Source organism: Bos mutus, chromosome 3 (assembly GCF_027580195.1).
Source record: "Bos mutus isolate GX-2022 chromosome 3, NWIPB_WYAK_1.1, whole genome shotgun sequence".
Lineage (NCBI taxonomy): Eukaryota > Metazoa > Chordata > Mammalia > Artiodactyla > Bovidae > Bos > Bos mutus.
In genome coordinates this window covers 111563335-111707513 of record NC_091619.1, presented here as the reverse complement: position 1 = coordinate 111707513, position 144179 = coordinate 111563335, and positions in this window count along the sequence as shown.

Here is a 144179-nt window from a genome sequence, read left to right as displayed (position 1 = left end):
AAGCCCAATGTAGAGGCAGAGGTTTATAACAATAAAAAATGTGACTGAGAAAAACTAAATACTCAAAAGCTTAACTAGATTTCAAAGTGGCAATAAACTCGACTTTCTTTTCCTGTGGTGTCTCTGCCCCAGTGAGAGCTGAGTGTGAAGATGGGGCAGATGCTTGGCTTGCGGGAACCCTGGCGGCGCCCACTGTGCAGGGATAAGGACTGACTCTGCTGCAGGACTGCCCTATCAGTCTTTTTTTGAGCCTTTTGTAGCTGCCAATCAGAAGGTCTCTTCGGGCAGTCTTTCTCCATAGTTCCGCCCTTTCAGGCACTTAGAGGGCTCCCTTGCCTAGGGTCCTTCTCTGTTGTTTGGTGCATCAGGCACTTAAAGGGGCACCCTGGGTGGGGTCCTACTCTATAGATCGGGGCATCAGGCACATAGAGGGGCCCCCCTGGCTGGGGTCCTACTCTGTAGTTCAGAACATCAGGCTTTTGATGGGCTAGGCTTTCTACTGTTCAGCTGCCAGTGTTGGCGTGTGGGGAGAGAGAGGCTATGGTGATGGCTCCACCCTCTACGTGTGACTCAGCAGTATCATCTTGCTTCCATGGCTGCCTGGCTTTCTTTCACAGTCACTTCCCACCGCAATATCCTCCTCACATCCCCTCAATCTGTCCACAGTCAACAGCAGCCCTCGCCCTGGGATTGCTCCACTATCCCCAAACTCCAGCTCCCAGCCACTGTGTCTTCCAGGGGACCTGTGCTCCCGTCTAGGGTGTGTATGGCTGTGGCAAGGACTGTCTTATTCTCATTCCATTTCAGTCAGTTCACTCACTCAGTCATGTCCAGTTCTTTGCAACCCCATGGACTGCCACAAGCCAGGCCTCCCTGTCCATCACCAAATCCTGGAGCTTGCTCAAACTCATATCCATTGAGTTGGTGATGCCGTCCAACCATCTCATCCTCTGTCGTCCCCTTCTCCTCCTGCTCTCAATCGTTCCCAGCATCAGGGCCTTTTCAAATGAGTCAGTTCTTTGTATCAGGTGGCCAAAGTATTGGAGTTTCAGCTTCAACATTAGTCCTTCCAATGAATATTCAGGACTGATTTCCTTTCGGATGGACTCGTTGGATCTCCTTGCAGTCCAAGGGACTCTCAAGAGTCTTCTCCAACACCACAGTTCAAAAGCATCAATTCCTTGGCACTCAGCTTTCTTTATGGTCCAACTCTCACATCCATACGTGGCTACTGGAAAAACCATAGTTTAGACTCAATGGACCTTTGTTGACAAAGTAATGTCTCTGCTTTTTAATATGCTATCTAGGTTGGTCATAACTTTCCTTCCAAGGAGTAAGCATCTTTTAATTTCATGGCTGCAGTCACCATCTGCAGTGATTTTGGAGACCCCAAAAATAAAGTCGTCACTATTTTCACTGTTTCCTCTGTTTCCCCATCTATTTGCCATGAAGTGATGGGACCGGATGCCATGATCTTAATTTTCTGAACATTGAGCTTTAAGCCTACTTTTTCACTCTCCACTTTCACTTTCATCAGGAGGCTCTTTAGTTCATCTTCACTTTCTGCCATAAGGGTGGTGTCATCTGCATATCTGAGGTTATTGACATTTCTCCTGGTAATCTTGATTCCAGCTTGTGTTTCTTCCAGTCCAGCGTTTCTCATGATGTACTCTGCATAGAAGTTAAATAAACAGGGTGACAATATACAGCCTTGACGAACTCCTTTTCCTATTTGGAACCAGTCTGTTGTTCCATGTCCAGTTCTAACTGTTGCTTCCTGACCTGCATACAGATTTCTCAAGAGGCAGATCAAGCAGTCTGGTATTCCCATCTCTTTCAGAAATTTCCACAGTTTGTTGTGATCCACACAGTCAAAGGCTTTGGCATAGTCAAATAAAGCAGAAGTAGATGTTTTTCTGGAATTCTCTTGCTTTTCCTATGATCCAACAGATGTTGGCAATTTGATCTCTGGTTCCTGTGCTAAATACAGCTTGAACACCTGGAAGTTGTCGTTTCACAGACTGTTGAAACCTCTCTTGGAGAATTTTGAGCTTTACTTTGCTATCATGTGAGATGAGTGCAATGGTGCAGTAATTTAAACATTCTTTGTCATTGCCCTTCTTTGTGATTGGAATGAAAACTAACCTTTTCCAGTCCTGTGGCCACTGTTGAGTTTTCCTTATTTGCTGGCATATTGAGTGCAGCACTTTCACAGCATCATCTTTTAGGATTTAAAATAGTTCAACTGGAATTCTAGCACCTCCACTAGCTTTGTTCGTAGTGATGCTTCCTGAAGCCCACTTGACTTTGCACTCCAGGTTGTCTGGTTCTAGATGACTGATCGCACCATCATGGTTATCTGGGTAATTAAGATCTTTTTTGTATAGTTCTTCTGTGTATTGTTGCCACCTCTTCTTAATATCTTCTGCTTCTGTTAGGTCCATACCTTTTATGTCCTTTGTACCCATTTTTGCATGAAATGTTCCCTTGGTATCTTTAATTTTCTTGAAGAGATCTCTAGTCTTCCAATGATGTCTGCTTTGCCTTAAATATATATCAGAATCCTAACACGTTCCACCCTTTCATCTGCACAATGGAGGCCAGAATGTCTAGAAGCTGTCACATGAGGCTGGCATTTGGAGACTCCCCAGGAAGGACATCTTATGACTTTATTCTGGTTAATTACCATGAAACTTGTGAACCAGTGATGAGAAAGGCAGCACACTTTTATACAAGCCATGTCACCCACTGCTTTATCTTTTAGCAGACAATACAGGTTCCTTCTCTGTGATGCTGCCAACTCCAGGACTTCTGTGACGCTGGCTCCCTAGTGAGAGCCTTGAAGCTCTTGTGCTTCCTCAGGGGTTTTGACTGTGTCAGGCTTTGTGGAGAGGTTCCCATTTCTGGTTAGGACCCTAAGCGACCTTGAGCAGCCTCTGACGCAGATAATTCCACATGGCCCTAGGGGAAGCTGCCTTGTTCGTCTGGGCTGTGGTTTTTCCACTTTTTTAAAAAAGGGAAACCAGCTGTCCCCTGAGTCATATTATTGTGACCGGTAGTAACTCCCTGAGAAATGTCTGTAAAAGTTATAGGGTTCAAATCAATACTGGGTAAAATTAAGCAGTTTGCTGTGTCTCCTTCTAGAAAAGGATTTTGTAAAACAGCATCAGTTTTCTGGGGAGATCTGTCTATGGGCTTTTCAGATTGGGAGCTGAACTTGCAGATGGACCAGGGGGTGAGGACAGGCCAGCACATCCAGGACAGTCCTGGTTTATCTGCACGAGCCCCTCCTGCCCCTCTGGCTAAGAAGCTGTAACTCAACCCAAGAAGCTGTTAGAACAATAAGCTTGCACATAACATAGTTGGCTGCTTCCCAAGACGGCAGGCTGAGCACAGCAGTGGCTTGATTTTGACGCTTATGCCTAAACTCCTCTACTTTGGGGGGCTCAAATAAAACTGCAGAGAGGTGTCAGTTACTTAGAAATGGCAGACTCTTCTCCTTTGCTTCATTTTCCAGATGAGTGCTTCTGTCACTAGTCCTGTGTCAGATATGCTCAGTGAGGGCTCAGTTGCTCACTCAGTCATGTCTGACTCTTCGCAACGCCATGGACTGCAGTCCACCAGGCTGCTCTGTCCATGGGATTCTCCTGGCGAGAATACTGGAGTGGGGTGCCATTTTTCTCCCCCAGAAAATCTTCCCGATCCAGGGATCAAACCTGCATCTCTTGTGTCTCCTGTATTGTCAAGCAGATTCTTTACCACTAGTCTACCTGGGAAGCCCGTGTCAGATAGAATTGTTGGCAAACAAAGACTGAATTATGTACAGTTTAACATGTACAGAGGACTTGTAAAGGACTATTGGAAAAATGGATCAGAACTTAATCATTTCTCTAGAGAAAAATTGTTTTACTCTTACAAAGTACAGTGGGTCTTAGTGATGTCAGTCCTGGTCATTGGGCAAGGAGATATCTGCTCAGGGATGAAGTTTGGGATCTTGGCATGAGCAGGAGAGTGGTGGGTGGATGTGGATCAATTCATCCACACTTGTAGAGGAATCATGACTTCTGCTCGTAAGTTGCCGTTTTGTTTGTTTGTTTTGTTTTGCTTTGATGTGAACTGTTTTTAAAGTCTATTGAATTTGTTACAATACTGCTACTGTTGGTTGTGTCCTGGTTTTTTGGCCATGAGACATGTGGGATTGTATCTTCCTGACCAGGGATTGAACCTGCACCCCCTGCATTGGAAGGTGAAGTGTTAACCACTGGACCACCAGGGAAGCCCCCCATCTATAAGGTGCTGGGTTGGAGTCGAGGCAGCATTCTGTGGCCCTGGAGCCCTGCAAGTCAACTCATTCATCTGTGCGTCCACCCCTGGATTTGATCTCAGCCCTGTGCTATTCTGCCTGTGAGCATCTGCTTGAGTTTGGTGTAGGGCACACTCAGGGCTGTCCATCTGCCTTCCCTCCCACTGCTTGGCTCACAAGTTATTTCTAAGGAAGTTTCCTCCCCAAAACCTCCAAAGTAGATTGAGGTCCCTGTGCCTTAGAGTTCTTACAATACCTCTTTGCTTCCTTCCATGTTACTCAGCACATCATACTGTAACTGCCTCTTCTACTAGATTGCAAATTCCTGGCAGATAGATATTTTTCTAAATTCATCCTAGAGTTCCCAAACCTGACATAGCAGCCACTTGTATTAGTCAGCTACTGCTGTGTAACAGATCACCCCAACCAACAAGCAAACAGCAGAGCCCAGATTAAAACCAGTCTCTGGAGTCTGATTTAGAATTCTCTTCCCTATACCCTGACTCCTCTAGGTTAATAAAAGACTCCCCAAAACTACTGGCTGTGGATGTGACATCATAGAGAGGAGTGAATCACATATCAGTGGGTGCATTTACGGATTCTGTTGGTCTTGACCTCCTTTACATCCAAACACCTGTTCTAACTATGTGGGTGTCAGGGAGATTGTGAAGGTGGATCGCCTGTACCCTCAGGAGTTGCTATAACAGTTCTCAAAGTGGGGTCCCCAGAGCATCAGCATCACTCCATTATTTGAGCTCCACCCCACACCTACTGAATCAGAAACTCTGCAAATGGGGTCCAGCCCTGTGGCCTCACAAGCCCTCAGGTGATTGTGATGCATGTTCAAGTTTGAGAATCACTGATCCAGAAGTTTCCAGGTCACCACTAGCCCATGGTTGGCTGCCCTGGTGGTACATGGGGCCAGTGAAGTAAAGGAGACCTTAATACATCAAGATATCCTCCCATGTCTATGAGCACTGCAGTCAGAGTCAGGAGTGGAGAGGGTGGAGAATGGATTTATGTAATAAGCTTGTTGTGGTTGCTTGATCTTACATTTGACAGCAGCAGGTTGGGAAGACTGGCTGAATTGTCCCACAGAACAAAGGGATGATTCCTTTTATGTGTCACAGCATGCCCCCTCTTTCTCAGTCCTCTCTAGTCCTTGCCTTCCTAGGCTTAAAGTCTCACTCTGGTTCCTTTAAGCAGTTATCCTCAGTTTCATTTTTTCTGGCTCTGAGTGTGTAGAACCCCCAAACAAAACATGTCTGGTCCCGTGGTGGTTCATGCTCGTGGCTCTGTCAATCTGCCTGTGTAGCCTTGGGAGTGGGAGGGGCGCCCCGTGATTCTGAAGATGCCAGGAGGTGGGAACGTAAAGGTGAGTCACACAGCCCAGGCAGCCCAGGTGAATGAAATGCTGCAGCTTCAGGCTGCACTGTTTCGTCTCTGCTTAAAGACGCAGCCTCCTCTCAGGAAGGCCACCATCACAGGCTGGGGTGGACCTCCACCCCTGTGCTCACCTCTGTGGCAGCAGTCTTCTGCTGCAACCTCCAGAGCTGCAAGCTGCTGACTCCTTATCGGCCCTGTGTTCCGGGTCCACGAGCCAGGCCTCTGTATTCCAGCAACTTCCCCTCTGACGTCCCACACGATGATTAACCACACATAGGTGTCCAGTAGATGTTTGCTGAGGGAGCAAACACTCCAAAGAAGCCTTCCAGACTCTGGGCAAAGTTTCTGCCCAAAAGTCATGTGCGTGTGTGTGCATTTGAACACTGCATGTGTTCATGTGTGTGTGTGTGTTTGAGAGTATGTGCTTACCTTTAAGGGCTTCCCAGGTGGCTCAGTGGTAAAGACTCCACCTGCCAATGCAGAAAACTGGGAGACACAGATTCGATCCCTGGGTCGGGGAGATCCCCTGAATGAGGAAATGGCAACCCACTCTAGTCTTATTGCTTGGAGAATCCCATGGACAGAGGAGCTTTGTGGACTCCAGTCCATAGGGTCGCAAATTGTCAGACATGACGGAGCGACTGAGCATGCTTAGCTTTATATGAGTATGTGTGCCTGTGAGTAGGTATGTACGTGAGTGTCTATGTGTTTGTGTGTGTATCTGACTTTGTGTGTGTGTGTGCGTGTGTGTGTGTGTAATAAGGTGTATATCTCTGTGTGCCCCTGTAGAGGCAGACGTGTCCTAGGGGTGGGTGCATGGCATGCAGGGTGTGGCCAGAAGAAAAAAAAAGAACCATAAAGAAATTCACCGTTCAGAAGGCTCATGTCAGAAGTGGACATCAGAGCAAGGCACTCCGGGAGGAAAATGCTAGATTCCAAAGCAAAACATGTCTTTCATTTTCTTGCTGCGACATTTGCTGGAACCACAGCCCTGGCTCCAGTGCCACGTGGTCAGTGTGGTTCTTTTCCTCACGAGGAAGTGAGAGCAGGTGCAGGTTCAGCTCTGAGCTCCTTTCCTAAATAACTTCCCGTCTGGGCTCCCCATTTGAGGCCTCAGTCCCCAGACTTCCCCTTTCCCCAAAGTCCCTGCATCTTTCTGATCTAAGAGTTTAACCTCTGAGACCAGAGTGTGCTGACCCATGCTAGGTCTCTGGCTTGTTTGCTCATGGCCTTCGGGATTTGCAGTCCTCGGTGTTCTGTCTGGGCAAGAGTGCATGTACGTGTGTGTGTGGAGAAGGGGGAGAAACTGACGGACACAGATGGGATTACCTTTCAGGAGACAGGCAGAAGGATGAAGAAATGACAACAAGACAACAATTCCATATCCTCACGTTACTAAAAGTCCTCCTGCCACCATCTTTGCAAGCTTTTCATTTAGGTCAAGAGTTTGGGGGCCAGGTTGTCTTCTCCTCACTTATAGGGAGACGGCTGTATCTGTTCTCCTCTGCCACAAAAATACAGTGCAAATATCATGCCCAAACTGGGTGCTTTACTTATCATTCCACATATTTCTTTTATTAAATTAGTTTATTATTTTCAGCAATTTGGGTCTGACCCAATAAGACAAGCCCTCACAAGGGACTGAGGCCTTCCTGGAGACAGTGTGAAATGGGCTGGATTGGAAAGGGGCCAAATGCTGGCTTTGGAGATGGAGGGTCCACAAGACAAGGAAAGTGAGGGTCTCCATGGGTGGAGAATGACCCGTAGCTGATGATCCTCAAGAAACAGGGACTTCAGTCCCAAGAAATTGAACTCTGCCACCAATCAGAATGAGCTTGCAAGTAGATTTGCCCCTAGAGCCACCAGCAATGAAAGTAGGCTGCTGACCACTGTGATTTAAATCTTGTGAAACCTTGAGCACAGAAATGAGTTGAGCCCTGCCTGGATTTCTGAACCAGAAATCTAGAACCATAAGCTATAAATAAATTTTGTCTCAAGTCACTAAGTTGGTGGTATTTATTACATAGCAGTAGGACACTCATAACCCATTCCAGTACTCTTGCCTGGAAAATCCCATGGATGGAGGAGCCTGGTAGGATGCAGTCCACGGGATCGTGAAGAATCGGACATGACTGAGCGACCTCGCTTTCACTTTTCATTTTCGTGCATTGGAGAAGGAAATGGCAACGCACTCCAGTGTTCTTGCCTGGAGAATCCCAGGGACGGCGGAGCCAGATGGGCTGCGGTCTATGGGGTCGCACAGAGTCGGACACGACTGAAGTGACTTAGCAGCAGCAGCAGCAGCAGCATGACACTCATATAGCCTGTCTACTTTCTTTGAAGGAGAAAGGGAAAGTTTAGAAGGAAAGAACACACATTACTATCTCGCTGAAGCAGCCTGCCACAGCTGCACTGATACTTGCTCTCCTACAGGGGAGAGAAATTGCTTTAACTACTATATCTTTGGGCTTCCCAGGTGGCTCATTGGCAAAGAATCCGCCTGCCAATGCAGGACAATCCAGAGACTCAGGTTCAATCCCTAGGTCAGGAAGATCCCTTGGAGTAAGAAATGGCAACCTACTATAGTATTCTTGCCTGGAGAATCCTAGGGACAAAGGAGCCTGGTGTGCTACAGTCCACGAGGTCACAAAGAGGGAGACACAGCTGAGTACGCATGCACCATATCTTCACCAGCAATGACTTTTATAATTTTGTTTTGTTGACAAGTGAAAAATGGTGTCAGATGGGTATCCTTAAAGGCCTGGGAATAATCTGTTGGAGTGAACATTGTCGTGGACACCTACAATTACTCCTTAGGTAATAGTTCTGTGAATGGGGTAAAACAAAAGTATGTGTTTAATGATTTAGATCAGTAACTTCATAGCTTTCCAAAGAGCTCTCAGCCACCATGTAGAAGATCACGCACTCCTGCCAACACAAGTTTTAGTTGATTTTTTGTCTGTCTGTGTTTGTTTAAGTAAAATTTGTATTGAAATATGGCATTGTGTTAGTTTCCTAGGAATGCTATTATTTGCTCCAAGCAGATGTGTGTTCTCTCACAGTTCTGGAGGCCTGAAACAGACTTTGGCAGAGCCATGCTCCCTCCTAAAGCTTTAGGGCAGGGTTCCCCAACCTCCAGGATCCAATGCCTGGATGATCTGAGATGGAGCTGATTTAATATATTAGAAATAAAGTGCACAATAAATCTAATGCACTTGAATCATCCCCAACCCCTCACCCAACTCCTGCCCAGTCCATGAAAAAATTGTCTTCCACAAAGCCAGAACCTGATGTCAAAAAGCTTGGGGACCGCTGCTCTGGGGGAAGACCTTTTTGCTGTGGAGGAAGACATTTTCCTCTGCTAGGTTCTTCTGACTGGTTTAAGAATTAAATTGACATGAGACAGATTAACAAGAGAAAGCAAACAAAAGTTTAATATCTCCATGGGAGAGACCCTGGAAAACTGAGTAACTCACTAACATGGCTGAAGTCCTTCCCTTAAAGGCTATCTTCAGCTAAGGATAAGAGAGGAGGTTGGGGAAGTATATGGGGTTTCAAAGAGGAAGAAAGTGATTCTCGTAGAGATAGAAAAGCAAATGTCTGGTAAACATGTGTTTTCTGAGCCTGCAGGGACAATGGACACAGATGGACTCTGATGGCCAGGCCCTGCCAGTGTCCCCACCTCACCTGGCCCATATTCTTTGCCAGCATCATTGGTGATAGCTCTCTTCTGCAAAAAGACCCTTTGTCTAAATTCTTTAGGCAGCCAAGGGAAAGGTAAAAAGTAAGACTTCCTGAGTCATCCGGTTCTTAAAAATAATCAGCCTAAAATAATCCCCACATCAAAGAGACACATTTTGGGGTGGCCCACTTTGCTTCCTGCCACAGCTCTGCCTCTTTCCAGCTCTACTGTTGTCATTCCCTGAATTCCCTGGCTTGTGGACACATCACTCCAACTTCTATATCATCACATTACCCTCTCTTCTGTGTGTCTGCATTTTCCCTGTTTTTATAGGGACACTTGTTATTGGATTTAGAGCCCACACTTAATTACTCAACATTCAAAAAACTAAGATCATGGCATCTGTTCCCATCACTTCATGCAAATAGATGGGGAAAAAACGGAAACGGTGACAGATTTTCTTTTCTTGGGCTCCAAAATCACTGCAGATGGTGACTACAGCCATGAAATTAAGAGACCCTTGCTCCTTGGAAGAAAAGCTATGACCAACCTAGACAGCATATTAAAAAGCAGAGACATTACTTTGCCGACAAAGGTCCATCTAGTCAAGGCTATGGTTTTTCCAGTAGTCATGTACGGATGTGAGAGTTGGACTATAAAGAAAGCTGAATAGGCAGGAGGGGCGCGGGGCGGCGCGGAGCGGTGCAGAGCCGACGGGACGCGCGGCGGTCTTTCGGCATGTCAGTTAGCAGGAAGAGCTGGGCCGCTCTGTCCAGCCTCCCCGGCAATTAAAAAAAAAAAAAAAAGCTGAATATTGAAGAATTGAAGAATTGATGCTTTCAAGCTATAGTGCTGGAGAAGACTCTTGAGAGTCCCTTGGACAGCAAGGAGATCAAACCAGTCAATCCTAAAAGAAATCAACCCTGAATATTCATTGGAAGAACTCATGCTAAAGCTAAAGCTCCATTCCTTTGGCCACCTGATACAAACAGCTGACTCACTGGAAAAGACTCTGAAGCTGGGAAAGATTGAGGGCAAGAGAAGAAGGGGATGACAGAGGGTAAGATGGTTGGATGGCATCACTGACTCAGTGGATATGAATTTGAGCAAACTCCAGGAGATAGTGAACAACAGGGAAGCCTGGTGTGCTGCAGTCCATGGGTCATAAAGAGTCTGACATGGCTTAGCAACTAAACAACTAATCCAGAAAGATCTCACCTCAAGATCTTTAACTTAAGTAAATCAACAAAGACACATTTTTCAAATAAAGGTCACATTCATAGCTACCTGGGGTTAGGACTCAGATAAATCTTTTGGAGGATCACCATTTACCCCAGTATAGGCATCCAAATATAAAAGTCCACCGACCATAAGTGGATAATTCAATGAACTTTTACACACTGAACACCCCTATGTGACAACCGCCTAGAATGACACCAGAACTGCAGAGACCCCCCGACACCTCCTCTCCGCCAGCCCCTTCCCTCCTCCCCAGAGTCAGTCTCCATTCTGACCTCCATCACTCCACTGGCTCTGCTCGCATTTGAACTTCATGTAGGTGGAATGCTGTGTGCCCAGCACTGGAGAGAACACCAGCTCTACTGTCTCAGTTTCTTCTGGCAGTATACCTAGAATCTCAAGAGAGCCACCTAACAGGAGAAGAAATAAGCACAGGAGTTAATAAAATGACCAAACTTACAATAAGCCCACCAAAGTAAGTCGCTTTTTTATTTAGAGATATGTAACTGAGAGACTTCACTTTCACTTTTCACTTTCATGCATTGGAGAAGGAAATGGCAACCCACTCCAGTGTTCTTGCCTGGAGAATCCCAGGGACAGGGGAGCCTGGTGGGCTGCCGTCTATGGGGTCGCACAGAGTTGGACACGACTGAAGTGACTTAGCAGCAGCAGCAGTAGCAACCAGTTAAATGGAGGAGGAAATGGCAACCCACTCCAGTGTTCCTGCCTGGGAAATCCCATGGACAGATGAGCTTGGTGGGCTACAGTCCATGAAGTCGCAAGACTCAGACGTCACTTAGCATGCTTGGGGGAGGGGAACCAGTTTAAAATGTTTTAAATCCTGTTTCTAATAGCACCCACAAAAAGAAGAGCTAAAGATATCTTTCCTAATAAATATGAGGGGGCAAATAACTAAAAGTAAAAATTAAGCTGAAAAATAACTTAGTTTTTAAAACATAGTTAAAACTATGTCTAAAAACATAGTTAGTTTTGACATGTATATCTGACACATAGCAGCTATGTGTCAGAATGGAAAATGCTCTATTTGAAAGTGAATAGCCTTCCCAAATGAAGCTGACAGAGTAAGTAAGTAGAAACACTGAAGAAAACTGTCCCCACGAAGAGAAGTGAGGGCATACGGGCTTCCCCGGGTTTGTACGCTGTGCCGATCTACACCAAGTGCTTCTGAGCGCCGCAGGCACAAGAAGCAGCTGTGTGTCAATGACCAGAGATCAGCCAGAACCAGGTCTGCATTTAACATATGTTAAATGAGGCATCACTCATGAACAGAAAATGAAAGATTTCTCAATCAAGGATGACCCAGTAATTGTCAAGGTATTTGAGGAAAATACCTGCTTCTAACTTTACCACACACCAGAATAAACTGTAGATTGATCAGAGCTCAGTTATAAAAAAAAAAAAATAGAAAAGAGAGAGGGGGAAAAACTCCTTGGCTTCTGTATGGAGAAAGGACTTCTAAGTTTAAAACCAATGGAAGGCAGTAAGAGGGAAATGGTATATTGGCATTCACATAAAAATTTTATGCCAAATATCACAAAAAACATGAAAGTCAAATTATAGGCTGAAAAAAAATTTTTTGATGAAGATGACTGAGAAGGAATTTAAATGTCAATAGATAGTTCCAAAGCATCAGTGAGAAAAACTGAAATGTTCTATTAATGAAATAGGCAAAGAAAAAGCTTTAAAAATTCAAGAAAGATGAAATGGAAGAACTTTATAAACAAATGACAATATAGTCAATCTTGCTAAGAATGAAGAAAAGTAAAGTTGAAGAAAAGGACCAATTTTTGCTTTCACTAGCGTTTGTGAAGGTGTGTTGGATAAGCTGTGCATTTTCACATCTAATGATGAGAGAATAAATTTTTGAATTTATTCAGTCTTTTTGAAAATCAGTTTAGCAGTTTGTGTCAAAAGCTGAAAACATTCTAATATACTTTAAGTGGAAAAAACACAAAGGTTTGAATTGTGTGTGTACGTATATATGTGTGTATATATATATGTGTGTGTATATAAATTGGGCTTCCCCAGCGACTCAGCAGTAAAGAATCCATCTGCAATGCAGGAGACACAGGAGACTCGGGTTCAACCCATGGGTCAGGGAGATCCCCTGGAGGAGGGCATGGCAACCCACTTCAGTAACTCCAGTATTCTTGCCTGGAGAATCCCAAGACAGAGGAGCCTGGCAGAGTACAGTCCATACGGTCACACAGAGTCGGACCCAACCGAAGCCGAAAGTGTGGGCAGGACGATAAAGGATGAATGACGGATACTGTAGGGAAGAGAGAGGCTGGACCATTAAGAACATCTTGAACTTGTGCTGTATAGAGGGAGATAGGAGTGATGGGGCATTGGATGGATTTTGTACTTGAACGTCACATAATCAGGTGTGTCTGTGGGGAAGATCAGCAGTGCAGAGAATAAACAGGGGGCAGGGGAGATACTGTACAGAGGGCGATGGATTCAGAAGCTTCTAGAACCCTCCTTCTGGAAGACGATGGAATCCTAAACAAGAACAGTCATAGTTAAGTTGAAATGTTGCAGGGGGGCGGGGGGACTGTTTGGAATGACAGCTCCTCAAAGGACTTTTGTGATTACTCCTGGTTTCCTCCCCTTAGAAAAATAATTGGCTAATAGCAGACAATCAATAAATGTTTGTTGAATGTATAAGTGAATCAGTAAAAAGACACTAGATATTTAGAATATAATACTAGAGAGAACTGGTGAATTTCCAGATGTAAGAAATAATGCTAGAGAACTTTAGGAAAGGTTGAAATCAAACAATAATTCCTCCAAACAATCATGTCAAGAAGCAAATTCATCCAATGTTGCCTTATAGGCTTCCTGAGATATTATTGTATTATAGTAATTTTAGTTATAATTCTACAGACCATCAAAATTTTTTCAAGGGCCATTTAACTGTTTTTCTTCTAAAAGGGAACAGACCCATTCTGTGGACATAAGCCCTTTGCTAGGATTCACAGAAAAAACATTTTCTCCTTGCCTTATTGTCTTATAATTTAATTTTAGTTTTTTTTAATACAGAAATTTTGCATTTTTATATTTTGAAAAGTACAAGACGTCACTCAGAGTTCCCCAGCACAGAACCATTGGTGTCAGTGCCAGTTTCCTAGCTGTGATATTCTGCTACAGTCATGCAAAATGTATCCATGGGAGAAAGTGGGTGAAGAGTCTAGGGGGATCTCTCTGTTCTTTCTTACAACTGCAGGTGAATATTTTATTTTAAAATAAAAAAAAAAAGAACTCATCCTTGAAAGGCTCATCTTCCTCTCTGAGGATTTTTCCACAGCAATGCCAAAAGAAAATCTTGGATTTGCGTACAGCCTCTGGAAAATGTGAGTTATCTGTACTTTCTCTGTCGATGAGCCCAGAAGAGAAGAGTGTTGCTTGGCTGTTGTATTTGCAGCTTTTCTGTTTTCAGTGGCAATTCCAGAGTAAACACACCTCTTATTTACAGCCCCCAAACTGTGAGAGTGTCACCATGGTTATCCTTCCGCTCTTCTGAGCTTTATCACTTCCACTCAGGATGTGGTTTGTTCTGTAGAAGACTTGCCACCATTTCAAAGGAGCAAAAATGAATCATTTCTGAGTGCTCTATGCACTGGCATGGTACCGCGTTGCTTATCTCGAGATGGTTCAGTCCAGACCCCTTGAAGAGGGCTCTGGTTCAATCAACGTGGTCCCCTGATTGCAGTCAACACCTGCAGAGGCACAGCCCTGGCTGTGTGTGTGTTTGTGGTGAGCTGAGGGGTGGGAGACGGCAGAGAGCTGAGGGACAGAGAGAAGCCTCACCCAGGCTTTCCTCTCTCTCACTCTCCTCTTCTTGACTCTCAGGATGTCTCTGGTCTCAAGGCTCTTGTAGCCCCAACCTTTTTCCATCCCCAGGCATTGGATACAAGGGAGGCACTCTGCACATGCTGGCTGGCTGGCTCAAGTTTCTTGTTGCCCCATGACCTGTCTTTTGTCTCCATTAGTCACCCATCCATCTTTGGAACCACTGCACAGCCTCCCAGACTGTGCTCCCTAAGTGTCCATTTGGCCCTTGTCCAACTCTGTGGTCAGCCAGAACTATCTCTAAAATATTACTCTCTTGCTTAGTGTCCCTGGGACTCCAGAGCACCTCTGGGTAAATATGAAATATGGTGCACACAGACGTCCCTGACCTGATTATGCTCACCCACCCAGCTCTGCAGGCCACCCTCCAGCTCTATGTACAAGGCATTGAAGGGTGGCCCCACTTAAAGGGCCCCACAAAGCAACTGTAGGCACCTAGGAGCCCAGGGGTTCCTAACTGGGAGCAGCTGGGTTTGGGGTCCCAGCCAGAGTCCCATGACTTTGAGAGTGTCTGCGCTCTGACTCCACTTCCTCCTAAACTGTCTGGGGCTTATATCTGCTAGACGGCAGTGTGCCTGGCTTCACAGTTGACCTTAGATAGTCAGCATCTTTGTGGGGTTGGCGAGGCAGGTCCCATGTGTGACTGCAGGGCACCAAGAGGCCACCTGCCCCAAAGAGCTTCACCTCCTGACCTACGAGTCCAGAAAGTACCTTGACAAGAGCAAACAGCCACTCTGTGGTCCTAACACAGATTTCTAGCTGTAATACCCACTAATCCTCTTCATGGGTTTTCTGATTCAGTCTGGTTGGGCATTCTCGAACCTCCGCAGCCATCCACAAAGCCTCCCTCTTCCTGTGAGCGGGAAGGGCGGTGCTGGAGCAGGACCGAGAGCAACAGGAGGCTGGAGACTGCATTTGGGGACTTCGCTGGTGGTCCAACAGTCAAGACTCCAAGCTTCCAATGCATGGCGGAGGGATGGGGGGTGGGCTCGATCCCTGCTCAGGGAACTAAGATCCCATGTGCCTTGGGGTGCAGTCAAAAAGTGAAAAAAAAAAAAAAAAAAAAAAAGATTGCATCAGGACAAGGACTGAACCAGGATGCTGGATCCCAAACCTGAGCAGATACATGTCTGGTAATATCATGGACACTGCCCAGAATCCATACATACTGGGGTACTGTGCTGTGCTGTGCTTAGTCGCTCAGTTGTGTCTCTTTGCAACCCCATGGACTGTAGCCCACCAGGTTCCTCTGTCCATAGGGATTCTCCAGGCAAGAATACTAGAGTGGGTTGCTGTGTCCTCCTCTAGGGGATCTTCCCAACCCAGGTCTCCTGTGTTGCAGACAGATTCTTTACCAACTGAGCCACCAGGGAAACCCAAGAATACTGGAGGGGTAGCCTATCCCTTCTCCAGCTGATCTTCCTGACCCAGGAATTGAACCAGGGTCTCCTGCACTGCAGGCGGATTTTTTACCAGCTGAGCTACCAAGAACAGCTAAGTAGTGCAGTTTGGCATGTCTAGCTAATTCAGCTTGGACATCAGCCAGTCCAGCTCCTCCCTTTACAACTGAGGAAACTGAGGTTCAGAGAGATTCTGAGGCCTGCCCCTCTTGCAGCTAGAACAGGCAGGAACCTTTGTGAACCAGCCAGGGCCAGCAGGCCTGAATCACAGCTTGATCACTACACCGGGGCAGGCCTGCTCTTCGTAACTGTTCAGGCCTAGGCTTGTTCCTTACAGACTATAGTATAAGCAGCACCGCCGAGGCGTGTGCAGTGCACAGACCACACAACTGTACAGAGAGGCTGAGAGCCAGAGTCAGGGTGAGGATCGGGAGCGACACGAGGCCTCGTCACTCGGCTGGGTCGGCAGCGAGAATGAAAGCAGGTGGAGTGCAGCCAGCTGACAGCAAGGCCCTTCCCGGAGACAGAGAGCTCCTTGGGCATTTAGTCTTGAGGGGAGCTTTGATGGGTCCAAGATGCTAACCCCTGAGCCCATGCACACTGGGCCGGGGATCCAGGGTCCCAGCCCAGGGGTCAAACCAAGTCAGGAGCGACGTCCAGCAGCCCTTTGCACTAACAGGCCCGGCGCCCAGAAGGAGCACACGGGCAGAGGTCGCGGCGCACACTCGCAGGCGGATGGCAACACCTCTGCCGGTGGTGCCAGCCTGGGGAAAGTCAGAGCCGTTGCGAGGCATTTATATGTAGACAGTAAGCTCCAAAGGATTAGTGACCCTCAGATTCGCAGGCCTTTTTCAGGTTACAGACATGTGTGGATACCTGTTTTACTTAATCCCTGAGACGCGGGGCTCATGGTCCGCCCCCCCCCCCCATGCTCCAAGTGTATTTCGCAAGTTACAGGTAAGGACAGACGAAGAACTTGAACAGAAGAGTCTGGTTCCAGGTGCCCGGCCTGAGCCACAGCGCTCCCTTCTGGCCAGACTGGAAACTTCCGTTCTGGGGCTTAGTTCAGTTCAGTTCAGTCGCTCAGTCGTGTCCAACTCTTTCCATGGACTGCAGCACGCCAGGCCTCCCTGTCCATCACCAACTCCCAGAGCTTACTCAAACTCATGTCCGTCGAGTCAGTGATGCCATCCAACCATATCATCCTCTGTCCTCCCCTTCTCCTGCCTTCAATCTTTCCCAGCATCAGGGTCTTTTCCAATGAGCCAGCTGTTCGCATCAGGTAGTCAAAGTATTGGAGTTTCAGCTTCAGCATCAGTCCTTCCAATGAATATTCAGGACTGATTTCCTTTAGGGCGGGCTGGTTGGATCTCCTTGCACTCCAAGAGACTCCCGAGAGTCTTCTCCAATACCACAGTTCAAAGCATCAATTCTTCGGTTCCCAGAAGGATGAAAGGAGCAGGTCAGGGTGGGCACCTGACTCAGGCCACGTGGGAGAGAAGTGGGGTGAAAGTGAAAGAGACATTCTAACAGGCAGACCCTGACCACAGCGACAGAGCACTAGTGTCTGAACCTCTGGGCACCATTCTGTCACCAAAGGTGCCAGAGATCTAGTCCTCCCACACAGCTGCTCCGTGGGCATCTCTGTGTGTTTTTTCCGAACCAGTTCTTTTTTGGAAAACTTGCCTCTTTTTGTGTTCACGTGTCTTTCTCCCTGGCCACCAACCCTGGCCAGCTGTTCTATCTTCTGTGTTTCTTCAGCCCTTTATTATCCTACATTCCATACCAGACTCATTTTAGACCAGCTCATGATTTTTTCTTTTTTATTAAAAGAGTATATTTATGGAGAATGCAGAGAATGTAGAAAAACACAGAGGCAAAAATAGACATCACCTGCAATCCAGCCCCCACGATATAAATCCCATTATAGTTTATATTGTGTGTGCTTAGTCACTCAGTTATGTCTGACTCTTTGCAACCCCATGGACTGTAGCCCGCCAGGCTCCTCTGTCTATTGGATTCTGCAGGCAAGAACGTTGATGTGGGTTGCCATTCCCTTCTCCAGGGGATCTTCACAACCCAGGGATTAAACTGGGGTCTCTTGCATTGCAGGCAGATTCTTACCTTCTGAGCCACCAGGGAAGCCTGATAGCTTGTGTTATTTCCTTCTAAATCTTAAGTATATAATTAGATTGACACTTTACAAATAATCTTGTAATTTATTTTGTTGCTTAGCAGTAACTGCAGGTGTGTCGAAACGTTTTCCAATACTCTTTTTAATGGCTTTATCACATTCCATCCTGTGACTGGTCCATGATTTATATTGTACTGTGGTGCTGGAGAAGACTCTTGAGAGTCCCTTGGACTGCAAGGAGATCAAATCACTCAATCCTATGGGAAATCAACCCTGAATATTCTTTGGATAGACTGATACTGAAGCTGAAGCTCCAATACTTTGGCCGCCTGATGCGAACAACTGACTCACTGGGAAAAAAAAAATCAACCCTGATGCTGGAAAAGATTGAAGGCAGAAGGAGAAGAGGGCAGAGGATGTGATGGCTGGACAGTGTCACCAATAGAATGAATATGAATTTGGGCAAATTCCGGAAGATGGTAAGGGTCAGGGAAGCCTGGTGTACTGCAGTCTATGGAGTCTTAACTTGGCGACTGAACAACAAATCTCCCTTGCTGGATATTCTGACTGCTTTGAAGTTTACTTTTGGGGACAATGCTATAGATAATAGCTTGTCAGTGAATTTCTGTCCATGGGGTAGAATCCCCAAAGTGAAAGCACCAGTCAGAGGGTCCCAGCAGCTTGAAGGCTCCTGACAGTCCCGCCCAGCTGAACCCTCACTTTTGCAGGTGTGACCTCTCTCACTTCTCCTGCTCACCCTGGATCAAGCGGCCGCGTGGCCGTGACCTTTCACTTCTGTTTCAACATGCATTTGTCTGATTATCAGTCAAGTCAGCATCTTCACCATGGGGATGGCTAAAATCTCTGAAGGGGACAATGAATGACAGTTCTTTCCCCTGGCTTTGGTCCAGTAATTTCAGAAGTCAGACCAAAGAGGGACGGAGGGCTGAAACATCACCTCTATTCCTAATAAAAATGAAGACGGAGGACGCAGCTTCATGTGAGAGCCAAAATGCCTATGAACTGAAGTAAGAGTTCAGTATCATCCTTTCTCTGAATCTTTTCTTTGTATCCTTTCTCTGCCTCTGGAGTGGTGCAGGTTGGACAGTTGGCAAGGACAGTCCCTCCCTGATGTGGGTACTTCCTCGTAAGTCCCAGCTTAGGGGAGCAGAGGAGGGTCACCCTTGCAGGCATCTGGCTCTCGGAAGGGAAATGGAAGTGAGGAGTGAGCATCCCTATTTACTTTTCTGAAAGGCCCTCTTCTCTTAGGAGAGGCTCCCCAAGTGACTCAGTGGTATAGAATCCACCTGCCAATGCAGGAGCCCCAGGAGACTCAGGTTCAATCCCTGGGTTGGGCAGATCCCCTGGAGGAGGAAATGGCAACCCACTCCAGTATTTTTGCCTGGGGAATCCCACGGACAGAAGAGTCATAGACTTGGACATGACTGAGTGGACTGAGCACATACACACACTCCTCTTAGGAGAAAGTAAAGAAGAAGCTGCAGGGAGATCAGTAAATTTGGGAAAAAGTCCCCCAATTGGGATGTTTGGAGAGTGGCAATGAGCCCTTTCTCTTTTGCTTTTATCTGCCAATGGTGTTTTCTCCTATTAGTATTTATTTGTCAGCATATTTCCATCTGGGTTGACTTGTACCAGTGTCTTGTCGAGTCCTTTTTTTCTACTTTGTCTTTTCCTCTGAAGTAAAGTGTTTTCGAGCTATGAAAGTTTTACGTTATTTTTTAGCCAGATCTATCATTTCCATCCGAGGAATCGGCCACCCCCATCTCTACCACATTTGGGAGAGTCCCCTGGGCCAGGCATTCTGCTCAGACCTGTGCATGTACCACCTGAAATCTTCACAGCAGCCCCCGTGGGGAAGAAGCGATTCTCCAAGCCGAGGTTTGCCAGGTGCAGTGAACCGCCAGTAACGCGGGCGTGGTAGGGCCAGGGTGATCGGACGCCAGCTGCTGTGTCCATAAAGGCCAGGTCGACCTGGAGTCAGGCGCGGTGGCTCAGGGCTCAGAGCTTTTGGGAAATGAAAATGCTCATTTTCATTAAGGCTCCTAATTCCTATGCCAGGAAGTGAGCCTGTCTTCACGGATAATTTTTGGTAGGGATGATACAGATTCCAGTGTAGGAATGATAAAAGACCAGGGAGAGGCTGTGACTCATTTTAATACTGTGTTTTGAGAAACATCAAAGCTACCGCAGATTTATCTGTCTGCCTGGAAACACAGCTGTTCCCGGAAAGCTTATCCTTTCATACTTGTCTCAGACTTCATACAGTTGGTGGCCCCTTTCTTTCCATTTTTTTTTCATTTATATGCATAAATTATATTCATTGAAATTATTCAAAAACTGCAGTAAGGTATCTAAAAATAGTTAATAGCCCACTATCTCCTCTATCAACCTTTTAAAATAATAATGTTTAAATGATAAATTCTTGAATAATAAATAACTGGAATAATATTACTTAAATAACTAATAATTCAATAATAATGAGAACCACCACTCATGCAATGCTTCTTTTGTACCAGGAATATAGCATCATTCATTTACTCAGCAGAACGAGTAAATGCTACCCTAGCATCCAAGTTAAGGTAAATGCTACCCTTATTCTTGTTTCACAGGCAAGAAACTGAGGTTCAGAGAGCTTAGTAAGTTACATAGGGTCCCACAGCCAGAGCTGGGCTTCCACATTAATGTTTGGCTCCAGAGGCCATGGTCTTAGCTACTCTACTCTGTCCATCCTCGGCAAAAATGGTGCATATGTTAATGTTCTTTGCTTAGATAAACACGGAGGAACATTATGTAGGTCAGATCACCACCTTGTCTTTCTTCTCTTCTTTTCTTTGTAGCAAAGTCACTTGTTTTCCTTGACAATATACTTGGGTATCATATCAGATGGAAGCAGAGAACCCAGTGAATCTTTTATAGTAGTTGTCTTACAGTCTGTGATTGCATATTCTGTATTTAACCTCTTCACCACTCATAGGCTGTTTCCATTTGTTTTCTCTTGAAATAAATGCCGAAATATGTATCCTTACACACAAAACTTCATGCTTTTTACATCAAAATAATGTGCTTTTTACATCAAAAGACTAGATGACTAACATTGGAATTGCTGTGTCAACAGCCTTGCATATTTAAAATTTTAACACATCAGTCTCATGTGGCCATAAGCTATTTCTACCAGACTTTTAAGGAACAAGTCTTTTTAATTTTAAACAAATTCTGTCAGACAAGAGAAAAGAGGGATTACTTTCAAACTCATTATATGAACTCATAACCTTTATATAATACAATGCCATGACATCACAGAAATGAAATATTTGGTCCTATGTAATTCATGCATATAGATATAAAATATTAGAAAACATAGCCCCAGAGTATAAATAAAGATGAGGTGACACATTTTGCATTTGTGCCAGTTGTGCAAGGATTGTTTGATGATATAAAATTTACTACATTAATCAGTCAAAAGAGAAAAACAATATAATAAGCTCAGTAAATTCAGAAAAAGCATAAGATAAAAAGAAATGCCCAATCACAATTTTTTAGAAGTTCAAAATTTGGAAACAGAATTTCCTTGAATGGTAAACTGTATCTATAAGAAAAGTAGGACAAATGTCTTCCTTGATGAAGAATGTTAAAAGCATTTTTTTAATTGAAAAATATGAATCAAGGATGCTCTGTCATGATTTCTATTTAACACTGTGTTCCTAGCCAGTCTGTATAACAAAAATGATAGTAATAAATTGATATAGTAAAATAACTAATTACAAATAGACTATTCTTAAACCAATGATGAAAACATCTCATCGTCTGAATTAAAGATTATTACTATTCCAAAGCTGTGCACCTGAGATCCAAAGAAAAAGGCAAACAACTAAACTCTCATTTATTTCACAAAAATAGACACAATTCCACTAAGTGAGTATGTAAAAATGGCTTTGCATCTCCCCACATCCTTATCAGAACACTGGCATGGATAGCCTTTCCTTTCTGCAGGGGATCTTCCCAACCCAGGGATTGAACCCAGGTCTCCTGCAATGCAGGCAGATTCTTTACCATCTGAGCCACCAGGGAAGACCTCATTAGCATTGGCTGTTATCAATATTTTCAGATTTTGCAGATCTATGGTTGAGAATTTGGCTGTTGTGTTGTTTTTATTTGTACCATTTGCTCAGATGGTAGAGAATCTACCTGCAGTTTGAAAGACCTGAGTTCAATCCCTGGGTCAGGAAGATCCCCTGGAGAAGGGAATGGCAACCCACTGCAGTATTCATGCCTGGAGAATCCCATGGATGGAGGAGCCTGGCGGGCTACAGTCCATGGGGTCACAAAGAATTGAACACGACTGAGTGACTAACGTTTTCATTTCACTCTCACAGCCAGTGGTGAGGGGACCGTCTTCACACACCTACTTTTCATCGTGCTGGTTGTTCACCTGCCCTGTGCAACCTGACGTTTGTTCTTCTCCTCCCTGCTCTGGGATTTTGGAAAATCTGCTTCCCAGCTCCTTGCTGACCAGTTTTCTGTTGGATTCAGCCACTGGGAGATGCTGGAAGCAGATCAGGAGGATGGGGGAGGGAAGGTCTCTGCAGCTGACTTGTAGAGAAAGACCCAGAGTTGACAGATGCTTTTGCTTCTGAGCTGGTGGAAAAGTGGGTGATTCCACATTCCACTGATCCAGGCAGGGGCCTTGGACGTCTCCATCTTTGGTCCAGGCAGCATCTCTGGTGGGTCCAGAATCCACCCATCAGAGTTTCAAACAGCCGTGGAGTAGGAGCAACAGGCGGGCTCCAGCCTCTGACCTCTGGTCTTCACCCCCACCTCCCTTTTCTCATCATTTCCTTCCCCCTTCTTCTTTGCTCTCCCAGCCCTTCCAAAACCTTTGCAGCCACCTTACATTCCCTAAGCTTGAAACATCTAGAATAGTTTCTGACTGCACTCTGCCCAAAACTTTGTGTATATAATTTGCCCCATTTTCAGAGTTGAGTTTATTTTCATTTCTATTCATTAAAGAAAGCATTATTTCTATGTGAGATATTAACTTATCTGCCATATGTCCTGCAAACATTTTCTTCTAGACCATGTGTGGTTATTAATCTTGTTTATGATGTCTTTTCCAGAGAGCTGTCCCCTTTGCCTTATGATTTCAAAATCTGGAGGTGTGACTATATGTCCCCAAGCTTATTACAGCTGCATACAGCAGTTTCAGGCTTATCTAATGTCTTTCTGATGCCCACTCAGGTGTTATTCTCTGGATCCTTCTGAATTCTGAGGCCAAATTGGTGTTTCTTGTACCTTGGTCAATAAATATGCTGCCTGCCTCACTTCCAAGTCCACTACTGGTTATAAAAATTACACAAAATGCAAAACTAGAACAAGCAAAGGATGTGAAAATTGAAATTATGACTGAGTCACCAAGAAATAGTATATGGTGGTGGTGGTTTAGTTGCTAAGTCACATCTGGCTCTTTGCAACCTCATGGATTGTAGCCCACCAGGCTCCTCTGTCCTTGGGATTTCCCAGGCAAGAATACTGGAGTGGGTTGCCATTTCCTTGGATTCTTTATGGACTGAGCCACCAGAGAAGCTCAGTGCTACAAAAAATACATAATAATCCATAATAGTCAATCCTTGAGAAAGAACTCCATGATTTCTGGGGCCAATATCCAAACCAAGGAGTGGTGAGAGTGTGGAGGGGGTCAGGCTACGTGTGACGGTTTTGGAGAAAACCCTACTGTGTGCTTTGCTTCTCCGTCCCTCACCAAGAGAGAGGGAGGTGGAGGAGGGCCCGAGCCCTCACCTCAAGCAGAGAGGGGGCTTTCAACCAGACTAACCACAGGCTCTATTTATGAGACCACTGCAGCTGGGGGACCCATGGGACTGTGGACTGCATGGTAAGACACAGGCTGCCTCTCTGCTCTAAGAGTTGCTACTGCAGTGCACTCAACTTCATTTCTAGGCTGTGGAGAAGCCAAGAATGTGTAGGTATGTCTACGCATGAGAAATAGCCTCACTTGACTGTGAAGGAGAGTCAGCATGAGTCCTGCCTGACAGGGTACACAGAGGGGTGCAAGGACCCCAGCAGCAGGAAGCTGGGACGATACCGGCTTCCTAGATACAAGTGGACATGAACCAGCTCAATGGACATGAACTTGGGGTGAACTCCAAGAGATGGTGAGGGACAGGGGCACCTGGTGTGCTGCAGTCCATGAGGTTGCAAGGATTGGACACGACTTAGCAACTGAACAACAGCAGATACAAGTGACTACTGGCAAGAGAGGAGAGAGAAAGAGAGTGTTTCCTGCCACATCAGAAAACAAGAACGTCAGAGTCATCAGTGGTCCAGCCCTCCAACGTGAGCTGGTGAGCCCTAAGAGCACTCAGGAAGGAGAAAAATACCTGCCCATCTAGCACCCATAAGATTGCAGCCACTCTCTACAGGGACCCCCAAGGGAGCTCAGGTTGTGAAAAAATGCAGGATACTGACCCAGGATAGCTGGGATGCATGAAAGGAATGATTTCAGTGAGCCCAGACTCTTGCATCTTCTCATACATAGAAAAGCACTAAATTCTTCAACTTGGAATATCTGGATTTCTTTAAACAATAATCTTTTGATGTTAAGACTCCCTGCTCGTTTTTTGTAAAACTTCTATATAACCTGGCTCCTCCACTCACTTCCTCAGAGCAGCTCTCTCAGGGTTACTGAGATGTGATCTCTTGGGCTTGAAGTCCAAAAGCTTCCCACCAAATAAACATAGCTCTCAACTTATAGATTGCGACTATTTTTTAAGTTGACAGTAGAGTTGCCCTGGTCAAGGGAACTCAGGAAAAATAGTCAAGAGAGGGCCAACATTAAATGCCCATGAGACAGAGAACAAAGCCAGCCCATGGCAGAACAGAAAACCCACCCAGAGTTCACCCTGCTTACACGAGGGGATATTACCTCTAAGTCAAGTTGATTTGGCTTTTCCAGGTGACTGGTTGCTTTAAATTCTGGATTAATGCTATGTTTTGTGACTAAAGGCAGCCACAGGGCTGTCTTCACAGAAGAGTGAGCATGTAACATGCAGGTTTTTATTCACAGGCAAAGGAAAAACTTCCCCCACTAAATGGATATTAAAGGGCAGGGAGAGACAAGAATAAAAGTGTGTTGTAATTACAGCTCCTGTATGTGCTTATTTCAAGCAACACTTATAGGCACAAAAGTCAATAGCTTACTACTGAGCTCAGAATCTCGGCAGAAAATATTAAGAAGATAATTCTAGGCACAGTAGCAAAAGAAGCAGAATAATTAGGAACAAGATAAATCAGAAAAATGTGCAAGACATGTGAAAACAACCACATATAAATTCTGCTGATGAGTATTCAAAAGAAAAATACGATACAAAGAGATACAGGCAAAACCCATTGTTCTGTTGTTGTTGTTTAGTCACGAAGTCACACCCAACTCTTTAATGACCCCATGGACTGTAGCCCACCTGTCTCCTCTGTCTCTGAGATTTCCCAGGCAAGAGTACTAGAGTGGGTTGCCATGCCCTCCTCCAGGGGATCTTCCTGACCCAGGGATCAAACCTGCAGCTTCTGCATTGGCAAGTGGATTCTTTACCACTGAGCCACCTGGGAAGAGATCCAGACCAAACCCATCATTATAAAAACTGTTTATTATTCTCATACTCATTTATGTTAGATATGATCCAATCTGTAGTCCAACAGAATTTTTGAAATGTAATCAAGTAATTCTAGGCTTTAGTTGTAGGAAAAATATATGTAGAATAGCTGGTCATTTCTGAAAAAGAAAAATTATCAAAGAGTAAATCTTTTCATAAATTAACATGAATGAAGTGAAAATTCATTTATTCATTCTGCAAATATTTTGAGCATCACCTGACCTGACCAAAGTGCCGTTTGCGATGTGGGTGCCTCCACATAGAAGCAGGAAACACCTGTGAGAGGCTCTTCAGTCTCTCTGTCTCCCTGCAGGGCAATTGGGAAGACACGTGCTCCTGACCAGGTAGCTGTGTGACCCTAGAGCCAAGGACAGTCTAGACCTCCACCACGTGGGCTCTGAGGAGTGGTCCAGCGAGCAAGGGAGAACTTGCATTCTCTTTCCAGACTTGACCTCCAAGTCATGCATCACTTTGAGTGAAGTCTGTGAATCACACACCCAGCCAGACTCACGGGGGAGATAAGGCTCCCCAGAACTGCAGAGGGGACTGGGTCTAGCAGAGCCCAGTAGGGGCAGATGGTCATGGCCGCCTTTGGGGTGTCTGTCTGTTGCTGGGGTGGGGGAGCTTCCCTGGTGGCTCAGTGGTAAAGAATCCCCCTGCAATGCAGGAGACCTGGGTTTGATCCCTGGTTGAGAAGATCCCCTGGAAAAAGACATGGCAACCCACTCCAGTATCCTTACCTGGGAAATCCCATGGACAAAGGTGCCTGGCAGGCTACAGTCCAGGGGCTCACAAAGAGTCGGACACAACTGAGTGACTAAGCACACACCCACCCCAATGGCAGGTGTTAACTCCTTGATGACCCTGAGCACGTAGCCCCAGGCTTCCTGGCGCCTAAGGACCCATAATGCTCACCCTTGTGACCCTGCCCTGTTGCTTCACCATCGGTCAGTCAAAGAACCGTGCACCAGCTAGTCACCTACCCCGTGACCCCTGCTCCTCCCCAGCTGTCTTTTAAAAGGCTTTGCAGAAACCCTTAGGGGACTTTGAGGTTTGGGGGGCAGGAGCCTCCCGTCTCTTGCAGGGTCCTGCAGTAAACTCTGCTCCAGACTCAGACATTTCGGCTTGTTTGGCTTCACTGTGCCTCTGGGCACAGGAACACGTGCTAACAAACTGGGCTGGGACCGGGGAGGGGGAGTGAGGCCCCTGGGGCACCACTTTTAAGAAGGTGCTTACTCTTGGGCTAGGGACTGACTGCCTCCCTAAATCTGGCACCTCGCTCACCCTACCCTAGTTCCAAGGCCAAGGCAGCAGCAAGAAGGAACCTGCATGTTTTGAATGTGAGCCCAGGTCACCTCCTGAGACAGGGCTGCTGAGAGCGCCGGGATTTGTACTGTCCCTGGGTTTGCTGGTCAGTGACCTCGCGGAGGCCTGTGGTCAGCAACCTTCCACCAAGAACCAAGTAAGCAAAATGAGCATTTTATGTCATAAAAAAGATACTCAGCTACATTCTCTGGAGACTTATCCAGGTTGTTAACGTATCAATCAACTCTTGCGACCCCATGACTGCAGCCTGCCAGACTACTCTGTGCATGGAATTCTCCAGGCAAGAATACTGGAGCGAGTTTGACATTCCCTTCTCCAGGGGATCTTCCCGACCCAGGGATTGAACCCTCATCTCAGCAAGTGGACTCTTTACCATCCGAGCCTCCTGAGAAGTCCAGTGTATCTGTTGTTCTTTCCTTTCCATGGCTGAGCAGTGTTTCACTGTGTGGGTGTCTTGGGGTGTTTAATCATCTGCTCTTTGAAGGGCATTTGGGTTGTGTGGTTTCTTGCTATTTTGAATAAAGCTGCTGTGGACACTCATGTGCAGCTGCTGTTGTTCCATCACTAAGTCGTGTCTGACTGCGACCCCATAGACTGCAGCACGCCAGGCCTCCCTGTCCTTCACTGTCTCCCAGAGTTTGCTCAAACTCATGACCACTGAATTGGTGATGCCATCCAACCATCTCACCCTCATGAATATTCAGTTACATTTTCATTTCTCTGGAATCAGTGCCGAAGGGCAAAGGGTTTTAACCCTTGATATAGCAGTTGGGGACAGCAAGATGTTTCTAGTGCTTGGACAACAGAAAAGTGCTTTCTGAGTAAAGGAGGAAAGATCAGGAAGAACTGAAGAGTGCGCGAGCCTCCTTCATGGGAGCTGTGAGCGCAGGTAGAGGTCATGTAAGTATTTCCCCATCTGCATTTCAGTGTCCTCTTCATGCGCACAGGCGAAAATAGAAGCACAAATAGCTGGAGGAAACACAGCCTGTGAAACCTGCACTGTAAGTATTAATTGTAAAACACGAAACTGAGAGCTCTGCAATTACTACATCATTTATAACGGGGCCGTGACAATAGACCAGGAGTGTCTGGTCCCGCCATTCTGTAGTTCGCCTGCAGGTATGAATGTGGGGAGTGATTTAATCGGGGGCCCCTGATAAAGCTGAGTCACAGTGACTATGTAGCACCTGCAAAGCTCTCAAAGAAAAGGGCATCCTCTTAGCATACATATGTTAATTTAAAAGAAATTTAAAGAAAATTTGACTTTTATGTTAATCCAGTACAATGATGATAAAAAGATAGGTATTGGACCTGCATGTGAATCAAAGCTTGGTAGCTAAACAAAAATGTACTTCAAAGACAATGAGCAGATTTCCCTATGAAAAAATCGTATCTATTCACATGGAGCAAAATCTTGAGAAATAGCCTCAGAACATAGAATAAGGGATAAAGAAGTTAAAAGATGATAGATAACAAATGTGAGAGAATTTAATGGAAAAATAAATCCAACCATCTAACAATATTCTCCCAAAAGGGAAAATAATGCAGAAACATTATCTGAACATAGGAAAGAATTTTGAAAAAAGCAACTTTCAGACCTAATAAGTGCTCAATCGCTCAATTATGTCCGACTCTTTGTGACCCCATGGACTGTAGCCTGCCAGGCTCCTCCTCTGTCCATGGGATTTTCCAGGCAAGAATACTGGAGTGGGTTACCATTTCCTTCTGCAGGGAAATGGAGACTTCAGTGTAAAAAAAAAAATGTGGCCAAACTCTTAGCAAACATAATTAAAATCTGGCCATACCTGACCCTGATCTGAATTACATTTCCCCTGTTTGGCTGAGCCGTGCAGCTCTTGGGATCTTAGTGCCCCACCCCCAGGGACTGAACCCCTGCCCTCTGCAGTGAAAGCATGGAGTCCTAAGCACTAGACCGCCAGTGAATCTCCTGAATTACATTTTTAAAACAGTCAGACTCTATAAAAATAATTTTTCCAGAAGATAAAAAATAACTCCAAATGTGTAATGTGTTACCTTCAAAGAATTAAAAACCAGATTGAACACAAACTTCTTTAGAAGTTCAATCTAAGAAAATTAATTTGCTTTGAAAAAAGCAATAAAATGTAGCCCCTAGCAATTTTTTATTTAAAGGATTTGTAATTAATATTTGCAAGCAAGAAGCTGAAGAACATTTTTAATGCATAATTTCCCTTGTAATACAAGATCATAACTCCTTCTAACATAATAATTTATAAATATTCTTGAGATTTCATATACAGAACCATATTTAAGAATGACTAAGTTTTGTTGAAAGAAATTGAGTAGGTGATAAGGATTTAAATTAGTTAAACCTACAAATAATCACAATAATTCTTTTAAATTTGCACATGAATTTGAAATCATAACAAATAATAATAAATGAAACTAATATGAAAACTAATAATGAAAATAATGATGTGATATGGTTTACAATCTCTGATAAAATTGCAGAAGATTGGATGATGTTGGAATAATAAATCAATTGGTAATCTTCATCTCCAATAAAAAGTAAAACACACTTAATTTTTTTTTAGCATGAAAATAATTAAACATAGGTTCAAGACTTTTCGAGAAATTGTAGCATAAAAACTAGTAAAAGCTGAACTCAGATTTTAAACCTCCAATTTCTCAAGAAGTGAAAGGAAATAAAAGCCAGTGTTTATAACAAAAGAGAGAAAGAAATGAGAGGGTGAAACAAGAAGATATATAAGATGTAGCAAAATACTATGCCAATAAAAGTGTTTTGGATCTCTTATCAAAAAGCACGGTCTGTATTATATGTTGAAAAATTCATTAACTAGATTTCTACAAGAAATCTATGCAAGAGAAATAGATGATTAAATATAAAATAAATTCTGGGCAAAAACAACAATAACAGCAATTTAAAAATATGTATATAAGTATGGCAAGATTAATATCAGACAATTTTAGGAAATAAACACAAAGCAGGACCCAAAGTCATTTTATTTAGTTAGTTATTATTTTTGGTAGCACTAGATCTTCATTGGTGCAAGAGGGCTTTCTCTCGTTGCGGCAAGAAGGGGCTACCTTCCTTGTAGTTCGTGGGCTTCTCATTGTGGTGGCTTCCCTTGTTTTGGAGAACAAACTCTAGACCCCTGGGCTTCGGTGGAAGTTATAGCACGTGGGCTTTGGTAGCTGTGGCACATGGGCTTAGTTGCTCTGAGACAAGTGGAATCTTCCTGGATCAGGGACTGAGCCCATGTCCTCTGCATTGGCAGGCAGATTCTTATCCACTGCGCCACCAAGGAAGTCCCCAAATCATTTTATATTCAGATAAAATCCATGGCTAAGCTACATCATAAAATATATTTATGTGATTAATAGCTTAATGTGGATGGAGAAGGAAGGGACAACCCACTCCAGTATTCTTGCCTGGAGAATCCCATAGGCAGAGGAGCCTGGCAGGCCATGGTCTGTAGGGTCGCAGAGAGTTGGACATGACTGAAGCGACTAAGCATGCAACTTAATGTGAAAATTAAGAAAAATAAAACTGGTAAACTGTCATAACTGAGTGAGTAGAAGACCTCAGCACTACTCTGAATTGCTGTCATCATGCTATGGAAATGAAACAGCATAACTTAACCATAAAAAAGGCGAGGGGAATAATAGATATAGTCTATACCTGGTGCTCTAGATGGCTTCACAAAGGTAACAGTAGTTTTGTAAGCACTGAAGTTTTGAATATGAGATTCAGGCAAAGCACCATGGGAAAAAAAAAGTCTGATTCTCCTTAGGCTAATTAACCATACAATTTCTCTGATAGTTGCTCTTTTCTGGGGTTTACCCCCAGAGTCCCTGTTTACTCACCGTTCCTTCATTTCTCAGGCACATGGCACCAACCATGTAGGGATCTTTGATCACACAGAGCAGAGGCCGCTGGGGCCTGGAAGGGCTCTGTATTAAATTTCAGTAGCTGTATTTGTAACCTGTCTAGAGGCATAATTCAATCTCCTCTGCTAATGTAATTACCATCTCTTTAACCACTTACATAATCAACCACTGTTTACTAGGGCCAATGTATATTTGACCTTGGGGTGACAATGTGTTTCACCCATCAATGTCAAACAGCCCAGCTGGCCTGGGTGTGTTGAAAATAGATTTTGATTTGGGGGGAAGAAACTAGTTTTTAAAATTATACATGAGTAATACATGAATGGGCTTCCCAGGTGTCTCAGTGCATGAAGAATCCACCTGCAATACAGGAGATGCAGGAGACTCAGGTTCAATCCCTGGGTCGGGGAGATCACTTGGAGGAGGGCATGGAACCCACTCCAGTTTTCTTGCCTGGAGAATCCCCATGGAGGGAGGAGCCTGACGGGATACAGTCCATAGGGTTGCAAAAAGTTGGACATAACTGAGCATGCACGCGTGCAATACATGCTGCTGCTGCTGCTGCTGCTAAGTCACTTCAATTGTGTCCAACTCTGTGTGACCCCATAGACAGCAGCCCACCAGGCTCCCCCGTCCCTGGGATTCTCCAGGCAAGAACACTGGAGTGGGTTGCCATTTCCTTCTCTGTGCAATACATGAATACATTCTTATTGTGAAAGGATCAAAGATACATAAATACACTGAGGAGATTGAACTCTGTCATGATCAGAGACTCAACCTGGATGCTGGGGCACAGTGTTAGCCCCTTGGTCGTGTCCAACTCTGTGATCCCATGGACTGTAGCCCACCAGGCTCCTCTGTCCATAGAATTGTCCCTGGGATTTTCCAGGTAAGAATACTAGAGTGCATAGCCATTCCCTTCTCCAGGGGATCATCCCAACCCAGGGATTGAACCTGAGTCTTCTGCATTGCAGGCAGAGTCTTTATAGTCGGAGCCTCCAGGGAAGCTGGGGTAACAGTGGTGCCTGAACAGACAGAATCCCTGACCTAGCAGTGCTCCCTGCTCATAAGACAGCCTGCAAGTCTGATTCTTTGAGAAGCAAAAGGTTCACTGCTATGACGATAACACTCAACACCTCTCATCTGGGCTCTACTGGAAAGACACAGTTTCATCTATTGTTTTATTTTCACTTTCTTCCATTTTCTTCCAGAAGATGGAAAGTCATAATTGCTGAGCGTGTGGGTTTACTCTTCTGTTTTTGTGCTGCTATGAGATATTTAAAGATAGTTTTTGAGAGGGGAAAAAAAATTTCAAGAAAGAACCTTCTGTTGTTGAAAACTCTAGGTTTTTCATGTGATAATATGTGACATGAAAGCATATAAGAAAAAGGACTCTTTTAAAATTTTCACTGTTTTTGAATTCCTCCAAGAAAATATGTGTGGTTTTTAGGCCCAGAATTGCTGACATTCACCAACAATCCAAATCTGCTTCTGCTTAGAGTTCAGGATGCTTGGAGACTTGAAAGCAGGAGCTGGAAGGAAGCTTCGGGACCTTGGGGGGCGGGGCTGTGCGCGTGCAGCTTAAGGAGGGAACAGGTCCTGTTTCACGTGCTGCCCGTTCCGGTGCCCCTGCCCGTGGGTGTGGTCCCTCCATTCTCCTGATCACAGGCTGAGGCCCTTCTGGACGCGGCTGTGACTGAGGGTCTGTAGTGGCTCATATTCCAGGCCAACTTGGGAAACCACACTTGGTTCCTGGGAGCCCAGGGTGGTGAGGGTTGTGAGTGCTACACCTCTGATGGGTAGGAAGAGGGATGGTGGCCCCCACGACTGTCATAGGGTTTAGCAGCATTTACCCTTTAGGCTCTCTTCACCCAGCCTGACCCCATCTTCATCTACTTCTGGTTTATTCTTTATTTTGAAGATCACCAATTTTACCCACTCTTGCTTTCATATTTAGTTATAGAAGGTAAGAAATATAAGAAAAATCACTCAGCTCCTCCAGCCTGTCATCTAGTACGTAGCTATTCTTTACAAGGGTAACCTTCCTGAATTCCTCCTAATTCATTTAGAGCTATTTATATTCATTGGCAGACACATTCATATAAAACAGTGTGTGTGTGTGTGCACGCGTGTGTGTGTGTCAACTCTTATTATACAAATATAATTTTTAAACAAAACTCTCATGGACATATTTCTAGATTAGTATGTATAACTACCTCATTTTTAATGGCTTCCTGCTGCTGCTGCTGATGCTAAGTCGCTTCAATCATGTCTGACTCTTAGCGATCCCATGGACTGCAGCCTACGAGGCTCCTCCACCCGTGGGATTTTCCAGGCAAGAGTACTGGAGTGGGTTGCCATTGCCTTCTCCAAATGGCTTCTTAGAGTTCCTCTATTCAAATCTACAGTGATTTATTCCATCATTCTATTTTGCTACAAATGAAAGTGTTTTTCCAGCTTTTCCCCTATTTTCCCCAATTATTTTCTAGCAATACAAACCGAACATCCTGGAACATTATTTGTGCTATTATTTCCATAGTATGGATGCTCTGCAGTGTCATTATGGAGTCAAAGCGTATGGTATTCCATTAGCCTATTCAAAACGGTGTTGTTGATACCCTAAGAATAGACATTAAATGGAAGAGAATAAATAAAAAATCTAATACAGAGAAATTTAATATCAAGAAAATGTAGATTTTTTAAATGCTAATGGAAGTATAAATTCAAATAAATATCATTGTAATTAACCATATATTTGCAAAAATATACTTGATATATTCCTCAGACAGCATACAAAGTAATTTCCATGTGGATTAGAGATCCAAATGACATAACAACTATTTAAATATTACCAGAAAATATAAAAGATTTATTTTCCTAACCAAGGAGGAGTGAGGGGTGGAGATGGGAACAGGGTGGAAAGCCAGCCTTTACAAGAAGAAAGCTTATAAACCACACATAATAATATGGACATACTTGATTTCACGAAAATTAATGCTGTGCATATCACACACACAAACATACAAAGTGAAAGGCAAATGACAAACTGATCATTTAGCATATTTAATAGCAAATGCAATATTTCTGCTTTATTGACAATGCTACAGCCTTTGACTGTGTGGATCACAATCAATTGTGGAAAATTCTGAAAGAGATGGGAATACCAGACCACCTGATGTGCCTCTTGAGAAACCTGTATGCAGGTCAGGAAGCAACAGTTAGAACTGGACATGGAACAACAGACTGGTTCCAAATAGGAAAAGGAGTTCGTCAAGGCTGTATATTGTCACCCTGTTTATTTAACTTCTATGCAGAGTACATCATGAGAAACGCTGGACTGGAAGAAACACAAACTGGAATCAAGATTGCTGGGAGAAATATCAATAACCTCAGATATGCAGATGACACCACCCTTATGGCAGAAAGTGAAGAGGAACTTGAGTCCTTTGAAGGACTCTTGATGAAAGTGAAAGTGGAGAGTGAAAAAGTTGGCTTAAAGCTCAACATTCAGAAAACGAAGATCATGGCATCCAGTCCCATCACTTCATGGGAAATAGATGGGGAAACAGTGGAAACAGTGTCAGACTTTATTTTTCTGGGCTCCAAAATCACTACAGATGGTGACTGCAGCCATGAAATTAAAAGACGCTTACTCCTTGGAAGGAAAGTGATGACCAACCTAGATAGCATATTCAAAAGCAGAGACATTACTTTGCCAACAAAGGTCCATCTAGTCAAGGCTATGGTTTTTCCAGTGGTCATGTATGGATGTGAGAGTTGGACTATAAAGAAAGCTGAGTGCAAAAGAATTGATGCTTTTGAACTGTGGTGTTGGAAAAGACTCTTGAGAGTCCCTTGGACTGCAAGGAGATCCAACCAGTCCATCCTAAAGGAGATTAGTCCTGGGTGTTCATTGGAAGGACTGATGTTGAAGCTGAAACTCCAATACTTTGGCCACCTGATGCGAAGAGCTGACTCACTGGAAAAGACTCTGATGCTGGGAAAGATGGGGGGCAGGAGGAGAAAGGGACGACAGAGGATGAAATGGTTGGATGGCATCATTGACTCTACGGACATAGGTTTGGATGGACTCTGGGAGTTGGTGATGGACAGGGAGGCCTGGCATGCTGTGGTTCATGGGGTTGCAAAGAGTCAGACACGATTCAGCGACTGAACTGAAGAACAAATGTGTTCAATAGGTAAAGATTTCCTATTAGACAAAGATAAACATCTCAACCAAAAGAATACGAACAAATAATTAACAGACATTGTACAGAGACGTAACGCATTAGAAAAAGATGCTCAACTCTGCTAATGAGGAAAACGAAAATTGAAAACTCAGGAAGGAACTATTTTTCTACCTTTTATTTAAAAAAAGAATAAAAACTGATAATAGCCAGTAGTGGTAAAACCTTGTACAAATGGGTATTCTTATATACTCTTAACTGAGGTTTAAATTTGTGTTCTTTAGAAAATAATTTTGCAGATTTTATTTAAATATTACATTCCTAGTCTTCCTAGTCTTCCTCTTGATGAAAAGACTTTCCCTGGGACCCTAGCCCCGTTCTAGGCTCTTAGGGAGAGCTACGATTTGAGCACCTCTGCTTGCTCTAAGGGGTTGGTAGATGCCTATGTCTCTGACACCACAGCGCGGGTCACCCTGCGCAGGCAGACTGTCTGCCTGTGCTCATCTCATTCAAGCAAAAGTCTTATTTAAGACTGACTACCCTCTATAGTTGGCTTCTCTGATAGCTCAGCTGGTAAAGAATTCACCTGCAATGGAGGAGACCCTGGTTCGATTCCTGGCTCAGGAAGATTCCCCTGGAGAAGGGATAGGCTACCCACTCCAGTATTCTTGGACTTCCCTGGTGGCTCAGACAGTAAAGGATCCACTTGCAATGTGGGAGACCTGGGTTCGATCCCTGGATTGAGAAGATCCTCTGGAGGAGGGCATGGCAACCCACTCCAGAGTCTTGCCTGGAGAATCCCATGGACAGAGTCGAACACGCCTGAGCAACTACACACAGAGACACCCTCTGTAGTAGTTGGAGGTGCTCCTTTGCTTGAAATCTTGATTTCCAAGCTCCAACTTTGTGCAAGCCCCATTCTCTCTTTGTTCTTGGACAGAAAGAATGAATGAATAAATTTTAAAAATAAACATTGCATTCCTGATGAAGTAGTATCATGCAAGACTTAAGTAATACTTTATAAAACAATTAAGAATGACAAGAAAGCTTAAAACCACCATATATTCTTCTTTCATTTATTCTGGAAATAGAACTGCCATACGACCCAGCAATCCCACTGCTGGGCATACACACTGAGGAAACCAGAATTGAAAGAGACACATGTACCCCAATGTTCATCACAGCACTGTTTATAATAGCCAGGACATGGAAGCAACCTAGATGTCCATCAGCAGACTAATGGATAAAAAAGCTGTGGTACATATACACAATGGAATATTACTCAGCCATTAAAAAGAATACATTTGAATCAGTTCTAATGAGGTGGATGAAACTGGAGGCAATTATACAGAGTGAAGTAAGCCAGAAAGAAAAACACCAATACAGTATACTAATGCATATATATGGAATTTAGAAAGATGGTAATGATAACCCTGTATACGAGACAGCAAAAGAGACACAGATGTATAGAACAATCTTTTGGACTCTGTGGGAGAGAGCGAGGGAGAGATGATTTGGGAGAATGGCATTGAAACATGTATATTACCATATGTGAAACAGATTGCCAGTCCAGGTTCGATGTATGATACAGGGTGCTCAGGGCTGGTGCACTGGGATGACCCAGAGGGATGGGATGGGGAGGGAGGTGGGAGGGGGGTTCAGGATGGGGAACACATGTATGTGTTCATGTCAATGTATGGCAAAAACCAGTACAATATTGTAAAGTAATTAGGATCAAAAACAAATTAATTTAAAAAAAAGAATGACAAGAAAACTTAATAACCACCAAATATTCTTCTTTCATTTATTCTCTGTTAGAACGAATAATGGTTTTTCTACTCTTGATTGTTTTTAAAGAAGCACCATTTAGAGACATTCCCCAATTCTACTTTTCTATTTTCTATATTAACCTCTCTGTTCTGCTTTTACCAGGCTCTCACTTCTTAAGTTGCACGTGTAGCGTTTAATGCATTTTTAAATTAATCAACATGTGGAAGGCGATGAAGTTATCTCTAGGGATGACTTTGGCTGAATTACGTTATTTTGATATGTAGTATTCTTATGACCATTTTCTAAATAATAGGATGGTGAGGAAGTAGAGTCAATGGGTATAGATGACCCTTTTAAGACAGAAAGGGAAGGAGCATGGAGGAAGCAGATGGAGAGGAGTGTGCAGTCAGGAGGGGAGTCTCCTTGAGACTAGAAAGAGCTAAGCACATGTAAATGCTGATTGGGAAGAGCCAGTGAAGGGAACATTGACAGATAGCATAGAAGTGGGAAGAGATGCCAGTAGAGTCGGGCCCTGAGGATAGGAATATTGAGCACTGTCCCTGGTGGCTCCTTTCAAATGCACGGTCATTCTGAGCATGTTGCCTTGGCTGCCTCCAGAGAGGCTCGGAGGTAGAGAATGGGCTTGTGGACATAGCCGGGGAAGAAGAGGCTGGGGCAAGCTGAGAAAGTAGCATTGACATGCGCACACTGGTTGGTTGGCTTGGTTGCTAAGTCGTGTCCAGCTCTTGTGACCCCAGGGACTGTAGCCCTCCAGGCCCCATTGTCCATGGGATTTCCCAAGCAAGAATACTGGAGTGGATTGTCATTTCCTTCTCCAGGGGATCTTCCTGACCCAACAATCGACCATGCATCTCTTGCATTGCAAGCGGATTCTTTACTGCTGAGCCATCAAGGAAGCCCATATATACCCTATGAGAGTTGGACAGAACTGAGCGACTAAACACACAGTGGGTGAAATAGATAACTAGCAGGAAGCTGCTGTATAACACAGGGATCCCAGCCTGGTGCTCTGCGATGAATTAGAGGGATGGAATGGTAGGGCAGGGTGGCTTAAGTGGGAAGGGATATACATACATACATATACATATATACATACATACATATACATATATACATATAATTATAACTGATTCACATTGATGTATGGCAGAGACCACCACAACCTTGTAAAGCAATTGTCCTCCAACTAAAAAAAAGGAAACATGCCAGCTCTGGGCCCCTCTCCTCTACACCTGCCCATCCCCATCACCCTACAGGAGGAAGTGGAACAATGTTGAGTTCCCATGTGTAAATTGTCTCTGCTGGGCTGCTCTCTGGACTTGGCTTGGGCTGAGCTGGCTGGCTTGGGATGCACAGACCAGCAATGGGAGGAAAGGAGTCCAGCTGGAAGTAGACTCAGGTCAAGTTGCAACCAGAAACCCCACACACCTGCTCAAACAGAGCTCTGATAGTCTCATCCTCCCCTAAGGCCTCTGATGGCTCTCCAGTGCCCATGCAACACACCCAAACCCTCCCAGTGGCTTTCCAGGGCTTCTGCTGCAGAGCTGTAGGTAACACTTCTGGATCTTCCATCACACTCTTTCTCTAGGGGGCTAGAATATTGCCCTCACTTCCTTTGTTCATGCCTTAAATGTCGGATCCTCTCTTTCCTTCAAATTTATTGCAAAAGCCACTTCCTCCACAAAGCACAATCTGGATTCCCATACACAGAAATTACCTTCATTCTCCTCTAACTGCCATCACCCTTACTTTGTGTCCTCTTTCAACACCAGGATCCCCATCTTGAGCCTAAATCACTTCATTTGGAACTCAGCCAAGCCTGGAAAGTCTGTAGGATGCCCGGGATGAAATTTTCAGGAATCAATTTACCTGGGAGACCATGCACCTCTTGACAAGAACTCATCCTTAGGGAACAAAACCAAGGCCAGCAGGAGGTCAGTGACAATGAACTTGAAGACAGTAGCCATCTAGGCACCAGAATCCATACAGATATCAGCACTGGGGTTGACCTTGTGGGGGAAGACCAGCCCCAGGGACTGCATAAGATCTCAGAGGCCTGGGCATCAGTGTTGGCAGCTCCAGGGAGGATGTCCAGGCCATCTGACGGCAGCAGGGACCACGTTGGCAAATGGAAGAATGTGAACTTGAAGCCACCTAAGTCAGGAAGGAGTATGTATTGGCTCACACATCCTGGAAAGATTGTGAAGGCAGGAGGAGAAGGAGACGACAGAGGATGAGATGATCAGATGGCATCACCAACTCAATGGACGTGAGTTTGAGCAAGCTCCAGGAGTTGGTGATGGACAGGAAAGCCTGGTGTGCTGCAGTCCATGGGGTCACAAAGAGTCGGACACGACTGAGTGACTGAACTGACCTGACTGACATCCCAGAAGGCCAGGGCAGAGTTGGCCTCTGGGAACACAGATCCCAGGGTGGAGATGACACCCTCAGGTGTGACTTTGCTCCCTACCTCTTCCTTCTCTGCTCTGAGCTTGTTCCCTTCATGTGCAGTGGGTTCACCCTTATGCAGCCATAGTCCTAGCCATCGTTGGCATTGCCTACTGTCATCCCAACTTGGTTACCCGGAGCACACCTCAGTACCTGCAAAGGTGGATTGGGCTTGGGGAGAACCCCTGTGCCCACCCACAGACTAATCAAAGAGGCCAGTGGAATGAATCAGGAATATAAATGGGTAGTCACATGGCAGTGAGCTGGTTGTAGTAGAGGAGGAAGTGTTTCCCATAGGAAATGATGATCTGACTACCCAAGGAGGGCAGTGCTCTATGGAGGTGTTTTCAAGGGCACTGGGAGCAGAGCTGCAGTGGAGACATCCCTGGGACCCCATTGGGAGAGAAGAATCGTGGTGGATCTCCCCAAGGAGACCAGGGGCCATGTTTCCTGAGCGCAGGAGGCTACCGGAGCCAAGTGGGAGGAAGTTGCAAAGGCAGAGATCTCACAATTTAGAGGTACCCCTCTCGTGATAGTTTTTATCGCCTAATTGTGATGCCTTGAGTGAACTGGGTCACACTGCTTTGTTATAGACATTTGTAGGTGTAAATTACAGTCCTTACAAAGTCCTGAGTTCCTTGACCACCGGACCTGTTTCTGCTCCCCCAGAGGACACAGCCCAGCACCTTACGTAATGCAGAAGATGTAATTAGCAGTCAAATGTATTCATTTTTATTGTGATCAAAAGGCCCAGCTTTACCTTTTTATCTGAACCTATCATTTGGGACATAAATTAATCCCTAACACTGTGTCAGCCCCTAATAGCCATGGTATTGGGGTCCCTGTTATGGAGCTACTCAGGTGCTCCTACCAAAGTGCCAGCAGCGGAGGTTACAACATCTCAGACATGATGGTCCCTTCCCCCTCCTATTGTGCCCTGCAGATCTCAGAGAACCTCTGTCAGCTGGTCCCCAGGGTATTTCCAGAAGGGAAGGGATGTGCGACTTGCTCCTGTTCCAGATAAAGCTTTGAGGCAGGTCTAACCTCTGCGAGTTCGGACTCCGAGCCCAGGGCTTGTTTCGACACGTTGCCCTGCCTGCTGGTAAGGACGGTTCTGGGTGAATTACATCTTTCTGAAGAGCGTGAAGTTTTTGCCAAACGGCACCTTTCCTTTTGCTGGAAACTCAACTTCCCTGATATGTAGACACTTTTTGCCGTGAATCAACGACCCAGACCACTTACCACAAATTACAAATGACAGGCTGAAATGAGCATTGTCGTGTGAATTTCCATCTCAGTGCCTTCAGAGCTCTAGGGAAAGCCACTTGGTACCCCATCCCGGTCACTGGAAAGTTGCCTGATGAAAATGGAAAGAAAAAACATAACCCCCTCTCTCTTTGCTCCCGCCCTCTGCCTCTCCAGACCCCTGCCCTCCATCTCCCCTCTGTTTCACATCCTATGACTCACGGGACCTGCAAGTGAGTCACTGAGATCCCCGCAGTGAGTGTGCTTGGCCAGGGCCAGGTACCCTTCTTGTCAGGAGGCATCTCCCACACACACTCCTTACGACGTGCCCCAGCAAGCCTTGGGCAGAGAGAGACCTCAGAGCTGCTGTCTCCTTGCCCAAGCTCTCTCTTCCCCGTTGAGAGACATCCTTACACCAACCCTCCTAGCTGAAGGCAGTCAGAACTTCCTGCAATTGAACAACTCTTGTGGGTGTTAGATTGTTTTTCAAACACAGTGAACCTTTCCTGGTCCCCTCCTTACCTGGTCAGGGTCTGAAGACACTGCCTCCGCGTGTCCAGCTGCAATGGTGAAAAGTCTCACAGACCCTCACAAGCTGATGATTTCTGACAAATTGGAACCTAAGCTACTTGGTTGAGTGTGCTGTGTTCAGTCGCTAAGTTCTGTCTGCCTCTTTGTGACCACATGGACTGTAGCCTGCCAGGTTCCTCTGTCCATGGGATTCTCCAGACAAGAATACTGAAGTGGGTTACCATTTCCTTCTCCAAGGGATCTTCCCTACCCAGGAATGGAACCCAGGTCTCTGCACTTCAGGCAGATTCTTTACCGTCTGAGCCACCAGATAAACCATAAGTTGCTTGGTTAATAGAGCATATTTGCAGAAAATATTCTTGGCACAGTGCCCAAGAATTGGTACCTCTACATAGATTAAATTTCTCTTCCTTTCCCTTACGTCTTTTTCTATTTTCTTTCCTTTTCTCTTCTGTATTAGCATGCAAGCTTTTAGAAAGCAGAGTGCTGACTATCTGGCCCAACTCCTTGAATCATGCTTGGCGCATGCTGAGCTCAACAGATATTTGGTTTATTGACTGATTTTTCAAAATTGATGTCAGAATGTTCTGAGCTCAGGGAGGTAATGGACCTTCTCTGTTTTCTTCCCCCAGTGAGTCACCCATAGACTCACTGCAGGATAACAATGGCAATGTTTTACATGCTAGACACAGTGTTACACGTTTCACATAGGAGCATCTCACTGAATCCATGCAAGACTCTATGGTGTTGGCATTGCTATTATTTGCATCTTTACCACCAATGAAACTAAGATTCTGGGCTCTCCAGCCTACAAGTGGATGAGCAGGGATTTGAACCTAGGTCCTGCTGACTGCAGAGGCTGTATCCATCCCTAGGTGTGTGTCAACAGGTCAGATTAATCACCTTAATGTGACCCAAGTGGAGAAGGAAATGGCAAACCACTTCAGTATTCTTGCCTGGAGAAGCCCATGGACAGAGGAGCCTGGTGGGCTACAGTCCATGGGGTCACAAAGAGTTGGACACGGCTGAGCAACTAACACATGTGAGACCAGAGAGAAGTGACATTTCATTCAAGTTTCAGCAGGGCGGAATGCAGGGGTATCACATCAAGATTGCTGGGACATTGAGTCAATGACAAAGAAACCCATGAGGGCAGCCAATCTAAGCCACACAGCCCCGCAGTATCATAGAGAAGCCCCCAGTCTCACAGGACGTGACCAGGACTCTACCGAAGAGCAGTTATTCCAGGAAACCAGGTCACAGAGAACCGGATCCTCACCTCGATGGGAACGCAGACTGTCCTCTCCATCACTGAAGTGCAGGCATCTCAGGAGTCATGGGATTCCTCTGCCCAGACCCCAGCCTGCACCAGGTGCGGGTAAGTGTGCCCCACACCCCATGCCGTTTGGTCTTCTGAACTCCAAGTGGGCAATCTCTGTGTCTCTTGGCTCAACTCAGATAAAGACTTTTTCCAAATGAATTTTATCACAGATGAGTATCTGTGCCTATCTAGCCTAAATATGTATGTGTGTATATATATGATATTATACACACACACAAGTACCCCTACTGAACGCAGAGTTCTTTGCCCAGTATAATTGAAGGTCAGTAATATCCACACATGGAACAACCAGATTAGGAACAAACCTCAGCACCTGGACCAACGTTCCTCTCCTCCGATCCCCACGTGGTCTATGGCTGGTGGGCTGGCGTTGCTTCTAACAGCAACGTTTGCTTTGCATTCAGAGTCTCCTCTCCTCAGCAAGAAACATCATGGCTTCTCAAGTGTCTGTCCAAATAGTCTGGCATAGAGAGGTGTCTCTGATTGGCTCTGTAAGGGCCACTCCCGGTGGTGTTTGGCACCAAATGCTGTGGACACAGTTTTCCCCTTTGACCTTGGCTGGGGTCACCAGGCCGCCCTACTTGAGCAGCTCCAGCACTGCTAATGCAATTCCTATCAATGCTTCTGTTTTGAATGAGTGACTCTGGATTCTTTGTTCAAACAAGTCTTTCTTCTGAGTATCAATAATTAACTGCTAAACCGGTTAAGTCCAAAGCTCTCTCAGAAAAATTGTTAACATTTAACCATGAAGACAATCCTGGTTTACATTTGTTACATATATTTTTTTCTTTATATTGTATGCTGTAGCAAACCTAATCATTTTGATTTTGCAGCTGCTTGATAATCATGTCCTAATCTTTCTTTCACTCAGTGTATCTTTGAAAGTTCTAGAAGTACATATGTTAGCCTCAAATACATTTCTACTAAGCCCCAAGCAGACCCAGGATCCTGACTGTGCTCCAAACCAAATTTTACTGTTAAGTATAAATTGCTACTTTGTTGATGTTTACTTTAATGTTTTTAATAAATGTTTCTCCACCAAATATGAAAGAGAACAATTGGCATGCAGTGAACATATATAACAGGCTACTTTGTGTAGTTAAAGGGCAATGCCATCTGTAGCCTCTTTTATTTAGCCAAGGTAGCTCAATTTTTTCCATCGATAACAATAAACAATGAAACCTCATCTGTTTGGGGAACGGTGAAGAGGGACTTCGTATTCAATTACGTGTTATACTTATTAATCATCCAGCTAATTGGCTGAGGAATACCATTGCCTAGGGCAGTATAAATTAGTTTGACCCAACAGTATTTGCTTAATCAGATTTCACAAATAAACTAGTGGAAAAATAAATAAATGTATGCAAGGCTCTAAACTGGGCATTAGATGACTGACATCTGTCCTTGTGTTTAAGAATCTTATAGTCCAGTTGATGACACGTGACATGGCTTTTCTGAGCAAGATGGTGGGCCATGACTCACACTTAACAACCACTACATAAGTTGGGAAAGACTCTGATGCTGGGAGGGATTGGGGGCAGGAGGAGAAGGGGACGACAGAGAATGAGATGGCTGGATGGCATCACCGACTCAATGGACGTGAGTCTGAGTGAACTCTGGGAGATGGTGATGGACAGGGAGGCCTGGCGTGCTGCGATTCATGGGGTCACAAAGAGTCGGACACGACTGAGCAACTGAACTGAACTGAACTGAACTGACATAAGTTGCCTTGAGTCATTTTTGAAACAAGCATCCTTCTGTATCCCTTTGTTGTGTGTCCATAGGTACATGCAAACACTACATGCCCTAATTGCAGAATGGAGTTAAAAATTAGCCACCTCCCAGAACCTGTGGGGCATTTCTGCAAATACAGTGTTGACAGGACCAGAGAGAAAAAAACCACTGACTTCTGAGAAATGCTTCAGGTTCAGAGGTAAATATGCCTGTGAAGGAAGTATGCTAGGTCCCAATTTAAAGTGTGGGGTCTCAGGGACTTTCCTGGTGGCCCAGTGGTTAAGACTGTGCTTCCCCAACAGGGGACACGGGTTTGATCCCTGGTTGGGAATCTAAGATCACACATACCGTGCAGTGCAGCCAAAAAAAGAAAATTAAAACAAAAATTAAATTAAAACATGACGTAGGATCTTGGAGGATGGGCTACACAGCAGCCTGGGTTCTCCAAAGTCCCCTAACTTGATTTTGCTTCCCTTGTGCTCAGCAGAGGGCTGAAACCCTGTCAGTCATGGAGCCTGCTACTGATGCACTGGCATCCCAGGCAGAGGACCCAGGGTGTGTGTGTGTGTGTGTGTGTGTGTGTGTGTGTGCAAGCCCATCTGTGTAGTGGCCATGAGCACTTTCCTTCACACCAATGTCTCTCTAGGGATCCAAACCAGGGTCAGGATGAGACGAACCTCCTGGCTGAGCCCCGTGTCCGACTCTGGCAAGCGGAACCACCAGACTTCTGGGCCCCAGAACTGACAATCCACTACCAACCCTTCTCTCACTTAGGGCTGCTGGACAAAATATAGGATGCCCAGTTAAATTTGAACTTCAGATAAACAACAAGAATGTTAAAGGAAAAATATGTCCACAAGATTTCACAGGACATGGTTATAACCAAAAAAATTAGTCGTCCATGTGACATTCAAATTTAAATGGACATCCTGTTTATTTTGTTTGTTTCTTCATTTCTGCTAATCACTTTACCCTTGAATGCCTGGGATGGCATGTGAACCATCTCAGCAAGGCAGGCCCCTGGTACACCCTGCCTGCACTCTGACCCCACTACTTACAGGCTTCAAAACCCCAGCAAAAACCTCTCGGGGCCTCAGAGTTTTCATCTGTAAAATGGAGATGATAGTAGCAAATCCCCACCCAAGATTTTTACTGATTTAAAACCTGACGGGCAGAGAGGAGGATGACTGTCAGATTGGCCAAGCTGTCTGCTCTGGTGAAGATTGACGAGCACAGGCTTGAACTGTGAGGCTGAAATGTGTCACCAACCCCCATCATACATTCCTGCCATTAGATATGCACATTCAGAAGAATACAGAAACCATAAAATCAAGGGGGCTTATCTGTGTTTTTCTTTTCCTTTCACAATGAAAACATGAATTTCACGTGTTATAATACGAACAGATAAGGTCTTCTGATGAGTTGGCAGAGCTGCAGCCCCCACACGGGACGTTAATGGGGGCCAGCAGGTGCTTGCTTACCGCGTCGTTCCCATGCGCGGTCCTGCTGGTAACTTGGCAGCCACCCTGGAAATCATGAAAATGACTGACACGTCTATTTTCACATGTTCGTCTGCCAAGAATGAGGCTAGACTAAAACAATGGGATTTTTTTTTTTCTCGGCAGGATGTGGTTCCCCAGGGCTGGGAGAGGAGGGGAGGCTGGAGGCACTGGGGGAGGGCTGCTTGTCTTCCCTAACCCAGTGCTGTGAGCAGGCTAGTCTGTCTGTCCACACCTGACCATCCCTTGGGATTACAGATCCTGTTGCAAGTTCATTTCAAATCTCTGAACATGTGACTTAGGAATTCTACTACTCCCTCCCTGCCCTCTCTTCTCCCAGAACACTGCGTGAGTGAGTGCTAAATCGCTTCTGTCTTGTCCAGCTCTTTGCGACCCAATGGACTGTAGCCCTCCAGGTTCCTCTGTCCATGGGATTCTCCAGAAAAGAATACTGGAGTGGGTTGCCAGGCCCTCCTCCAGGGGATCTTCCTGACCCAGGTTCTCTTAGGTTTTCTGTATTAGCAGGTGGATTCTTTACCAGTAGTGCCACCTGGGATGCCCCCCTGGAATACAAATGTGTGTTCAAAAGAGAATAATGAGCGTCAAGGGCAAGATGATGTTGAAAAGAGGGTGGGAAGTCCACCTGAGTGATGCCGGTGAGTAGGGAATGAGCAGAAGCAACATGGGATCCACTCATCCCTCAGCGATTTCTTCATCCAACCTCTTCCTGCACAGGGGGTGTGCTCGGTGGGTGATGGGCACAGGAAGGAATCAAAGGAAATAAGGTAGTCACATGTTGGCATTTTCCTGGGGGGAACCACTGATTGAGAGATGAGGGCTGGGAGGGGTTTTTCTGAATTTCAGAAACACCAAACAGAAGTTACCTTGCTCATCACTGCACACTATGCTCTCCTTTCAAAAGCAAGCAGACGTTTGTATCTCATGCATTACAGTAAAGTAAGTGGATTGTACTTGCCACAGAGACACAGCTCATAAAAGCAGCCTCAGTGCCACACATCATAAGGGAGCCAGACCAGGTTCACTTTCCACAGTGATGCTCAAGCTTCCAGTTCAGAATCAGGCTGCCCATTTCACACCATCACTCCTTGTTTTGTATTTTAGCACTTTTAAGAGAGATTTCTTATAATTTATTAAGTGTTATCTTTCTTGAATCTGATTGACAGCACAAATCGCGTTTTCTCTATGCTTGTTCTTTTTCTTCCTTTTGAAGAAATATTACTTCAGAGGAAGGCAGGCCTTCTGGGTCTGCCAGGACCCACTAGTCTCTCTTTCTGCTATGGTGCTGAGTTATCTTGGCTTGAGGATCCTTGCCCAACTTGTCAGACCAAGTTCTTTGCTTGAACAGCCTCGACTTACAGACTGGTAGGCATTCAGCTAGACTCTGCCAGAGGTCGCTGTAGGTTCTGACAAAGTCCTTCAAGAAGGGGCTCCAGGTCAGTCCAAGGAAGGTGGAGGTTGGGGGGCAGTGGGGATGAGGAAAAATTGGACATTACCAGTCAGCTCAGGGCCTGAAAGCTGGGGGTGACCCTGGACTCAGAGCTTCATCCTTGGCTCTTTGATGGGGCCAGGATTTCACAGAAAGCTTCCCCATGGTGCCCACTAAGTGCAGAGCTGCCTGTTGTCGTGAGAGGTGGCAGGCTCGTGGCCACCAAGCTGTCATCACCCCTTCACCTGCGACATGGCAGCTTTAACATCCCTGTGATCATTTAGGGGTGTCAGATGGTCACTGGACCCCCCCCCCAGGACCTCTGGTGTTTCCCTCTTTCCTCCTCTCTGCTGTAGACCTCTGCTTTCCCCACTATTGCCCTGAAGCGGAATTGAAGCCAAGCCGAGGCAAATCATCGCAGATGGGATGAGAGCCACCTTTGTCCTTCTGAACAAATGCAGTTCTGGAACTGGGAGAGCTTTTGATCGTTCAGGCATCCAGCCAGTTGCTTGGGCCGTGCGTGTGCTCTGGCACAGAAGTCGATAGTGGTGATCTGGAAGCATTCTTTTCTCTTTTGGTTGTCTCCTTTTCTACAATTTCATTTCTTTACTTATTTTTGGCTGTGCTGGGTCTTCATTGCTGCACGGGCTTTCCTGTAGTTGCGAGGATCAGGGGCTCTCTCTAGTCGCGAGGATCGGGGGCTCTCTCTAGTCACGGTGCACGGGCTTCTCACTGCAGGGGCTTCTCTTGTTGCAGAGCACAGGCTCTGGGACACAGGTGCAACAGCTGTGGCACACAGGCTTAGTTTCCCCTCAGCATGTGGATCTTCTGGACCAGGGATTGAACTCATGTCCCATGCACTGGAAGGGAGATTCTTTACCACTGAGTCACCAGGGAAGCCCTGGTTTTCTCCTTTAAAAAAAAAATTCGTTTATTTTCTAATTGAAGGATAATTGCTTTACAGAATTTTGTTGTTTTCTGTCAAACCTCAGCACGCGTCAGCCATAGGTATACATATATCCCCTCCCTTTTGAACCTCCCTCCCGTCCCTCTAGGTTGATACAGAGCCCCTGTTTGAGTTTCCTGAGCCACACAGCAAATTCCCCTTGGCAATCTATTTTGCATATGTGAGTTTCCATATGTGATGTGAGTTTCCATAAGGTTTTCTCCTTTTTAAAGAATTTGGTGTTTTAATTGTATTGTACATAGTTAACAAACACAGATCAATTTTCAAAATCAGAGGGACTTTCCAGACAGCCCAGTGGTTAGGACACCGGCCAATGCTGGGATCCCTGGTCGGGAAGCTAAGGCCCCACGTGCCTTGCGGTCAAAAAACCAAAACAGAATCAATATTGTGACAAATTCAATAAAGACTTTAAGAATGATCTGTGTGTGTGCCTGCTAAGTTGCTAAATCGTGTCTGACTCTTTGAGACCCCATGGACCATAACACGCCAGGCTCCTCTTTCCATGGTGTTCTCAAGGCAAGAATACTGGAGTGGGTTGCCATTTCCTTATCCAGGGGATCTCCCCAACCCAGGGATCAAACTGTCCGCATTGAGGGCAGATTCTTTACCACTAGTGCAAACTGGGAAGCCCTAGAAGTGGTCTACATCAAAATAAACAAACAAATAAATAAATATAAAATATCATAAAAATCACCATCCAGAGCTAATCATTCTGGATTTTCATGTGGAGTGTTTTCTATCTACAGTTTCTAAGCCAAGCTGGCCATACTGAGTGCAGTGTTTTGTTAACTATGGACTCACACTTGACAAAGACTTCCTCTAGTGGTGGTTTAATTAACTCTGCTTTATTTCCTTGGTTACAGGCATGTGCTACCCAGTCTTAGATCAGAAGATGGGCTCTTGGGAAGACTTGGAGGCCAAGAGGTACAGAGGATTCACAGAAAAGAGGCACGGTTCCCCCTGGAGGCTGAACGCGCTCTGATGAACCATTTGGACTGATGACTCTCTCTCTCAGATCCCGTGACCTCTCAGAGTCCTCACATTTCCCACTTCCAACCCCTTGAGGAAACCTTTTCACCACAGCTTTTCTAGGACGAGGAACCATGGCCAAAGGCAGACGCTGGGGTAAGTGAATATACTGAAAATGATACTTCTAGAAAGTCTATTGCCTTGGTATGTGTTGAAACCAGTTGACCAAAGTTAGCCTGTAATCCTAATCGCCACTGAAATGTGCTTCTCCATAAGTCGCTTCCCCAAGTATGTTTCACTTGTGAATAAGCCTCAAAAGTATGGTGTTTCGGGCCAGCCTTAGCAGGCATCTGAATCCAAAGTCAGGCCTCTTATTGGTTCTGGCCAGCCTTCTGCATCAGAACAATCAACCTGAAACATAGGAGTTGGAATTGGTACAAAAGGGATGAACAGTGACAGTTTGAATGAATAACAAAGTTGAAACATGCTTCTGAGGCTTCTATGGCCAATCAGCCTAGGGGCCCTGGTATGTGATTCACTCTCCATTTCCCGTTATTAGAAATGTTTCTCACTATTGAATGTCTTTTACTTGTCAGGGCCGAACCTTTTAAATAAGTGAGGGATGAGCTGTCAGTTCAAAAACGATTAAGGAGTAAACTTGCTATTGCCTGGCATCGTTTTTTTTTAAATGCGGTGGCATCTCCTGTCTTCAGGTCAAAGGGAGGAAGAAAAATCTGAGATAGTTTCCATGTATAAACCAGGCAGACGTAACATACAGCAGGTGAGCTCTCATCACACCAAGTTCATATGTCAAATTCAAGTCCAAGTTCATATGTCAGTGCCCTGAGGTTGACTCTGCTCTGCAGTAAACCCTTCCCCCACCATCACCACCACAGGGATCATCCAGTCCCTGCTTCTTCTCTGTACATCTGTGTGAAATTGCCTTCTAGATATGATCCCAGCAAGAGCCATGAGCATCCCCAAACCCTCTGTGCTGGTGAAAAACCCATGAAACAGCCAGTATATGCCCCAGGGAGAGAATGAGAGAGGCTGGGGTTACTTGGAGCCATTGACCAAGAAGTTGGCACCAGGAAGGAGAGCATCATTATTTACAGTCAGGAGGTGAAACTTGATGGAGCAAGACCCACAATGTCCAAGAGACCCAGGGTGATGGGTGCTAAAGAGCTGCTCTGCTGAAGACCAGAAGGCAAGGGAGATGGAAGCAGATGGGACTAGATGGGATTCTGACGTCTCAGGGGGCTACACAGGGATCTGGGCCCAGGTGCTTAAACTGGCTGTGATCTCTAGTAAGACACTTGCTTATTTAGGCAAGGCTGGATAGTGAGTGTTGTGTAGGACTTAACTAGTGCCCTTCTTAGAGTTTGTGCCCTTCTGAATTCCCAAATGTGTTGCAAAACAGTCCATTTTACCCTGTTTAAGACCGATTTAGAGAGTTTTTGTTAAAGATGAACTTCTGGAGGAAAAAAAATGAAGAAGAAATTGAAACTATCTTAAGGACAAAATGATCTTTTTCCTTCTAATTGCGCTTATTGTAAACAATTTGCAAAATATAGGAAAACATAAAGAAGAACTATAAAACAGGCACATATGCACCAACCGATGACAGTGAGTTTTATATTTTTCATGACTTGTCTCGTGAATTTTAACACGGTTGTGTAATTGAGCAGAAACCTATGGGGCCTTGTGAGGACAGACTACCCCCTCCCCAAATCACGTTCCCTACCTCTTGTCTGTAGAAAAATTTCAGCCTCCTAAGCCCTCTTCAAGTTCCAAAGAGTAAATTTAATCAGAGAAATGAGAAAATGCAGAAAGAAAGAAAAAGTTAAGCAAAACAAAATAATAGTAGCTGAGCCATTAAACAAAGTCTAGGACTTTTGGTTCCTCCTCTAGGGCTATCGATAATATTCTGAACATTATCCTCTGAGCTGTTTTGCAGCTACTGGAACCCCCTACCATATGGAAGAAGTTAACTGTATGCTGATTACCAGGACCTAGACCCCAGGGTGGTTGGAGCTAGAAGGCTGATAAAGTTGACTCCTAATTACCTCACCAACAACCAATCAGAAGAACGTCTATGAGCTGATTATGCATAATACATAAGGAAATGACAGAGGATGCAATGGTTGGATGGCATCACTGGCCCAAAGGACATGAGTTTGAGCAAACTCTGGGGAGTTGGTGATGGACAGGAAAGCCTGGCGTGCTGCAGTCCACGGGGTCGCAAAGAGTTGGACACGACTGAGCGACTGAACTGAACTGATACATAATACAAGTCCCTCCTTGTCTTTGAAAATCTGTCCCTGAAAGCCTTCGGGGAGTTTGGGCCTTTGAAGCTCTGGACGCCTTGCTTGGCACATGCAGTAACCCCTGCACTTCTCTTCACCACAACCAGAGTCAGTAGATTGGTTCTACAGGGTGTGGGCGAGCGGACCCAAGTTTGCTCAGTAACAGTTGTCATCACATTAAAACCATAGTTTGCACTGTGTATGTTTGACTTAATAATGCAACACATGCATCTTTCTTTGCCATTAGGAACCTCTTTTGAAAGCACAGTGCTTAATGACTATAGCCCATTCCACTCTACTGAGACACCATACTGTCTTATCTTTACATATTAAACTGTTTCCAAAAATTTAGTGACTTAAGCGGCTTTGTAATAAATATATTTATACATAAGTTTTAACTATGATAGGATTTTTTCTTGGAAAAATTCTCAAGCAGAGTTAACATGAGAAAAGGATTTTGAGATCATTCACTGCACCACCATGGGAATGCCAATTGCCTCCTAACCATTATTCTGCACTATAAATAAAATACTAATTGACCGACCACATATAGTGATCTTTAAAACAGTATAACAAACACATGTCTACACAAGGCAGACTTTAGATATCAATTAGAAATTCTGTTTAGATACAATAAATGAAATCTGTTTAGTAGAGGCTTGGGTGAATTTTTTTCAGGTAATGAAAAGATGGAGGGTAAGACATCCAAGAATATTATGGCTGCTTCAGAGAATCCAGGCTATTTTCATTATCATGCTTTTTCATCATCAGCCTGTGCCTTTCAGTCTCATGATCACAAGATGGCTGCTGTGCTTCCCTCTCTCTGTTCATTCTCCCTTTCTTTCTTTCAACAAAATAGCCTCAACCACTGCAAGATTTGGTTAACACTAGCTGAGAAACTTTGAACAAATCACTCTCTCTACTTTTTAAAGTCTGGATTTCATCAGGTATAAAATTAAAGGTTTTGGATCATTCTTGATCACTCCTTATGTGTAATAATCAATGCATACTTATCATAACAATCTTGCCATTCTTCGGCTGGTATCCGGAAACAGAGGCCACTTTCCTAAGTCACGTGAGAAGGCTGTGGCAAAGCTGAGATCAGATTACAGGCTTCAATCCGTGATGTGGGTTTATTTGATTTTGCCACTCTCATGTCTGAACTTGGTTCATTAAGAAACACACTTAAATTTAGCAAGAATGACAAAATTAAGGTTGCTATTTAATTTCTCATCTCTCCTGTGTTCATTATTCAAATAGGGGGGAAAATGGTCTTTCTTATCAAGCTACTCAGCATAAACAGAAATTACATTAGGTTATTTCATCTTGTGACGTATTGTTAAATCTGTTGTGATTGAATTTAAACATGCATTGAGCATAACATTGTCTCCCAGATTAAAGTGATTTATAATAAATTTTTGAGATCCTCTTGAGTGGTTAGATAATGGTTAGTTTAACATCTTTATTTTAAATCCACATTGAAACTGTTGAGACTTTCCACTGGATATTGGCTTCTTTGAGGAACATTCCTGGAAAAAACATAGTTTGTGAGTCATCCTGTTAATACATCATCACACATAAAGAAGGTTTCACCATACATATGGCTTTTCCCCCCCATTCTTTCAGGCTCTTCTTGAAAGTGTGGCTTTCTTAGGAAAACAGTAATTCACTCATCATGTCTTAGCCAAGATGCAAAGTCATCTGAGCACCAAATCCATCAAAGTCTTGGAAAACCCACTATAACCACTGAACACACTGGGGGAGATTTGGTCAATGAAACAACTGACTTCCCCCTCCCCTCATGTTCTCAGCTTCTTTTCAGTGAAATTCATTCTGCAAGATTGGGGAGGGAGGCAGAGCAAGCCTGGGACTCAGGAAGGAGTGGTGAGTGGGAAGGTACAAGGTCCCAAGTGGTGATGCCCTTAGCTCCCTGCCAAGCGTCCTCTTTGGACAAAAACATCTCCAACAGAAATCCCTGGGATTGCCTCAGATTATGTGCACATGAAAATAAATTCAGAATCAGTTACATAAAGGCAAAGAAATAAGCCACTGTGAGTGAAGCAGCAAGCAACAAACTACAGAATAAATTCTCCAGATGTGAAGTTCATAGGCCTGAATTAAAAATATTACTGCTAAAAACATAGTAAAGAGTAGCACTTTCAAACTGGAAGAGGGGAAAAATGAAAGAAGAAAGTGAGGGAGGGGAGAAGAAGGAGAAGAGGAAGAGGAAAGAGGAAAAAGAAGCCTTCATACATAATAATCACAGAAGATAAAAATAAACTTTCCATTGAAAATACAAAGTGTTTCAGTAAGTAAACAAAATCTACTATGGCCTATTTAAATGAGACTTACTGCTTTATTGACTATGCCAAAGCCTTTGACTGTGTGGATCACAATAAACTGTAGAAAATTCTGAAAGAGATGGGAATACCAGACCACCTGATCTGCCTCTTGAGAAATTTGTATGCAGGTCAGGAAGCAACAGTTAGAACTGGACATGGAACAACAGACTGGTTCCAAATAGGAAAAGGAGTTCGTCAAGGCTGTATATTGTCATGCTGTTTATTTAACTTCTATGCAGAGTACATCATGAGAAATGTTGGACTGGAAGAAACGCAAGCTGGAATCAAGATTGCCGGGAGAAATATCAATAACCTCAGATATACAGATGACACCACCCTTATGGCAGAAAGTGAAGAGGAACTCAAAAGCCTCTTGATGAAAGTGAAAGTGGAGAGTGAAAAAGTTGGCTTAAAGCTCAACATTCAGAAAACGAAGATCATGGCATCCGGTTCCATCACTTCATGGGAAATAGATGGGGAAACAGTGGAAACAGTGTCAGACTTTATTTTTCTGGGCTCCAAAATCACTACAGATGGTGACTGCAGCCATGAAATTAAAAGATGCTTACTCCTTGGAAGGAAAGTGATGACCAACCTAGATAGCATGTTCAAAAGCAGAGACATTACTTTGCCAACAAAGGCTCGTCTAGTCAAGGCTATGGTTTTTCCTGTGGTCATGTATGGATGTGAGAGTTGGATTGTGAAGAAGGCTGAGCGCCAAAGAATTGATGCTTTTGAACTGTGGTGTTGGAGAAGACTCTTGAGAGTCCCTTGGACTGCAAGGAGATCCAACCAGTCCATTCTAAAGGAGATCAGCCCTGGGATTTTTTGGAAGGAATGATGCTAAAGCTGAAACTCCAGTACTTTGGCCACCTCATGGGAAGAGTTGACTCATTGGAAAAGACTCTGATGATGGGAGAGATTGGGGGCAGGAGGAGAAGGAGACAGCAGAGGATAAGATGGCTGGATGGCATCATCGACTCGATGGATGTGAGTCTGAGTGAACTTCGGGAGTTGGTGATGGACAGGGAGGCCTGGCGTGCTGCGATTTCTGGAGTCGCAAAGAGTCGGACATGACTGAGCAACTGAACTGAACTGAAATAGTTACAAAATATATAAGGCAATAATAGGTAGAACTACCAGAAGAAATGGACACACTCTACACCAGGGATGAAGATTTCAACATATCCTTCTCAATTACTGATATGTCAGAAAGGCAGAAACATTAGTACAGGTGTATAACATCTATTCAATGCTGGTTAATAAACCCAGCTCAAAAGCATTCAGCATTGGGGAAATATACATTCTTCCTAGCATTCAACAAGGAGGAAATAGGCATTCTTCTCATGTACAGATGGAATATCTACAAAAATTGAACATGTTGTAGGCCCAAAAGAAAATCTCAAAACAAAAACATTCCACATCTGACAGAGCATGTTTTCTGACAACAATGTAATCAGTTCAAAATGAATTTAAACATATGCATTTTTTTTAATATGCAGTTCCATGTATTCCACAGATAAGGTGGTTTCATTGAAAAAAAATTTTTGAGAAATACTGGGTTAAAACAAAGTTTAATGACAGTAATAACAATAACAAAGAAGAGGAGAAGGAGTTTTTTTGCTGTTAGAGTAACCATATGCCTTAATATGGTAATGAGATCAAACATTTCTAAGAGAAGATGCTTTATGCAATGTTTCATGTGTTTATTGTACCAAACAATTTTCTACTCACGGAGTAATGCATGGGACCAGTGTTCTGTGGAACATGCTTTAGGAAACATTTCTCCACAGCAACCCCTGGACATACTTCATGTGCGTCTGCGCCTGCTAAGTCACTTCAGTCGTGTCTAACTCTATGATCTCATGGACTGTAGCCCAAAAGGCTCCTCTGTCCATGGAATTCTCCAGGCAGGAATACTGGAGTGGATTGCCATGCCCTCCTCCAGGGGATCTTCCCAACGCAGAGATAGAACCTGCATCTCCAGCGACTTCCGCATTGCAGGTAGATTCTTTACCACTGAGCCACCAGGGAAGCCCAGACATACTTCATATAAACCATCTCTTTTATTAACCCTATTTACTTTATCCTAGCAACTGCAAGGCGGGTTAGGACGTCTCCCAGGATGTATCTAATAAAACCATGAATTGATGCTCCTGATGAGAGGAGCAAGACTCCATACAGCACGTTATGATGACCAGGAAAGAATCGTTTCAACAGGAAGAAGACATTCGAAAATAGGAATACTTTAAATTGTGTTCATTTTTCAAAAACACTCCAGCTGCTCTAGTCCCCATCAAAACTCTGAGATTTGCTGTACAATCCTTTCAACTGCTCCTCAGACTTGTCAGGACAGCCTGTCTCTTCTGGGTTTGACCCGCATCCAAAACAGCTCACTTTCTAGACAGTTTAGAGACTTGACTTTCTTTCCAGATCAGTGAGGCCATGACAGGGCGATGAATCACTCTGTAGACCAAGAGCTAATCCATTATGTCGCTGGAGCAATACACTATTTTTGCCTGGTTCTTGGTCTTTTTCATGGTCTCTCCCTTTTGCACTGAAATAATTATTTAGTTCTACTATCAGGGACCCATTAGTATAATGTTAAAGAGGACCCCAAATGGATCACAGGCTGAAAAAGCAGTGGACCCCCTCTGGGAAGGGCCAGCTCTGAGGAGTGGGTTTTTCCACGCAAGAATCTCACATTCTAGGATATGACATAAGCTCACACGTTGTGGGGCTTCCTTGGTGGCTCAGTGGTAAAGAATCCACCTGTGATGCAGAAGCTACAGAGGACATGGGTTCAATCCCTGGGTCAGGAAGATCTCCTAAAGGAAGGCATGGCAATCCTTTCCAGTATTCTTGCTTGAAGAAGTCCATGGACAGAGGAATTTGGCAGACTACAGTCCACAGGGCTGCAAAGAGTTGGACACGACCGAAGCAACTTAGCAGGCACACATTATGAGTTCACGTGGCAGTATTTTCATACAGCTGAGGAGATACATGTGTTAACCCAAGATGGTGATTTTTAAAATGTGTCCAAAAATTCGAGATATTCCTCTCTTCACAAAATGGAGCTTAATTATCCTTCCTGTGAGTATGGGTTGGACTCAATAACTCATACCTAATAAACAGAATATGGCAAAAGTCAAGGGATGTAATTTCAGAGATGAGATATAGAAGACTCTGTGGCTTCCATTTTGGGTGTGCTCACCTATCTCTTACATCTCTTCCTTTAGGGGAAGCCATGTCATAAGAACCCCAAGAAGAGGTCCACACAGCAAGAAATTGAATCCTCCTGCAACAGCCACATGGTGCGGGAAGTGGAGGGATGCTATCCTGAGCCAAAACCACCCAGCCAAGCTTTTCCTGGCTTTCTGACCCTCAGAAAGTGAGTTAATAAATTTGGGGGATATTCCATATGCAGCAATAGATAACTGGTATACCCAGTGATCAGAGCTGCTTAGGGCTTAGGGAAGCCGTGACAAAATCATCCCTGGTAAGTATCTGTTCCACACTTCTGGCACTGTACTGGGCTGGTGGGGAAAAGGAAATCCTTTGCATCAGATGGATGAATCACTGGGGAGGTGCCAAGGATAGAGAGATGCTTTCAAGATACAGGAATGGAATCTGCTGCTCAGGACTCTATGGAAGGAAGACAGAAGGTATGATCCTGACCACGTGGACACAGCAATGGAGTTGGCAACATGTCGGAGGTGAAGGTGGTGCTGGTAAATGTGTCCTTGAGGACGGTCTCCTCTGCTCCAGGAGAGAAAGACCCTGGTGTGGTAGAGGTGTGGACAATCCTGAGTGCCAACGTTAGCTTTGGCTAGCTGGTGATGGTACATACGGTAGTCAGCAGGAACTGGAAAGACCCCAGTGGGCCCCACCAAAGCTTGGCCTTCAGTAGACACTGCCAAGCAGACCAAGTGTTGGGGTTATTGGCACTTAGGGTGTAAAGATGAGAGCTTGTAAAGGTGTTGGCCAATCAATGCTTTGGGCTTCAACTGATGGATCAGTCTATAGGGAGAGATCTTGATTTCTCCTGCCCACAGAGACGAAAGCTCACAACTGGATATTTGAGTTGGAATTTGAAAATTAAAACCTGAGATGTACCTGTCCTTTTGAGATTGGGATTTACTTAAACTTTACGATATGAGGGGCCTTTCTTTATTATGTCTTCAACCATTTATTTTGAGATTTAATAAAAAAAAATGAAATGAGCTGGAAAATATAAAAAATCTGAAAGAAAGAAATAAAATTTTAATAACTTATTGACACAAAGCTTCCCACCACCCAATCTCATGACAATTAATTCTAATGTGGTACTGTTAAAATGTATATATGTCTGAAAAAAAATGTAACGTGGAATTTGTCTTCCATCCCTGATGGGTTAATTATTCAAGCACTGTCAAGTCAACATGGTCACTATATTTTCCTGGGTAAAGAAATCGTTTCGTTATTGTGAAACTTGTTTCAGGAATAGATTTTGCATTACTTTATTGAGTTTCACTGACAACCAAACTTGGTAACTCTACAGTATAATATAAGGGTATATGGTAAAGTGAAGGAGCAAATTTATCTATTTTTGTCAACAGATGTTCACTGGACAGCTATCATGTGTCAACCAATGTGTTAAACACATATTAAGTGAGTAGTTAATAGCTTGGGACCAAAACGTGGTTGCCAGGAGAAAGGTAGCCATGCTGATGCTTCAGATAATGGTGAAGGCTAGTAGCTATTCAGTGTTCTGTGCCTTGAGTTGTGCTGTTGTACAAGAATCATCTACCAAATTGTTACAAGAACACTGTGAAGTTGTTACAACTAAGGTCCTCATTTTGCAGATGAGGAAAAGAAGAGCCTTATTAAATTGAATTAACTTGCCCAAAGTTACACATACAGTCTGAAGCCCATATTGACAAACAAGAGTCAGATTTCAAAGCCTGTACTTTTAGCTTCTGTCTCAGCAAGAGAAATAGAATAGGAGCTGCCTGCACTGAGAGAGTTTTATTAGAGACTCTAGATAAAATTTCAGAATTAAAATCTGTACATCAAAGCAGTAAAAAGAATCAACATCTGTGATGTGAAGAACCAACTGAGAAGTTCTCACGGAATGCAAATGAGAAGGACAAAAAAAAAAAAAAATCAAACACTGGAGACTGTGAAAGCTGTATGGGAAATTGGATTTTCTGCGGAAGAGGTCTGAATCCATGGGAAAGAAGTAATAATATATGAGAGAAAAAGATTTGTATTTCAGAAAAATCTGAGTCTGCGCCTTGAAAAGTTTTGCTAAGTACAGAGTAAAATTGCCAAAAAAATATAAACAATAAATTAAACAGTGTGTTCTGTATAAATGTCTTTATTTTTACTGAACTGCAAGGAAATGCACAAGTCTTTAGTGTTTGGGGGTCTATGAGTTTTGACCTACAAGTGGATAGAAAAGAATTCCAAAACCCTAGTAAGTTCTTTTGTATTCCTTTCTAGTCAATCCCTGCTCCAGAGGAAACCATCCTGATTACTCTCATCATAAATTAATTTTGCTTGTACTCGAACTTCATCTAAATGGAACTATACAGTAAGTAACTGTCTGGCTTCTTCTGCTCACCATATGTCTTCACAATTCATCAGTGGCTTATTTCTTTCCATTGCTGAGACATATTCCATTGTATGAATAAACAACAATCTGTTTGTCATTTCTCTTGCTAATGAACATTTGGATTTTTTCCAGGTTTGGGCTGTAATAAATAAAGTTGCTATGAAGATCCTTGTGCAAGGATTCTTGGAGACATATGTTTTCATTTCTCTTGGGTAAATACCTAGGAGAGGATTCGCTGAAACAGGGCAAGTTTATGTTCAACTTTGTAAGAAGCTGCGCAGTTCTACAAAGTGGTTGTATTGATTTACACTCTCACCAGTGGCATGTCAGAATTCCAGTTCCTTCACAGACTGGTCAGCATCGAGTGCTGTCAGTATTTTTCACTTTTGAGTCTGAAGTGGTTTTTTGTGGCTTCAATTTTCATTGTCTTGAGCACTAATGATGTTGAGCATCTTTTCATGAGCTTAATGGTCATGGTCTGTCTTCTTTGGTGAACTGCCTATTGAAATCATTCACCAATTTTTCATGTAGTGGTCTCTCATAATAAGCCAGATGAGAAATTGCAACCATTTGAATCGAGAAAGTCACACTGCTGATCATGTAAGTGTTTAAGTCTGGTTCAAAACAAGCTTAGGCATGGGCTGGTTGTTCTTGTTGGTGTGCTGTGTGCTAAGTCGCTCAGTCGTGTCTTACTCTTTGTAGCCCCGTGGACTGTAGCCCACCAGGCTCCTCTGTCATGGGATTCTCCAGGCAAGAATACTGGAGTGGGCTGCCATTTCCTTCTCCAGGGGATCTTCCCAGCCCAGGGATTGAACCCGAGTCTCTTAGTTCTCCTGCGTTGGCTGGCAGGTCTTTACCACTAGCACCACCTGGGAAGTCAGGAGTCATATCAACACTGTCTTTGTAATGAAGACCTCTGTAATATAAAGAAGCCTTTTGTGAGTCCTTTCTGTGGAAGTCCTGATACCTTTGGTGGTCTTCGTTTCTAACTATCTCCCTTCATTTGGCTGTGTATTTAGACACGGCTTCCTTTGTGGCTCAGTGCAGGATACCTGTGTTCCATCCTTGGGTCAGGAAGATCCCCTGGAGGAGGGAATGGCAACCAACTCCAGGATTCTTGCCCGGGGTACCCCATGGACAGAAAAATTTGGTGGGATACAGTCAATGGGGTCACAAAGAGTCGAACATAACTGAAAATGACTAACACTTTCACTTTTTACTTGAACATATGATTTATTATAAATGCTTTTAGGTGGAAGTTCCCAAAGCAGAAAGCAAAAATAGCTCAATCAGCTTTATCATATTTATCTTTGTTTTCACTTAGCTATTAAATGCAAATTATGAAATTAGTTTTCTAGTAATCATATTAATTAAATATAAGAAATAAGTCCATACAAAATAACACAAATATGAAGTGAATTTTAGATGGTATAAAAGTAAGAGAATAGCCTAATATCTCTTAAATTGCAGCATCTGTACTATGAATTCATGAATCGTGATCTCTATGTGCTTCTTATTTCTGTGGTTTCTTGCTTCATTTTGCCCTGAAAAGTATAGGAAGACATGGTTAATCAGAGCTAAACTGTAATAAAATACTATAGCAGTTCATTATAAAATAAAATTTAAACAATAGAGATAAGAAATCAACTCTAAACATAAAAGAAGTTCTTAGAAGCAGAAAATGTTGAGAGCATAGAAGCAATTCTCATAGAAATAATACAAGAAATCTCTTAGCTGAAGATAGTTGCAAATCCTCAAATTGTAAGGCCCACTAACACCAAGAAAAATAAATGAAAGGAGATCCACACCCAGTGATGATGTATTTCAAGAGTAAAGAGCATTTATTTTGTGCATCCAGAAAAACATTTGAAAAGTGATCACATAGTCAGATTAGCATCAACCTTATCTTTCCTGATACAAAGTGCTAAAAACCAACACATCAATATCTACAATTTTGAAAGCAAAGTATTATAACCCAAGTATTCTATAACTTAAGCTATTGCTTATTTTTGAGAGTAACATATAAATTCTCAGATACAGAATTGAGAAAGAATATTCATTGGAAGGACTGATGCTAAAGCTGAAGCGCCAATCCTTCGGCCACCTGATGTGAAGAGCTGATTCATTGGAAAAGACTCTGATCCTGGGAAAGATTGAGAGCAGGAGGAAAAGGGGATGACAGAGGATGAGATGGTTGGATGGCATCACCGACTCAATGGACATGAGTTTGAGCAAACTCCGGGAGATAGTGAAGGACAGGGAAGCCTAGCATGCTGCAGTCCATGGGGTTGCAATGAGTCAGACATGACTTAGGGACTGAACAGCAAGAAGGTATATTGTTTTAGCTTCCTATTGTTTTAGCTTCCTATTGCTGCTTTAACAAGTTACTGCAAACTCAGTGGCCAAAACAACACAGATTTCCTCTTTTTCAGTCCTATAAATCACAAGACCTAAAATCAAGGTGTCAGCAGGGCTGCATTCCTTCTGGAGTGTCTAGAGAAGATTCCTTTTCCTTGCATTTTCAAATTCCTAGAACTCATCTGCACTCCAGGTCTTGTGATTTTTCCACCCCCCCCCTGCCCCCGTCAAAGCCAGCAAAGTTATATCTCTCTGATCATCTTTTGTCATTACAGTTGCTCTGACTCTCCTTGTCTGCCTCTTTTCCATCTAAAAAGACCCTTGTGATTACATTGCGTCCCCCAAAACAATCCATAATCTCTCTGTATCTAGATTTTAACTTGATTTCATCTACAAAAAGCCTTTTGCCATGTAAGTTACTGTGTTCACAGGCTCTGAAGATTTACACGGACATTTTTTGGAGTTGGGGGCGCATTATTCTGTTTAGCACCTATTACCCACTCCAGTGTTCTTGCCTGGAGAATCCCAGGGACGGGCGAGCCTGGTGGGCTGCCGTCTATGGGGTCGCACAGAGTCGGACACGACTGAAGCGACTCAGCAGCAGCAGCAGCAGCATATACTAAACAGGGCCCTTCTTGAAAACAAGTAAAGATCATATAAATTTAAATTTAAGTTGGAAGAAAACATAACAGTCAAACAAATTTCAAAACAGAAAAGCAGTGATTGGGGCATGCTGTAACAATCTCTAAAATAATCGGAGAGCTACAGTACTATTAATGGGGTTTCCCAGGTGGTGCTAATGGTAAAGAACCCACCTGCCAATGCAAGAGACATAAAGAGACGTGGGTTCGATCCCTGGGTCTGGAAGATGCACTGACGGAGGGCATGGCAACCCACTCCAGTAGTCTTGCCTGGAAAATCCCATGGACAGAGGAGCCTGGTGGACTACAGCCACAGGGTCACAAAGAGCTGGGCACGACTTACTCCTTGGAAGGAAAGTTATGACCAACCTAGACAGCATATTCAAAAGCAGAGACATTACTTTGCCAACAAAAGTCTGTCTAGTCAAGGCTATGATTTTTCCAGTGGCCATGTATGGATGTGAGAGTTGGATTATAAAGAAGGCTGAGCACTGAATAATTGATGCTTTTGACTGGTGGTGCTGGAGAAGACTCTTGAGAGTCCCTTGGACTGCAAGGAGATCCAACCAGTCCATCCTAAAGGAGATCAGTCCTGGATATTCATTGGAAGGACTGATGTTGAAGCTGAAACTCCAATACTTTGGCCACCTGATGCGAAGAGCTGACTCATTTGAAAAGACCCTGATGCTGGGAAAGATTGAGGGCAGGAGGAGAAGGGGACGACAGAGGATGAGATGGTTGGATGGCATCACCGACTCAATAGACGTGAGTTTGGGTAGGCTCCGGGAGTTGGTGATGGACAGGGAGGCCTGGCATGCTGCGGTTCATGGGGTCACAAAGAGTCGGACACGACTGAGCAATTCAACTGAACTGAACTGAGATGACTTAGTGCACACACTATTAATACTCAAACAAACAGAAGGACCTCTAATAGGCCCAAACATCCATATGAATTTAAATCAACAAGAAAATGAGAAAGAAATCCAGTATTAGGAAAATTAAAAAATCATTTAAGGAAAAATAAAAAGTTTAGATTCTAAACTAACTCATGCCCATTGACAGTAACAAACTGAACTTACGTATTCAAAAAGATAAAACCATGAAACCATCAGGGGAAAGTTTAAGTGAATAATTCTATAATTTTAGAGTAAGATAAATTTTTGAGTATAACTACCAAACCAAAAACTCTTAAAGGAAACCCCTGCTGGATATGTTTAAAAACATAAACAGCTCAATAGTAATCATTTCTGACCAAACTATCTCAGAGTTCATGGTTGAAAGATCAATGGTTCATTATTTATAACAAAAGGGACAAAAGTTAATATTCTTCTTATATAAGAAAAGTTTACAAATCAATAACCAAGAGACTATCACCGCAAGAGTGAACCTACAAGGGACAAAACCAGACACTTTGGGAAAATAGTTGGATAAAACCATAAACACGAAAGGAGCTTTGGTTATTGTTTAGTCTCTAAGCTGTGCCCAGCTGTTTGTGACCCCATGGGTTGTAGCACACCAAGCTCCTCTGTCTTACCTACTGTATGAACCAATTTTTTTTTTTTTTATGATAATGCTCTGTTTTGGTGTGAGCAATTTTAACTGGTTCACACCTTCCACAAGGTAACTTTACAACACGCACCAGAATTTCAAGTTTGCAAAGTCTGTAGCAGCACATGGAAGTCTTCACCAGGTGGCTGGAGTAATGTGTCAGTGAGCAGGGGCGGGTTAGGCAGCTCCCCAAGGAATCCTCTCTCTCCGGGATGGTGGGAATCTTGTTCACAAACGCCCTCCTTCCCTCCCTCCTGTGGGACTCCAGCATCTGCACTGGCCCAGCAGGTCTCTTTAATTCGGGCTTCACTATTGCAAATTCAGGGACTGGGGCGGGCAGTCATGGAAGCAGGAATGCTGTTGTCATTGTCCGGTCCCTCAGTCGTGTCTGACTCTTTTTGGGACCCCGTGGACTGCAGCACACCAGGCTCCCCTGTCCTTCACTGTCTCCTGGGGTTTGCTCAAATTGATGTCCATTGAGTCAGTGATGCTACCTAACCATCTCCTCCTCTGCCGTCCCCTTCTCCTTTTGCCTTCAATCTTTTCCAGCACCAGGGTCTTTTCCAATGAGTCAAAATGATCGTGGACAGGTAAAATGCACCCATTCCTGTGGTCTTTGCCTGGTTTGGTGAGGCGTGACCACATGGGCAGTCTCTGCTCTTGTTTTATCCCCAAACACAGCCTTTTCCTCTGCATTTGAAAGGTTTATGGCAAATAAGTTCCACTTCTCTCTCTCTCTCTCTGGAATACTTTGGGGGTTTCATGTTCCTTAGCCATCAATAGGAAAAAAGGGGTGGGAAGAGGCAGTGTGAATCTCTTAGTTACTTGAAATGCAAAACAAATGCTTTTAGATAAACACTAAAAGCATCACAGCCCTTTTTCTTTTAAAATCTCTGTAGTTAGAAGTTGACACTTTTGAAGATGCAGGCCCATCCTCCCTTAGGAAAATTCAGTCTTGGCATCTTAAAAAATGAATTAGCTGCTGCTAAGCCAGCACACATCAAGGGCAGAAAATACATTTCAATAAATTAATCCTTTATACAATTAAAATATTAACACTAACTCTGGGGCATGCACATTCACACATACAGATATATACTGTTTCCTCTAAAAAATCAGACAGCATTTTTCACTAACCACATTTAAACTTCAAATAGACCCAACAGAGCCGTATGTATAGATTCAAAGTCTAAGACTTCAGGAGACTCTAGTCCAGTCTACCTTGGCCCCTCTTGTCCCCAGGGTATCTCTCACCAGGAGACAGACCCACAGCACTATCTTCCATCCAACTTTTCACTTCCATTGGGAATGCATATTTTTATTTAAATTGTTTAATTAAGAGTTATGTGAATTACATGCAAATTCCATTTTTTCATAGAAAATTCAAGAAAAAAGCAAGTAATCAAAATCCTTGAGAATCCTACAAGATCAAGTACTATTAACATTTTATTGAATATCTTAGTCTTAGAGAAAATTTTTTCTCAGAAATAGAATCATACTGTTTGAGACCTATGTTTTGCAATGAATATTTGATGAAATTTTCCATGACATTATGTATTTAGAATTGTTTTTTAATTGATGGATATTTTTTAATTGTTCCATTCTGTGGATTGCTACATTTTATCCTAACCCTCTGATAGGGACAGCGTAAAGGGACAAAGTAGGTGATTAAATAGTTAATCCCCAAAGGGGACTGTAAGGATGAAAAATATGAGAGACCCCTATAAGTTAATGATTACTAAGAGAACAGGTTTCCTTAACCACAAAACCAAGCAGGCTTACTTAGCAACAAAACCAGGCAGCAGAAGCACAAGACCTGCCCCAGAACAAGAAAACGGTGGCTGCGTGGGACCCACAGCCTGCCCTGAGAGCTCAGCAGTTAAAGATCCTTAGGATATGTTCTCTGCACACATGAAAACATGAAAAACGACAATTTGTGGACCTAGCTTGACCATGTAGGGACAAGAAAACTCTGCTCAACCTGGAGGAGGAGCTGATGATGGGAGAATGGTGTTTGCTCAAGAAAGACAAAGAAGGTCTTCTCCCCTTCTCTGCTCTGATTATAAAACATGCCGCTGAGTTCTCAGGGCATGGCATGGCATTTCTCACCCATCCACTTGTAAACCTAGTCTAAAAAGTCACTTTTTATCTATCACTTATCTATCACTTTGCCTCTCACAGAATTCTTTTCTGTGCTGAGATGTAAAGAACAGAGTTCTTCAGAGTCCCTGAAAATGACACCTAAGGTTTCCCTCCCAGCTGTTAAATGTTTTGTATTTTTCATTTTTCACTATTTTGTAGAAACCAGCTAAAATCTGTGTGCAGATTCATGGTTCCTCATATAGGATAATTCCTAGAAGTAAAATTCTTCCAAATTTACATGCTTCAAAGTTTTTTTTATACAAAGTCATTCTCTGAAGATCTGTAAAGATGTACACTCTTGTATGACCAGGCCACTCAAGATGGCTGTTCTCTTGCTCTCTGTATAGCCCCCTACTGGGCCAGTCCCTGTGTCTTCTGTACTCCACTCTCCTGGCTGATCCCTCTTCATCATTAAGCCTAATCAGTAAATGCCTACACACTTACCCTTGATCTCAGCTAGAGATTGTTTTAATCTCTAGATCAGAATATCTTTACTATGATAGTTTATCAAACGGGGAGGACTTCTCTCCTGGTTTCCCTGGCAACCTGTGAGCCAACCTGATGTCAACTCCCTGTATAACTTGTAACCTCCCTCTCCCTCTGAGAGGGAAGACCGCTGCCACGTCCTGCCTGCTGTCTGCCACACATGGTGGGGCGTCGCTCCAGGACCTTGCTTCAGATGAGTATCCCTGCTTCAGATCCCCCACTCATTAAACTGTTGATGTCTCTGGGGCTGACTCTGGACTCTTTCCGAGGCTGTGGTGCAGCCCAGCAGCTCCTAACTCTGTAAGAAAGTCCTAGTTTCTTTGTATCCTCACCAACCATGGGGATGGTGTCTTAAACTTTACCTAATTTGATAGGCAAGGTATTTGCACACATGTTGCTGATGATTCTGTTCTAGGAATGCTTCAAATGGAAAGATATAAATTTCATATTTTGTGTAATTTATATTCTCATCAAAGATATGGAACATTCAACAATAATATAACCATAGAGAAAAGTATGAATTAATGATCCACATTTATTTGCTGACCTTGATGTGATGTCTTTGAATGGTCATGAGAGTGAAATGAGAGAGCTTTAGTACATAGTTTATTTATGAAAGCAATGAAGAAAAGGGGTAGCCTTCTTTAGGCAGAATTCTACATGTAAATGCATGAATTGTCAAGAAAATGGAACTGTGGGGAGTGAGTAGTGCAATTTGCCTGAATATAACTAGCACTGATATTATTTAGATGGGTTGTTTCTAAAACTTCCAAGGGATGATGAATTCCTGGCAATAGAAGACTTCAGTATCTAATTTAGTTGTTTCTATGGCAACAACTTATGAGTAAATAAACCCTGATGAATAGCATCTATCATCAATGCTTAACCACTTAGGGTATCATCAGAAAACATGCAAATGCTGAGATATCTTTTTTTTTTTTTTTTTTAAGAGAATGAGACGTTCTGAATGTCTTACAAGCTTCTTCCCAGAATTCTAAGGAAAAATTACTTAAATTTCCAAAGATCTTCAAATTATTCGGTCACTCAACAACTTTTATTCAGGACTTCCTTTACACCAGGGTCCTGAAATAGTTTATTATACTTGGCTTCACGCTCAGTTCTGGCCAACACATTTCTCGGATGCTAGAATATTATGCAGTTTATACACGAAATACTCTTTCCCTACTTACTGTCCCTCTCCTCCAGCCAAGGAAGTAAATTTGTTATGAAAATGAGGTGTAACAATTTATAATCCTTGGGCAAAGCTGAACTGGCTCCCTGATTTAAAAGCAAAGAGAAAAAACTATTTTGGTGAGGAGGAGATCCAAAAATTTTAGGTGTCTGCCCAGTCTTGTATTGTCTTGTACAGGCCAAAGTTAAAAGGGGAAGTTCTAAACCAGCTCCTACAACTGACCAGCTAGATGGGCAGTTGTATATTCTAAGATGGATGCCAAGGAAGGTGTAAATGTGAACCAGCTTTATTCTTAATAAAGCTTAGCGAGTATAGCTGAGATTGTGGAATTCTCTTCCATCAGCCTTCAAGTTCTTGGCTAAATTAAGCTTTGTGCTGAACTGTAGTACCAGAGAAAACTCTTGAGAGCCTCTTGGACAGAAAGGAGATCAAACCAGCCAATCTTAAAGGAAATCAACCCTGAATATTCACTGAAAGGACTGATGCTAAACCTGAAGCTCTAATCCTTTGGCCACCTGATGTGAAGAGCTGACTCATGGGAAAAGACCCTGATGCTGGGAAAGATCGAGGGCAGGAGGAGAAGGGGACCACAGAGGATGAGATGGTTGGATGGCATCACTGACACGATGCACATGAGTTAGAGCAAACTCAGGGAGATAGTAAAGGACAGGAAGTCCTGGTGTGCTGCAGTCCATGGGGTCGCAAAGAGTCAGACACGACTGAGCGACTGAACAGCAACAACAACCCAAAGGGGTGTCTGTGCAGAGAGGCGATGTTCTGGGTGACCTCATCCTATACCGTCTCTGTCATCCGGGTTTCCACCTCTGTGTATTGCTTCTCCACAGGACTCTCAAATTTCAAGTCTTCACTGTTCCTGAGAATAGATCTTTTTTTAAGTGGAAACATCCTGTAAGATGGGCTCACAATTACATTCAAGTGCATTAAGAGCCGTTTCTGATCCTCACAAGGCAGCAAGAAAACGTGAAGATATTCTCTTTCCCAAAATAGAAATAAGAAAACCCCAAGAACTAACTTTGCTCACTTGTCTGTAATTGATCCAGCTCGGCATTCTCATTAGACTAAAATCCTCCTATTTTTCACTTGGATTAGCTGTCCTCTCTGCTTTTCCATTGTGAGGAGGGGCAAGATTGGATTGCTTGTTTTGTAAGATATGTAATTTTCTAAAAAGGCCACTTGTGCATATGCATTTTCAATCAGGGGTGCAGATCTCAGAAAAAAATGTTGATTGATATTCCATTGAGGGCTTCAACATATGGTTCTTTGTTTAAAGGATTTTAGATGAATCCATTCATTGAGGAACTGCAACTCTGGTTATAAGAGTATCTGCTCTTTCATGACAATGTAGCTGAATGTGTGTGTGCTAAGTCATTTCAGTCATGTCCAACTCTTTGTGAGCCCGTGGACTGTAGCCCGCCAGGTTCCTCTGTCACAGGATTCTTCAGACAAGAATTCTGGAGTGGGTTGCCATGCCCTACTCCAGGGTATCTGACCTGGGGATCAAACCCAAGTCTCTTCTGTTTTCTGCATTGGCAGGAGGGTTCTTTACCACTACTGCCACCTGGGAAGCCCCTGACCATGTAGCTACTTTAGTATAAAGACACCAGATACACTTAGTAACATAGGCTGTAAGCGCCCTTGAAGGCAGGAACCTGGTGTTATTCGAAAGAGATCTCTAATGTGTAGCTCAGTGCCCCAAATGCAATAAGGGTTAAATGAAATACTTTTGTGGCTGGTGAGATACACAGGATCTGTGGGCAGAAAACCAACAACATTGGATGGATATCTTGAATATCACATTCCTGCTGGCACTGCAGAAACTTCTTAGGTTCTTAAGACTTCCCTGGTGGTCCAGGCCTAAGACCAGCTAAGACTGCATCCCCAGTGCAGAGGCCCAAGTTCAATCTCTGATCAAGGGACTAAATCTTGCATGCTGCAACTAAAGATCCTTTGTGCTGCAATTAAGACCCACTGCAGATAAATAAATATCTAAAAAAATATTTACAAAAAAGAGAAACTTCTTAAATTCTTGACTGGAACCACTCATTCAGCAGCATCTGTTGGGGACCTAATCTCCACTGGACCCCAGACATAGCAAAGAGCTGCTCCTCGGGACATACTGCATCTCCCTCCTGCGCACACCAGTGGGCTGCGTTCCCCGGCCTCCCTCCGGGGACCGAGGCCTCAGGCCTGGCTCTAGCCCAGGGGATGTGAAGATGAAGGTGTGCCTCTCTCAGGCCTCGCTCTCCTCCTGCCCTTTCTCCCTTCTAGTTGGCTGGAATGGGAACAACCATGGCAGCTGTGGCCATGTGGTAAGGATGATAGATCTTGCTTCATTCAGCCTAGGCTCCTAAGAGACCCCACCATCCTCCCTGGGACTGTTAGGTAAACCAGAGAAGAGCTTCTATTATGCTAAGGCCAGCCCCGACTCACACACTTGAGATGCAGAGTTATAGGAGATGTGGTCCTGGAATCAGGGAGCATCCAATCCTAGCCTGGACTTTGATGATCAGAAGACCACCACGGGGCCCTTCAAGCCTCCACAGAAGAGAATCACAAACAGAGTGAGCCCTCTGTGATATGTCCACTCCATGAACTGCAGGTCCTTCACGAGAAGGCCCTGGGTGGAGACCAACCATCAGATCACCTGTCCTCAGGGATGAATCAGTGTTATAGCTGGACAGAGGCAGGGGCTGAGAATCCAGGACCAGTTTCTACAGGAGGCCAGAGGGGTAATTCTGATGCCTCCAGTTTCACCAAAGTGAATCAGCAAGTGACCACAAAAGAGGCCTCTTGTCAGGAGAAGCAATTCTGACCGAGGCACAGCTCCAAAGCATACGGCAGGTGGTTTGCGAGCAGGGGAACTGTTTCCACTGTGATCATTTAAAGGGCTTTGGATTCACAACACAGAGACCAGACGTGGTTGCCAAGAAGAGGGGTTTGGGGGAGGGGTGGAGAGGGAGCTTGGAGTTAGCAGGTGGAAGCTACTATATGTAGAATGGATACACATCAAGATCCTACTGTATAGCACAGGGGGCTATCTTCAGTATCCTATAATCAACCACAATGGAAAAAAGAATATTTAAAAAAAGAATGTATGTATGTGTATAACTGAGTCACTTTGCTGTATAGCAGAAATTAACACAACATTATAAATCAACTATGTGCACATCAATAACCTTATGCGAAGAGCTGACTCACTGGGAAAGACCCTGATGCTGGGAAAGGAGAAGGGCAGGAGAAGAAGGGGGCGACAGAGGATGAGAAGGTTGGATGGCATCACCGACTCAATGGACATAAGTTTGAGCAAGCTCTGGGAGACTGAAGGACCGGGAAGTCTGGCATGCTGCAGCCCATGGGGTCACAAAGAGTTAAACACTACTGAGAGAATGAACAACAATGTATCAATGAGAAATAATTAAGTGGCTTCGGTGACCTCAAATATTAAAGTACTTTTTTATGTATTTTTCATCGGTTCTCAAAATGACCTGCTGACCAGTGAGGCAAGTCAGTTCAAGGCCATGCAACCTTCTCAGGGAAGAAGTCAGAATACAGATCTGACACTGACTCAGCATTCTTTCCCACCAGGCCAAGCTGTAGTTCATGTCAGAGCTGAAGAGGCACTTTCTTCAGTAGTCCCTCGTATTTCTTAATATCTTTAGTGAATCCACAGACCAGCAGCAGATATGCTCAGTCAGGACCAGGACCACATGATTGGTGCTCCGCCCCACCCCAGCCACTTCCGCACCCTTGAGACGACCTTATAGCTACACAGAGCATCGAGAAAATGTCACGGGGTAAGATTTAAATGTCAGGATATCAATCTGGACCTCAGATCCAGTTCCTCAGACAGAATACCAATGAGGAGGACCTGAGGATTATAATAAGGATGCTGGGCTATTCGCTGAGAATGTCAGGGTCTCTGAGGTTTAACTGGCTTGTCTGAACCTCCATTTCAGTGAAAGTTAGAAACTCGGACATTATACTTCCTTTCTTTTTGTTCTTCGCAAACATTTCCTTCATATTACTCATTTTGATTCAGTATTTGCCAAGTACCCACTAAGGGAAAGGCTTTCTGTCAGATGGCCATTGTCCATCTCCTGGATGGCAAGAAGGCCAGTGTGGAAGATAATTATTAAAACTGTGGACATGGATTGTGCCTGGGTTCTCCAATCTTCTGGAGGCCCTTTCCACTATACTTCAAATTGCTTGAGCCCCACTAACACAGGGAAATCCAGCATTCTACTGGCATTTGAGTATTAGAGGGTTAATACACAGCAGACAGTGCTCTTTTACCATACAAATATATATTATCAGCCCAGCTCTCAAACTCAACTTTTTAAAAATTATTTTTCTATTCATGCTCTATTTTCTGAATGTTTTCAATGAATATGCATCACCTTTATCTTTAGGGGCAAAAAACAGCTATTTGCCTTTTGAAAAAATTATAATTTTGAAATGTTTAATTAGGTTTTAAGCTGTTGTAAGAAACCAAATGTTTTCATGTACTTCTAGATGGAATTTTAAATTCATAACATATTGACAGGTGGGAATTTGACAATATATATTTCAAGTTCTAAATATGAAATCCATTTGACACTACCATTCCTTTGCTAGGCATTTATTCTAAAGAAATATGCATATATACCCACAAAGTCATGTGCTCAAATGTGATTGTTAGAGTTCAAACCCCAAAGATTCCCTTTCCTCCTGCGGCTTCATTCATGTACCTACTCATCAAGTGTTAACTGGGCTCCTACTAGTTCCCAGGCAACATTCTGTGAGTTGAGCAAAAGCACCCTGCTCTCATGACAATCTCGTTATAATCAAGGGAAAGATCCGGACAACTAACCCACAACTAATTATACAGTAGAAGCTATTCTCTCTTCATCCAAAATATGGATACATCTACTCCTCTCATTCGCACAAGCTCGAGGCTCTTGTGCATATGATTTTACTGGAGGCTAGTGCAAAACCCAGAGGGATTCTAGATTAGAACTAAGAATGCCTTCAAACCGAGTGTTGGACTTTACTATTACTAAACATTTTCTGGTCATCCCACACCACCAGGCTTGCTTTCCTGAGATCCAGCCTCTGGACCTCCCATCCCTTAACCATTTTCTTCAATCTCCCCCTTTTTATGGGTTAAATTGTGCCCCCCAACCCTCCCTCAGAAGATAGAATGTTGAAGTCCTCACACTCAGGACCTCAGAGTGTGATCTTATTTAACCAGTGAACCAGTGAAGTTGCTCTGACTCTTTGCGACCCCATGGGCTGTAGCCTACCAGGCATCCATGGAATTTTCCAGGCAAGAATACCGGAGTGGGTTGCCATTTCCTTCTCCAGGGAATCCTCTCAACCCAGGGATTGAACCCAGGTCTCCCACACTACAGGCAGACACTTTACTGTCTGAGCCATCAGGGAAGCCCCGATCTTATTTAAAATGAGACTTTTTCATGGGTCATCAAGTTGAATGAGATCCTTTGGGTGGACTCCAATCCAGAATGACTGGTGTCCTTATAAGAAGAGAAACATTGGGCTGATGTGCACAGAGGGAAGATGATGTGAAGATGCCCAAGAAGGCTGGAGGAAAACAGAATTAGAGCAGCACATCCGCAAAGCAAAGAATGCCCAAGACTGCCTGCCCTTCATCAGAAGCCAGGAAGAGGCAAAGAAGGATTCTCCCCATAGGTTCCAGAGGAAGTGAGGCCCTGCCAACTCCTAAATCTTGGACTTCAGCCTCCAGAGCAATGAGACAATGCAAATCTGTTGTTTTAAGTCACCTAGATTGTGGTGCTTTGTTAGCGCAGCCCAAGGAAACTGATCCACTCCCATTATTGAGATCCAAACTCTACCTTCCCATCCAATGGCTGTCTGCATAAAACCCAAGCCTTCTAGACTTCACCATAGAGAACAAAAATAGCTCACTTCAATCTCCTATAGCCTGATCTCCTTCAAGGCTCTCCCAAAGCAAAAAGTTATTTACTCCAGTGAAAATTTTGGTCATTTTCCTACAAGGAGGAAGCAGATGCAAGCAAATCAATTCAAAGAAATGAAGCCCAGAAGCTCTGGATGAAGCTGGCACTAGGGACCTGGATCTCTGCCCACAGAAGGCCACTAACACTCAAGGAACCCTGGAGCCACAGCCTCCACTGCCTCTGTCATGGAGATCTCTGGAGTTTGAAGTCCCTGGGCTGGACCCCTCTGGGGTCACCAGCTTCTCAGAGACCCGTCCATCAACACTGTTATCATGCCTTCCTCTACCCGGTCACCTGTACTGGTGATGGGGGAAACAGGGTAATAACAGGCATCCTCAGTGAAGTTGTTGTTGTTCAGTTGCTAAGTCATGTCCGACTCTTTGCCACCCGATGGACTGCAGCATGCCAGAGTGAACTCTGGGAGATAGCATCTTCCACTACCTCCCAGAGTTTGCTCAAATTCATGCCCATTGAGTCAATAGTACTATCTAACCATCTCATCCTCTGTTGCCCCTTCCACTTTGCCTTCCGTCTTTCCCAGCATTAGGGTCTTTTCCAATGAGTTAAATCAGAAACCCAGATTTGAGAGGAAAGGGGGTGGGTTCCATTTGGGATCCATGGTGCTAATTTTCCTCCTCTGTCCTAGAGTTTCAGTATCTGATACCAGGGGGAGAGAATGCTGAGCATGCGTGTGGGCTTTCTGTACCTATAAAGGTATAGAAATTTCTCATCCAGATCCCATTTTAATTTCTAAAAATAAGCTAGACTCATAATTATTGGTTTCTGATTTAAACACCTAATAGAGGGTTTGAATGTAGAAAAACACCAGCTCTTTAAGAAAAGTCACAAAGATGAATGAGCTGTCCACAAAACTGATCTCTGTGGCCCAACACAGGTCAATGACAGTTCAGTGAAAGGTCGTTAACAAATGCAAACTGTGATCAATTATTTAAATATCACTTAGGACAGACGTAGTGCAAAGCCTTTACAAACCAGACACAATCGATTTACTGAAAATAGTGCTGTGCTTCCAAGAGACCAACCAGGTTCAAATCGATAAAATTGCCTCCAACCATAAACCTTTCCTCCAAGGCCGATTTATCATTATCCATACCTTTTAATAAAACAAGCATTTGATGAGGATTTTTCGTGGTGATTTTTCTGAAAAAGCGTGTTAGCCAAGAAAATAATTTGTCCCTCTGTTCACACAGGCTGTCCCCTCTTGGTGAGGTTTTTGTTTAAAGGAATTGAAGGGAATCTGTCTTATTCTGCACTTTTGTTCAAAGGAATTGAAGGGAATCTGTTTATTCTACACTTTTTTTTCAGAATAGAAACTTCAAGATTCAGAGTTCAATTCAACTTGATGATCACTAATTGGGCATCTAAAGAATGGATCTTAACTTTTTTCCTCCCCACTGCCAGAAAAACAATGGATGGTGTTCATACCTACAAAACCTTCCCCCAAGTGACCTAGTTCAGTTCAGTTCAGTCACTCAGTCATGTCCGACTCTTTGCGACCCCATGAATAGCAGCACGCCAGGCCTCCCTGTCCATCGCCATCTCCCAGAGTTCACTCAAATTCATGTCCATCGAGTCGGTGTTGCCATCCAGCCATCTCATCCTCTGTCATCCCCTTCTCCTCCTGCCCCCAATCCCTCCCAGCATCAGAGGCTTTTCCAATGAGTCAACTCTTCGCATGAGGTGGCCAAAGTACTGGAGTTTCAGCTTTAGCATCATTCCTTCCAAAGAAATCCCAGGGCTGATCTCCTTTAGAATGGACTGGGTTGGCTCTCCTTGCAGTCCAAGGGACTCTCAAGAGTCTTCTCCAACACCACAGTTCAAAAGCATCAATCCTTCGGCACTCAGCTTTCTTCACACCAACTCCGTATCTTTCAATCACACTGAGGAACATGTATCAGAATGCAAGAGAATGATCGTGACAATATTACAAGGATAATATGAAATACATTCTACTTCTTAACAGTAAAAATAAAACTTACAAACTGTGGTGCCTCAGCTACCATTAGAGCCACCATAATGACATATTAGTGAAAACCACTGATAATAAGATGCTCAGTGTTCGTGATCAAAGCCCTCTCCATGCAATATTATTTTAATGACTTTTAAAAGGGATATGCATTCATGCAGGAGAAAGAAGCATGACCTTGAAACCTGTTAATTAGGGAAATGAACGTCTGATTCCTTCATTAATGGCTCAAAACCCAGTCTGCCTCTGCAGTGTGGTTTTGCAAACCTCTTCTCTGAGATTGTGCAGGGAATTTAACTCTTCTGGGGGCAAATCTGATTTTCCCAATGGTCAAGTCCTTTCTACCCCCCAAATGGTCAACTTCTCTGTTGCCTTAATATACCAACCACGCTAGAAGGAGAAAGGGGAGAGTCCCAGGAGATTATGTGGTAGAAGGGACAAGAAAAGGCCTGTCCCCAGATCAGGATTCCCTCTGGACGTGTCAGCAAGGCAGGCAGTAAGTGTAGAGGACAAGGGCCCGATGTCGGAGGCTAACTGGTAACTTTGGGTCCCCACTGCATGAGGGCTGGTCCTCGGCTAGAACACAGTGGGTGCAGGCCTGAAGTTACCTGCAGCCTTTTCATTGTTCAGTGATGTCTTCAAAGCACATGTCCATTACACTTTTTAACCTTTCATTGTGGGAATTTTGAAACAAAAAAGTAGGCAGAATAGTATAGCGAACCCTAGCTGCTGCGTCCGGTCTTCAACAGTTATCTGCTCCTGGCCCATCTTGTTCATCTATCCCCAAAATTTCCCTCTGAAACTGGGTTTCCTGAAGATTTTTTTTTCCTTTTGGCCATGGTGCTAGGCTTGCAGGATCTTAATCCCCCAACCAAGGAGCAAACCTGGGGCTCACCAGTGAAAGCGCCGACTCCTAACCACTGGACCACCAGGGGATTCCCACACGAAGAATTTTAATTTACCCCAGATAGTCATTCTCCACTTGATCAGTTGGGGCCAATTACTTAATCTCTTCAATCCTCAGTCTCCTAGTCTCAAAGATATGCACATTTCCTCAGGGAGACTGACATAACAGGTATGGAAGTCTTAAGAACCAGTGCTCAAATGGTAATAAAGGCAACCTTAATAGGAAAAGGAGTACAACAAGGCTGTATATTGTCACCATGCTTATTTAACTTATACACAGAGTACATCATGAGAAACGCTGGGCTGGATGAAGCACACGCTGGAATCAAAATTGCCAGGAGGAATATCAATAACCTCAGATATGCAGATGGCATCACCCTTATGGCAGAAAGTAAAGAACTAAAGAGCCTCTTGATGAAAGTGAAAGAGGAGAGTGAAAAAGTTGGCTTAAAGCTCAACATTCAGAAAACTAAGATCATGGCATCCAGTCCCATCACTTCATGGCAAATAGTTGGAGAAACAGTGGAAATAGTGGCAGACTTTATTTTTCTGGGCTCCAAAACCACTGCAGATGGTGATTACAACCATGAAATAAAAAGACGCTTACTCCTTGGAAGAAAAGTTATGACCAACCTAGACAGGATATTAAAAAGCAGAGACATTACTTTGCCAACAAAGGTCCATCTAGTCAAGGCTATGGTTTTTTTCCAGTGGTCATGTATGGATGTGAGAGTTGGACTATAAAAAACGCTGAACGCCAAATAATTGATGCTTTTGAACTGTGGTGTTGGAGAAGACAATTGAGAGTCCCTTGGACAGCAAGGAGATCCTACCCATCTATCCTAAAGGAGATCAGTCCTGGGTGTTCATCAGAAGGAATGATGTTGAAGCTGAAACTCTAATACTTTGGCCACCTGATGAGAAGAGCTGACTCATTGGAAAAGACCCTGATGCTGGGAAAGAAAGATTGAGGGTCAGGAGGAGAAGGGGACGACAGAGGATGAGATGGTTGGATGACATCACCAACTCAATGGACATGAGTTTGAGCAAACTCCAGAAGCTGGTGATGGACAGGGAGGCCTGGCATGCTGCAGTCCATGGGGTCGCAAAGAGTCGGACACGACTGAGTGACTGGACTGAACTAAATTAACTTCCTGCTAGATGCTGTCATGGAATTCTGAATGTAACCAGCACAGTGAACCAGGGGACCCATGGGACAGAAGGATCCAGCAATTTTGTCTTCTTTTATATCCCTTTAAATGAATTCTGATTTCCCCTGTTCCGATGAAGACTTGGGAAGTGATTTGTTTTTTCCTAGCCATTCTTAGGGAACACACAATCCTTCTCTGGTTACTGGAATGTCCAGTCCATGTAGGGCTGAAGCTTAAGGCTTCTTTCAGATACAGCCCCTCCCCCTCCTCCCATGCCCATGCAGGCGGTAAGCCACACTGGGGCTGGGAGTGTGGCTGTTTCTTCTTTATTCCACTCCTTCCTGTCCCCCCTTAATCATTCCCTGCACACACGCACACACATTATACAGCCACAGACAAGAGGCAGTCATCTGAGCCATGATGTTCTGAGTTGAAGGGCAGAGGATTATACTGACTCTGTCACTCATGGGGGGCATTTCTAGGTCCTTGGGAGAAACTCTGTTCCCATCCCTGAATACTACTTTCCTGTTGCTCCATAATATAGACAGGTCTCTAACCGCTTTCCGCTTCCACACCCCCTGTCTCCCATCCCAGTGCCATCACGGGACCCAGCGGTACCTTGAGTTTCTCTCTGATGAAGGATATTGCTGGACCCGATGCCTTCCAGCGTGGGCTCACCTGTGTGGACCCGTGAGCAAATGCTCGTGGATTCTTTGCCCCGGCACATTCTGGGCTTGTGGGTCAGTCCCGGATTCCCACCTCCTGCAGCTCACCCATCAGTAGCTGGCCAGCTCTTCTCTGCCTCTTACACCAATCTGAGGGAGTCGGGCGCCAGGTCACTGTGTCCCCAAACTGCAAGGGGCTTCATATCCCAAACTCTGCAGGGCGTCCTGGTGAAAATCCTCAAACCATGCTCAAGGTTGGAGCAGATACCCTTCACCCTCTTTGTAAAACCCTTTCTCTCACTTGCCACATCCCATCTTTATTTAATGTGGGTGAAGGTCTTAAAAATTGTACAACTGGGTTTCTTAATCTATGTTCAAATCTCTGCGTGGAGGTTTCAGTGGGTTGTCACATCTGTTGTCTTCAAGTTTCAGTTGAACCAAGACAGGAGTTTTAATGTATACTCTATCATTTTACAACCAGTGAGTAACCTGGACATCGCAAAGCATATGGCCAGAGTTGGAAGCTTGGCTGGAATCTGTCTCTTCTCTTTTTAGAGAGGGTCTCCTTTTGGGAAATGCAAAACTTGGTACATTTTTAATTTTTTTTCTTCTTGCAGTACAGACACCTTTGTTCTATTTTTTCACGTTATTCCCCTCTCTTGGCCCCCTGTGTTTCTGTGGGTATGTTGATGACTTTTCTGTGTTGGCCATTTGTTTTTCTGGATGGAGTTGTTTATTAATATTGGAAGTTGAGACTTGTTCAGTTAGAGATAATGTGATGGCATAAACAAATATTTCAGTATCAAACAGAGAAAAGTGATATATATACATATATATATATATATATATATAATTACAGAAAGCATAAAAAGTATAAAGCTTCCATGAAAAGCCACCAAAAACAACCCTAAGATTAATGACAATCTCAGGAAAATAGTTTCAACTCACATGAGCTTTGCTCTCATAAAGAACTCTTAAGAATCAGTTAGCCAGAAATATTCTCAGAGGAAAATAAAGGCATTTAATTTAAAAAGAAGCAACATATGTACATTTCAGCATTGATTAACAAAGTGAAGATTTAAATAACTATGTGATATTGTTTTTTTTCCATCTCTAAGCCTAAGGATAAAAAATAATCATATTTCATGTTAGCACAGACTAGAAATTTTTCATATTTTTCTTCCAGGAATATAATTTGATATAACATTTCCTAAAATGCATTTTTTCCTACATGAATCAAGAAGCCTAAACATGATGCGTGTCACCTGAGGAGTGGTGTCTGGCTTAGGATAAGGGCAGCATTCCAGGTCAGGCTCTGCACCCTGAACCCCGGTGCTGTCTGGGGAGAGCTGCCTCAAGGATTATGACACAGTGACGGATGCCCTTCCAACTCGGTCTGCACTGAAGTGTGGCCAGGCCAGGCTCTCGGAGCAAATTCCAATGGACCACATAAGAGGCTGATCCACACCAAGGATCATGTCTAAGGGCTCCATCCTAATTTGGCTTTCTGTAGTCATAATCTTCTACTTCCCCCAGATATGTATTTGTTTCTCATCTCCAGTAGGTTAATTTAAAAAATAGAATACAAAAAAAGGAATGTATCAGTTCAGTCACTCAGTCGTGTCCAACTCTTTGTGACCCTGTGGACTGCAGTATGTCAGGCTTCCCTGTCCATCACCAACTCCTGGAGCTCACTCAAACTCATGTCCATTGAGTCGGTGATGCCGTCCAGCCATATCATCCTTTATCGTCCCCTTCTTCTCCCACCTTCGATCTTTCCCAGCATCAAAGACTTTGCAAATGAGTCAGTTCTTCTCATCAGGTGGCCAAAGTATTGGAGTTTCAGCTTCAGCATCAGTCCTTCCAATGAATTCAGGACTAATTTCCTTTAGGATGGACTGGTTGGATCTCCTTGCAGTCCAAGGGACTCTCAAGAGTCTTCTCCAACACCACAGTTCAAAAGTGTCAATTGTTTGGCACTCAGCTTTCTTTATAGTCCAACTCTCATATCCATACATGACTACTGGAAAAACCATAGCTTTGACTTGATGGACCTTTGTTGGCAAAGTAATGTCTCTGCTTTTCAGTATGCTGTCTAGGTTGGTCATAACTTTCTTCCAAGGAGCAAGTGTCTTTTAATTTCACAGCTGCAGCCACCATCTGCAGTGGTTTTGAAGCCCAAGAAAATAAAGTCCGCCACCGTTTCCATTGTTTCCCCATCTATTTGCCATGAAGTGATGGGACCGGATGCCATGATCTTGTTTTCTGAATGTTGAGTTTTAAGCCAACTTTTTCACTCTCCTCTTTCACTTTCATCAAGAGGCTCTTTTTAGTTCTTCTTCACTTTCGGACATAAGGGTGGTGTCATCTGCATATCTGAGGTTATTGATATTTCTGCCGGAAATCTTGATTCCAGCTTGTGCTTCATCCAGTCCAGTGTTGCTCATGATGTACTCTGCAAATAAGTTAAATAAACAGGGTGACAGTATACAGCCTTGATGTACTCCTTTCCCAATTTGGGACCAGTCTGTTGTTCCATGTCCATTTCTAACTGCTGCTTCCTGACCTGTGTACAGATTTCTCAAAAGGCAAGTCAGATGGTCTGTTATTCCCATCTCTTTAAGAATTTTCCACAATATGTTGTGATCCACACAGTCAAAAGCTTTGACATAGTCAATAAAGCAGAAATAGATGTTTTCCTGGAACTCTCTTGCTTTTTCAATGATCCAACAGATATTGGCAATTTGATCTCTGGTTCCTCTGCCTTTTCTAAATACAGCTTGAACATCTGGAATTTCCTGGTTCACATATTGCTGAAGCCTGGTTTGGAAAATTTTGAGCATTACTTTACTAGCATGTGAGATGAGTGCAATTGTGTGGTAGTTTGAACATTCTTTGGCATTGCCTTTCTTTGGGATTGAAATGAAAACTGACCTTTTCCAGCCCTGTGGCCACTGCTGAGTTTTCCAAATTTGCTAGCATATTGAGTGCAGGACTTTCACAGCATCATCTTTTAGGATTTGAAGTAGCTCAACTGGAATTCCATCACCTCCACTAGCTTTGTTCATAGTGATGCTTCCTAAGGCCCACTTGACTTTGCATTCCAGGATGTCTGGCTCTAGGTGAGTGATTACACCATCATGATTATCTGGGTCATGAAGATCTTTTTTTGTACAGTTCTTCTGTGTATTTTTGCCTCCTTTTCCTAATGTCTTCTGCTTTTGTTAGTCCATACCATTTCTGTCCTTTATTGAGCCCATCTTTGCATGAATGATCTCTTGGTAGTTCTAATTTTCTTTACGAGATCTCTAGTCTTTTCCATTCTTCTTTTTTTTTTTTTCTATTTCTTTGCACTGATCACTGAGGAAGGCTTTCTTATCTCTTCTTGCTATTCTTTGGAACTCTGCATTCAAATGTGTGGTGTATCTTTCCTTTTCTCCTTCGCCTTTTGCTTCTCTTCTTTTCACAGCTATTTGTAAGGCCTCCTCAGACAATCATTTTGCCTTTTTGCATTTCTTTTTCTTGGGGATGGTCTTGATCACTTCATCCTGTACAATGTCACAAACCTCTGTCCATAATTCTTCAGGCACTGTGTCTATGAGATCTAGTCCCTTGAATCTATTTCTCACTTCCACTGTATAATCGTAAGGTATTTGATTTAGATCATACCTGAATGGTCTAGTGGTTTTCCCTACTTTCGTCATTTTAAGTCTGAATTTGGCAATAAGGGGTTCATTATCTTAGCCACAGTCAGCTCCCAGTCTTGTTTTTTGCTGACTGTATAGAGCTTCCCCATGTTTGGCTTCAAAGAATATAATCAGTCTGATTTCGGTATTGACCATCTGGCCCATGTCCATGTGTAGAATCATCTCTTGTGTTATTGGAAGAGGGTATTTGCTATGACTAGTTCTCTTGGCAGAACTCTATTAGCTTTTGCCCTGCTTCATTCTGTACTCCAAGGCCAAATTTGCCTATTACTCCAGGTGTTTCTTGACTTCCTACTTTTACATTCCAGTCCCCTATAATGAAAAGGACATCTTTTGGGGGTGTTAGTTCCAGAAGGTCTTGTAGGTCTTCACAGAACCATTCAGCTTCTTCATAAGTAAGAATTCATAAGGAATACATAAATAAGTGTTTATTATAATGAAGATGGATTTAACTTGCTTCCATTTACTCATAGTTCTTAACAGAGACATTCTTGAAACACATTCAAAGTATTCCATGCACGTTCTCCACACTGACATCTCCTACATTGGCAGGCAGGTTCTCTACCACGAGTGCCACCTGGGAAACCCAATAGTGGAAGGAGCATATGCCATAAGACAGATGTGACCTCAGATGTGTGGTGGGGGGGGTTTGAGCAGTGTCAATAGGACCCCCTGTTCTTCACCATCTGTGTTTTGAATCAATAAGATACAGGAAGAGCTGCCAGGCCAAAGATGAGACTAACAGCTTTATGACTGGCAGAAGCTTCCTGGAGACATGGCTTGAGAGTCTCGGCCAGGTGAATTCATGGTGCTTTGTCACGTAAGTTGCAGATGTCCACCTGACCGTGAGCAAAGCTAGACACTCCAGGACTTTGCCCTTAGGGGCTAGTCCTAAGCACAGGGAAGGACCATGGGACAAAGGACACCTCTCTGTAGGCAGGTTCCCGAAAGGAAGTGAGAAGAACTGAAATGCCCAGACCACTCTCCAATCATCACCAATGAGCCCCGGATCCTCTTCCTCCCTGGGAAGATGTGAATGACAGGTGAGGAGAAAGAGGCTTAGCCTGACTTGGCAGTTCTCAGTCCTAGCCTACCTAGGCTCCTTCAAACACAGATGCCCACACACAATCAAAAGATGGGTGGAGGTGGAAACCAGGCACCAGCCTTTTCAGTCCCTCCTCCCCAGGTGATTCTGCTGTGTGACCCATCCCTGTTCAAGCTGAAACCCACCTGTGAGGAAGGAAGCCTCAGGTGTGGGGACCCGTAGCCACAGACTGGATAGGGGACTTGCTGAAATGTATTACCAGATGGTCCTCAGGAAGACTCCCCAGGCCTCCCATATCCACGCTTCCTACCATCCAAGGATGATCCAACCAGGACCATCCACGTCTGAACCTTCTACACAACAGGCCAGTGACCTCCACATCAGCCATCCTGACCATACTGGTGCAATCCATGGTCTCTGGCAAGCCGGGGTAACAGGTTCGCAGGAAGAGCATCTGGAATACGGGTATTTTTCCAACTCATTAAAGTCCAGATGATGTCGACGAGTCCAGCAGGCCTGACCCCTGCCACTGGTATGCTGAACAGGCAGGCACCCTCTCCCACAGCTGCAGAGTTTTGCGGATCTACACAGGCTCGTGGAGACTGTTCACAGAAGGCTCTAATCACACAGTTTCAATTAAAGGGAAGTAAATGCAACGACATCATTGTTTGACAACATGTGGGCTGTAAATAGTGGGTGCTGATTTGCACGAGGGAGTCGGGAATTATTGGAAGGCATTAACGTTAACAAAGCCTCTTCGTCAGGATGACTTGCTACCACCGAACAGGCACGTCTTTGAAACTGATTCATACGAAATGTCCATGTCCCTGGGGATCAGGGTTAACAATTATGGCTTTGCTCACCTGCTGTCTTTCAGTGCTGTTCTCTGGTTGATCTGAACCCATCCTCTGGGACTGGAAAGGGGGCAGGACAGGAAGGAGGTGGGCCACCACGCCAGTTTCCTAGAGAGGGTGTCCTGGGCTCTTTTTTAGTGACTGTTGCTCCCCTCTCCCAGCAAGCTGACCTCTGGGTAGAGAGCAGAGTGGATCTGACCTCACAGCATGGGGGAGAGAGGGTGTTGAACCCACGACTGACTCCAGGTTGTCCTTGGACCCAACCAGCAACTGCAAGGCAAGGAGACCTACAAGCCTTGCAGAGGCTGCATCCTCCCCATTCCTCTCTGGACCCTGCAGAGCTGACCTGAGTGGTCCCCATCTTTATGTCTCCTTGCCCTCAGCTACTGCTTGTGTTCAGTAAGTGGGGATGCTGGAAGGAGATGGAGGCGGGAGGAAAGTGTGACCAGGGAATCAATCTCCCTGCTTCTTCCTCCATGGGGTCCCTAGGGGCTGCCTGGTCCCTAGACTTAAGGTCTCAGCTCCTGGGAGGCAGCCTTCTTTGTCCCCAGGTCCAGGGTCCACTCCCACTCCTGGCCAGGCACCCTGGGGTCCCCCACTGGTGCTCACTGGTCTTCAGGGTCTCAGCCTCGGCTGTGGGGCTTGCCCACCCCTGCCTGTGGGAACTTCCCGTGTCCCAGGCCCCCTCTTTTGCATCCCTTTGGACTTACAGAGTGGTCTCAGCCCAGATGTGGCAGACTGCCCCCTGCTGGTGTGGGGAAATGAGCCAGCTGGTCTGTGCGAACCCCAAACAGGAAGTGGGACTAAAGCCCCCGCTTCCACTTTGACTCTGGCTTTTTGAGGGTCTCCATCCTTTTCCAGTCCCCATGAGAGCTCAGCCCGAGGGGGAGGCAGGAATCTGACTTTTCCGCTCCTGGCCCTCCACTCCTCGCCTCTTCCTCCCTCCCACTCTGCAGGGCCTCCTCCTTCAAGCATCCCTGGGGACCTCCTCTAGCTCAAATCATCCCCTTGGCTCCCCAGTGAGCCCCTCTCACCCTCTTCTTCTGGGGGCACCAAGCCACAATCCTGAGTCTTAAGGACAGATAGGTTTACTGAGGAAGAAGCTTACCTACACTGGAATCTTCCTTGCTATACCAAAACATAGAATCAGAAATTCATATTTGACTAACATTTGGGGAAGTATCTTCTTTAGGACTTCAGGCTATGACAGTGGAATATGTGCTGTGCTGAGTCGCTCAGTAGTTCTGGCTCTTTAATCTCTCCTAAAAAGTCACTTGAGAAAAATAAGCAAAAACAGGCTCCCCCTGCACCACTGCAGGACTTATCAGAGCCTTGGGTATGCTGTTGTGCTTTAAGACTCTTTAAGGGGGGGACACACAGAATGCCTCCTTGTTCATGATGTTTGACCTCAGATGTCTTTTTTCTACAGAGCATCTCACAGAGCTGGTGTTCCACCAGGCGCTCTGGAAAGCACTGTTCTGATAGGATTAAATTTAGAATGTCAAAGTTCAAAACCATTTCAGAAAAATAAGAGCAGCAAAACATATTTCTCTAAAGCAAAGGGCAGATGAGAAAGAGAGCAGCGAGGAGCATCAAAGCTGAGAGCAGAAAACATGAGAGCACAGAGGGACAAGAAATGGATGAAACCCACTTATTAAAATATCGAGATTCTCCCTGGTGTGCTGCTTACAGAAATACCCAAAGGGGAGGAACAAGGACAGGAATAAAGGAAAAGATGAACAAATACACAACGTGCAAAGATTAGCACATAAAGAGAAGACATGGAAATAGAACTGCCAAGAAATTGAATTCTAAGTAAATACTATGTAATGGGGCAAACAGGGCCATTTTTAATGGACACAAACCCAGTCCAATATGAGAAGATAATGATGGTAGAGCTTTACATGCTGGCTTAAGCCGAATAAAGCAAAAATTATTGTAATTGCAAAGGACATTGAACAGAAGAATGATTGTAAGATTTTAAATGGTATGGGGAGGGAGGAGGGAGGAGGGTTCAGGATGGGGAACACATGTATACCTGTGGCAGATTCATTTTGATATATGGCAAAACCAATACAATATTGTAAAGTTAAAAAATAAAATAAAATTAAAACAATAAATAAATAAAGCAATACTGTCAGCTCAGAAGAGATCAAACACAAATATTGACACAGCAGATTTGCTCAATGTAATTAATAAGAAATTTATAGACATGTCATAATTTTTTTACAAATAAATAATTAGCTTTATTTCCTGTTTTTAATACCCATGAAATTTAAAAGCTTGAGTATATGCTTCCTTCTACAGAACTCATATATTCCCCAAAGGAGTATACTAGACACTTTTTTTTTTTTTTTTTACCATGACACAAAAAACCTACAAACTAATAACATGGGCTCAAAAGAAAGTACCAAGTCACTCAGAAATCTAATTAGAGAAAGAACTTACAGTTGCCTGTACACCCTGGATATCCATTTAAAATGGATAACCAGCAAGGCCCTACTGTAGAGAACAGGGAACTCTGCTCCATGTTATGTGGCAGCCTGGATGGGAGGGGAGTTTGGGAGAGAATGGATACATGTATTTGTATGGCTGAGTCCCCTCAATGTTCATCTGAAGCTATCACACATTGTTAATCGGCTATACCCCAATACAAAATAAAAAGTTTGAATAAATACATAAAGGTGAAAGTCACTTGCTTAAAAACCTGTAGGAGTAAGAAACAAATAAAAATATACAATGGTGAGTTACTTAGAGGAGAGCGAAAATGAGAACACACCATTTCAAAATAGCACGTGTCATTGCCACTGAGATAATCAGAAAGAAAGGCACATTTTCTAAAAATTCACTTTAGGTTTTCTTTTTTGTTTTTAAACAAAATTAGTCCTAAGGACACCTAGAGAAGAATAAAAAATAAAGCAAAAATTAATTAATTGGAAAAAAGGATGGAATCCATAAATATAACCAAGAGATGCTTCCTTTTATAAATTAACAAAACAGTCAAAACTTTATCAAATCTAATTTTTAAAAATCCAAAATATAAAGAAATAAAATAGAAATTTGTACATTGTTATAAAAAATACATGACACTTTTTAAAATATGAGTCTACTTAGCAAAGTTGTGCAGTGATAAACTTGAAAATATGAAAAAAATATCTTGGGCAAATTTTTTTTTTTTGCAATAGCAAAATCCAATTTTATTTAAATGAAAACTATTTGTACAATGTATAGAATTAGTATTTTGAAAACATATTTATATCAAACAAAGATTTGCTCTATTTTTGCAAAATGTAAATTGAAAAGGTTGACATAGAAAAGGAACATTTGCCGGTTCCAAAGCAATGGCGATCGCTGAGGGCAGATGCAGTAACGATGCACCCTTCCTCACTCAGTGGTGAGCCAGGACAGTCTTCCCGAAACATTCGGTTTTTAAATTTTTAAATAACAAGACTAGTAACCAAAGAATATTGTAGAAGTTTGCACACAATTGTTCCTTACAGGCTGTGGTTTTAGTCATCCTTTAAAGCAAATTGCAGTGATAATAAATAGAAAATCTGTGAAATGCTAACTAAACTTGATTTCAACATTCGACCAGCAAGTATGGCAACTATAAAGCAGCTTCATATTTGGCAAGGATATAAAGATTCTAAGTGAAAATCCTGCTTCACACCTATGTTCTAAATCTGAACACACACACATACACATAGATTATATAGAATTTATCCCGGGAATGGGATAAAATGTAAACAATGCATTATATTAATATTTTTTTAAAAGAAAAAATATATAAAGCCCTTTCAAAAGGTGTTGAAATGCATTTGATACATTTTACCTCCCTTTTCAGATATAACTCTTTGAAAACCAGGACTGAACAGATTCTCGCTTCACAGATTAAGAACAATTATTTTAAAACAATGGTCATGATCACAGTTGGTGATTCACTTGAGGCACTCAGTGCAATTAAGATAAAATGAGAACTGTGACCATGGCTACTAATTTATCCATTATAGGAGAGGGCTTCAATTCTGAAATAGTCTGAGAAGAAGAAATACCTTGAACTTAATTGTAAAGAAGCAACTAGAAATATCTACATTTAGAACATATTCTACAAAACAACTAGTCTGTATTCTTCAAAACAGTACCATGCAAAACAAAAATGAAGATTCAGATTATTTACTATAATAAAGATATTATTATTACATAATTATATATAATAAAGACATATATTATATAATAAGGATATCTTTATTATTATAAAGATAATAAAATATTTATCCAGATTAAAGGAGACTAAAGATACATGACAACTAAATGCAATATGTGATCCTATATTAGGGGAAAATGGTTTTACAGAGGCATTTAATATGGATTATATGTCGTATCAGTTCAATCGCTCAGTCATGTCCAACTCTTTGCGACCCCATGAACCACAGCACAGCAGGCCTCCCTGTCCATCACCAAGTCCTGGAGTCCACCCAAACCCATGTCCATTGAGTCAGTGATGCCATCCAACCATCTCATCCTCTGTTGTCCCCTTCTCCTCCTGCCCTCAATCTTTCCCAGCATCAGGGCCTTTTCCAATGAGTCAGCTCTTTGCATGAGGTAGCCAAAGTATTGGAGTTTCAGCTTCAACATCAGTCCTTCCAGTGAATACCCAGGACTGATCTCCTTTAGGATGGACTGGTTGGATCTCCTTGCAGTCCAAGGGACTCTCAAGAGTCTTCCCCAACACCACAGTTCAAAAGCATCAATTCTTCAGTGCTCACTTTCTTTCTAGTCCAACTCTCACATCCATACATGACCACTGGAAAAACCATAGCCTTGACTAGATGGACCTTTGTTGACAAAGTAATGTCTCTGCTTTTTAGTATGCTGTCTAGGTTGATCATAACTTTCCTTCTAAGGAGTAAGTGTCTTTTAATTTCATGGCTGCAATCACCATCTGCGGTAATTTTGGAGCCCAGAAAAATAAAGTCAGCCACTGTTTCCCTATCTATTTGCATTAAGTGATGGGACCAGATGCCATGATCTTAGTTTTCTGAATGTTGAGTTTTAAGCCAACTTTTTCACTCTCCACTTTCACTTTCATCAAGAGGCTCTTTAGTTCTTCACTTTCTGCCATAAGGGTGGTGTCATCTGCATATCTGAGGTTATTGATATTTCTCCCAGCAATCTTGATTCCAGCTTGTGCTTCTTCCAGCCCAGTGTTTCTCATGATGCACTCTGCATAGAAGTTAAATAAGCAGGGTGACAATATATAGCCTTGACATACTCCTTTTCCTATTTGGAACCAGTCTGTTGTTCCATGTCCAGTTCTAACTGTTGCTTCCTCACATGCATACAGGTTTCTCAAGAGGCAGGTCAGGTGGTCTGGGATTCCCATCTCTTTCAGAATTTTCCACAGTTTATTGTGATCCACACAGTCAAAGGCTTTGGCATAGTCAATAAAGCAGAAATAGATGTTTTTCTGGAACTCTTGCTTTTTCTATGATCCAGCAGATGTTGGCAATTTGATCTCTGGTTCCTCTGCCTCTTCTAAAACCAGCTTGAACATCTGGAAGTTCACAGTTCACGTATTGCTGAAGCTGGCTTGGAGAATTTTGAGCATTACTTTACTAGCGTGTGAGATGAGTGCAATTGTGTGGTAGTTTGAGCATTCTTTGGCATTGCCTTTCTTTGGGATTAGAATGAAAACTGACCTTTTCCAGTTCTGTGGCCACTGCTGAGTTTTCCAAATTTGCTGACATATTGAGTCCAGCACTTTCACAGCATCATCCTTTACTGGACTGGAATGGGGGAATTTAACTCAGATGACCATTGTATCTACACTGTGGGCAGGAATCTCTTGGAATAAATGGAGTAGCCATCATAGTCAACAAAAGAGTCCAAAATGCAGTACTTGGATGCCTTCTCAAAAATGACAGAATGATCTCTGTTTGTTTCCAAGGCAAACCATTCATTATCACAGTATTCCAAGTCTATGCCCTGACCAATAACGCTGAAAAAGCTGAAATTGAATGGTTCTATGAAGACCTACAAGACCTTTTAGAACTAACACCCAAAAAAGATGTCCTTTTCATTATAGGGAACTGGAATGCAAAAGTAGGAAGTCAAGAAACACCTGGAGTAACAGGCAAATTTGGCCTTGGAGTACAGAATGAAGCATGGCAAAGGCTAATAGAGTTCTGCCAAGAGAACGCATTGGTCATAGCAAACACCCTCTTCCAACAACACAAGAGAAGACTCTACACATGGACATCACCAGATGATTGACTACGAAATCAGATTGATTATATTCTTTGCAGCCAAAGATAGAGAAGCTCTATACAGTCAGCAAAAACAAGACTGGGAGGTGACTGTGGCTCAGACCATGAACTCCTTATTGCCAAATTCAGACTGAAATTGAAGAAGGTGGAGAAAACCACTAGATCATTACAGTATGACCTAAATCAAATTCCTTATGACTATACAGTGGAAAAGAGAAATAGATTTAAGGGACTAGATCTGATAGATAGAGTGCCTGATGAACTATGTTCATGACATTGTATAGGAGACAGGAATCAAGACCGTCCCCAAGAAAAAGAAATGCAAAAAAGCAAAATGGCTGTCTGAGGAGGCCTTACAAATAGCTGTGAAAAGAAGAGAAGCAAAAAGCAAAGGCGAAAAGGAAAGATATACCCATTTGAATGCAGAGTTCCAAAGAATAGCAAGGAGAGATAAGAAAGCCTTCCTCAGCAATCAATGCAAAGAAATAGAAGAAAACAATAAAATGGGAAAGACTAGAGATCTCTTCAAGAAAACTAGAGAATCCAAGGGAATATTTCATTCAAAGATCAGCTCAATAAAGGACAGAAATGATATAGACCTAATAGAAGCAGAGGATATTAAGAAGAGGTGTTAAGAATACACAGAAGAACTGTACAAAAAAGATCTTCACAATCCAGATAATCACGATGGTGTGATCATTCAACTAAAGCCAGACATCCTGGATTGTGAAGTCAAGTGGGCCTTAGGAAGCATCACTAGGAACAAAGCTAATGGAGGTGATGGAATTCCAGTTGAGCTATATGTCATGTAATAGCAATAAAAAGTGTTAAATTCCTTGCATTTAACAATATTGTGATTTTGAAAGAAAACACTTTTGCTTAGGCATCCATACTTAAGTATTTAGAAATGTATTTAGACTTGAAGTATTTAGAGATGAAGAGATGAAGACTTACAATGTCTATAACTTACTCTCAAATGATATCCAAAAAGGTCATAGATATTATAGACAGAACAAATGTGGCAAGTTGCTAACAACTGATGCATCAAGATGAAGAGATATGTGGGTATCTATTAGATACTTCTTGCAACTTTTTTTTTTTACAGATTAAACAGCTTGTTTAATAAAGTATTAAAATTTTTAAGCAAAATGCTTTCTTAAAAAAAACCCAGAAAATTGGACAAAAGTTACTGGATAAATGGCTAATAACTACTTGAAAGATGAGTCCATGTCGTTAGTCATTAGGGACAGAATTAATGACAGACAAACAGGGGCTTTTTGTGGAATATCATACAGCAATGAAAATGAATGAACAATTGCTAATTATAACAATATGGGTGAAGCTCCGAAACCTAACAGTGAGGAAAAGAGCAAAGGCAGACAAAAGCATATATAGTCTACGGTTTCATTTATATAAACTTTAAATACAGGCAAAACTCATTTACGGAGTCAGAAATTAGAGGGCATGGGATTCAGCAACCTGCTTGTAGGTATTGTTGTTGCTGCTTCATCTCTAAGTTGTATCTGTCTCTCTTGTGTCCCCAGTGACTGTAGGCTGCCAGGCTCCTCTCTGTCCATGGGATTTCACAGACAAGAATACTGTAGTGGTTTGGGTACATATCCTAAAGGAATAAAATCAGTATCTCAAGGAGATGTCTGCACACCCATGTTTATTGAACCATTATTCACAACAGCCAAGGCATGGAAACAACATGTGTCCATCAGGGATGAATGGATGAAGAAGATGTGGTATATACTGATATATACACAGCAGAATATTATTTGACCTTTAAAAAGAATGAAATCCTGTCATTTGTGACAACATAGAAAATCCCAGAGGACATTAGGCTAAGTGAAATAAGCCAGGCACAGAAAGGCAAAAACAGTGTGATCTCACTTACATGTAGAATCTTAAAAAGTCTAACTCATAGAAGCAGAGTTTAGAATGGTGGTTGTCAGGGACTGGGGAAGAGGAGGGTGCGGGGGATAGGGGAGTTGCTGGATGAAGGGCCCTAAGTTTCAGTTACACAGGATAAATAGGTCTGGAGATCTAAAGTACAGCATGGTGACTAATGTTAATAATACAGTATCGTATATTTGAAATCTGCTAAGAGAACAGATTTTAAATGTTCTCACACAAAAGAAGAGAGGTAACTTTATGAGGTGATGGATATGTTAACTAGCTTGACTGCGGTCAATATTTCACAATGTACGCATAAAACAAAGGGGCTCCCCTGATGGCTCAGCGGTAAAGAATCTGCCTGCTTGCAAAGCAGGAGATGCATGAGACGTAGGTCCGATCTCTGAGTTGGGAAGATCCCCTGGAGGAGGAAATGGCTGCTCACTCCAGTGTTCTTGCCTGGAAAATCCCATGGACAGAGGAGACTGGTGGGCTACAGTCCAAAGAGTCTTAAAGAGTTAGATGCGACTGAGCAACTTGAGCATGCACATATATCAAAACATCACATTGTACGCCATAAATATGTATAATTTTTGCTGATTGTAACTCAACAAAGTTGATAAAAAAGAAATTAGGGGCAGAAGGGGCTTGTAGGGTGCTGATGGTGTTCTGATTCCTGCTCTGGGTAATGGATACATCAAGTGATTCGCAATGCTAAAATCCATCAGGCTATATACTTATTATATGCGGTTTTTTCTATTAAAAAAACTAATGGTTTATTTAAAAAAGAAGTGAAAATACTATCATCCTTCACTGGAAGAAAAAACACATATAAGAAAACTTTTCAAACTGAAAAGAAGTCCAGCAGAAGTAGCTTGCCAGCTTATCTCACTCTCACTCATTTCCTGGAGTACCAGCTGGATAATCCCCGTTATTAGCTCTGGAATAGTGAAAAGGTGAGTCACGCTGATTAATGCAGCCTGGTTTTGAGAGGAGCTTTGAGTAATTCCCACATGAAGAAGAACCTGGAATTAATCACTGACTATTAAAGCTGTACAAGTGTTTGAATTAGTAGCCAACAAAATAAAACAAAGCCTATTCAAACATGCTTTTGAGCAGAAAATTTATACTTCAGATATGTGTGTTCCAGACAAAACAAGTGTATCATCCTGCCACGTGGAGCATGCAGTCCATAGAGCGTGCGCACGAGGGCCCCAAGGCCACCACAGCTTCAGACACCACCAGGCTGCCACATAAGCCAACCTAGGAATTTCAGTCTTGAGATGCGGAGTTGCATGGATTACTTCTTTAAAAATTCTATTAGTCTCCTGTAGTTTGACTCTTACCTTTAGCATTGGTAGCTAACGACAGCAGAAAGTAACTATTTGTCACAAAGGCACGGTGACCCGTTAACCTGAAAAAACAACAAAGTGGAGTTTAAGAACAGTCTCTAAAATCAAGCCCTCCCCTCAGTCTCGCCACTATGTTCTGAAGTTGGAGGAGAGGAAGACTCAGAAACCTGGCCCCAGAAGGGTACCTACCAAGTCTTACTGAACAGCAGTAGTTGGGTGGGTTCCCATAGTTTGGGGTTCACTCCATGTCCAAAATCTTGGTTGGTCTGTGCACCCAGAGCAACTCATTCCATCCCAAATAAATTCAGCAAAACCTGGAGTCTGTTTGAAAAATGCCAACCTATAAATGTAAAGAGGAACACAGAATGAACCTCATAATGTTGAATACATTTATGACCATCCTACCCAAAAATCTAGATGAGAAAGAAAAATATAAACAGAAAGTTACTTTGTGAGCATGAAATCCCAACCAAAGGAGCTCACTAGATACTCTTAATGACTAAACTGAAAACCTGGAACAGGCCGGAGAACAGAATTCAGGTACATATGGTGTGAGTCAGGCTCTCCCCTACACAGGGCAAAATTCAAAAGAGAATTTTGGTTTTGCCTTCTCTGTTTGCGTGACCTTGAGTAAGTCATTAGTCTACATCAGGGTCCCAACCTCCAGGATCTAATGCCTGATGATCTGAGGTGGAGCTGATAATAATAAAAAAAAAAGTACAGAATAAATGTAATGTGCTTGAATCATCCGGAAACCATTTCCCCTCCGTCCCTACCCTGGTCTGTGGAAAAACTGTCTTCCCCAAAACCAGTCCCTGGTGCCAGATAGGTTGGGGACCACTGGAGTACGTGACATGGGTTCCTGATCTATGTACCTACTTGTTGGGAAGTAGGACATTGGGAAGATTAAGAAGACGTTCTGATAACACTGCAAACATGATCGTTTACAATCTGGTCTCCCTGCTGCCACTTCTCAGGGCCTGAAGCTCTCACCTGGAGGCTGCGTCCTCTGGAAGTCCTCATCATCCTTAGCAGTGCTGGGTGTATACCTGTCCCAGAGCATGATGTCATCTGCATCCACGTTGTTCCTGTAAACAAGGTTCCCTCCAGGGTGTCAGGCTCTCCCTCAGACGCATGCCGGCCACGAGATTCTGGTCTCCCTGCAGTGCCTTCTGTGCTAGTCCAGTTAATGCAACAGGCTTCCCACGAGGTTCCCCAGGTCCACTCCCCAGTCTCTTTGGTACATTGGTTTTTGTGAATTCCCATTACACTTGACTGGATCCTGATGGCCATTCTATAGCTCACCAGTTCCTTTTTCCTAGATTACCACTGACACTTTGCCCCAAGCCAGTGTCTGGGCTTCTGCCCAATGTTGGAACTCTCTGGAAACAAATACAAAACTCTCACGTGTGGCATGAATTACACTGAAGTTCAACATTAGCCCCACTCCAGCCCACGCTTGCTATGTATCAGTTGACTGTGTCCTTAATTCTGAATAACAAACAACCACAGAGTCCGTAGGTCAGCTGGGAGTTAGCTGGTCCAGGCTCAGCTGAATAGGCTCTGGGGTGGCACTGCACAGCGTGTGTCTCATCCTCCTCCCAGAAGCCACAGGCCAGCTGAGTCATAAGTCTCCTTGGGTGATGCAGAAGCACAAAGGTGTGAGCAGAAACACAAATGCACATGCTGGGCACCTGCTGCACCCAGTCCACTTGATTTCCATTGGCCAAAGCAAATCAAACACGGAGGTTCTTCAAAAAATTAAAAGGACAGCTGCCAAGGCTTCCCTGGTGGCTCAGTGGTAAAGAATCCACGAGCCAATGCAAGGGACAGGGGTTCTATCCGTGGTCTGGGAAAATCCCACATGCCGCAGAGCAACAGAGTCTGTGCATCACAGCCACTGAGCCTGTGCTCTAGAGCCCGGAAGTCACAACTACTGCAGCCGGAACTCGTAACTACTGCAGCCCGTATGCCCCAGGACCCGTGGTCCACAGCAAGAAGCCACTGCAACGAGAGACCGAGTACCTCAACTAGAGAGCAGCCCCTCACTACACAGCTAGAGAAAAGCCTGCGCAGCAGTGAAAATCCAGCACGGACAATAAGGAGATAAAATTACATGTTTAAAAAATACAACTGCCATACGACCCAGCAATTCCACTTCTGGATATACATTCAAAGGAAATGAAATCAGGGTCTCAAAGAGCTATCTACACCCCTTGTTCACTGAGGATTTTCATAAAAGTCAACTTAAGTGTTCACGAACAGATGAATGGATAAAGAAGATAAGGTGGAATATCGTCACACTGTGGGAAAGAAAGAAACCCTATTACTTGTGACAACGTGGGTGCACCCTGAGGGCATTATGAGAAGAGAATAAGTCAGAAAGAGATGAATACTGTGTTGTCACTTATATGTAGAATCTAAAAAAGCTTAACTCACAGAAACAAAGAGTAGAAAAGGGGTTACCAGGGCTGAGGAGTGGGGGGGAGGGGAAACGCCAGTTGAAAGGTACACACATCCAGTTATAAAGATGAATATGGCTCAGTGGTAAGGCATCAGCCTGCCAAGCAGAAGACTCGGGCTTGGTCCCTGGGTTGGGAAGATCTCCTGGAGTAGGAAATGGCAACCCACTCCAGTATTCTCGCCTAGGAAATCCCATGGACAGAGGAGCCTGGCAGGCTACAGTCCATGGGGTCACAAAAGAGTTGGACAGGGCTTAGTGACTAAACAACACAAGATGAATATGATATGAGACTGTAATGTTTAAAATGCTGAGTATAGTTAACAATACTGTATTATACACTTGAAAGTTGCCAAGAGAATAATTCTTAAATGGTCTCACCACACATACAAAATGGTAATAAGGTGATGGAGGGTTAACTAACCCTATCATGGTAATCATGTCACAATATACACACATACGAAATCATCACATTGTATGTCTTAAACTTACACAGTATTTTATGTCAAATATATCTCAATAAAGCTAGAAAATAAAACATAGTGTGTGAATGTTATGAAAAAAATTAAAGAGTATTTCACACTGTTGATTATAATGTTGGCAAAACTAAGAGTAGTTCTAATAACTCTGGTACTTCTCTCTATTTTCTATAGTCAAAGTGTATTTTTTAACATCAAAAACATTACTGAAATACCAAAAGAAGCAAAATAGGCAGGGAGAGAAAAAGACTTCTTTGTCCTCAACCATCAAATGTAAGTCCTGGCTTCCCTTTCAAGGGACCATTGTGGGTCATTCATCTGCCCCTAGATCTAATTACGGACTGAGGAGTATGCTTTGCTGACTCCTGAACCATCACTGTGGCAAGTAGGATGAGAGACTATAAGATTGTCTTAATCCATGAATATAGAAATGGTACCAGCTAAACCAGGTGGCCCCTCCCAGGGGTGGGATGGATGTTTGAGAGGACACCATGACCATTCGTCTTAAATTCTCCTTCTGTGCACTATGTTCTGGGTTGTATATCGCCTCTTCATGTCTGATCCAGAACCCATGACCTTATTTGGAAATAGCATCTTAGCAGATATAACCAAGTTGATAAGGTTATACTGGGTTGCTGCTGCTGCTACTGCTAAGTCGCTTCAGTTGTGTCCGACTCTGTGCGACCCCAGAGACGGCAGCCCACCAGGCTCCGCCGTTCCTGGGATTCTCCAGGCAAGAACACTGGAGTGGGTTGCATGGGTGCTAATCCAGGGACTGATGTCCTTATAGGAAGGAAATTTAGAGACAGATTCTCAGTGAGGACACCATGTGATGATTGGAGGCAGAGAAGGGGATGATGTAGCCACAAGCCAAGGAATGTCGAGGATTCCTGGCAGCCACCAAAAGATGAAAGACAGGCTTGGAATGGATTGCTCCACAAAGCCTCCAGATGTGTGAGAGAAGACTCTTACCTGATGCTATAAGCCACCCAACTCACAGTACTTTGTTAGAGCGGCCAAACAGGAAAGAACACTGAGGCAACATGAAGACCAGTTGTGTCATCTGGTTCTCCAAGTAGGCCCTTCCTCTTGACTTCCAACAAGCACACAGATTTGTCCTGTTTATATATAAACCAAGCTTCCCTGGTAGCTCAGATGGAAAAAAAAAAAAAATTCTGCCTACAATGCAGGAGACCTGAATTTGATCTCTGGATTGGGAAGATCCCCTGGAAGAGGGCGTGTCAACCTACTCCAGTATTCTTGCTTGGAGAATCTCTATGTCCAGAGGAGCTTGATGGGCTATAGTCCATAGGGTCGCAAAGAACTGGACATGATTGAGTGACTAAGCACATATATATTCCAATGGTCCTTTTAGAAATGGAAAGAGTAGGCCTGGAAGCAAACTTTGATCCTATGGTCTTTATATTTCTGTGAGTCTTTTTGCTCTACAAAAATGCACTAAATGGAAGGAAAATGAGGCTGGAAAACTTTTACTGAAATGCTTAAGTTCAAGGGATGGATTCCTTGAACTTGAAGCTACAATGTGGTTTTCTGTGTGTAGATGCAGTTTTGTGAATATGTGGGAAGGAGAGAGGTTGGGGGCAGAAGGCAGGGAGTGAGGGAGATATATTGAGAAAGAGAGAGAAAGGGAACAGGAAGACATTTTCTCTCAAGCAATTCATTTATCGGTAGTAAAAATAGCTGTGGATTCTGTTCCAGTCTGCACAGTCTGCCTTGTAATCCTCTGCTGTATTATTTGGCATATAGATTTAAGCATCCTTTTCTCACATAAGTCTAATTTATATCAAGAACAACTATATAAAGAAACCCTTGCACCATTTTTCTTTTAGCTAGTGGCAGGGAAAGTCATTCTTCAAAGCTTTGACAGATGGAGTGGTTTACTTTTAAGCTCATACTAAGTTGGTCAACTGACCAAAAGGGTTCACTGCAGCAGGATGTAAATTTCAGACATATGTTTCTCACAAAGAGATAGAGATCTTTTTCAATGGGCTTTCGTTGGACTGCAAGTACAAGTTTCAACATGGTTCCAGCTAGATTTGCATATAATTTCACTTTACCGCAAAGCAAGGAACATGGAAACTTCCTGTGGGTCATATGAGGCAGTTATAATAAAGAGTTGATCCAAATTAAAGAATGTATTAATTAAACAAGGATTTGTTTCACATTGATTACAGCCTCTATATTATGGAATGATTTGCCTTTCCAGAGAAGGTAGAAAAAATAGATCTACTGTTTTATATATAGAAATTTCATAATCAGTTGGGCAGAGGAATTCTAACCAGCTCTTTAAATACGCTCTAATTATAAAGGCATGGCAGGTTATGTTAAAGTAAAATTATTCATGACATTTGTTAAAGAACAGTGAGGCAGACTATTTAGGAGGTAAGGAGCAGGGTGGGATCAGTGGATGGAAAATTACTAAGAGAAAGCATCAGAAGTAAGAGATTCTGGTCAAATAGACTTGATAAAATTTTTCTGGCGGCAAGCCAGGGTGATTAAGATATCTAAATTGGGGTGTGGGAGGGATTTGATCAGATGTCCAGGGAGGCCAGATACCAAATGTTTGTTTGTTCAATCGCCAAGTTATGTCTGACTCTTTATGACCCAGTGGACTGCAGCACACCAGGCTTCTCTGTTCCTCACCATCCCCAAGAGTTTGCCCAAGTTCATGTCCATTGAATCAGTGATGCTATCTAACCATCTCATCCTCTGCTGCCTTATTCTCCTTCTGCCTTCAGTCTTTCCAGACATCAGAGTCGGCTCTTCACATCAGGTGGGCAAGGTATTGAAGCTTCGGCTTCAGCATCAGTCCTTCCAATGAATATTCAGGGTTGATTTCCTTAAGATTGACTGGTTTGATCTCTTTGCCATCCAAGATACCAAGTAAGGAAAAAAATCCATTTTCTTTTACTCACAGCAGTTCCCCGATAGCTCAGTTGGTAAGGAATCCGCCTGCAATGAAGGAGACCTGGGTTTGATGCCTGGGTTGGGAAGATCCCCTGGAGCAGGGAAAGGCTACCCACTCCAGTTCTTCTGGATATGGATATATATATATATATATATATATATATATAGTTCATGGGGTCACAAGAGTTGAACACAACTGAGCACTTTCACTTTCACAGCACTTCTGTCAACAAATGTGTGGGGGTTTTTTCTGCACATTGATCAGTTCTGCAGCTTTCCAGATACCGATGGGGTATAGGACCCTATAATTCAGTTCTGACATGAACTGCCTGGCATTACTGCTTTCCCTACAATTTAAGGGGTCAGCCCCACAAGTCTGCCCACACATCAGATGTCGGTCACAAGTCCCAGAATATTACCTGTACTTCTGACCAAATGGCTATAAATCAGGGGCTCCCATCATCCCCTTTTGGGTTTGGTAATTTGTTGGAGAAATGGCTTACAAAATCCAGGAAATTGCTTTACTTGCTATTACCCATTTATTATGAAGGATGTACCTTAGGAGCAGCCAGATGGAAACAATGGGTAGGGGCAGGCATGGGGGTGGGGCAGAGCTTTCAGGCTCTCTCTGGATGAGGCCCCCTCCCAGCACCTCCGTGTGTTCACCAACCTGGAAGCCCTCCCAACCCCATCATATGGGATATTTGATGGAGGCCCGGCTGATCAAATCATTGAACATTCATAATTAACTCCACCTTCAGCCCTTCTCCTCTCTACTCATTGGAAATGACCCTAATGCTGGGAAAGATTGAAGGCAGGAAGAGAAGGGGAAGACAGTGGATGATAAGGTTGGATGGCATCACCGACTCAATGGACATGAGTTCAAGCAAATTCTGGGAGATAGTGAAGGACTGAGGGACAGGGAAGCCTGGCGTGCTGCAGTCCACAGGGTGGCAAAGAGTCGGACATGACTTAGCGCCTGAACCATGAACAACAACAAGTTGTTCTGGCACTCGCTAATAGCACCCAAGTTCTATGCAGTTTTGATGTAAGAATAGCTAAATAAAAAGATTTTTCTTCTCCCTCTACAAAGAGCGTAGATTCACAGAACAACAAAATGGCCATTTTCAGTGCCAAAAACTAGAGCAGTGATTTTCTGCATCTTCAAAACTCATAATGATGGGCCTGAATCTTTGGATATTTTTCAGATGAGAACAGTCAACAAACTACCAAGAAGCAGTTTTTCTGTGATGAGCATGCAATTCCTTTATAAACAGGAAAAAATAGACTTAAATGTCACGATGCACAATTCTGAATGTACCACATGGTCTTAATAACTATAAGACAAAAACTGAACCAAAAAAAAGATCTGAAGGAAATGCACTCAACCATTAACTATGCTTGTCTTTGGTAATAAGCATTTTTACAATTTTTCTACTCTTATTTCAAACTTTAAAAAACATCTAAGCATTACTTTGATAATGGAAGAAATTTATTTAACTTGCAAAAGCAAGAGAACAAGCAAGGAATTATTATTATAAGGAAATGTATTATTTCCACCACCACCAGTGAAAGAGAGAGAAGCCATGGGGACTGGAGACTGTCTTGAACTCATGTCTGGGGTCCAGGGCAGGGTCCCCTCTAGGGTGGGAGATGGTCTTCTTCTTCAGCAAGAAGACCACTTAGAGATTAGTTCCTTGAGTTCTGCCAACATCTTCCTGACAGTCACTACCTGCCCCTTTAATGCAGAAATCAGCTGCTGCTACCTGTTCCATTGGTTCCAGGTCCACAAGCGTAGGTAGGAGTTGGAGGGACTTGGAGGCTGATCCTGGCGCTTGTAGAAAACACTTGCCTATCAATGCAGAAGACGCAAGAGATGAGGGTTTGATCCCTGGGTCAAGAAGATCCTCTGGAGAAGGACATGGCAACCCACACCAGTATTCTTGCCTGGAGAACCCCATGGACAAAGGAGCCTGGTGAGGTCACAAAGAGTAGTTGAATGTCTTTTGTTGGCTGCCCCCAAATAGTCATTTTAAAGGCAACTCCTAGTAATTGTGCATTATGTTTTGGATGGGGAGTTAGAAAGATAAACCTGCCAAGATCCCTGGGTAGCCTGGCATCCCCCAAAGTCCTGGAAACCCCAGGGAGCTGCAAAGAGTCAGAAAAGACTGAGTGCACACATATACCAGGAAAATATATGACCACAAGGTGGCAGGTACACAGACAAGCCTTGTCTTGTGCTGCTTGGACAGCAGGGAAAGTGCCTCAGGCAGGAGCTAGTCTGAGCCCTCCTCAGTAGGAGGAGGGCAAGGGAACTCAGGGAGAGAGGGAGCATACATGTCTAGGTGAGAACAGAGAGGCTCTGCATCAGAGAGTTCTGAAAGCCAGTGGAGACTTAGGGCATTATGTTAATAACTATTGATACAGGCCCTATCTTATCAAGAGGTAAGAGCTGTCAGGTGAGGTTTCATAGGATCCACAAAGAGGTAGGTTTTAAATTAATAAAATTTTGCCTATTGGGGCTATTTTTTTAAAAAAATTGGATATGTAAGATAGAGTTTCAGTTTAAGAATGTGAAAAATTCAGGAGATGGATGATGGTGAGAGTTGCACAACGTGAATGTACTTAAGGCTACTGAGCTGTACAGTTAAATATGGTCAAAAAAAGCATATTTTATATTATGTGACTTCTACCACAGGGGAAAATTTTTTAAAAATTGAGTCTGGGAGTGAGCTTTGGCACTAACGTGTGTCTCATAGTGCAGTAAAGAAATAAACATTCTAGAGGCTGGTACACAGAGGCCAAACCAGTCAACATTAAAGGAAATCAACCCTGAATATTCATTGGAAGATCTGTTGCTGAAGCTGAAGCTCCAATACTTTGGCCACCTGATGCAAAGAGCTGACATATTGGAAAAGACCCTGATGCTGGGAAAGATTGAGGGCAGGAGGAGAAGGAGGCTACAGAGGATGAGATGGTTGGATGGCATCGCTGACTCAATGGACATGGGTTTGAGCAAACTTCAAGAGACAGCAGAGGACAGAGGAGCCTGGCATGCTGTAGTCCTTGGTGTTGCAAAGAGTTGGACATGACTTAGCAACTGAACAACAAAAACACATGGAGACCATCTTTGGTTCATTTTATGCAACACTAGGGTACCAGCAGGACAAGGCGAAAGCCTGCTAGGTGGGGGCTGATGGGAATAGGTGTACAGACTGGTCAGCCTCTCTCAAGCAATCACTTCTACATCTCCACCTACAAGCCACCAGTGCTGATGTCAACCCAAGGGACTGCCCTTTTCAGGGCTGCTTCTCCATAACCAAAGGACCAGACTAAGTCATGGTGGCAGGAGGAGTGATACTCATGGCCTGTGATATAAGAGTCTCCACTCTGAACTTAGTCTTGACTTCCCAAATTACTCAGGTCCACACGCCCGTGGGCCTGGACTTGGACATTTGTAACAATGTGCTGTTTGTAAGAGACACTTGAGAAAAACACTACATGGAGCTTGAAAATGAAAGGATGGAAAAAGATAAGCCAGTTAAATATTAGGAGAAAGCAGGATATAAAATACTATATCTGATGAAAAACAATTTAAAGAAAATAGTGTCATAAGGAGCAAAGAAGGATGTTTTATAAGTTGTATATTAGTAAAAGGCATGTAGAATAAAAAGGTATATCTCTCACAAACATATATGCATCAAACAATACAACCTCTAAATCTGAGATGCAGCAAATGGCAGAAGGACAGAGAAATCAGCAAACCAACAGTAACGGAGAGTTTAACACATCTGTTCCTGAAAATGATAGACATAGTAGGCAAAATTTTTACATTAAGAATAAAAAACATAGATACAAAAGACATTCACAGTACCATTAGTAAACTTGAACTACGAGATACATGCAGAATGCAGTACCAAATAAATAATACATGTTCTTTTCAACCAAATCTAAAACACAAAAATATGCATGCATTTATCATAAAAGACATAATAAGAAATTAATGTTTACATACATTAATTTCTTTCTGCCTTTTCATACTGTTCAATGCTTTTGAACTTTGGTGTTGGAGAAGACTCTTGAGAGTCCCTTGGATTGCAAGGAGTTCCAACCAGTCCATCCCAAAGGAAATCAGTCCTGACTATTCATTGGAAGGACTGATGCTGAAGCTGAAACGCCAGTAGTTTGGCCACCTGATGAGAAGAACTGACTTTTTGGAAAAGACCCTGATGCTGGGGAAAATTGAAGGCAGGAGGAGAAGGGGACGACAGAGCATGAGATGGTTGGGTGGCATCACTGACTCAATGGACATGAGTTTGAGTAAACTCCAGGGGTTGGTGATGGACAGGGAGGCCTGGCATGCTGCAGTCCATGGGTTCACAAAGGTAGGACAGGACTGAGCAACTGAACTGAATCGAACTTAATGTTTACATAATGTGTTCTCCAACCACAGTGCAACACAATTACAAAATAACAATAAAAGTCTAGAGTTAAGGAAATTATAAATTAAGACATGTTAAACTAAATGAAGGTGAAAGCACTTCATCTCAAAAATATGAGACAGACCTAAAATAGTATCTTAAGATACATTTATCACTTTAAATACCATTATCAGGAAATAAGGTTTCGCTGGTGGCTGAGTCAGTAATAATTCCCCTGCAATGCAGGAGATGTGGTTCGATCCCTGGGTCAGGAAAATCCCCAGGAGAAGGGAATGGAAATCCAGGTCAGTATTCTTGCCTGGAGAATCCCATGGACAGAGAATCCTGGAGGGCTATAGTCTGAGAGGTGGCAAAGAGTCGGACACAACTGAGCAACTAACCACCACCGTCAGGAAATAAGCAAGTTAAAATAAATTGATGAAGTTATCAACTCAGTAAGTTGTAAAAAACCAACAGAAAAAACTGAAATAATAATAATAACAGAAGGAAATAATGCAGGTAGTGGCAGACGTCAATCAAATGGAGAATAAACCAACAACAGGGAAGATTCACAAAACAAAAAAGCTGACTCTTCTAAAAAGAAAGAAAGAGAGAAAAGACGTTAATAGTCAAAATAAAGAATGAAAAATAACTACAGTCTAACATGTTTAAAGGAGTACGTCAAGGCTGTATATTGTCACCCTGCTTATTTAACTTATACGCAGAGTACATCATGAGAAACGCTGGGCTGGAAGAAGCACAAGGTGGAATCAAGATTGCCCGGAGAAATATCAATAACCTCAGATATGCGGATGACACCACCCTTACGGCAGAAAGTGAAGAGGAACTCAAAAGCCTCTTGATGAAAGTGAAAGAAGGGAATGGAAAAAGTTGGCTTAAAAGCTCAACATTCAGAAAACTAAGATCATGGCATCTGGTCCCATACTTCATGGGAAATAGATGGGGAAACAGTGTCAGACTTCATTTTTTGGGGCTCCAAAATCACTGCAGATGGTGATTGCAGCCATGAAATTAAAAGATGCTCACTCCTTGGAAGGAAAGTTATGACCAACCTAGATAGCATATTAAAAAGCAGAGACATTACTTTGCCAACAAAGGTCTGTCTAGTCAAGGCTACGGTTTTTCCAGTGGTCATGTATGGATGCAAGAGTTGGACTGTGAAGAAAGCTGAGTGCCGAAGAATTGATGCTTTTGAACTGTGGTGTTGGAGAAGACTCTTGAGAGTCCCTTGGACTGCAAGGAGATCCAACCAGTCCATTCTAAAGGAGATCAGTCCTGGATGTTCTTTGGAAGGAATGATGCTAAAGCTGAAACTCCAGTACTTTGGCCACCTCATGTGAAGAGTTGACTCATTGGAAAATGCTGGGAGGGATTGGGGGCAGGAGGAGAAGGGGACCTCAGAGGATGAGGTGGCTGGATGGCATCACCGACTCGATGGATGTGGGTTTGGGTGAACTCCGGGAGTTTGTTATGGACAGGGAGGCCTGGCGTGCTGAGATTCATGGGGTCACAAAGAGTCAGACACGACTGAGTGACTGAACTGAACTGAACTGAACAGGTTTAAAAACAATAAAAAGCATATTTTAAGCATATACACAATTTAGTATGTGGAAACTTGGGTGGATATATTCCCAGCGGTAGGGGGAGGCAAGAAAATGTCAAATTGGAGCAAGAAGAAATAAAACATGAATAGAATGATAATATTAAATACACTGAAATTGTCCTTAAAGACCTTGAAAATTGCTCAGTCATGTCTGACTCTTTGTGACCCCATGGACTATAGTCTGCCAGGCTGCTCTGTCCATAGAATTCTCCAAGCATGAATACAGGAGTGGATTGCCATTCCCTTCTCCAGGAAATCTTCCTGACCCAGGGATTGAACGCAGGTCTCCTGCATTGCAGGTAGATTATTTACCATCTGAACCTCTCCCCTAAACCCAGCTCCAGATAGTTCCTCTGATGAGTTCTAACTTTCAAGAAATAGCTAATTTTTATTTCTATTGACACAACTAGTTAACAGAGTCGAACCAGGGCCTTCCGCATTGCAGGCAGATTCTTTACCAGCTGAGTCACAAGGGAAGCCCAAGAATACTGGAGTGGGTAGCCTATCCCTTCTCCAGCGGATCCTCCTGACCCAGGAATCGAACCAGGGTCTCCTGAATTGCAGGCAGATTCTTTACCAATTGAGCTATCAGGGAAGCCAGTTAACAGAAACAGAAAGTTAATTTCTATTTCCATTTATACAACTGTTACACAAGTTGTTCCAGAAAGCAAAAGAAGGAGTAAGATGCCGCTGCTTTTAAAAGTCATCTGTACTCTTGATTCCAAAATCAGATAAGGATGACACCAGAAAAGAAAACCATAGGCCCATTTCAGTTACAAATGTAGGAGCAAAATCTCCAACTAAAATGCTTGGTGCCCAAATCCAACAGTGCATTAAAACTAATTCATCAAACTGAACTGACTCTGGATAAAAGGCTGTTTGAATAAAGAAAATGAATTCGTGTTAAAGGTTTTTAAATGGCAGAACTCTTATGTAATGGAATATTCTTGATCTTCTCAGTTTAAGAAGGTAAATTGATTTGAGACTATAATTTACAGCACTGTAGTAATTAATTTAATGGACTGCTGTCCCACAGATCTATACATTTACATATGTCCTTAAAAAAATAATTCTAGAAATTAAATAGGTCTATGTAGGATCTTTTTACTGTAACTTAAAAATCTGATTTTATCTATATTTTTCTTTATTTCAACTTTGAAGATAGCATAAATAAAATCGTAATTTAAAAAAACGAATCAGTGTAATTCACCACATTCATAGACACAGGAGGAAATCACACAGTTATCTCTAAACATGCTGAAAAAGTATTTGGTAGATTTGACAGCTCACAAACCTGGAAGAGAAGGGAATGTCCTTACTGGGTAAACATAAACATTGTTCAAATCTATCTATGGCAAATAGGCTTGGTGGAAACCTTTGGCTTCCTTCTCTTTACGTTTGTGAACAACACAAAAATGTAAATTACTAATGCAAACCCTTACTATAAAACTGGAAGTCCTGGCTCAAACTGAAGAAAGAGCCATAAGAGATTAATTAGTAGTCAAAACACAAAGCTATCATTCTTTGAGGATGATGTCATCTTGTACCTAGAAAACAAAAGCAACAGATTTAATAGATTAAATATTAGAATTAATAAGCTAGTTCTATAGATTTGCCATATTAGAGATTAGTTTAAAAATCAATGTAATTTATCAACATTAGCAATAACCAGCTAAAACATAAAATAAGAAAGCATTCACAAAAGCAGCAAAACATTTATATATATGTAGAGTTTAACTTAACCGAGAACACTCTAAATAGCTAAAAGGACCAAAAGTTAATAAAGGTCATAGAAAATAATCTAGATCAATGGAGAGAAATTCTATACTCTTTCAGGATAATTTAACTCTATAAAGATAACATTTTTCACCAAATTTATCTACTCAAAGCAATACCAACTAAAATTGCAAGTGGATTTTTCCCAAAAAAAGAAAAATTACTAAAAATATAGACTTGAGAATAAAATTATATGAAAATAGCCAAGCCATCTCCAAAGTTTTCTGACTCAGAAATGAACTCTACGGGCTATTTTCCTGTTTTGAAGGTTCTCAGCTCACCCTGTCACATTTAGACACAGAATATAAAAGGAGGACCTCGCCCTAGCACATTTGAATACATATTACAAAGTCAGAATAATAATTTTTAAACAACCAGTCTGGCATTTGTTCAAGAACAGACAAACAAGTTAACAGAAAACATCAGAGAGCTGAGAGGGACATCCTCCTAGAAGCTTCCTCACTGTGACACCATGTTCCCCCCAAAAGCAGGACATTCAAAGGCCCCCAGATTCATGCCCTCTTTCTCCCCAGCCCTGCTCCCCACCCCCTTTTTGAGCATGACCATTTGCCTTTTCTCTGACCACTGCCCTCTCTGAGAATACTTGAGTTTAGTGCCAAAGTTGTCCCATAGATCACTTAGAATCTCATGATTGTTTAAAGGACCAAATTGTTTGAAGATCAATCAAAAGCAGAGGAGATAGGAAGGAGCTCTGGCCTTTACCCACAGTCTTTCCACCACTTTTATTTGCTGTCATTCAATCGCCCTTGGCTTTTCTGCTGGGTGTTTTTTCTCAATCATTGCCATTACACTGAGGGCATTCGCAGAAAGAGGAAGGGAGCTTTAACTAGCATCTTACATCTCATACTGATCAACTGTTGTTGGCAGGAATTCCCTTAACTCACTGGCACTCCCCACCTCTCTCCTCTTAGGCCAGGTGCTGTATTTGTTGCCCAGGGCAGCAAAATGAGGTGCCACATGCTGGCTGGCTTAAAACAATGGACATTTATTCTCTTTCAGTTCTGGAGGCTGCCAGTCTGAAATTGAGGTCTCAGCAGAGCCAAACTCTTGCCGAGGGCTCTAGGAGAGAATCTGTTCCAGGTCTCTGCCAACTTCTGGTGTTGCTGGTGGTCCCTGGCGTTGCTGGATTGCAGTTGCATAACTCCAATTTCTGCCTCCGTTGTTCCACGGCCTTGTCCCTTCGTGTCCGTCTCTTCTCTTCTAGACACACCAGTCGTATTGGATTAATGGCCATCCCTACACCAATATGAGGGCTTCCCAGGTGGCACTAGTGGTAAAGAACCCACCTGCCAACGTGGGAGACCTGGGTTCCATCCCTGGGTCGGGAAGATCCCCTGGAGAAGGGCAGGGCAACCCACTCCAGTATTCTTGCCTAGAGAATCCCATGGACAGAGAAGCCTGGCAGGCTACAGTCTGTAGGGTCGCAAAGAATCAGACACGACTGAAGTGACTCAGCTAATTACATCTGCAATAACCCTATTTCCAAACAAGGTAACATCATGAGCTTCTGAGAAGGACACGAATTGGGCTTAGCCTAGTGCAGGTACACTTGGTTGGCTTAATTTTAGGTAAGACTGACTTTGGATTTTCTGAATTATTAGGAACACGTCTAAGTCTTACGTGCTTCAGTTGCTTTCCCAGTGAAACCTTGGTGCATAACACTAAATCAACAGACATTGGTGCGCGTGGACATTCAATAAGCATTTATTAGACGTGTGCCACATGCCAGGGACTGTGCTAAAGAGGACGTTGAGGAGTTTATACTCCAAAAGGGGGAAAACATATAAACAAACAAACAAAAATGATTGCCGTACATTGAAATAAATGCTAATATAAGGGGCACGGGGAAGGAAGTCTGGCCAGGTGAGAAAAGGCTGTATGGGTGGTAAAGCTGAGCAAGGATGAGGCGGAACTGACAATGCGTAAGAAATTCGAGGCAGCAGGACCAGCCCGTGCAAAGTTACAGAGACATGAAAGAACATTCTTATCTGAGGAGCTACACCTGTTTCACACTGACCAGAGTCCAGAGTGTCTGGAGCAGGGAGAGATGAGTCTGTGAAGATGATCAAAAACAAGAGGACAGATGAGGGCAGAGCTTCAGTTTGTAGGTGATGGTAGTGCTTTACGCAAGGGATTAAAACAAAACACCCTAATTTTTTTAAATGCACTTGGGGAAATAGCAGTGGGGAGGATAGCTCACAGGGGAGGGGGATGGGGTTGAGAGACCTCAAGCATAACAATGTCTTTAGGTTATTCCTGAAGAGACAGGGGACTGGCATGGTCTCAGCTAATAGGGTTGAGAGAGGAGAAGTGTGGATTAAAGAGACTCAGGAGGCGACACTGATAGGATTGTAGGGAGGAGATGGGGAGAGCGGAGGTTCTGTCATGACTCCCTGGGCTCTAGTGAACACTGGTTATGGAGGTTCCATCAACTAAGGAGGACAACTTAGGCAGAAGAGATTTTAGGCAGAGAGTGTGGCAAAGGCAGTGACTTCCAGTTTCAAGCTGACTGCATCTTCTTTGGTGTACAAGGTGACTTGGGGATGTTCAGGTAGACAGTCGGCCGCAATAATTGGGATACAGAAAAAACAGAGGAGATTAAAATACTTACTTGAAAGCCACTGTGTTTTGGACACAGTCATGGGTGTGCCCAGATTGGGCAGAATTACAGACGGAACAGAGTGGAAGCTCACAGAACTGAACAAGTTCAGCCCACAGGAGAAATGGCAGGTGAGACCTGGAAAATTGCTCAGGATGAGGTAGGAGGACAGGGGACGGGGACCTGGCAGGGGGTGGTTCTTGGACTCAAAACTGTGGGGAGTAAAGTACATGGAAGATACGAGGCTCTGAGATGTGAGACACATAGACACACACACACACACACACACACACACCGTGTTTCTGTAACAATGACCTCACACCAGAGAACTTAGCTTTCTACATTTATAAAGTTAGTATTCTAATGGTGATTGTTAAGGATGTATCTGTTTAAATGTCAAGAACAGTTAAAAAGCCTTTCTGATGAATGAAACTGAAAGCTGAAGGAAATACACTGCAGCCAGTGCATTCCATAGATAAGGCAAAGGAAAATTAACATACACTTCGTTTATAGTTCTCTGACCCAGCTCCACCCTACTCTACCATAAAGGTGTTTCCTAGGATCAATTTGATCAATGATGGGGAAAGGACCCCAGTGAGGTCTTACTGATAATCACAAGAATGGCATTCAAACATAGTCATGAGTGAGCACACGTGTGCACATGAGTGCACACACACACACCCACACACCCACACACACAGAGCTTAAAGAAGTTAATAAGCTGTTCATTCTTGGCTTCTTTCTTCCTCTTCCCTTCCTCCCTTCCCTATTTCCTTCCTTCCTCCCTCCTTCTTTTCTTTCTTCCAAACAGCACCTAGAGGCTATTAAACTAAGATCATGGCATCCAGTCCCATCACTTCATGGCAAATAGATGCAGAAACAGTGAGAGACTTTATTTTGGGGGGCTCCAAAATCACTGCAGATGGTGACTGCAGCCATGAAATTAAAAGTTGCTTGCTCCTTGCAAGAAAAGCTATGACAAACCTAGACAGAATATTAAAAAGCAGAGACAATACTTTGCCAACAAAGGTCTGTCTAGTCAAGGCTATGGTTTTTCCAGTGGTCACGTATGGTTGTGAGAGTTGGACTATAAAGAAAGCTGAGTTCCAAAGAATGGATGCTTTTGAACTGTGGTGTTGGAGAAGACTCTTGAGAGTCCCTTGGACTGCAAGGAGATCCAACCAGTCCATTCTAAAGGAGATCAGTCATGGGTGTTCATTGGAAGAACTGATGCTGAAGCTGAAACTCCAATGCTTTGGCCACCAGATGTGAAGAACTGACACATTTGAAAAGACCCTGATGCTGGTAAAAATTGAAGGCAGGAGAAGAAGGGGATGACAGAAGATGGTTGGATGGCATCACTGACTCAATGGACATGAGTTTGAGTAAACTCCAGGAGTTGGAGGCCTGTCATGCTGCAGTCCACAGGGTGGCATAGAGTTGGACATGACTGAGTGACTGAACTGAACTGAAGAGGCTATTTACTGGTTTTGCACACCTGGGGCACCAGGGAATGGCGATGATTGCTAGGAGGTAGAGTCCACCCAATCCACCTACCTATAGATAAGAACTATCCTACAGATGTTTTAAAAACGTTTATGTATCTTTGCATGCATGCTCAGTTGCTAAGTAGTATCCAACTCTCTATGACCCCATGGACTGATCCCATGGGCTCCCTATGGAGCCCAACAGGCTCCTCTGTCCATGGAATTTTCCAGGCAAGAAATACTGGAGTGGGCTGCCATTTCCTCCTCCAGGGGATCTTCCCGACCCGAACCCTCACCTCCTGCTTATCCTGAACTTGCAGGTAGATTCTTTACCACTGAGCCACCTGGGAAATCTATATATCTTTACAAAGGTGAGAAAGACCCTTTAAAGAATAATGGAACCCATGCTGATATGATGCGCTCCTGGAATTATTTTTGATATAGGTTATTTTTCTAATTGAAGCATAGTTAATTTACATTTCAGCCGCGTGCAGAGACAGGGACGCATCCGTCAAGATGCTGTGGCCCTGGCATGTGTCCTTCTGTGGCTCTGCCGTCCTGACCGGGAGGAAGTATTCTGAGCCAGAGTTGAGAGCGCTGTTCGCTTGAGCTGACTTCCTCTCCTCCTCTAGAATTGTCTCCTGTGGGTCCAGCATGTTCTGGCCCACTCTCTCATTTCACAGATGTCTGATTACTTTCTGTTAAGTCCTAACATCTTCTCCCATGTCTGTGCAAATCTCAAGTGTTGGGTCTGAATCTTAATTAGCTGATGTATAATAAAGGGGCTTCCATGGTGGCTCAGTGTTAAAGAACCCACCTGTAAATGCAGGAGATGCAGGTTCAATCCCTGGGTCGGGAAGATCCCCTGGAGAAGGAAATGGCTACCCACTCCACTAGTCTTGCCTGAAAAATCCCATAGACAGAGGAGACTGGTTGCCTGCAGTCCATGGGGTCGCCAAGAATAGGACACGACTTAGTGACTAAACAACAGTATAAGACATGAACTCTTGTCAGTCTCAGTGAACTTAACCACATGCTATGTTATCCTTCTGCCTCCAACTAGAGGCCCCATCTCTGCAATCCTCTCACAGCTCCTGCCTCCCTATGGGGGACAATGTCCTTTTCTTGGAAGGGGTGTTTCAGCTTTTGCTAGAGGTTCAATGAAGATGACAATAGCCACTATACTCCCTGCTTAACACCACTAAATACCAATGGGCATTATGGCTTAATTATGTCTAAATCAAGGCCATACAGTTACCTCAGAAATCTCACTGTTTCTAGTGGCTGTGGCTTAACAATGACAGGTCGCTTCCTCTTTAGACAGTCTATGAATTATACTGATTTTATTCAACAGGTTTCCAAAGTTGGTTTTTATTTATTCCTCTTATGCACCTTTGCTGCTGAATCTTACTTTCTGCTTCTGCGGCATCCATGGCCAGGAGGACTGTGGCTGCCTGACATCTTCCACGCGGAGCAGGTTCCCTGGAGTGAATCTGGGCTCGGCTTTCATATGGGGGTGAATGCATTGCTATTCTTCTAAGGATGGCGTTTCTTAGCAACAATGGATTGTTTGCCCTGCTGCCTGTCAATCGATTCTCTGCCTGCTGCTCTCAGCTCAGGTTTTTCAAACTAATCATTGGCAAGACGTGTCATTACAGATAAGCTGAAACTAACAAGTTCTTCCCATCCCTGCTCCCACCCAAGAAAAACCAACTAACCAAAGGAACATGTTGTAAGACTATCCTAGTTGCATTACTGATTCAGAGAATTCATCAATATTATTTAATGTCAATCTTAAAGGAAATCAACCCCAAATATTAATTGGAAGGACTGATGCTGAAGCTGAAGCTCCAGTACTTTGGCCACCTGATAAGAAGAGCCAGTTCATTGGAAAAGACCCTGATGCTGGGAAAGATTGAGGGCAGGAGGAGAAGTGGGTGACAGAGCATGAGATGGTTGGATGACATCATCGACTCAAAGGACATGCGTTTGATCAAACTCCAGGAGATGGTGAAGGACAGAGAGGCCTGGCATGCTACAGTCCATGGGGTCACAAAGAATCGGACATGACTTAGTGACTGAAAACAACAGCAAATTTAATGCTTTATATTAAACTCCAAAGGTGCTTGTCTTTTTAGTGCCTGGAATGATTATAGTCAATAAAACTTGAATATATGCATATACAAACTTTACATTTCAGTGCATACACACTTTACTTTTCACTTCTTTCTTTTACATCGTATTACACTTTGCATTTCTACTGGTGCTAGTAGAAACTAGGATTTTTCTTGTGCTTATTGCCTGTTCGTGTTTCTTACTGTATGATTTGTCTAGGTCAGGATATCTGTGATCTTTGTTAGTAGAGATAAATTATTTTCTGGACCACTGTTAACCAGTCAGGTAAGAAATTGCAATGTTTTATAAAAAAAATAATCTCATGCATTTCTTTAGGCAATTAAAAATTATTTTTCAGTGTCCAATCTCACTAAAAAATCAGAAAATTCAAATTAAAAAGACAGCAGGATTTTTTCTTTTTGTCCATCAGACTGGCAAAATTTTAGGGATTTGCAATCTCCATGGCTGGTAAACACTTGAAAAATAGCATTCAAGTAAGTTCTAAAGTGATGTAACTAGTGCAAACTTTTAAGAGAAAATCCGGCACTAGCAATCCAAATTGAAGCATCCTTGCAAGCCACCCTGACATCTCTATGCTAGAAATTTTTCACACAAAACTTCCCCCATGTATAGAAGATGGGTATTCAAAGTGTTCTCTGCAGCATTTTTATTATAGTGAAAAGTGGGAAAGACACTAAATGTTCTTCAGCAGAGACTGAATGTGTAAGTGAATATTGGTGCATTTATAGTGTGGTATAGCTCCATGCAGTGAGGAGTGTGTGTGTGTGCTCAGTTGCTCAATTGTGTCCAACTCTTTGTGACACCATAGGCTGTAGCCCACCAGGCTCCTTTGTCCATTCAATTTTTCAAGCAAGAATACTAGAGTAGGTAGCCATTCCCTTTTCCAAGGTATCTTCCCAACCCAGGGATTGAACCCACATCTCTTGCATCTGCAGATAGATTCTTTACCGTCTGAGCCACAAGAGAAGCCCCCTGCAGTAGAATCTTTAGCAATGATGGAAATGTTCTGTATCTGTTCTGTCTGGCACAGTATCTATGTGGTTATTGAACACTTGAAATATGGTAAGTGCAGTTGAATAACTGAATATTAAACTTTATTTTATTCCAACTACCTTAAATTTAAGTTGAAATAGATCCCAAGTGGCTAGTGGAAGTCATGGTGGATGGCATGGGTCTAGAGATAAGCATTCAGCCACTAAAAAAGGAACAGATTTAAAAGAGCTGACATGAGAAAAGGCAAAACATATTGTTAAATTGTTTAAAAAAGCCACAGGCTGAACAAGTTTGTACATAGTCCATTTTTTCCCATATATTTGTATAAGTGCAAATGTATGTAAGTAAATAGGAAATGTTCTGAATAATGCATAAATGCAATCTGTGGAGAAAGGAGTTGAAATAAGAGTCGTAGTGATGGAGACTTTGGTATTTGACTCTGTGTTTACATTTTATGATAATGTAATTTCTACCACTTGGTTAATTTTTAAAATAGCTTCAGAAAATCAAGAAAGATGTAAGCAAAATTGAATAAATAAATGTTAAGGCGTATGCAATATTTCAAGTATATTCACATGTATATTTGAGTACATTCGAATATACTTGAGTATATTCGAGTATATTCACATTCGTCAACATCTATTTCAAATGCCCCACTTCCTTGACCTCTCTGTTAACCCATTCAACCAAATCTATTGTCTCTGCTTCAGGCCCCATAGCCCAGCACTTCCCCCAAAGCCCTTGTCATATTCTACCTTAGGTGCCCTCAAGGCTACTCCCCACAAACAGTCTGTCAGTTTCTTGAGAGAAAGACTGTGCCTTCCTTGCCTTATTCACTGTACAATGTTCCCCATATGCAAACACAGTGACTTACTCAAGAAAGATGTTAATTATACATCGAATTGGATTTTGAAACAGTTCTTTATGGAGCCCAGTAATTCTTATTGATTCTCTCCTTTCAATAAATATTCTTTTATCTTCAAGGTTATCATAAGTACCATTTTCTGGGGCAAATTTGTATATCTCTGTCTGATGAGCTCAGCTGGTTAGAATACTATGTTAACACGACCATGACCCTGGTTAGAACTAGCCCACTGTTCCATGGCCACAAACTACACCCCTGATTCCAACCAGCTGTCACCAAATAGCAGTCATGTATAATAATGAATATCAGATGGGAAGGCTGCAAATATCAGTCCAAAACCATCATTGTTAACATACACAAAGAGACACATTTATATTTCTATGCTCTGTTAGGGTTGCTTCTGCTCTCGTCTGCCTGTCTCATCTGACTGTAAACCTCGAGAGGGAAGAACGTGTAGCCCATACCTTTCTGTACCCACTTCAATGCTGAGTATTCCTTAATGCATATGTTCAGTAAGTGATTACTGAATTGAATTTTACTAAGAATGAGCATTCTGTTGGTGGTGTACTACCGCAGTACATGAGGTTAACTGGGAAAGCAGCCTGGGAAGTAATGCTTTCATGTACTTTCTATGTTACAAGGCCCATAATAGACTTTTGAATCTTTACCATCTTTAATCTGACAACAGCCTGATAAATTATTCCATCACTGTGTCATAAATAAGCAAAATAAGGCAAACAAAATGTAAGTTCAAAGACACCTAGAAAATAAAGAAAGAAGTAACATTTAAACTAATTAATAATCTAAGCTTGTAAAAACTATTGTTATGATATAAAAATGCTCAGTTTTCTAAGTCCCGCTAATCCTAACGTAAAACCAATGTACCTCTACTCAATCAACACAGCATCTGCAACTCTTAAAAACAACCACATGAGGTCACTCGATCTGAAATGTGCTATTTGGTTCTATTTAACCATTGCCTGCAATTTCGAGACTCTAAGATTGAGAGGGTCTATATAGTAAGGGGCTTCCCTGGTAGCTCAGATGATAAAGAATCTGCCCACAATGAAGGAGACCAGGGTTCAATCCCTGAATTGGGAAGATGCCCTGGAGAAGGGAATGGCTACCCACTCCAGTATTCTTGCCTGGAGAATTCCAAGGACAGAGGAGGTTGGCAAGCTACCATCCATGGGGTCACAAAGAGTCAGACATGACTGAGCAACTGACACACTTTCACTTCACTTTTTCATACTAGTGAGATAGAAAAGGCAGACTCAAGGAGGAACGGGAGTACCTTTAAGACCACCTCAGTAAGTAGTGTTGAATAAGATGGCTTCCTGTATAGGATTTAGCAAAACCAAATGTGAGAAGTCAAGCTATGTCTTCCTTTTATATTGGCTTCAATATAAGAACGTGATATGATCCATGTACGTGGAGGGTCTTAGAAACTAAATTGACCTCTCGATCCAGCTATCCAACAGCCAATCCCTTTTCCCTCCAATTTCCACAGGCATCTTAAATATAAAATCAAATTTACCATCTTTCCTGAAAAATCTGTTATGGTAGACAGGGTAATGGCTTCTCAAAAATATCCACACCCTAATCCTCCTGGAGCCTGTGGGTTTTACCTTACATGGCAAAAGGGATTTTGCAGATGTGGTTAAGTTAAAGATCTTGGGATAGAGTAATTATTCTGGATTACTGAGATGAATAGAAAATAATCACAAGGGTCCTTGTTAAAAAAGAAAAGGGCAAGAGGGTCGGAGTAAGAGAATGAGATGTGATGACAGAAGGAGCAGTTAGGATGATACAGAAACATGAGCTGAGGAGTGAGGCAGCATCTAGAAGCTGGAAACAACTGAAATGGCTTCTCCTCGAGCACCTCCATAAGGAACACAGCCTTTCTGTCCTATCCTAAGCTTCTGACCTTCAGAACCTCAAGAGAACAAATATATGTTGCTTTAAACCACCGAATTTGTGATAGTTTGTTACAGCAGCCTTAGGAAGCTATCTGTCATACTCTTTACATGAGTCAGAAAAGCCACAGGACTCATGACTCATTCAAAAAAGGCAATATTTTCAAGATATGTGCATACACAGTTATAGAAGATCATATATATAGTTTTCCAGTAGTCATGTACGGATGTGAGAGCTGGACCATAATGTTGAACGCTGAAGAACTGATGTTTTAGAATTGTGGTATTGGAGGAGACTCTTGAGAGTCCCTTGGACTGCAAGAAGATCAAACCAGTCAATCCTAAAGGAAATCAACCCTGAATATTCATTGGAAGAACTGATGCTGAAACTGAAGCTCCAATACTCTGATGAAGGGCCAACTCATCCGAAAAGACCCTGATGCTGGCAAAGATGGAAGGCAAAAGGAGAAAGGAGCGGCAAAGGATAAGATATTTAGATGGCCTCACTGACTCAAAGGACATGAGCTTGAGCAAACTCTGGGAGATAGTAGAGGACAGAAGAGCCTGGCGTGCTGCAGTCCATGGGTCGCAGAGTCGGACACGACTGGGAGACTGAACGACAACACAGAAGATCAACAAGGACAGGTGATGTGCCCTCGGATGAGCAACATCAGAGTCATCGCCCCGCTAGACTGAAGAGGCAAGAGGTTGTTCCAGGCACTCAGCGAGAAAGGGCCTGCAGCCAGTATCGGCCTGCAGCCTGGAAGGGAGGGATCCAGGAGATATTAACAATAATAAAACCCTCACCACCCCCTATTCCCACATCCAATCTCTACTAGTGTTGCCCCAAAGCCAAACCCAATCAGAAGTCACAGGGTCATGGAGCCCAGCTTAAACGTCCACAGACATCTGCTTGACTGGGCACAGACTGGAAAGGGAAAGAATGGAGAGGCTACCAGGCTTCTCCTGCATTCTGGACCTTGGTGCATTGGTTCACCATCACCAACCCTCTCCTTTTCTGAGTGCAGATTCAGTTCTTTCACAAAGAGTCAAGGGTCTCAGGATTTCTTCCACCTCCCACATGGCCTTCCCTGGCGTTACTCCCCATCAGAGCTAACCACTGGCCTGAAAAGACAGTTATCATTCTCCTCATGCATTTCTTTTTGTCATTCCTACATCATCCCTAAACAATAGAGAGCACTTTTTTATGTTTTACACTTACGATAAAAAATATCTTGCTGATCAGTGATTTGCTTATTTTGCACACATTTTTGTTTTACATAAGTGCATAAGTGACATTTATGAAACCCATCATAAATATATGAACATGTATGCACATATTCATATGAACATATTCCTAAGAGCCAGACCTACTTGTTTTCACTGCTGTATGAAATCTCACTGTGAATTGTAAGAGCTGATATTTATCATGCTGCTCATAAAGGCAAGTGGCTTGACTTCTCAAAGCATTAATAAGAAAACATAAAAGTAAAACCAAGCTATTTCCGAAATCGATTGTAACAAGAAGGAAAAGGAAAGAAACATTAAACAGCAGGAGAGTGAGTTGAGTTTCGTCACCACAAATCTCCACTTTATCTCTCTTTGCACAATCCAGTTGCATGCCTAAGAGTCTGCATTTTTACTAAAGATGCACTGTAATTCTTCACTTGAGAAAACTCACATTTATCCCCACTGCTTGGAAAGTTTATGGGGTGATGAATTTGAGATATGGAAGCACTCTAGAGTATAAAATTAACTAGCAATGTTTGCCAGAATTCAAAGAACTTTGAACAATATTGCTAAGGCATGGAAAATAATTCTATGAGGAAAATAAGCTGAATTTATAGGCCCCTTTCCTTCCTTCATTTAAAAGCATAGTAGTTTAAAATGATATATGTTTTTTCCTGATTATGAAACGAAATAATGCTTTGTGGGAATTTTAGAAGATATACTAAAATATTAAAGTAAAAATTCTCTCCCCCAAATAGCATTGTATAATTCCTTCCAAAACTTTTCTATAAATACATTTGTTTGAGACAGGAGGCATTCTGTCAGTTACAGCCTTGTTACACTCGGCTCTTCACACGTGGCACTGTGAGAAGCATGTTCCCGTATCATCACACTCTCTGCATAATTTTAAGTCAATGGCGGTAAGACAGATGCTTTAATCCGTGACACTGGGGAACTTTCCTGGTGGTCTAATGGTTAAGACTGTGCTTCCACTGCAGGGGAGGCAAGTTTGATCCCTGGTTAGCCCCCATGCCAAGTGGCCAAAAAAAGGAAAAGAAAATTCCTTGAAATGAATAAAAATGAAAATTCAACGTATCAACTTAGAAAAAATGATACTGGAGGACTTCCCAAGTGTGCTAGTGGTGAAGAATCTGCCTACCAAGGCAGGAGATACAGGAGACACTCATTTGATCCCTGGGTGGGGAAGATACCCAGAGGAGGAAATGGCAACCCACTCCAGTATTGTTGCCTGGAAAATTCTATGGACAGAGGAGCCTGGCAGGCTACAGTCCATGGGGTCACAAAGAGTCACAACTGAACCTAACAACAAAACAAACAAAGGGAAAAATGACATTGGGACAATATATTAAGTCGTTGAAAAGGAAAATAAAATTCAATCACTAGAATTCTCTCCTTAATCCAAAGTAAATTCTAGATTATACAAAAATTAAATATCAAAAATTAAAACCATCAAAGCACTAGAATACAGCATTAGATGACTATTCATAATTTTGAAGTGAGGAAGCATTTTCTAAGCATGTCATAAGACCAAAACTTTTAAAGAAAGAATAAAATTTGACTATGTAAACATTAACTGCTTTGTGAAGAAACCATGAGAAAGTTGAAAGAAAACATGAGAGAAATAAAATCTTTGCAACCTATCTGGCAGCAAATGGGTCAAGATGCAAAGTACACTGACCATAAAAATTAGTTAAATGACTTGAGGAGTTAGTTCACAAAAGGATAACTTTTTTTATATAAGTTTTTTGTAAGTTTTTTTAAAACTTTTTAAAAAAGTTTATAAACTTTCAACATGAAGTGATTTGACTTCATTAAAAAATCAAAGAAAGGCAACAAAAAAATGTGAATGCTTCATGCTTAGTTGCTCAATTGTGTCTGACTCTTTGCAACCCTTTGGACTGTAGGCTGCCAGGCTCCTCTGTCCGTGGGGTTCTCCAGGCAAGAATACTGGAGTGGGTTGCCATTTTCTCCTTCAGGAGGATCTTCTGAACTCAGAGGTGGAATCTGCATCTCCTGTGTCTCCTGTACTGCAGGCAGATTCTTTATACGCTGAACCACCAGGAGAGCCCATCATTTGCTGCCAGATCATGGATGGTTGATGACATTGATTAAATGCAGCGATGACAAGCGCGCTGGAAAATGGCAACCTCATGGATGGCCACATTTCATTGGCCAAAATGAGTCGCATGACCATGTCTAATTTGAAGTGGGTGGGCAAGTTCAATCTACATCCAGAATGAGGGAAGCCAGTGAATGTATCAATAGCCCTAATGACTACTATACTGCACATTGGAATACTTAACAGAATTTTTACTTTCATTTTTGCATTATTTTATGCTCTATTATTTTATTTTTACAGTTAATGTCTATCTTAAAACAAAAAATCTAGTAAAATAGCTTCATAATAATAATTTTAAATATTTTGTAAGAATCCATTGTGTGGCTGAATAATTAGTAACCGATTACCTTATCTTGGACATTTGTACTTTCCTAAAAGTTTTACTGTTATACATATGAGAAATATTTTATTGCAAGGTAACTTCATTGCATTTCATTAGTATGGATTGCCATCAGCAGAATTAGTGGATCAAACAGCATGAACATTTTCTGACTTTCCATGTTGCCTTATCTTTCATCCAACAGAATATAAACTCTGTAAAACAGAAGGAAAAAGCAGTGTAGTTTTATGACGTTTATGTGCAATTTTATGAGAACTGGGGAAGGGGCAAATGAGACACAGTAAACAGATTTCCATCTTAGCTAAGAAGTCATAGCATTCATACGGGAATCAGACCGCCCTGAGGTTCTATCTCCAGTCCACCACCTCTTAAATATTTATGTATCCTGGGACCATTCTTTTTATCTACTGGGGCTTCAATTAATTTAATACAAGAGAGGGATTAGAATGCCTACCACTTATTGTTTATCAAGAGGTGAGAGGTGAATGGATAAGGAAGATGGGATATGTATATGACTTCCCAGGTGGTATTAGTAGTAAGAAACCCACATGCCAATGCAGGAGACATAAGAGATGCAGGTTCAATTCCTGGTAGGGAAGATCCCCTGGAGGAGGGCATGGGTAACCATTCTTGCCTGGAGAACCCCATGAAAAGAGGAACTTGGCAGGCTATGGTCCATATATATATATATTTAATGGAATGCTACTCAGCCATAAAAAAGAATGAAATTTTGCCATTTGCAACAACACTTGGAGGGCATTATGCTAAGTGCAGTAAATCAGACAAAGCCAAATACTGTGTGATATCACTTATACGTGGAATCTGAAAAATACAACAACTAGCGAATCTAACAAAAAAGAAAGACTCAGATTTAGAGAACAAGCTAATGATTCCCAGTGGGGGTGAGGGAAGGAGCAATACGGGGACCAGGGACTAGGATATACAAACTATCGAGGAGGCTCAAGGGTGTATTTATTGCACAACAGAGGGAATATAGCCAATATTTTGTAACAACTGTAAATGGAAAGTAATCTTTCAAAATTGTATAAAAAATAAATAAAGTGAATGAAATAGTCCATTAAAAGTTAATTTTAAAAACGCCCACCATTCAGTGATGTAAAATAAATACTTTGGAGAAACTATTAGCATGCATTGGGGACCTGCTGTATAACTGTCTTATGGGAATTGTTCCAGCTACTTTTGTTGTTATTTTGATAATACTGGCTTAAGACACTGCTGCCCAGGATGGAGAGAAAAAGGGACTGTGAGCTCTGAGCTCTCCCAGACAGAAAAAGAAATCAATAAATTGATTAAAGCACATTACTGTGAGCTTTTCAGAGCAACCTCCTTCTTCCTCCCCACTCCCTGCCCCTACTGAAGCCCAGCAGAGTGAGCCTGTGCTGGAGAAAGGATTTTGAAAGGGAAAAGGATGGTGGGTTTAAGACCTGCAGGTGTCCAAATTCATCCCTGAAAAAAGATAGAAGTCATTTTCCCTAACTCAGGGCTTTCAATTGGGGTGCTTTTTACCTCCTGGAAGACAGGTTTGGGGATTAATATTAATATAGGTGGGCTTCCCAAGTGGTGCTAGTGGTAAAAAACTCTCCCGCCAGTGCAGGACATGTAAGAGACTCAGGTTTGATCCCTGGGTGGGGAAGATCCCCTGGAGGAGGGCTTGGCAACCCACTCCAGTATTCTTGCCTGGAGAATCCCGTGGACAGACGAGCCTGGTGAGCTATGGCCCACGGGGTTGCAAAGAGTTGGGCACGACTGAAGTGACTGAGCACACACTAAGAGAGGTATCCAGGGGGTGGGGACCAGGGATGTTGCTAGACCTCCGGCAAGCGCGGAGCAGCCCCCATCACAAAGAATTAACTGAGTCTAAACTGTCGACAGCGTTAAGGTGAAGAAACCCAGCTCTGAATTGATGTAGTCTAGTATTTAATTCTATTCATTCTATTTAGCAATGTCTCGTATCTACAAATTTATACACCCATCCTAATAACTTTATAATTTCGATTAGATGTTATTTGACTATATTTCTTCTAATTGGTTATAGAACTGAAATCCTTTCCTGGCAATAAAATTTTTAAAAATTTTTAGAAGTTAAAAATCAAGTGAAAAAATTTTAAACAATGCTGTTTAATAAAAAGGATCATAGTTACAACTTATTTAGAAAATAATCCTCCTCCTCCTAAGTCGCTTCAGTCATGTCCGACTCTGTGCAACCCCATAAATGGCAGCCCACCAGGCTCCCCTGTCCCTGGGATTCTCCAGGCAAGAACACTGGAGTGGGTTGCCATTTCCTTCTCCAATGCATGAAAGTGAAAAGTGAAAGTGAAGTCACTCAGTCGTGTCCGACTCAGCGACCCCATGGACTGCAGCCTACCAGGCTCCTCCATCCATGGGATTTTCCAGGCAAGAGTAATACCCATGCAAAATTCTGTTAATCAAAAGATATGTAATTTGGACAAAATTTCCCCAGATGAAAAGTCTATATTTTAAAAGATTTTATCATTTGAGAAAAAAGAAAACTATCAGGATTTATCTGAAAAATCTAGAAAAGGATGGGGGAGGGGAAAGCAAAACTCAAGAAAAAAATGATGAAGACAAAACCAGCAATAAATGAATTACGAAGACAGCAAATGTGTTAAGTAAATAAAAAATTAGGTATTTGAAAAGGACATGGTAATATACCAGTTACCCAGATTTAAATGATTCTAAGATAATGTCTGGTGCTGGATAAATTAAATTTCCAGGTCCCTCTACCTCCTCAAAGTCAAATGTAAAACATTTGAGGAAAGATCCTGAAATCTGTATTCTTGGCAAGGACTGCAGTTAATCCTTATAAATGGGCAGTTCTTAGGAACGGAAACCATAATAATCAAGAAAAATGGACTGCCTTGCCATGCTAAGTTGCTTCAGTCATGTCCAACTCTGTATGACCCTATGGACTGTAACCCACCAGGCTCTTCTGTCCATGGGATTCTCCAGGCAAGAATGCTGGAGTGGGTTGCCATGATCTCCTCCAAGGGGTCTTCCAGACGCAAGGATCAAACCAGCGTTTTTTAAGTTACCTGCATTGGCAGGTGGGTTCTTTACCATTAATGCCACCTGGGAAGCCCATCCTGAGGATAGATAATTTCAACTTCCTGAATTCGTCCTCTGTGTCCTTTATTTATCTCTGTATGTCATTTATTTATTTATCTAGTTAATTTTGCTTTTCTCATTAAGCTCTGCAGACTCTTCCTCTGAGAATTTTGGAGCACCTGATCTAAACTTTCCTACTTTCAGTGATTTTTTTTTTTTAATTCAAGGGCTGTACTTGTCATCAGAAAACCTCCTTTCCTGTTCTCATACAGTTCTATTAATGTTCACAGAGCCAATATCCACTGAGAACACAAATTAGGGACTCTCTAAAGCAGTCCATTCTGAAGATCAGCCCTGGGATCTCTTTGGAAGGAATGATGCTAAAGCTGAAACTCCAGTACTTTGGCCACCTCATGCGAAGAGTTGACTCATTGGAAAAGACTCTGATGCTGGGAGGGATTGGAGGCAGGAGGAGAAGGGGACGACAGAGGATGAGATGGCTGGATGGCATCACTGACTCAATGGACGTGACTCTGAGTGAACTCTGGGAGTTGGTGATGGACAGGGAGGCCTGGCGTGCTGCGATTCATGGGGTCTCAGGGAGTCGAACATGACTGAGCAACCGAACTGGACTGACTGAAAGCTCTCTTTCTGGCTCAATAGGGTATTTCACACCCAGACGTTAGGCAGCTTGATGAGGATGGTGTTTGCTCTGTGTCCCTAGACTGATTTCTGTTGGAACCAGCCTCATCTTTCAAATGTCCAGCTGTATTTCTCAGCTTGCTTGTTATGTAGGGGTGGGGGTTCTGGCTATGCCTGGAAGCGCTGGTGGTGGTTTCTGGAGGAGACAAGGATCCTCTGTACAGGATCCTGCTGGAAGTGTCTAAGCCAAGACAAGGGAGAAAGCAAAGCCATGACTTACCCTGCTTTTCACATAGGTCAGAGGTTGCATTCCCTAAGGGACTTCAGGGCTGCCCCAAAGAGTTTCTCTGCTGCGGAAGGATGGCTCCTCATCACTGCCCACGCCACTCCTCCCCGCCCCCCGCTTTGCCTCTCTTCTCTGCAGCATGAGCCATAGAGGTAGATGGAGCCCGGCTGTTGCCCTCCCAGGAAGGATGGGACCCACACGTCCAGCAACCTGCCCTGTACCCTCCATATGATTTCCACTGCATGATCTTTACAGAGATCCTATGAAGTTGATGGCATGCTTTTGAAATGCACAATTCCTGGTTCCAGGGCTAATGCACGTTCTTCTCTTTTGGATGATTTTTTGATTTAAAATTGAGGGTGGAAGGGGGAAAAGCCGTGTTCCATGCATAGGCTCCATCCAGTGTTTTCACTGAAAAGTTGACTGCATTCTACTAAAAGGGGCATTTCTTTCTTGATAGAAGTTGAACAAAACCAGATAGATATGGCACAAATGTGTTTATAAAGGAGCAAGATAGGAAAAAACCCCTGTCTCCATCCCAGAGAAGCAGAATCTGGAGTTGTCAGAAGCGAAGGACGGATGGGCCCGCCCCTATGAGACATGGAGCTGCCTCCTCACTCTCCCGAGCCTTCTTCCTACCTTTCTGAAGGCAGTCAGTGGGAAGACCATTTTCTCGCAATTAGACTCTTTAAACCAGATAGAGTCCTACTAATATTTCAGAAGACTGAGATCTGGTTTCACAGGAAAGTCATTCCACAGAGACTTTTCCCTTCCACTCTGATCCAATTATTGGAAACAAAGATGCACACGGCACCTCCTCTTTAAAAAAAGAGAAAAATAGTTTGAACTCAGGGGTAGCAGAAAATGAAACCTCAGCCATTTGTCAAAAGGCCCATTAAGCCCATTATGTTCTGAAAGGAAATCTTTTGGCAGGCTTTTGTCAGTTCCAAATTTAGAGGCACTCATTCAGGATGTGAGAGTGGAAATGATGAAGCTAAGAGAGGCTCCATTGATGCTATTTTTAAGCCAGCCCATGTGTCCTCATCAGGGGGGATGCAAAATTCATTAGGAAAGGGAGGTGGCATTGGCAGAAAGTTGCTCCTTCTGTTGCCATTAGCATTGGCACCTCCCAGAGCCACTCTGTGACCTACCTGCCCCAGGACTCTCTGTAGCCCCACAGCTGGATCCTGACTGCAGCTGTAAGGACTCCTGAACCCCTGCTGGACCACTCCTGGCCTTCCCACCGGGAGCTCCCAGGGACCCCTGCTCAGCGCCCTTCTCTTCTCTCCCCATCCCCCAGCTCCTCCTCCTCTTCTGAAGGAGAAAATAAGGAGTAAGGTCATGGTAACTCACAGGGCTGGAGATTCCACATCATCTGGCTGGGAATGCCGTTTGGTTTTGCTCCTTCTCCTAACCTGTTGGCCTCTGGCACAAATAGCCCCTCCAGCAGCATTGCTGGTGTTAGCAGGCAACAGTCTCGGAGTTGGAACACACAGCTTCGAGCATCTAGTTCACAGCTTCCTCTCTGAATGACCCTCAGAAGGATAACTGTCTTCAGAATGGTGGACACACTTACCCCAAAGGGCAATTGTGAGAATCAGAAAGCACTGTTCATGGACCACTGTACTGAACCACTGAAAAATGCCTTCCAAAGATTCATGTCACCCGGAATCTGTGAACACAGCCTTGTTTGGAAACAAGGTCTTGGCAGGTGCAATCAAGTGCAGAGGAGGTCACCCTGGATTAGGGTGAGCCATAACTCAGTGACTGGTATCCTTATAAGAAGCAGGGAATTTGAACACACAGAGGGAAGGAGGCCATGAGACGATGCAGACCGAGATTGGAGTGATCAGGGTCACTGTGGGTTCAAGCCAAGGAATGCCAAGGATTGCTGACTACATCAGAAACTAGAAACAGACAAGGGAGGTCTTCCTGGGTCCTTTGGAAGGAGCGGAGCCCTGCTGGCACTTTGGTCTCAGATTTCTGGTCTTCAGAACTGTGAGAGAATAGCTTCTGTTGGTTTAGACACTCAGTTTGTATTAATTGGTCATGGACGCCTTAGCAAACTAATATAGACACCCTTAGGATAGAACCTGGCAAATTTCATCACACAATAAACACACTGGTGTTTTCAATAGCTAGCAATGTGCCTGAAACATAATAGGTGCTCAATAAATGCTTGCAGAATAAAATGAGTAAATGTGAAAACATCACTTTGAAGCGTATTTTAAGAATATACTTCTAAATTTTAAAAAGCTTTATGCAGAAAAATATTTACACTAGTATGGTATTTAATGTTAAAAAAATTTTTTTAATTTAAAGTTCAAGATTTGCATAATATTTAAGCAAATTATGGTACACCCATATGGCAGAATTATATGTAGTAATTTAAAACATTCATAAATATTTTAATATTATTATTGATGATTGTTGTAACATAAAATGTATTATTTTGATCTTATAATTTTTTTAGTATCATAGAAAATGTTTTGAAAATAATATAACTATGTTAGTTTATATTAAAATATATATTAAAAAGCTGGAGTAGTTATCTATGGGTCCCTGTAGCTGATTTTGTTTTCTTTTCTGTACATTTCTTTTCTATATACACTTGCTATAGGGTTTATTACATTTATGATAAAAAGAAACTTTACATTTAGAAATTTCAGGTTGCCATATATATATACATATATGTTACAGTATGTAATTATCCACTATTGCTTTCACTGAAGCACAGATTTTGCAAACTAGAATAACGTGTGCTTCTGTCTGGTAACAGCATTTACAAAATGAATTGCTTGGGAGCGAGCTGGTATCTGCAGCAATGAAGAATAATCATAGGTGGGCTTGAGAAGGCCTGAGTCTTAGAGAGAGCTGTGTTCCCATGAAATGACGACCAAGGCTCTGCCTCAGCCAGAAACTCTTAAGTCCCATGTGAACGCTCACAGTATTCTCATTATTGTACTGGGAAACTGGAGGTGGAAAATAAACTGAAGCAGAGAATTCTAGAGTTTAAAGAAGAATCAGTGGTCATCCAATTCAACATCCTACCCAGAGAATGAATCTTCTCGACAGTAAAGCTAGCTGGGCATCATGATAGAACATGACTTTGGTGCCTCCAATAAAGTTAGTGTGTGCACAGCCTTACAGGAGTTCCCTCCTCTTGAATTTGCCCTGGCTCAGCTTCAAGCCACAGAAGATAGAGAAAGTGATGCTAGGCCCGTTCTAGGCCTAAACCTGAACTTCTCTTTTGTCTGGATGAAGCCAGCCAAGAGGTAAGAAGTCTGACTACCCTGTGGCCACGGTTCTGGGAGATGCCAACCTAGCCCTGCGTAGCAGCCACATGGAGGAGAACAGAGGCCTGCAGCCAGCAGCCCCAGCTGTGCCTCTAGCTGACGACAAGACCAACCTGCCAGCCCTGAGTGAGGTCACCTTCAGAGTGGATCCTTTGCACCCCTCCAGATGGCACTGCGTGAACTATCCATAGCGAGCCCTGCAGATTGCAGAATCCTGAGCAAATCAATCAAATGGTGGCTGTTAAAGCCACTAAATTTTAGGATAGTTTGTTGCACAGCAGTGGATAACCCAGTTATATTTGACTTTTATATCAACCAAGGTGAATATTTTTTAGTGTAAATTCCATGAGATATTTGAGATGTTGTGCTGTTCAGTTGCCCAGATGTCCAGCTCTTTCTGACACCATGGACTGCAGCACGCCAGGCTTCCCTGTCCCTCACCGTCTCCTAGAATTTGCCTAAGCTCGTGTTCATTGCCTTAGTGATGCTGTCCAGCCATCTCATCCTCTGACATACTTACACAAAAAAATTATTGTATATACTATTGCACGGGACATACTTATACTAAAAAATTGTTTGCCAGGCATCTATGCAATCTGACATATAGTAAACAATTGTTTAGTATAAGTATGTCCCACATATCATATGGGACATACTTATAAAAGTAATTATTGATTGTATAAAATTCAAGTGTAACTATACTGTGCTCACACACTCAGTCGTGTCCAACTCTTTGCTACCCCACGGACTGTATCCCACCAAGCTCCTCTGTCCATGGGATCTTCCGGGCAAGAATACCGAGTGGGTTGCCATTTCCCCCTCCAGGGGATCTTCCCCACCCAGGGATTGAGCCCGATTCTTGTGTCTCCTGCTTTGGCAGGTGGGTTCTTTACCAGTAGTGCCACCTGGAAACTAGTGGTAACTAGGTATCCTGTATTTTTATTTGCTAAATCTGGCAAACCTATTTTCAGTGTGCTCAGCCATGGGAGGGGCACCTTAGCTACCTTACCTTGAATATTCCATTAGCTGCCTCTTGCTCTCAGGACAAACGCTCAGCCTGGGCTAAGGTCCATCGTGATCTGTCTTATTCTGCTGTTTCCCACTATTCCTCACCCTCCGGCCCCACCATGAGCCCACCAACCCTCGAGCCCACTGCACCTGGTGTCCCTCAGGTACTGAATTACTTCCAGGGTCTCTGAAATGTGCACATGCTAATCTCCAGATTTGCAACAGATAGCAAATAACGTTTATCCATTTCCAGATCTCTGCTAAACTATCTCAGTGGACTTCTCAGAGCCCACAGGGCAAGGCCCCTGGAAACTAGCAACAGGGCAGTTCCTGGGTGATCGAGTGGCCACTGTGCTTTCTGTGACTTTGCTTGTGACCCCCAAGTGGCTTCCCTGGTGGCCCAGTTGGTAAAGAGTCTGTCTGCAATGTGGGAGACCCAGGTTTGATCGCTGGATTGGGAAGATCCCCTGGGGAAGGAAATGGCAACCCACTCTGGTATTCTTGCCTGGAGAATTCCATGGACAGAGGAACCTAGTGGGCTATGCCCATGGGATCACAAAGAGTCAGACACCACTGAGTGACTAACGCTTTGCAAGTGTGCATGTCTTCACTGGGGTTGTGGGAGGCTGGGACTACCATGGGAATGTGGCTGTGTGGCTGGGTCTTGGCTGGCAGAGGCCCACGACGGCTCCTTCCTGGCCCTTGGATTGTGGCTGCAGACATTAGGACTGGATCAGTGTGAAGTGATGAGAGTCAGTGAGAGCAGCATGACTTGTGGCTGAGAACAGCGGTTTTCAAATCCTGACTTTTTCACACTCTGGTTGTGCAACCATCGGCAGGTCTCTGAACATCTCTGTGCTTCAGGGTTCCTATCTATAAAATTGGAAATGTTAATAATCTCTATTTATTGTTGGAATGCCAGTTACATGAGTTTATCTTTGTGAAGCAACCAAAGCAGGACCTGGCATGAGTAAATAGTAACTTTCAATAATTCTATCACTTCTCGTTTTCTAGCTCTGATCACATTGTATTTTATTTGGCTAACTTTCCATCTCAGTCCCCTATTGGAAAGATTTTGGTGAGCAGAATTTCTTATTCACGTATACGTGGGGTCTGGGGGAACAAACCGCACAGAAAGTTCTTAGTAGATATTTATCCTAGCTGCCAATATGATGGCAGAAACTTGCCTTGCAGATTATAACAGAATTGTTTTTCAAAGTGACATTTAAGTTGCATTCTGAGGGACGAAAGAAGCTTTGCAGGCAGAAATGAGTGATTAGAAATTCGAGAAGAGCCCAGCGGGTGATTCCAGGATGGTTTTGGAGGCAGCGTCGGAAGCACAGAAGCACTGGGAGTGGTTCTCTGGGCTCTAACGTCACCTGCCAGGAGTGGCCTTGGCTGCCCTGCCAGCATCAGCCTGTCGCTGCGGGACTTGAGGCAGATGCGAGCATCAGGAATGTTACTGGGCCGGGTGAGGAGGTTGTACTGAGGGAGGCGAGTGTGGAAACAGAGAGAAGAGCTAGGAAGCTGCTGCAAAGGCAGAGGTGAGGGATGTTGGGAGTCAGAATCCCACTGCACAGGGCTAGGAAAGCTACATGAAGCCCTGCACATCACCACAGGCACGTCCCCAAAGCAGGAGCTGAGAATGGTGTCCACTGCTCCGAAGGGCCCGTCCTGGAGCGAAAGGGCACCTCCAGGACAGAAGAGAGGTGGGAAGAGATGGGTTTAACAGGGTGGGTTTAACTCCCTTCGGGAGTATGCCCAAAGGGATGTGGAGCCTCGCGCCCCGGTCTGCCATCTCCATGGTTCTCAGAGTCGCCAACATGTATTCATCCATCACGCAGAGTTGGCAACAGGATTGGCAAAGCCTTATTCCCAGACTTTTCTGAGCTTCTGACTTATGGCTTCTGGTTCAGGGGGACGACAAGGAGAGTCACAAGAGCAACATAAGTAAAAATTGAGGAACAAGAAAGAGATGAGGTAAATCTTAAGGGAGGTTTAGCCTTTTCTCTTCCTCTCATACCCAGACTCTGCATGACAGAGTGCCCACAGAACTGGCACTGCCTTCAGGAAGGAGGGACCCCGTGTGCTGGGTACGCTCCTTTGGCCAGCCGTCATACTGGAAGCTGTCATTACTCAGTGTCCCCTTTTGCTTAGTATCAACCTTGGAGAGGAGAGCCATCAGCCCATTTTACAGATGCAAATGAAACTGGCCTGGGACCTGGGAGCCTTTGCTGCGCTGCCACCACGCTTGCACCTGGACACGCCTCTTCTTGAGCAACGAAATAGAGAAACCGTCTGGGACTAAAAATAATGGTGTGCATGCCCAGTTGGGACAAATTCTGGACCCAAAAGATACAAGGAGACTAAAAAACACAACTGCCACTTTTGAAGAGCCTGGAGCAAAAAGCAGGAGGTTGGGCGTAAAAGCAGGGTATTGCTCATTCTGCCTGCCCACAGCACCACCTAAGGGGTGGGCAAAACTCCTAAATCACCCCTCCGGCCCAGCCCCTGGACACACTCCATATAAGCAGCAAACACAAAAGGGAGCCTGTTGTTCTCGCTCCCCCTCTGGTACAACAAGGGCCCCTCTAAATCCTTGCCTGAATTTCCTGTCCAGCCTCTAGTCAATTTTTATTGATTGAGGAAGGCCAAGAACCCTGGTTGGTAGCATAAACACGAAGGCTCAGAAAAGTCACATGCCTTGACTAAAACCACCGTGCTCGTAAGTAACAGAGTCAAGATTCAAAAATCAAGCCAACACTTGCACTATACCATCAAACAGGGACCTGCCGTGATGACACTCTGCTTCGCATCTCAGAAGCTAGAGGTCTTGCCCAGGGCCATCTTTCCCTCAAGTAATCAAAGCCCCAGAGGCTTTCAAGGTTCCTGGGCTTCTTTGCACTTACAGTCATCTCCACAAAAAAAACTCAGATGGACTTGGCCAAGGTCATAAGAAGTTCACCATGTGGAGCCTCAATGCATTCCTCACTGGAGACCATGATCTGGCCCCTAGCTGATGTCATTCCTGAGTGGAGGCAGATTCCCCAGGAGACGGGCAGCCTCTGCCCCCACGGCTTCTATTCTGGCCTCTGTGTTCCTCTCTCTTGTTTCCCTCGGGCTTCTCCCCTTTTTCTGCGATTTCGGGGTTTCTGAGGTAGATTTCCAGGTAAAGTGATCACTGACATCATAAACAGGTTTTAAATGAAACAAGAAAAGAAATGGGCTCCACCAGACTCTGGCCACTGTCATTTGTGTTATTTACATGAAAATATGCACATTTCTTCCTTTAATTCTAACAAAATCCAGTTTTAGTAAGAACCATGGGACTGACAAATATGGTTACAGAGCAGAATCCATAATAAAGGCAATGAGGGTGCAAAGTCAGGCGCTTCTTTTGTGTATGTGAGTTGTCATTTGAGAGACAAAGAGCTTAAGAGGTCAAGGAAAAAGAAGGAGGAAGAATTTAGAAATGAGCAGATGCAAATGAAATAGTTACTCTGCAACAAATGGATATGCCAGACACATAAGGCATAGAAGGTTTCAGGGGAAAATTATAGCTCAGATCCAGGAAGATCAGATAAGATACATGATATTGCATGTGATTGTATGCACTAGGAAAGAGACAGAAAGTTTGACTTTATGTCTCTTACCCTGGTTTTTAGCTTCCTCTTGACCAGCCTCAACTTCAGGTTACTTCTATGTTGATCTTGAAATAACTGTGCACTTCTCAGTCATCCCATGAAGCCTGTCCATATGGCCCTCACCGGGACAGGTGTGGCGGATCCTCTGAGCTCCGCTATTTACCTTGATGTGCTTCCCAAGTCCCTCTAGAACCACCGGGCCAGACACACAGCCCACCTCTCTGGACCCCCAGTCCTACTGAACTTGGACTCAGTTTGCCAAATCTGCTTCTATACCCACTTCACACAAATAGACTTATGTGTGTGCATACACACATCCACAACACACATCCACAACATACACACAACACATATGAAACACACCACACACATACACATAGTCATCCTTTGCGTGCCCTAGGATGTAACATCCTCCCATACTCCGTTTCTCCGTTTGCTTGGTTCTGGCCCTGAAACCCAGTCTGACCCTACTGCCTTGAAGGTCCCATCAGCAGAAATTCTTCAAACCCAAGGAACTGAGTCCTCATGCAGCTGTGACCTGGTCCTGCTACAACAGGGCATGTGGAAAGCTGGGATTCAAGCCATGTCTGAACGGTGGAGACATTAATCCAGAGTAGGTCAAGCTCTCTGAACAGAGACCGCCTCCAGCCCAAACTCTACTCACCTCATGCTTGTCATTGGATCCAAAATCGTTACCACTGAAGAGTCACTGCAGAGTCTTCCAGTTATTTTTGATGATGCAATTTATTACTTACCACATACTCTGACTGTGCAAACCACAGCCCTCGATACGTGCATCACCCTGGAAGGAAAATGTGTTGGATCATCAGATTCTCATAAACTGAGGCATGCGTGGGCTCCGACTTAGATTTTCCATGCGGTGAAGCTCAGTGTTAGCTTGGAGACTGTTCTTTTTGCTCCCCGACACTTACATTGAAAGCTCGTCTGACCCTTCACTTCTTTGTCGATTGGTTAATGATCTGAAAGTCATCAGAACCAGAACTTCAGGCAGCCTTGGTGCAATTTGAAGACCTATCACTAACGTGTGTGTGTTTTTTATTTCAGGCTTTAATCACCCATATAATTATCATTTTTTAATGAACTGCCAATCGAAGACACACAGTAAAATTTACATCAACCTTGGATTGAATTGTGAAACAAAAGTGATTTCCTAAATGCGGTTCCTCTCTCCCCTATCATCTCCAGCCCAAGGATCTGAGTTTCTTCCATAGTACACTCAGGAAGCTCAGGGTTTCCCAGCTGCCATCCTGCCCCACACTCCCTCCTCTCTCTCCTTCTACCCTAACCACCCAAGAACCTCTTAAGAGCCTTTCCATTAGGAAAATAGCTCAAAGAAGGTGAGGTATGGGGGAGAGGGTGGGGGTGGGTGGGTGGAGGGAGGAACATTAGGGACAACTTGGCCCAACCCCCTCACCTTGAGGCTGGGAAGTCTGAAGATCAAAGATGTGAGGTGACTTGCCCAAAGTCAGTAGAATCTTGGGAGATGGAGGGAAATCTCAGTGGGAGGGTGCGGGGAAGGGAAAGTAGGGTGGGGAAGGGACCAGTGAAAGCAAGGAGCGGGGAAGGGGAGAGGCAGCACGGAGGATTTCACAAATGCCTGACAGCCCGGAAGAATTATGTTTTAGCCTTAAATCACACCCGCAGGCAGTTCTAATCAAAATGCAAACTCTAAATATAATTCACATGAAGTATGTTCCGGAAATCCTTTTGCCTAAATATGTCTTCAGTTATTAAGACACTTTGGTTGGGGCTTGCATTCTCCTCAAAGGCAATGTCTATGTCTCAGGGGCAGAAATGTGGGTGATTTTTCTCTTTAACTTTCCTCTTTGAACTTTTTCTGCCTCGTGTGAATTCTTCACAGTAAGCATACGTAACTTTTACAAAAGCTATAAAGAACATTTTAAAACAAAAATTAGAATATTTTAATAATCTATTTTACCTTAATTTTACAGGTAATGACAGCTTTGCAGATCTGACCTTGCAGAGTTGGGTTAAAAGCTAAATAGACAAGATGATACCAAAAAAAGCAGTTTAAATTTTATAATATAGATCGTGATTTATGTGAATACCCTTTGGAGCAATTATAAACGTCCACAAGTACATTTTCACCTGAGCACATCCTAGTGTGTTCAGTTCTAGAATCATCCCAGAATGGAAAGAACTCTTTCGGAGGGCAGCATGAATTTGCTGGGGCTTGCTGTTGACCTGTAATTTTCAAGGACTTCTAGTTTTATCCAGAAAGATGCACAAGAACTGTTTGGAACGGTTGGGAAGGAAAGAATCCAGATAACTTCCAATAGTAAAGCAATAAAATTAATTAACAGCAGCTACTGCTAGAAAATGGAAAGTGAAGTTTGTTAATACTTTCCTGAATAATTTAAGCCAAACAATCTATATAATGCCTAATGGATAGGCAACATTCCATAGATATTGTCAATGATTATTATCATAATACATTCCTCAGGACTACAATTCCCAAAATGTACCACTTCTCTTCTTGTCTGCCTACAATTCCCAAAATGCACTGCTCTTCTTCCATCCAGCCTCCCTGCCTATTCATTGGCTTTCTGGGAAAAGTAGATATGAGAGCTGGTGGGGAAAGGGAAATACAGGCCCCAGTGGGGAGAAGTAGCTGATCACACAACTTTCTTGACAGTCCTACATCCCTAAATTAGGAGACAGAATGATTAAAAAAAAAAAAAGTTGTCCTGATTTTGTTCCAGCGAAGCCTGGGAGTATCATCACTGACTCTCTAGAATTGCTTGTGTTTATTTGCCTGTTCAGTTTTACCCAGCTCTGTTTTGTGTTAAAATTGATGTCAATTCCTCCAAGATCATGGTATTAAGATGTCTGCTAGTTATGAGTGTTTCATGTTGCAATGAGTTTCAGTATTTTGCTGTTTTTATGGCTGTTAGTGACAAGTTACAGGAGGGGCTACATGATTTCAGATTGGAAATTGGACCAGATTTCTGTGATTCTTTGAGTTGTTTTGGATTTAGAACAAGAAAGATACCAAGTGTTGCATCGAAAGATATTACACAGTGTTAAAAATTCATATGGTAGAGTCTTTCTGACACCTTAAAATGATACAGAACAGGAAAAGAGTCACTCACTGGCTGAGTAGTGTCCAACTCTTAGAGACCGTACGAACTGTAGACCACCAGATTCTTCTGTCCATAGTATTCTCCAGGCAAGAATACTGCAGTGGGTTGCCATTTCCTCCTTCAGGGGATCTTCCCAATCCAGGGATTGAATCAGAGTCTGCTGCGTCTCCTGTGTTGGCAGACAGATTGTTTACCACTGAGCCACCTAGGAAGCCCTTAGAAAAAGAATAAAATGTCTCTAAGAAGAGGCTAAGCCTGAAATTTTCAGAAAACTGTATTTTATCTTAGGAACAATTTTGAGAGGTATTAAGAATAATATACATTAAAATTTTAATGAGGTGAAAATTGCTATATCTATAAATTAAGTTAAATCATATCAAATTGCTATTTTTGTAGATTAAAAAACAGTTATATATTGACAATTTCAAATGGTTCATGCTTAGAAGCTGAATTTTTCAGCAAACATTTTTTTGAGCACTTACTATGCTCAGGATTCTGCTGTGGGGCTCACAGGTTTGAGAAAGACCTAGCACTTGCTCTTCAAAAAGCAGCATTTCAGAGATCCCACTGATCAGGTCTTAGACAGGAGCTGACAGAACAATCCTTGGAAGAAAAGCTATGACCAACCTCAGTCAGTTCAGTTGCTCAGTCATATGACCAACTAGACAGCATGCTAAAAAGCAGAGACATTATTTTGCCAACAAAGGTCCATCTACTCAAGGCTATGGTTTTTCCAGTAGTCACTTATGGATGTGAGAGTCGACTATAAAGAAAGCTGAGCACCTAAGAACTGATGCTTTGAAGTGTGGTGTTGCAGAAGACTCTTGAGAGTCCCTTGGACTGCAAGGAGATTCAACCAGTCCATCCTAAAGGAAATCAGTCCTGAATATTCATTGGAAGGACTGATGCTAAAGCTGAAGCTCCAATACTTTGGCCACCGGATGCAAAGAACTGACTCATTGGAAAAGACCCTGATGCTGGGAAAGATTGAAGGCGGGAGGAGAAGGGGATGACAGAGGATGAGATGGTTGGATGGCATCACTGACTCAATGGACATGAGTTTGAGCAAGCTCTGGTAGTTGGTGATGGACAGGGAGGCCTAGTGTGCTGCAGTCCATGGGGTCACAGAGTCAGACACAACTGAGCGACTGAACTGAGCTGACAGAGCAACAGGAATGGAGACACTGAAAAGTTTTGTATTGTTTTAAATGCAGACATAACAACAGTACTGAAGCTCAAGGACACAGTGAAGGGTGCTGAGGCCAAGCGCTACGGAGCATCACTGGGACCATCTACCATTGCTCCGGGAGCAAGTTGCTGGTGTCTCTTTGCTCTTGCGTGGCATCACTGGATATGGGCTGCTGGTCAGGTTAAGGAGCTATTGATGTGGCTGGAGGAGGACCGATCTTCAATTAACAATGGTTTGACTATGAAACACACAACATGAGCTGATCTGAAAAGAGGCTGTGTTCTTAAGGTGCACCTTGAAAAGCTGCCATCATTAGCCATTGCTGAAGGAAACCACCACCAGCAGGAGAGAGAGAGTTCAACTGGGAAGATGTGCCCCCCTCCCCAGCCCCATCGCACTGTGACCCACTGGGAAATGGCACCCAGGGAAGCAAGAAAATGTTCATTGTAAAAAATATTTATTTATGTGTTTATTTTTGGCTGTGTTGGGTCTTCGTTGATGTGTGGGCTTTCTTAGCTGCGGTAAGCAGGGGCTACGCTTTGTTGCAGGGCACGAGCTTCTCATTGTGGTGGCTTCTCTTGTTGCAGAGCACAGGCTCTAGAGCGCAGGCTCAGTAGCTGTGGCCCACAGGATTAGTTGCGTGTGGAATCTTCCAGGACGAGGGACTGAACCCACGTCTCCTGCACTGGCAGGTGGATTCCTATCCACTGAGCCACCAGGGAAGTCCCACGAAAATGTTCTTTTATGATAATTTTCATTCCGGAAGAAAAAAGATGAACAATTTGCCAAGGAATTCTATTGAGTTGGATGATCCTCATATTTTAAGGTGAAGGCTCAGATCAGTTACTGAGGTTTGAACTGTAAGCAGCGTTAGAAATCTCAGTGAAGATTGTGGCCAGAATACAGTTTATAAAGGTTTGCTCATGGATAGGAAGCTTGCATCTGATGTAAATCTTTTCAAAGAAAAGACCGGTTATCACGTGTAAAATAGATAACTAGTGGGAAGCTGCTATATAACACAGGGAGTCCAGCCTGGTGCTCTGTGATGACCTAGAGGGATGGGATGGGGGAGGGGAAGGAGACTCAAGAGGGAGAGGGGATATATATATATATATATATATATATATATACACAAACACACACACACACACACATATATGTATATGACTGATTCGTGTTGTTGTATGGCAGAAACCAACACAACACTGTAAAGCAATTTCCCTCAAATTAAAAATAAATTTTAAAAAAAGAAAGAAAAGACAGGTATTTGGAAATGCTTGAAGAAGGAAATGGCAACCCACTCCAGTATTCTTGCCTGGAAAATCCCATGGACAGAGAAACCTGGTAGGCTGCAGTCCTTGGGGTTGCAAAGAGTTGGACACGACTTCACTTTCACTTTCTTTCTTTCACTGTGATGTTTAGGTGAGTCTGTGCATTTTAATTTACCCTTAATTGTGCTCTGTGTGGCAAAGGAAAGGCCTCAAGGAGAGTGGACAAACATCAAAACCTTTAAAAATGTTTAAATATCAAAGGGAGGATGAATAACCCATTATGGTATGATTAGGTGTAAAACAGAGTAATTAAATACAATGAAGGAAGATATATGGTAATTTAAACTAACTAAAAAGGAAAAGGAGATGCTCTTTCTTCAACTATAAAATTATCAATGAAGAAATTTTCATGAGCACCTTCTGTTGAGATATTTAATATTAAGCTAGATAAATAAGTCAAAAATACTTGTCCTCTAATTAGAGGACGAACCCAAACTGAGTCACAGGATATCTTGAGATATATACAATCATTACTTTTTTACTTGGGAACATGAGATCATCAAGATTTGGAATTGCCATTAGTTTATGAAGAGCTGCTCTGAGGTCCACTACATAACTTGGGGGTAAGAGAAGAGCTTTTCTAGTAAAACTAGTATATCTCTCAAATATAATCAAGGAAACCAGCATGCTTCCAAAAATCTCAAGAAAATAAGAAGAAACATCACTGAAATTGATGATGGTACTGTTTACTGATGATCCTGTCATGCAGTTTTGGCCCACTGACCTCTGCCCTGTAAGTCCCATTTCTTAGGTGCTTTACTATAATATTTGGAGGGAATGTAGGTGTGGGGATTCTAGTTGTTAGATGGGTGATTTCCTCTGAAGGCATCAAGGCTCCTCTCCAATATTTGCAGTTGCTTTCCTTCCAGACAGTCCGAGAATTGTTTTCTGCTCCTCGCGGTCTAGTTGTGGCTGCATGACTTGCTTTGGCAGCCCTGTGAGTGGAGGTGGCATGTGTTACTTCAGGAAGGTGTTCCCTGTCCCCACAATCAAAGCAAGGCAGTGACTGTGGAGGCGACCCCAAGCCACCTTGCAGAGGAAGGACCTGCAGTGGCCTTTGCGGGAACAAGAACAACAGCTCTGTTGCTTTTAAGCCAGCGTCTTGGAGATATCACAGCAGCACTGCCAAGTCTTATTCTGGTACAAATCCCAACAGTAAATTAACCAAATTTCTGGCTGTAAGTCAATCTCCTCTAAGTGTAGTTAGTATAAATCAGTTTCCCAAGGCCTCATCAATCCTGGGACAACTGAAAACACGAAATGTCTAAATCAAGTTAAAGAACAGGATCTGGAGCTGCAGAGACGCTGCTGGGGTCACAATCTGGAAGAATCAGTCTTGTCCTGTCAATGTTCTTCAGAAAGGATCAAGACGGGCTGCAGACCTGAGCTCAGGGAAGGCTCCTGACCATGAATGGAGGAGAACCACACACGTTCTGTCCGCAACAACTACACACAAAGCAAGGCAGCATCACTCCACCCCTAGCTGGCTCTGGGCAGAGTTTGGCCCCAGTCAGAAAACTGGTTGACATCCAGGTCACATTTGACAGTCTTTAAGTGAAAGTGAAAGTCCCTCAGTCCTGTCTGACTCTGCGAACCCATGAACTATACAGTCCATGGAATTCTCCAGGGCAGAATACTCGAGTGGGTAGCCTTTTCCTTCTCCAGGGCATCTTCCCAACCCAGGGATTGAACCCAGGTCTCCCGCAATGCAGGCAGATTTTTTACCAGCTGAGCCACAAGGGAAGCCCAAGAATCCTGGAGTGGGTAGCCTATCCCTTCTCCAGGGGATCTTCCCAACGCATGGATTGAACCCAGGTTTCCTGCACTGCAGGTGAATTCTTTATCAGCTGAGCTACCAAAGTACAGTAGACTCTGGCTTAGTGTTTTTGTTTGTAGTTTGTTTATATACAACCCTCTGCATTAATTATTGTGCAATTGGAAATGTGAAAATTCAAGCTAAACCACAGGAAGGAAAAAATTGGACTTGTATGTGCAAACATCCAGCTATTAAATCATTTTGCCCTTAAAGTGAAAGAAAGTGAAGTCGCTCAGTCGTGTCCAACTTTTTGTGACCCCATGGACTGTAGCCTACCAGGCTCCTCTCTCCATGGGATTCTCCAGGCAAGAGTACTGGAGTGGGTTGCCATTTCCTTTTCCAGGAGATCTTCCCAACCCAGGGTTTGAACCCAGGTCTCCCGCATAGTAGTCAGCAGCTTTACCGTCTAAGCCACCAGTTAAGTCTATTTTGCCCTTAAGAAACTACCAAACCCCTAACAATGGAAGAGAGATGGGGGTAATGAAAACCGACTAGTAGCTGCGTTTATTGATTCAGGATCAACACCCCCAGCCCAAGGCCTGATCATGCTGTGACAAAGAACTTGGAGACGTATGCTCAGCGAGAAAGGCAGACACTGAAGACCTCCTATGTGTGAACATCAATATGAAATGTCCGGAATATGGAAATCCATAGAGACAAAAGCAGACAAGCGATTTGTGGCAGAATCACTATTGGCTGGATCTGAATCTCAGCCTGACCCACATTCCTGGAACTCATCTCTCTGCGTCAGTGTTTCCTGCTGTGATCTCAGGGGCCACCTCTCCTCCTGGGGACCCTGGTCACCGCTCCCTCAAATCTGGGGAAGGAGGGCGCGGGTCTGAGTCCACACACAGACACACCGCAGTGCAGCTGTGGGGTTATCTGCCAGTCTCGCCACTCTCAGGGATTCCGCATGGCAGCTCTAAATGAGAGGAGGGAAATTCGCCTTTATTATTTTTTTTCCATTTTTAAAAATTATTTTAGTATAATTGCTTTACAGGGTTGTGTTAATTTCCTGCTGTACCAAGAAGTGAATCAGCCACATGTATACATATACCCCCTCCCTCTTGAACCTCCCCCCACCGCCCCCATCCCACCCTTCTAGGTCATCACAGAGCACCGAGCTGAGCTCCCTGTGCCATACAGCAGCTTCCCGCCAGCTCCACACCAAGCTGAGTGGCCTTATTCTTGGCCTGACTTTTCTCCCCTCATAGAGTTGCTGCTGCCAACACCATTAATCTGTTCCTAAACCATGTGTTGGCCCACGGACGATGTTCATCTGTCTTTACCCCTGCCACACAGTTCCTTCCTCTATTAAAACTAATATTTTAATTGCAAAGAGGCTCTGCCTGGAAGTCCTTCCAACGCCCCGGGCTCTCTGCCTGCACTCTTAATCTGGTAGGACTCATCTGACCGCAAGAAACTCTTGGAGCCTCAGGGAAGCTTAGCAGGTCTCACCGAGGCAGCAAAAGAGGAGACTGTTCTAAATAAGCTATCAGGAGGCCCCCTTCCCCTAAGTAGTTCTGGCTCCCTGAAACACTGCTGCTGCTGCTGCTAAGTCGCTTCAGTCGTGTCCGACTCTGTGTGACCCCATAGACGGCAGCCCACCAGGCTCCCCCATCCCTGGGTTTCTCCAGGCAAGAACACTGGAGTGGGTTGCCATTGCCTCCTCCTCCTGAAACCCTGAGGCAGGCTCTTTGCCCAGCCCAGGTGAAGTTCATGACCAGAGCCTCCTGCTGGACTTATTCTGGCCATTTGCTACCCACAAGCTCTGGAAATCAGCGTCCGGGTGAGAGGAAGGAGAGGCCGCCTGTCCACATCTGGCTAGATCACTTCCTACCCCGGCCCACAAAACAGGGTGGCAGCCTGCAGTGAGCAAATGGACAGATGGACAGAGGAAGGCTCGCTGGGCTCCTGTCCAGCATTCTACGGCTCGGGATGGGCAGGGAGCAGGTTTCCCTTCATCTCCCTGTATTTGATGTGGTCTTCATCTCCCAGGAAGTCACCCTAGGACCCCAGGGAAGCCGCATGGCATAAGGGAAGGGGCAGCCCCAGCTGTGGGGAGAACAGGCTGAGACGGAGGTTGTGCTGCAAGTTTGGGGAAAGGATCAGACCAATCCTACTGACTCTAAAGGCAAGAAGATGCTTGGAAGGTCAAGGTAGCAATGACCAGATCTCTTGAGTTGGGTCCGATTCGCCTCTTCCCCTTCCACAGCTTGGCCTCCCAGCGTCACACATCTGGGAGGGAACCCCGGAATCGAGGGCAAGTGGGGTTCAGAAAGGCAAGTAAGGCTCAGTGTTGTTGTGTCTGGCCGCGCCTCCCTCCATGTGAAATCGCTGTCTTGAGGGTGGTGTCTACACGGCGGGGCCCTCTTGAAGAAGCTCCTCTGACACCTAGAGAAAGTGGGAAGGCCTGGGGAGAGCGTCCAAGGCTGATGGCAGGCTACTCAACACTCACTGTAACTCAGGGTGGTTGGGCTTGAGTTTCAGTATCCAGGAAACCACGGGGCTACCCCTTCACAGGTGCAGCCTCCTGTGTGCACCCAAACTCAGGCTATCCTGCTGAATTAATCTGAAAATCGCTTCGTTTAATCATTAATCTGGCAGCAGAGTTGTACTTAAGCTTCCAGAGGGAGCTGTTTAGCCAGCCTTATGCTAAGCACAGATTCATCACAAAGAATTTTCCACGCTTGGCGATGGAGGACAAATTCCACCTTCACTCCCATCACTCTATAAATAAGTTTTCCCACCTATCAGAGCAGAAATGCTCTGGCTGATTTATGTTGAGGTTTGACAGAAAACAACAAAATTCTGTAAAGCAATTAGCCTTCAATAAAAAAACCAAAAAACAAAAGAAAACCAATTATTTTTTTTTAAAAAAGCACTTCTGAAGAGTTTAAGACTTTATTCTGACTTAACTGGTTGGGAAAGCAATATTGGAAGTTTTGACAGTCCATTTGATCTCATTATCTGAGTCTATAATCTAAAGATGTGGATGAACATTTACCGTGAATGGTTAGATGCCCTGGATATGCTCCACTGAGCATGTCCACGAACTATGTTAATTATTTACTAGTCTTAATAGCTTTCTCTTTAACAGTTTACTTGTTAGAGATCATTGCCAGCTCAGCCCTGGGTCTGGGTTGAGGCACTTGTTCCCACAGAGGCTAACCTGAGTAGAAGGAAGCACCAAGCCTTGCCAACATCCCCGAAGGCCTTTGGCTTTGTCTCGTTTGTCTGGCCACTGAACCGGCAGCAGAAGGCCCTCACCTCTTCTCCAGCGGCAGAGGCAAGTCAACACCCAATTTCTTTCTGGAAGCAGCTCAGTGAGTCTTATGGTGGGTCATCTGGTCACATACAACCCGTTGTGTACAGCAGCCACTCAGCCTGAGCCCTGCCCCTAGATGGAAGAAAGCATGCTAGAACACTCAAGGGCTTCCCTGGTGGCTCAGTGGGAAAGAATCTGCCTGCCGATGCAGGAGGCATGAGTTTGGTCCCTGGTCCAGGAAGATCCCACATGTCATCTCCACAGGGACGACAATAGCACCCCAATAGGTGCTCTGCATCTATTGAACCTCTGCTCTAGAGCCTGGGAGCTGTAACTACTGAAGCCCGCACACCCTAGAGCCCGCGGCTCCTCAACAAGAGAAGCCACCCCAATGAGAAGCCCACACACCTGGAGAGTAGCCCCCACAGCAACTAGAGAAAAGCCCATGCAGCAACATAGACCGGGCACAGCCAAAAGAGGAAGAAGGAAAGAACATGAACAAGCAGCATTGCACACATCTCACAAGTACCACACTGGATACTTCGCTAGAATCTTC